This window comes from Callospermophilus lateralis, chromosome 12 (assembly GCF_048772815.1).
Source record: "Callospermophilus lateralis isolate mCalLat2 chromosome 12, mCalLat2.hap1, whole genome shotgun sequence".
NCBI lineage: Eukaryota > Metazoa > Chordata > Mammalia > Rodentia > Sciuridae > Callospermophilus > Callospermophilus lateralis.
Window position 1 is genome coordinate 110828864 of NC_135316.1, and position 137424 is coordinate 110966287.

General features: G+C 59.2%; 1 protein-coding gene across 6 annotated transcripts; it reads left to right on the top strand.

Annotated features, from left to right (window-relative positions):
- Positions 1-6778: 6778 nt before the first annotated feature.
- On the top strand, positions 6779-111928 carry Atp11a (ATPase phospholipid transporting 11A). 6 transcript variants are annotated; one of them, XR_013092890.2, is made up of 30 exons: positions 6779-6862; positions 57070-57192; positions 61042-61131; positions 64269-64349; positions 66192-66299; positions 67108-67236; positions 69209-69312; positions 69623-69673; positions 72101-72165; positions 72741-72822; positions 73833-73983; positions 74747-74944; positions 76898-77071; positions 77486-77649; positions 79317-79388; positions 80841-80914; positions 82733-82836; positions 87731-87912; positions 89711-89962; positions 90928-91102; positions 92581-92683; positions 92765-92910; positions 93387-93446; positions 94264-94391; positions 95097-95232; positions 99963-100028; positions 101314-101417; positions 103223-103388; positions 107123-107386; positions 108321-108392. XR_013092890.2 is itself a non-coding variant. In XM_076872589.2 (30 exons), the coding sequence occupies exons 1-29, from the start codon at positions 6824-6826 to the stop codon at positions 107213-107215; spliced, it is 3420 nt and encodes a 1139-aa protein (XP_076728704.1). In that variant the 5' UTR covers positions 6779-6823; the 3' UTR covers positions 107216-107226; positions 108321-108409. The 6 variants fall into 6 exon arrangements, 5 of the variants coding, with proteins under 5 accessions (XP_076728704.1, XP_076728706.1, XP_076728702.1 ...); XM_076872589.2 differs by having other exon boundaries at positions 107123-107226; positions 108321-108409; XM_076872591.2 differs by lacking the exon at positions 107123-107386 and adding an exon at positions 105227-105311 and having other exon boundaries at positions 108321-108393.
- Positions 111929-137424: the final 25496 nt, after the last annotated feature.

The following is a 137424-nucleotide window of genomic DNA, read 5'->3' on the forward strand; positions in this document are numbered from 1 at the left end:
GACACAAGAGCCCTGACCACCAAACAGGAGAGGGCCTGGAATCGGGACTTGGCTGTGTTCATGGTAGAGCTGGAGCGTCGTGCAGATGAACTCTGCTATTTCTGTGAGACTGGCACTCACAATACCCACCTATTTTGGAATCACAATGAGACATGACCTGTTCCGTTTTTCTGTTCTTCACCACGAGAGGTCCTGGCCCACTGACTCTTCACCATGTGCTGGGCATGTCAGTGCACCAGGCACCCTGCGGCGCCCCAGGAGGGAGGATCAGCTGTGGTCATCCTCAGCAAGTTCTCTCCCACTGGGAGGCAGACACACACCCAGACTCACAGTTTCAAACCTGCTGCACCTGGGAGCTTCTAAAAGTCCTGCGTTTGGGTCCCACTCCACAGCAACTGGACCAAACGCCGGGGGAGGATGTGTCCTGGGGGAGCACACACCCTTAATTCTCTTAAGTAGCTTTAACCTACCAGCAGGATTTAGAAATGTTGGTCTGAACAAATAACTAAGCTTTACTTAGTGAGCTCACTGAAAGGGAGTGCTAGAACTTGTGACAAAATGACCGAGATGACCAACTTGAATGAGGAGAGGTTTATTTTGGCTCCTGGTTTCAGAGGCTTCAGTCCACAGTGGCAAGGCCCTGGTGCCTTTGGGCCTGACCCACAGGCAGAACGTTAGGGTGGGGAGTGTGTGGTGGGGTGGAGCTGGGGCACAGCTGGTAGGCAAGGAGAGGCAGGAAGGGCCGGTCCCCAGAGCCCCCTGAGGGCACGTCTCCAATGACCTCACCTCCTAAGGTCCACCAGCTCTAGCAGCACCAGCAGCTGGGGACCAGCTCTTCCATCTGTGGGCTTTTGGCGAACACTTAAGATCCAAATATCCTGTCCTGTCCCCCAAGGACTCAAGTCCATCTCACAGCGCAAAATGCGTCCAATCCACCTCTGAGAACCCACATGTTAGCAGTTTCAGCATTGCTCATAGCCGTACGCCCCTGGAAAAAATAAATAACTTACAAAATTCCAACACACAGTGGTACAGGTGAAGCATTCCCATTCCAGAAGGGACAAACAGGGTATCAGAAAGCAAGACCAAAATAATCAGGGAAAACGTTAAATACTGTAGCTCCATGTCTGCATCTGGGATGCACATGGAGGTATGGTGTGGGCCGCACAGGCTTGGGCAGTGCTGCCGCCGTGACCTTGCCCTGGCAGCCCACATGGCCACTCCTGGGCTGGCTCTGCCCGCTGTCTGTGGCTTTCCTTGGCAGATGCCCCATGTTCCCGCATCTTCAGTTTCTTGGGGTCTCCACTGAAGCTGCAGCTTTACTCCCTTGGTGCCACACATGGCCCTCCAGGGCTGCCTGCAGGGACTCCTGCCCTGCCACATGCTGCCTGGCCTCCCAGACCTGCCTTTGGAATCAGTGGAAACCTCCAGAACCCTGCAACCCCAGGACCCACTTAGCATGCCTGTAGAACTAGCACCGCAGGATGAGTCCAAGGTCTGCCACCGGCTCAAACAATGGCTAGGCCCCTTGGTCCATGGCTGCCGTGGCCCCCGAGTGCCTGAACGCCTGAGCATGATGACATGAGTCCTGGGAAAACACCTCCCCAGGCAGCCACTGCAAGTAGAGCATCGCAGGGCTCTCTTCCAACTGCTCGCCTTTACACTGTTGAGCCTGCGATGTGTGGTGGCCACTGGTCACTGAGATGTGCTCCAGCCAGCTTTCCCATTCTCTTGGTGCAGACTACTTGGTTTTGTCTGTCTGTTTTGTTGTTGTTGTTGTTTTGTTTTGTTTTACTGGTGCTGATCTCTTTAACAACCGTACCCTCCCTGGTCACAACTCTATGTGTGTCCCCTTTCTAGTCAAACTTCAAAGTTTTCAAAACTTCTGTTTTTTGCTCTAGATTTTCACTTTAAATATGGCTAAAAGCAGTCATCAATGTCCATGCTGCAGCCTGGACACTGCTGCCTTGAAATGTTCTCCACCAGATAGACCAGTCCATCACCTTCACCTTTAAACTCAGACTCACACAAAGTCTCAGGGCATGGACAAAATATAGGCAAGTTCTTTGCCAGAATGTGGCCTGAATGTTGTCTACTCCAGTTCCCAGTGGAGTCCTCCTTCCCTTCTGACACCTCATGAGCAGTCTTTACTATCTGCTAATCTCCAGTCAGAATTGCCTACTAAGCTCTGTTTACAGCACTCCAAGCTTTCTCTAGGCTTTATCTCTAAATGTTTGGAAATTTCTCCCCCAAACCAATTACAAAGTCTTATGAACCACATTCAGGGATGGTCAAGCAATGACCCTATTCTGGGTGCCAAGTCTCTGTGCTAGTCAAATTCCATTGCTGTGACAAAGTACTTGAGAAAACCCATTTATAAGGAGGAAGGTCTACTTTGGCTCAGTTTCAGAGGTTCCGGCCCCTGGTTGCTTGGCCCTGTGGTGAGGCGGAGCATCATGGCTATGTTCCTGAAACCCGTTTCATTTAGTTACCACTTAAAAAGGTCAGCTACTCAAGGACAACTTGCAAGGAAAAAAGGCTTAGTTGGAAAGCCAGCCCCTGAAGAATGTCAGAGGCCATCACCAACAAAGATTGTCCCAGGGAACTCAGGGCACAAAGGGCCTTTATAGGGAGGGGGAGGCGGGCAATGGGCGGGAAGCGCGGGCTGAGTGCGGCCTTTGTCATCCAGGGCCGTTGGCGCTCCTCTTCTGCCAGAGTATTCTTAAGATCACAAGGGGCTTTTGTCTCCAGGCTGTCTCTACAATTCTTTAGATAAACACATCATTTCCCTGCAAGTTAAACATTACTTTGATTTTTTTTTTTTTGTAGTTGTAGGTGGATGGAATACCTTAATTTTGTTTATTTTTATTGGTGCTGTGATCAAACCCAGGGCCTCATGCATGCTAGGAAACCACTCTACCACCGAGCCCCAGCCCTAGCCCCTACTTAACTTAATTAAAGAGCAAGCCATCGGGTCCTTGGCCCCCACTCTGATGTCACCTGAAGAGCATCAGGTGCTTGGGTCTCGTGAATCTAGGGGAGAGTTACTGGTCAGTAAGTTTCATGACTCTGTCTTCTGAGCTCCCCTCCCAGGAAGACCCACCCTGTGGCTACCCCTCAAGATAAAGAAGGCGAACAGGACGATGGCGAAGGGTGAGTTTTACCCACTAGGTGGCTTTGGCCAGAGGTGTCATCGACAGGCCAGTGGGAGACCAAAATATATTGCTCAATCGTGTGACCTTTAGATCAGTGATGTTAAAAGAACTAAAACCAAGCAAAGAAAGCAGGTGAGGGGCACCTGAGATGCAAACCCTGCCAGAGAGGGGTCACTAATGGCAACCAGAGGAAGGAGAGGGCATTAACGTGGGACCACAAAGGGTGGAGAGGGACTCGTGGAATAATCAGGGGTGGGGAAGAGTTCAGGCATAAAAGGTGGCGGGTGGAGGCTCCTGAAGGAAGGACAGGCGGACTGCGGAAGTGGCCCAGGTCAGGCGTGCACAGAGGACCCCAGGACGGGCAGCCAAGCTCCCTGATGCCAGGGATGGCTGTTCCCACTACCAGTTAGTAATTCACACCTGTCTTTTTTACTTTCAGTAGTCAGCCTAGCTTCGGGTCTACGGCTTTTTATTTTTTAAATTTGTTCTAATTAGTTACACAGGTGTTTGAGGTCTCAATGGCAACAACTGTTTGAAACAACTGTCCTTAGGGAAGACTCTATACCCCCTTAACCCTTATTTCCCCAAAGCCTTTGTTTTTATCTAAGTTGCCTGAGGCAGAGGGGAGGGGTGGGGGCCAGGGCTTTTGTGCACAGGTGTGGGTGTGGGAAAGGTGCAGCCCCAGCACCAGCTGCAAACACACACCCTCCCACCCTGTCCATCATAAGGCTTGGGGTCTGTGTCCTATCCATCCACACCTCCTCCTCAGCTAGCACAGGGCCCCGGGAGGCAGGCACATTGTTGGAGGCAGGGTGGGTCCTAACTACCTAAGGCAAATTGTAAGACAACCTCGCCCCCTCTGACACTGATTAGCTCAGTGTGGTGCTGGACTCAGGCATGGGTCAGTCACCTCCTGGACCCTGCCACCTGGGGACCCCTGGCTAGAAGCACATCAGGCTTTTCCTGGTTCATCACAATGGAGCTTTTCTTTCTGCAAAGGTGTGAGTGAAGCAACCCCCAGGACCTGGAGTCCCCAGGGGTCCTTTACTGTGGCGAGTGCCAGCATGTGCCCTATTGTTGAAGCCAGGCCACGGCATCATTTCCAGAGACCACTGTCCAAGTCCTCCCACTCCTGACTGCACAAGGCCTCTTTCCACTGAGAAGAGACATCTACTTCCCCTGCCCAGGAGTCTGGCGGGCAGACTGTGGCAAAAGTCACGCTCTGGGGCCTCTGAGCCAGGCCTCCTATGTCCACTTCAACCCTCTGGGGTCCAGCTGTCATGGAAAGCAGCTCTGAGAGACCACTGACTTATGAGCAACCGAGTGAAAAGAGGGAGGCAGGCCTGCTCCCGCCATCCACCCACCTGCTGAGAAAGTCCTCTGGATGCCCCAACCTCAGGGAGCAGAAGACCAGGACGCCCATCCAGATCTGCAGAGAGGACAACTGTGGCCTCAGTGGCTATGTTGTGGAGGTCTGTGGCCCAGCAAGAGTGAACCGGTTCACAGCTGAGCTGGGCTTCCTGCTATTTTAATAGAGAGAATCCTAACAGATTTGTTCTCATAGGTTTCAAGTTAAGATGCTGACTTGCTGAGTTGTTGGTAACAGAAAATCCAACTCAACTGGTTCAAATTAAGACAGGCACTACTGTCACAACAGGAAATTCCAGGTTGGGGCAGCAGCAGGTAGCTCATGGCCTGGTGGTGACATCAGCACCCATGCTCTTTCCATGCTGCTATCCCTAGAGCAGAGATGCTCCTCAGCTACCCCTCTCATGTCTGCAAGAAGGCTGCAAGGCACCAGATATCACCTCCAAATACCACCAGCCAGCAGGGAGAGTGGAGTGTCCCCTCTACTCCTGTTTGAGGAGAAAGTCATTTCCAAATGACCCAGAGCAGGCTTCCTCTCAGAATTCCTCAGCCAGGCTGTTTTAAGCCAATCACCGGGAAAAGAATGCAGTTACCAAGACCAGCTGAGCCAGAGTTCACCCACCACACAGGGTGGAGACAGGTTAGACAGGAAGGAAGGAAGGCATTCCTGGCACCATGGAAAATAACCACCTCTGAACAAGACAGGCACCGCCGAGAGACATGGAGCCCTTCTCAGTGGCCTTGTATAAGGCCTGCTGCCCACAAACCTCACAGTGTACAAGGCAGAAGGGACCATGAGCGGGAGTGAGCAACACCAGAGTGCCATTACCTAGGGACCTGCAGCAGTGCAAGCCTTAGAGACACGGTCACCTCGGTCTTCCCCAGAGCCAGGCATGAGCTGAGGCCCCCGAGTCCAGGTGGCCTCAACACTCACACTGCCAGGCCAGGGCAAGGCCAGCAGGGGCTGGGGAGAAGGACCCCGGCCTTGCCTTCTGTCCCCAGTCTACTGCTGTTGCCTCTGCAGGTGGAGCCACTGGTGGGGGCCATCTGCCTCCTGGACACAGAGCCAGCAGAGGGGGACAGAGACTAGAGCTGGCTGGAAGACGGAAAACCCACAGTTGTCCCCCAAAGGAGCGTTTTACTGTGTGGTCACTATTATTGTGCACCAGCCCTCGTTCCCAGCCACGAGGTCTAACCGGAAAGGAGGCCGGTACCACTCTGTTGGGTCAGTCACACACAGGCCCCACAGCGGCTCTGGCCGGCTCTCCCGAGGCTGCTGAAGGGTGCTGTCAGCCTCCGGTTCCACGAACCGCTGTGCGGAGCCGGGGGCCTGGAAACGGAGTCGTGAGTTACGTCCAGCCGTCTGCTAGCTGAGGGCCCAGGGGCCAGGAGGGTGCGAGCCGCATTCCCAGGAATCGCTCTTCTAGGACACTCCGCCTGGCCCCAGCTCCTGGCCCCAGCTCCTGGCCCTGCCCGGGGCCTTGGGGCCTGCGGGGCGGCCCGACCCGGGACGGGAAGGTGGAGGCCGGTCCTGACCCTCCCGCCCGATCCACGCCGTTGCCGACCGCCACAGTCTGCGCCTGGCCGGGGCCGGGCCTAGGGATCCGCTGCGGTTCCGGGGCGCGGTCCCCAGGGGGGCGACCTGCCCGGGCTCGCGCGGCCCCTGCGCAGCACCGAGGAAGCGGCGTCCCCCTCTGCCCCGCAGGCGGACCTCGCCGGCCGTCGGGCCTTTCGGGCAGAATAAAAGTTTTCCTGCCGGGGCCGGAGGGCCAGGCCGCCCGCGCTCGGCAGGCGGAAGCAACAGGGCGGCGCCGCGGCCTCAGCGCTCCGCTCCGCCCCGAGGGCCCCGGGCGGCCGCGCCAGGCGCGAGGGGAGCCGCCGGGGCGCGCGCGGAGCGAGCGGGAGCGCGCAGGGCCCGGGGCGGGGGCGGAGGGGAGCCGCCGGGGCGCGCGCGGGGCGAGCGGGAGCGCGCAGGGCCCGGGGCGGGGGCGCGGGCGCGGGCGCATGCTCACACGCGCTCGTGACGCCGCGGAGCCGAGCGGCCCAGAGGCCGGCTCCAGAGGGGCGGCGGGCGAGGAGGAGGAGACACGCAGAGCCCGAGCGCAGGCTCTCCTCGCCGCGCCCAGCCGCGCGGCCAGCCCGACGGAGCAGGCGCCGGGCGGGCTCCGAGCGGCCACTACCGCCGCCGCCGGGCGGGCATGAGCGCGGAGGGGCCGCGGCCGCCCCCCGCACCGCCCGGCGCGCGCAGGCCGTGACCGGGCGGGGGGCGCCCAGCGGCTAGCGGCGCGGCCGGAGGAGCCATGGACTGCAGCCTCGTGCGGACGCTCGTGCACAGATACGTGAGTGCCCGCGGGGCGGGCGGGGCCGGGGTGCCCGGCCGGGTCCCGGAGACCGTCCCTCGGCCGGCCCCCGGGAGGGCTTGGCGGCTCCGAGGCTGACCGCCCCTGGGGACCAGCAAAGTGCTGGGGAGGGACCGCTGGGAGTGGGCGCCCTCGGGCTTCCGACGGGGACTTCAGGTGCCCACTCCGGCCCCCTCCCGTCTGCACCCGCTCCCGGCCCACAGCCTCCTGGGTCCCTGTCCAACTCGAAGTCCTCAGATCCTTCCTCAGCTCTGGGCTGGGGTGCGAGCGGGCCCCACAGCCCCCCCCCCCCCCAACTCTTGCCTGGACTCAGAGCAGGGCCCTGGTCTGGGGAGGAGTGGTCAGTCTGGCAGTCGTATCTGCAGGACCAAGAGATTGGGGGGAAGTGTTACACTTCTGCAGAGAAAGCTGTGCTTCAGTTTGTTTGCTTGCGTTTCGGCACATGGGGGGATTCAGAGTGAAGTTTGCAATCTCTCCCTGAAAGCAACCCGTCAGATCCCGGGCAAGTGGACCTGGGTTCCTGGGGGATCCACCTCTGTGGCGGGGATGAGCCTCAGGAGGAAGGACTTGGAGGGGAAAGGTTCTGTTTTACACCAGGGCAGGAAAACTGAACTCAGAGTAGCTGGCATTGCTGGCAGTAGGTGGAAAAGGGGTGTGTGTGCAAAAAGAGAAAGAAAACTGTCCAGGGCACTGTTCCCTTGCCTTGTGACAATACAAGGCTTCTTTGTTGCCCTGCGGCAGAGGGTCAGCGGTCAGTCAGGTTGGAGGAGCCCAGTTTGATGCAGAGGCACTGCCTGGCACTTTGTTTTTCCTGGTGTAGTTACTTTAGGCAGGCTTTCTTCCTTGTGAGCTTCCTTTGAAGAAGAGACCTTGACTTGAAAGGGGTGTGTGTGCTCCTTCAGGAAACATACCAAGCTGGTGCCTTTCCCTGATTTCATTCCTTCACAGAGGCTGGGGAATTCAGGCACCTTGTGTGCATGGAGGCAGCTGGGGAGGCCAGCCTGCCTTCTCCTGAGCAGAGCCTGGGAGGGGAGGCCCCTGTTGAAGTCCCTAGTAACAGGTTCTGGACACCCAATAGCAGTGGCTGTAGGCTACCAGATGTGTAAAGAAGAAGAAAAAAGCACTTTATGAGGCAGGAACCTTCTGTTTTCAACGTGCCACTAGGGCAATGAGAGTCCCTCGATGACTTCTTTTCTTGCCTCAGTTTCCTCAAAGGGAAATGGAGAAAGAAGGGGTAGAACTGTCATGTGCTTCAAAGGTACACACTGTTTTTCATGTTAATTTGGTTCTCTTCCAATTCTAACATGAGTGAGAAAAAAGAGGATCAAACTGTGGGAAATAATGTGCATCTGTCTCCGTGAGAAAGGCACAGTGGCACATCTTTCCTCTGGCTGCTACAGGAACTCTCTACCCTGGCTTCCACCTTTCCAGCCAGCCTTCCGATCCTGCAGGGCAGACACTGTCCCCTATGGGTGGTGGGCTTATTGCCCCCCTTCCTCCAAGCCTGCGGCCATTTCGTGCCATGGCAATCTAGATTCGCTTTAGCGTTTTTTAGTTCCTTTTTGCTACATTATTACACCTGTGAAACCACTCTTATTCTTAAACCTAGGAGAGAAATGTTCTTTAACTGTTCCAGCATATACAATATGTGGCCATGCCCCTGGAATGCTAGTTGTGGGGCACCAGATATGGTCTTCCTCATTTCACATCACCGGTTTATCTGCAGAGCCCTTCTTCATGTTCACACATAGTGTTTGCAGCTACACTCCTACACTCATGTCTGTGCTATTAAACTAATTTGACTGTTTCCAGAAACAGTCATGATCTTGTAATTTGGTTATCTTCTAATATGCAGGACTAAATATTTTTTACTTTTGCCAGTGAAAAAGAGTCTAGGATCATATGTTCATATTTCCTTGCAGTTTTCTTATGCGACTTGTTTTATGGAAATGAGTGAATAACCTTCTCCCTTCTCCTGTTCACACTGAATTCACAGGACAGAGGATGCATCCCAGGTCCTTCTGAAGCATGAGTCCTTAGAAACACTGCTATATGTATTTTACTCTGGGTTAATTCTAGAGAGAGCGCGGGTAGGTGAGTGAGAGAATTCTGTTCATTTAGGCCCATACTCCCCAAAGTCTGTCATTGACTGGCTGGCTGTAAGGCACACTTGTATCTACCGGTGACACAATGCTTACCTACCCTGAGGTAGTTTTACATTTTTTTAAAAAAAACATTTTAAAGGATGCAAGTAGGAGCTTGTGCTGTCTCTTTTGTAGAGATGTGAGGCTGGGGACAAAGATAGAGGTAGTGAACGTGCCGAGAGGGAGCTGTGCAGTCTCCTGGGTGACCTGCAGGTTGTGCAGCGGCTGCCGATGGCAAGCACAGGCTCCCACTTCTAGCTGTGTGCCTTGGGACGGTGGCACCATTTCCTTTCTCTGTGTTCTCGTCTGGGGTGGGACCCAGTTTGTAGAGGTAGAAGTGAGTTACTGCCGGAAGCAGCTAGGAATGGACGGACCTGGCTCCAAGGAATGTTCCACAAGCCCATCACCACCAACTTCTGCGTGGCCTGGTCTCTGGGCAGGTTTTGCTGGGGACAGGAGACAGATCCATTCTGTGGACGGCTGCCCATCAGGCCAAGCCCGCAGGCCCTGCAGCCTTCAGAGAGAGCCTGGGTGGTCCTGAGTGTGTGAGCTCAGGTGGGATTCAGAGGCTTCAAAGCAAGGTCTCAGTGGCCACCAGGTTTGATTGGGGCTACGCATCTTAAGGCTGGGCCCCTCATTGGACAGTGCGTGCCCCCACTGCCCTTCATGCTCTCATTGAGGGATTTGAATTCTTTTTAGATGTCTGTGCTCCAGAGCTTGACCCTGGCATGTCTGTGGTATTGGTTTCTGTAATTCAGCCTGGATATAGTTTGTTGTGTTTTGCTGCTTATTGAGGTTTTTTGCCAGTTTCTGCCCTACAGTTTTTGCTTTCCAGTATTTCTAACATTCCAAGAGAGCAAAATCCAAGAATGTTAGATACTAAATATTTCTGAGGTTTGAAAAATCCCAAGGCTTCCTTATTCACTGTGGATATTTATTTTTGAAATAAGTTGTTACACTGGAATGTCTGTGGGATTTAAGAACTCTGTAGGTTTCTCTGTTAGAGAGTTAGACCTTCCAGGGGTTCCACCACTCCCAAGCCTGCCTGTGTGCCTGCTGCCTCGGTCGCCTCGTGGCTGGCCACTGAGTACCGTGCTCCACCGAGAGCTTGCCTGCTCAGGAAGACTTGCCCGCTTCTCTCAGCTGTCCCAGCCCCTGTTGTAAAGCACGAGACTGCGTGATTTTGGAGATGCCTTCCCAGTCCAGCACTCCATGGCACAAGGCCTTCCTGGTGTCCAGCTCTTGTAGTCTACACCAGAGGACACTGTGTGAAACCACTTTAACCACGAAGGTCTTCAGGTATTTGAAATAAGTGGCTCCTGAGGGCTATGATCCCAGACTAATGGACGGCCTGCCTCCAGCAGTGTGGACTTGTGAAGTTGGTAATTAGCGGGTGTTTAACAAGGCGCAGCGGGCGGGCTCACCAGGCCCTGCCTGCTCCGGGCTCCTGCTCCTCTGGGAGGCTTGGAAGCATCTGCCCTGCCGTCAGTGTGTCTCGGCTTCACGTTCAGGCCGCCACATGGAGGCCTCTGTCGTCGTCGTTCAGAACCTGTTGAATGTCTGCTCCTCAGGAACAAGCGGCCTTCAGATGCTTCTATTTCATGCCAGAGACTACACTTCAGGACCAGGGAAAGAGGTTTTTGTCGTTACGGTCAGTGAGATTTCTAGGGACGAGGGTGCCACCCTCAGTTCACAGTTAGTTGAAATTGCCCGCACCCACTGACGGGGAGCCCAGTGTGTTCGACGTGGGAAGTCCTGTGCCTCCAGGGGTAGTGGGCTCTGAAGCCTAACGTACACTGTGCTCTTCGGCACTGGGTCATTTCTTCCTGTAGAAACAGGTCAGGGAAAGATTCCCAAGTCTCAGACTCAGTGTTCTTCCAACCAAGTTTAAGCTTGTCAAAGGGCTGTTTATTTGCAATGCAAACCCACAGCAGTTTTTACAGCCCTCGGATTCAGCAAGGCTGGGCAGGGGCTTCTTCTGCTTTTCTTGGATGCTGTTGCCTGAGAAACACAAAACAGAAGGTCAGGCGTCAGAGTTGACAGTTCTGCACTCGTGCCCTGCCCCTGACCCTGTGACCCTGGGCAGGCTGGTTAGTGCCTTGTGCTTGGCTTCCCTCTCTGTGTTTTGGGGGTCTTTCCTGGCACCTCCTGATGGTATGGGACACCGCCTTGCATGTGGCAGCTGCCCGGTGAGTGGACGCCCTGGTTGGTATGGATCTGGTGCCTTGGGACTACTGCCTCTGCTTTCTCAACTTCTTTCCATGCAGCCGGTGACCATCCTGGAACCTGGCTTCAGGGAGGACCGCAGTGGACAGCATGCCCCTCGTGCACCCCGTGGCCCTCTGGTTTGGACAGTGATGCTCCTCTGAGAGAGGCCATCCCTACTGCTGGGTCTCAGGGCCTTCTCCCATCCTGCTCCTATCCTGGGGGGTGCCGGCTGCCCCGGAGCCTGCGGTCATGCCTGCGGTCATGTCTGCGGTCAGTCAGGTCTTTCCCAACAGCTTGCTTAAGTTGCTGACTTCTTCTCTCCTCACATCTCATCTCATCTCATCTCACTCTGAGGTCTCTTCCCATGATTTCTATACGTTCAGGGATGGCTACAGGGCCCCTTTCTGCCCTTAACCTTGATCTTAGCAGCACTCAGCATGGCCTCTATACTCATCAGTGAGCCAGACAGGACAGAGACCTGCCCCTGCCCCTGCCCTGCAGAGTTCCCTTGCCCAGGGCAGCAGTGAGCAAAACGGGCAGGTGCTGGAGGCCAGAGAGTGCAGAGTGCAGAGAAGACAGTGGTGTGGGGCGCTGGTCAGAACGGGTCTTGTGTGGCTGCCCAGGGGCATCCAGTGCTGACTCTGGCTGCCCTGAGCTGCCCTGAAGGGCTGAGGGTTGACAGGGCCCAGTCATGGGTGTGTGGCCAGCCCAGAGGCTAGGGAGTGGGCTTTGGCTCTCAGGGCCTTCTTGAGTAGCTTCCTGAGGCTTTGCACCCTACCAGGGCCTCAGCAGACTTTTAGGTCACTTGTTCTCAGGACTGACCTCTGCGCCCTGGACACGTTTGCAGACTTCCCGCAGGTGTGCCTTGTTTTCTTGGCGGGGGCTTCAAGTTTCTCTGAGCCCCTCGAAGGCGCCTGGTCCTGGAACGGGCGGAGGCTGGTCCCAGGTAGCTGCACCGGCTGCTTTGGCTAGTTTAACTTAAGACTAGTTGAGTTTCTTGATGACCCTTCAGTGTCCACATTTTCTGGGTTGTTCAAAGTTACATCGGGCAGTGCTGACCCGCCATTCCCCTGATGCCTGAATGGAGGGCATGGTATCTAGGGGCATCCAGTGCTGACCCTGGCTGCCCTGAGCTGCCCACCCAGCTCAGGTGTGTGTGGCCTGACTCCGTTCCCATGGAGAAGGACACGGGCGCTCCTGCTTTGGGCGGCACGTGAGGACTCTGTGCCTTACCTGGCTCCTGCAGTGGGGACAGCTGGCAGTCTGCTCATGTAGATGTCTGCAGGGAGCCCTTTCTGCGGGGCTGAGGGGAGGGCCGTGGGGCTCCCTCATGCCGCCCTTGGGGCTGGAGCAGCAGACAGACCTGGGCGCTCTCTGTCACCGCATCCTCGGAGCCCAGGGCTGGCACTGTACCCCACATGTGCCCACTGGGACAGGCCAGTGACTAGAGGCCTTCACTGCTGTCCTCTGCTTCTGAAGTGGCCTGGGGAGAAGCTTCTCGCCCACGCCACGGGACTTGTCAGGGCAGCTGGTTTATCTGTGATCACCTCTCCTTACAGTGTCCGTCGCTTGGGATGCAGTCCGCCACCCTCGAAGACGGAGCCTGGGGGCAGTGCATTTCCCTCCACCTCCTCTGACTTGCTGTCCCACAGTGTTCCTGCAGCTTCCCTCCATGGCCGTCCTCTGCGGCCTCCCTCCATGGCCATCCTCTGTGGCCTCCTTCTGTGGCCTCTGTGACCTTTGTTTCTGTGGTACCAGAGCCCAGCCACCTCTTGGGAGCACAGAGCTCTGCAGCCTGCCTGGGGGAGTCCGCCATGCTTGCTCTTCCTGGGAGGTGGCCCTTTGTCGGCCTTCACACAGCAGCTCCCACCACTGTAGCTGCAGAGTGGATGGAGTGACAGACAGTGGCACTGGAGTGGGGTCCGGGGAGGCTGCCTCATTCCAGGTAGTGTTGGGGTGCAGAAGCCACCTCCCCGGGACACAAGCATCTGGCCCCACTTGTGTTGCTCATGCTGTCGCCATGGGGCCCTGGTGTGATCCACGTTGGCCAGGCCGCCTTCAGGTGGGGCCCAGTGGCCTCCTGGACAGAGCCCCGCATCGAGTGCCCGCCAGGCTGCTCACTGCTTCCCCAGAGGCAACTGTAAGATGAGACTGATGGCACTTGCTGCCTGCTTCCCTGGTGGTGTGATCAGATGAACTACCGTACACGGACGTGGCCTGTACATTGTCCAGTGCTGTCCAAGTAGCTCAGCAGAGGGCTGTCGATTTCTCACATGTGACGAAGGTGAGGTTTTTTTTTAATTCAAAAAGGGTATGAAAATGAGGGGTTTTCCCCCTTCTTCCTGTTAGGAGGATAGGAAAAGATTTTAAAGAGAAGGCTTTTTGCTTATGAAAAGGACTATTTGGTTGAAAGTCATTAAGTTGTGCATTCAGGAAAACAGTGCATCTTGGGGTGTGGCGTCTGTCCTTGTCCTACCTGCTCCCCACACCCCAGAAAAAGGAGTAGAGGAAAAGGCGGGTGCAGGAGAGACGTGCTGGGCCTGTGCCCACCGTGCCTGCAGCTGGTGGCTGAGATGCACAGGGACCACGGAGCCTTTTCAGAGGAGGAGGGTCCTTCCTGAGGCTTGTCCCAGACGCTCTGTGCAGGAGCACAGTGTTCTGTCTGTCCCAAGGTTGCGGAGCCAGCAGTGAGGGGGGTTGGGGGGCTGCCTCTGGCTGGCCTGACACCGACCACCCTGTGGGATTCTTAGGGTGGTGGGGGTGACCCTATGCCACTGTGCCCAGAGCAGCCCCCTCGGTGCCTGTTGCCCTAGCAAAATTAATAATTGTTAGCAGTGTCCCTTTCTGTACATTTTACACTTAGAGGTCTCTGCCCTTGGGGAGGGCACGTGGGTCGCAAGTCATATGGCCTTCTCTCTAGCTGGAGTGTGAGCCAGAGCCTGGTGAGGCCCCTCCTGATGCCGGGGTCACCTGTCACCTACCCTGCCACGTGGGGCCTGCTGTGTCTCAAGTCCACGGTGACCCTCCACTCACATCCCCTGCCCTTTCCTTTGATGGTGAATTCACCTCCATGGGCATCTGCTGCCCACACCCCGAGAAGTCAGCACCGAAATCTTCCCATCTTCCCGTGTTTGGAGAGGCCAGCAAGTTCAGCAGATGCTGGGGATAGTGAGTGACCTCTTGGGGACAGGTCAGTGACTAGCGGCTTCTCCCAGGAGGTGGGAGTGGGCCAGGGCGATGAGAAAAGGAGGGTGTGGCTCTACAGAGGGAACCTGGGCAGCCACTGCCTGGCTCTTCCTTCCAATATCACCATCTTCTCCTCCTTTAAGGGGGACGCTGCCATGGGACCGGGAGAACCCTGGGGTGGTGATCAGAGTTTGAGACGTGTTCACTACGTTGACCTGCACCCAGGAGGGCACCACAGTGGTGTTAGGTGCACGTGAGCGGCCGTCTAACTGACTTAGAGGCCTAACTCTGTCTCCTGCCCTCAGGGAGAGGACTGGGAGTTTGCCTGCTGGACGGTGGAGGGTGCAGAGGGTGAGGGAAGAGCCCAGAGGAACGTCTCTCCTAGGGAGGGAGGACCTGCAGAGTGGCCAGTGAGGCAGGGGCTAAGCAGGTGGCTGTGCAGGCCGCCTGGAGCTGCTGGAGTCCCGACCTGGTGGGCATCCAACCCTGGCCGTCAGATCCGACCTGGTGGTGTTCAGTGCCTACCTGTAGGCTGGCAACCAGTCTGCCTCTCTCGTGAGCTCAGGCTAGGGTTGGAGAGCGCCTACACCAGCACTGTCACCTCTCCCTCCAGTGCGCCACCACGGGACCCACACTTTGCATACACTCACACAGGCCCGGGCCTCCTGTCCCGGAGCTGTTTCTGGTGCCTTCCTGGCACTGCCCGTCCACCCCCTCCACGCCAGCATGGCTTATACAGTGCCCAGGGACCTTTCAGACTTGAGGGAGAGCCGCAGCCAGCTAGAGTGGCCTGGGGTGTGGACTGAGCCCTGCTTGCTGCCGTGGCCTCGGAGCCTCAGCTCCCTCCTACGCTGGCAGCCTGTTTCTGCCCTGGTAGTCGGGTGGGCACGCTTGTTGGATTGTAGAAAAAACTGATGCTGAGAGCAGCACTAAGGACAATAACCTCATTATGGAAATCGGCCTGCCCTTGAGGATGCTGTCTCCACGATGCTCTCCTGGGCTGTAGGCAGCAGTGGTTTGTGGCTGATTGTGCGCCACATCCTCAGTTCTAAGCCGGGTGGGCGGTGTGAGCCTCAGTGTGCTGGGCTCCCCACAGGCCAGAGCCTGGCAGCCTGTGGGGCACCCTCTCCATGCTGGAGGCTGGGCATAGAGGGCCACCCCCTGGGTGCTGAGGTCAGGTGTAGAGGGGCACCTCCTGGGTGCTGAGGCCAGGTGTAGAGGGTCACCCCCTGGGTGCTGAGGCCAGGTGTAGAGGGCCACCCCCTGGGTGCTGGAGGCCAGGCGTAGAAGGCACCTCCTGGGTGCTGAGGCCAGGCGTAGAGGGGCACCTCCTGGGTGCTGGAGGCCAGGCGTAGAGGGCACCTCCTGGGTGCTGAGGCCAGGCGTAGAGGGGCACCCCCTGGGTGCTGAGGCCAGGCGTAGAGGGGCACCTCCTGGGTGCTGAGGCCAGGCGTAGAGGGCACCTCCTGGGTGCTGAGGCCAGGCGTAGAGGGCACCTCCTGGGTGCTGAGGCCAGGCGTAGAGGGGCACACCCTGGGTGCTGAGGTCAGGCGTAGAGGGGCACCCCCTGGGTGCTGAGGCCAGGCGTAGAGGACCACCCCCTGGGTGCTGAGGTCAGGTGTAGAGGGGCACCCCCTGGGTGCTGAGGTCAGGTGTAGAGGACCACCCCCTGGGTGCTGAGGCCAGATGTAGAGGGCCACCTCCTGGGTGCTGAGGCCAGATGTAGAGGGCCACCTCCTGGGTGCTGAGGCCAGGTGTAGAGGGTCACCCCCTGGGTGCTGAGGACAGGTGTAGAGGGCCACCTCCTGGGTGCTGAGGTCAGGTGTAGAGGGCCACCCCCTGGGTGCTGAGGACAGGTGTAGAGGGCCACCCCCTGGGTGCTGAGGACAGGTGTAGAGGGCCACCCCCTGGGTGCTGAGGTCAGGTGTAGAGGGGCACCTCCTGGGTGCTGAGGTCAGGTGTAGAGGGGCACCTCCTGGGTGCTGAGGTCAGGTGTAGAGGGCCACCTCCTGGGTGCTGAGGACAGGTGTAGAGGGACACCTCCTGGGTGCTGAGGTCAGGTGTAGAGGGCCACCCCCTGGGTGCTGAGGCCAGGTGTAGAGGGGCACCTCCTGGGTGCTGGAGGCGGGTGTAGAGGGTCACATCCTGGGTGCTGAGGCCGGGCGTAGAGGGCTGCACAGGGCTCTCTCCAGAGTGCCCCACAGGCTCCAGCTTCCCCTGCTCCTTCCCCTTGGCTTTCCTGTGTCTGTGACTCATTCAGCTGAGTTCCCTCCCCAAGGCCATCGGACATGAGCTCTGGGGACTAGGGCTTCAACATGTGAACCTGAGGGCGCCATTCAGTCGGTGGCAAGGACGGCACCGTGTAGATGGCGAGCGCTGGGACAGATGGGACGTTCCGGGAGGGCCGTTTGAGAATGCCTTGTCTGTTCACTGCCTTATCAGCGGCATCACAGCAGGTCCCCTGCCCAAAGGGCACACCTCAAAATGAGGAGTGAGTGAGTGCTGGGCGTTGGCTGCCATGGGGGCTCCACCACCGTTACTTGTGACGGCTGGCCACCATGCCTTGGTCCTGAGCTGTGGAGAGTCTTTCCCTCCTTGCTGGCGGGGCTGGCAGGAGAGGTGCTGGTACTACGGACGTGGGGTGCCGCCTGCTCTGTGCTCTGGGTGGCAGTCCAGGCACATGGCATCTGGCTGGCCCACAGGACAGATGTCACCGTTCATGTCACAAAAGTGGATTGGCACGCCTGCTTAGCCAGGCAGGAGGCCGCGGCCAACAACCAGCGACCAGGTCCCCAGGCAACGGAATTGCTCCTGGAATCACTCTTCAGGCCTCCCTGTGCAGGGTGACATCTCACCTGTGGCAAAATTGGGGCATGGCTGTTGGAGGGTGGCGTCAGGTGTCCGGCTCTGCCGTCACCTAGATGGTGGAGTGAAGCAAGGCTTGTCAGGACCTGCCCCACGCCTGCGCCCTCAGGGTCTTGCAGGGCACTGGGGACTCCCACCTGGCTCCAACCTTCGGGGTGAGCTTTTTTGTTATTTTGAGTAACTACAGCCTTGTTATCTGCAGACGCTGGCCTGTAGGGACAGGTCATCCGTTTCTCATCTTGCAGTCTGGGAGGAGGAAGACTTCTGTGGTTTTTCACTCATTCTACCACCCAAAGACCTGGCTGGTGCGGGGCCCAGGGCCCCAGCCCAGAGGCTTCTCCCGCTCTGCCGGGTGGTGCCCGCGTGGCCCACGCCTGGTGCGGTGGATGCTGACCCCAGCCCCCGGGATCGCCTGGCCGCCCACCTGTCCTCCACCCTGCCGCAGTGCACAGCTTGTCTGTGTCCTTTATTCCCCCTGGACCTTCCTCCTGCCTGGGAAGGAGAAGTCGCAAACAAACAGGCAAATAATCTCCCTGCCTCAGAGAAAAGAGGATTTCCTCCGACCTATTTTCAGCAGAGGATTAGGGATAGTGACGTTCTGCCATGGGGTGCCATCTAGGTTTGTGTCTGATTTTTCAAGGTCTCAGAGATTGCACACTGAAACCCGAAGACAGTGGTAAAATCGTGGACTGATGCTGGCGTGGAAGACCCGTGGTTTCAGGGAAAATCTTATGGAACACCTCAAATGGGTGTGGAACCCCCAGACTCCCCATTGTCTACAGAAAGTGTATGGCCTGTGCTTGTTTGGGTTCAGATAAATATAAACCATTAAAATGTCAGTAACACAGTTGGTCAGCAATAATGTACTGGGCTGGAACTCCAAGGACTCCTAGGTACGGAGAGTGGGGGCGCTGGCCTGGTGGTCAGCATCTCCTCCAGTGCCATTTCTGATCTAACTCATTCCACAAAATGGCTTTGAAGACCACACAGAGGCAAATCACTAAGCTTCTAACACAGGATCTGTGATGTGATTCCACATACTGATACTCAACATTGATGTTCTCCAGACATTTATTAAGTACCTGCTGTATGCACTGGGGATTCAGTGGCAATCAAAATGTGCCAGCCTCCTGTTCCGGAGACACAGTTAGAGCAGTGGTCAGACAGGGTGAGCAAGCCGTGCACTATGTGAGGACAGAGGAGACCAGAGGGTGGTCGGGCTATGGTCTGAAGGCGACAGAGCTAGGTCCTGGAGGGGCGGGGCCCACAGCCATGCAGCCACCTGGGAGCACGTGGACAGTGTGGCCGTCCAGCCCACAGGGGCCATGAGGACAGGCCAAGCAGGGAAGGGTGGACACGGAGCTAATTCCAGACTTAAAGTTGCCGTTAAATCAGGTTCTGTTTGGGATGGTGAACAATCCTGGAAGCAGACGGTGGTGACAGTCGCGTCACCCTGCAGTGTGTAATGCCGTCAGCGGAACACAGCAAAGTTCTTACAGTGTGTCCCACCACACGAAAATACCCTGGCCAGGCTGTCACTTGGGCCATCCACACGTCCTGACCAACGTTTTGGGGAGGGTGAGCACGTGGGCGCGAGAAGTCGTGGAGCTCTGCTTTCTGCTCCCCTGAGCACGCCCGGCTCTGTGACAGGAGTCCAGGTGACCACCCCCAGAGGAGCACTGGGGACAAGCCAAGGAGCAGATGAGTCGTGGGGCAGACATGCCCAGGGTGGACGGCCTCCTGGGAGTTGGGCTGGCCTGTGGGAGCGAGTCTCCAGCTGTGTTAGCCGGGGACGCTGGCCTGGGCCTTCTCCTGGGAGCGCCTGGGGAAGTGGGCCGGAGGCGCCGCCCGAGGCCGTCTTCCAGAAGCTGCTCTCCGTGGTCTGAGTAGGTGTCCTCTTTTCAATCTGTGTTTGCCCTCTGAACGTAGATCATTCGGAAATAGGTGGTCTGAGTTCAGAGCTCCACTGGAGCGTTTTCCTGAAACAGAGGTGGTTCTCTGAGAAGCAGTCTCCTGCCACTTTCCCGAGGGTGAAAGGGGAGTTTTGTTTTCTACTGAGATGGTCATTCTGTCCCTTTCAAAGGAAGGCAGGGTTACAACAGGCCAGGTCCCTCTTCTGCTGCCTGCTGGTTTTGTTAGCAAGAAACAACTGCAGAGTGGAGCCCTCTGGCGAATGGCGTGCTCCCTGTGGAGCAACTGGACGTCGGGTGGGGAGGTGCTGTTGGGAGCTGGAGGTTGGGTGGGGAGGTGCTGTTGGGAGCTGGAGGTTGGGTGAGGAGGTGCTGTTGGGAGCTGGAGGTTGGGTGAGGAGGTGCTGTTGGGAGCTGGACGTTGGGTGGGGAGGTGCTGTTGGGAGCCGTGACGTTGGGTGGGGAGGTGCTGTTGGGAGTTGACAGAAGACTCAGGGCCTAAGGCAGCGCTGTAGCTTCCCTGTGGTGATTCAGCACTGGGTCAAGTGTCCATTACCACTCACCCTTGCACATCCTGGAAGTGGCGTTGGCCTGAGGGGCAGTTTCCTCCCTAGCCCAGGTGTGGCTTCCTCGCTGTGGGCTGGTGGGGGTGCCCCACCTTGCCACAGGGTCCCATGACTTGCTGTCTGCTTAATGAATGAATGACCGTCGCCTGCCTGGGTGCCCAGCTTTTCGAGGTGGGTCTGTGTGGAGAAGTCAGGATCCTGCTCATCTGACTTTGTTTCATGTATCAGTAGCCTGGACAGAAGGCAGGAGAGTTTGCCTCGCAGCTCCATGTCAGGGCCCGTGGTGGTGGGCCAGGCTGTCCTGAGGGGGCTGTGGGGGGCGGCAGGGACAGTGGTGGTGAGCCAGGCTGTCCTGAGTACACTGCGGGGGGCGGCCGGACAAGTGGTGGTGGGGCAGGCTGACCAGAGTGGGCTGGGGGGGATGACAGGGACAGTGGTGGAGGGCCAGGCTGTCCTGAGTGGGCTGTGGGGACGACAGGGCCCGTGGTGGAGGGCCAGGCTGACCAGAGTGGGCTGTGGGGGACGACAGGGACAGTGGTGGAGGGCCAGGCTGTCCTGAGTACACTGCGGGGGGCGGCAGGACAAGTGGTGGTGGGGCAGGCTGACCAGAGTGGGCTGTGGGGGACGACAGGGAAAATGGGTGGGCCAGGCTGTCCTGAGTGGGCTGTGGGGACGACAGGGACAGTGGTGGTGGGCCAGGCTGTCCTGAGTGGGCTGTGGGGGGCAGCAGGGACAGTGGTGGAGGGCCAGGCTGTCCTGAGTGGGCTGTGGGGACGACAGGGACAGTGGTGGAGGGCCAGGCTGTCCTGAGTGGGCTGTGGGGGACGATAGGGACAGTGGTGGTGGGCCAGGCTGTCCTGAGTGGGCTGTGGGGACGACAGGGAAAATGGGTGGGCCAGGCTGTCCTGAGTGGGCTGTGGGGACGACAGGGACAGTGGTGGAGGGCCAGGCTGACCTGAGTGGGCTGTGGGGGACAACAGGGACAGTGGTGGTGGGCCAGGCTGTCCTGAGCATGCTGCAGGGGTGGCCAGGCCAGGTATTTTTCAGGGGTCCAGTTTGCGATTGGAGTGGAGGGGCGCAGGACTGCTGCCCTGTCAAGGGACCATGTAGAGCACAGCAGGCTCTGAGTCCCTCCTGTCTCTCTCCTGAGAAGAGCTCTCTGAAGGTGGCTGCAGGCGTACCAGGCAGCCCTGCTGCTGACCAGCCTTGGGGAGCCACCCCGGAGGCCGCAGCTAGTCACGTCCACAGTGGGCAGCAGGGACCTGATGGTGTATGTCCACGTTCGCCTACATTTGGTGCTGGAGCCTGGGCCTCCTGCCCACTTGCCCCCACGCTCCCTGGGAGGGAGTGGGCCGCAGTTTGGAGGCTGACCTGGAGGGCCCGGCAGCCTCCTCTGACTGTGCACGCCGCTCCAGCACGTGTCTGTGTGGTGGGTGGCCACAGGCCAGCTCCGGGAAGTTCTGCATGTGTGTTTTGTAGTTTTCCCTGAAGACAGAGGGGACCATGGCCTTTACATCACACCTGCTGGCCTCTTCCTTTTGGAAAGGTCCCTTTTCAGAAAGACTTTTGATGACCCCCAAGGCCAGCACAGGTCAGCACTCAAGCAAGCGGTCTGCTTGCTGTGTGACTGGTGCAGCCCGTACATACGTGAGCGTGATTCTGCTCCCATGTGCCGCTATCAGCGGGTCTGCTGGGAGCTTGAACTCACCTGCTAATGCTCACCTGTCACCTCTAAGGCCAGGTGATGCACAATTGGCTCCTCCCAGCAGGAGGTAATGAACCCCAAGCAGGGCACAGCCCCTCCACAGAGCACAAGCCGGGGGTTTTCCTGTCACCTCCCTAGGTCCCTGGGAGCTCTCCCCACTGTGTGATGCCTCTGGATGGCTTGTGATTTCAGCAACCAGGGGGGAGCCAGAGGGAGGAGGCCGGCCCCAGTGGGAGTGGGCAGGTGGCTGTGCGTGGGCCTCCTCAGGCCAGGCTCGGCACCACCCACCCTCTCGGTCTCAAGCTGTGGTGCAGCACCTCTGCGTGCACACAGCGTTCTCCATGCAGAGTTAGGGTGGCCGGAGGTGGAACATGACACTGGGGTGACGGGGGATCGTTCACAGGTGGCCACCATGGATGGTGAAGGGCGAAGGCCAGCTCTGTTGTGCTGAGAACAGTGACAATGGTTTTAGATAATTAGTGGAACAGGTCACAACTGTCCCCAGGTCGTGTGGCTCCCTGGCTGGTTCGTGGTCTCATGTGATACATGGAAAGTTCAGACGAGGGAGTTCAGGGGACATTTGGGCAGGGTCCCACTGGTCACCTGGAGGGAGGGCACAGGTGACAGAGGAGCCTGAGACCCCCTGCAACCTGACCCGAGGAGGAGGGAGCCCTGGCTCTCAGTGCTGGCTGGAGGCGTGGGGCCAGCGGGGTAGCCAGCTGGCAGGCTTCCTGACTTCTCATCTTCCCTGCTGCGGAGCTACTTAGCGTTAAAATTTAGAGCTATTCGCGCTGCAGTGTCGCGGTTTAAAAATGCGACCTGGGTAGTCGGGAAGACTGTCCCCAGTTCCTGGTTTGTTAGTACAAGCTCAGGGTAGAGGGCCCAAGTCAGGTTGGGCTCTGAACCCACCCGGTGGAGAGGGTGGGAAGCCATGGTTCCAAGGCTGCCCTCTTGGCGCTGGGCTTTGACTCTGGCCAGTCCTGGGACCTGAGAGGCCCAAACGGGGCGTCCAGACTGTGGGGTGAGTCGAACTTCTGGCCTGATGTGGCAGAGTGATGGTGAGGCCAGCACCCTCCGCCTCCGCTGCAGGACAGCAGAGCTTGGGGCTCACCAGGGACAGCGAGGAGGCGGAGCTGAGTGGGCACTGCACTTCTGTGGACTTCTGACTGCAGCCCAGGAGCCGCCAGACCTTCCATGGAGAGTCCTGGGGCAGAGTGGCCATGCCTCCGCTACAGGCTGCTCCCATGGGCCCATGCGCTCTTCCTCCCTACTCTAGCGATGGAGACTCTGAACATAGTTGTTGCTTTCTGCTCCCAGAAGATTTGGCCAGTATTTCCCCAGGTATGGACAACTAGGGTACCCGTGGCAAGGAGTAGCTAGCTCAATTAAGCACCCTCCCACCCTGGATGTAAAATGCTTCAGGTTTTCTGGGGATGAGGGAGTGAGGGCATGTTTCCTGCAGCCCTCTGGGACCTATGTGGTTTAAACATCCAGACACAGTGGCTTAGAATGTGTGACAGCAGCTCAGGGCACATTTGGATGGGGAGGGGGATTCTGGACTGTCAAGCTGCCTCCACGAAGGCTCAGTCCACAGAGCAGCATGAATAAGCTGGAAGAGATGCTCAGAGTTCTGCGGTTCTCATGCAGAGAGAAGGCACGTGGGCAGACATGTTGGGCTGGAAACGTGGTCTGCCTGGGTGGTATTCTCTGGTGTGTCCCGAGTGCTGCTGTTGGGAGGGCCTGGTACATTTGGGTTCTTGTTGTTGCTGCGGCTCTGGGGCTCGGGGGCTGAGTGGCTGCGTGTGTGTCTGTCAGGTGGAGTGGAACTTCCCCTCCCCGCGTGGTCTGTGGCCAGGTCACGTCTTGGCCATTTAATCTCCTGGTGACATAACCCTGACACTTGGTAAGGACAGAATGAGGCCAGATAGCAGTCTGTGTGTCTGCTGTCCAGGGGCAGCGAGGCTGAGCAGGGAGAGGCCCAGTGGAGAGGCCAGTGGCCTCGGTTGTCTGGCAGGAGCCGTGCACTCACCCTGCTCCCGGCCCCTCCTCCTCCCCTCTCCTTCCTCTTTAAGCCCTGCCTCGCCCTTGCCCTCCCTGCCCTCTCCAGTCCTGCCCACTGTGGCCAGGTGTCCAGCAGGAGCCAGGGACTCTTGGAGAGGACTTGGTGTCTGAGGTAGCATCTGCTGTGACTGTCCTGCGTGTTGGTTGCCCTAGGGGCGGAGTGCGGGCCCTCTGTGGAGGACGCCCAGGTCCATTCCCCCCCACCACCACTCTGCCCTCCAGCACTGGAGGTGAGGTGGGCCAGCCTGGCTCCGTCCAGCCTGTCCTCCACCCCGGCAGGGCAGGTGTTCTGAGAGGGGACTTGTCCCCTGCCCTCAGGTGCCCCTCTGTTTTGACGGGCAGGCCAGGTAATTTTGCAGTAAGGTTTTTAGTTGAGATGGGGTCCCCATGACAGAGTTCCCCTCCGAGCCATGGTCCGGAGCTGTCTGCACCGTCAATTGTGCATGGACACTACCCCATCCAGCCGCAGACTGCACATGCCCATGCCCAACTCTGTGGCCTCCAGCCGCCCCTCCCTCAGCCTGACGTCCGGCTTTCCGCTTCCCACCCCCCATGGGGGTTGCTTCCTGGAACAGTTTCACTGACCGAAATGTCCTGAAAGGTCCCGCACCCTCAGGGTGCCCAAACTCGAGCCTATGAGTGCGTCGGCACATTCCCTCAGCACGGAGAACCGTGAGTCCTGGGCGGGCCCCACACTTGGCCGGCTTCACCTGTACATGGACAGTCCCTCCACGTCTGGCTGGAGACCCCATATCTGGTGCATTTCCCCCACACCTGGCTGGGTCCCCCCACCTCTCTGGTCTCCCCTCCCTGGCTCATTCCTCCCACACCTGGCTGGTCACCATTCCTGTTTAATTACCTTCACTTCAGAAAAATTACCTCCACATCTGTTGCATTCCCCACACCTGGCTGTACCTCTCACACCTGGAAGATTCTCCCCATACCTGCAAATTACCATGATACCTGGCTGGTTTCCCTCATACCTGGCCAACCACCCACACCTGCTGACCACCCACACCTGGCCAGTCCTCCCTCACCTGGCTGACCACCCATACTTAATTCCTCCCACACCTGACAGGTCCCCCATACTTAATTCCCCCACACCCACACCTGGCCAGTCCTTCCACACCCGGCTGACCAACCACAGCTGGCTGACGCTCCTCCGCACAGCGTTGCCCTCTCTCCTAACTTGATGGGCCCTCCTTTCCCTGGTAACCCTTCACAGGTCAGCCATGCCCCAAGGTGGCTGCAGTCTGTGCCTCTTTGGCACAGGTGTGGCCATCCTGCGTGGTGTGTCCTGCTCCTGGCTCTGTGCTGCTTGTGAATATCCCCGAGTAACTGCAGATTGGTGTCTCGGCTGTACTGGGGACTCGGAGGTCTGGGGCGATGCCGTGAACCTCAAGGGCCCCGCGGAAGGTCTCCTCTGTGAGATGATGTTGAGAGATGGTGGCCATCTAGGGTAGGTGGTGTGGGAGGACACCGTGAGGGTGCCGTGTCTTCTCCCCAGCCGCCAGGGGCAGGGTGTCTTGCCAGGGACAGTGAACGGGGGGTAGGCACGTGCTGCAGAGGCTCGGGACAGTTCTAGCTAGAATTCCCAGAGGTCGCTTCCACTTCCTGGGCCTGGTTCCCCAGCCTCCTGGGGCACCATGGGCGCCCAGTGCCCTGCAGTGTGGCATTCGCCCCAGTTGTTCCATCCTGGTGGTCCTGTCCAGACCCGCAGTCGCCCCGGCTTGCGAGCCAGACCCCCACCCCACGGGGAAGGGCTCAGGAAGCAGTGTCTGCTCTGCCTCTCCCGGTGAGCTCTGTCCCTGCGCCCTGCCTCTGAGCCCACCTGAGCTCCTGGCCAGGTGACCCTGGTCATTTCCTTGGAATCTTCTCCTTGCTTTTCCCTTTAAGTGGCTCAGAGAGACTTGGGGGTGCCCAGCCCCCTGGCCTGTGGCTGATGCTGCAGATCTAACCCCAGGCAGGAGCCTCCTCCGCCCTCCAAGGGTGGGAGAGTAGCAAGGTCCCCTCCAGGGCTGAGGCGGCTGTGCCTCTTCACACGGGGCAGGACCGGCCGACTTGGGCACAGGAGCACCCAGAGGGTTTCTGTAGAGGTGTGGGACTCCGCACCCTCTGCCTGTGTGGGGTGGCTGTCCTGCAGGTTCCAGGCTGGGCGAGCTCAGCAGCGCCCTGGGCGGGCCAGAGCCGTCCCGTGGGCTGTGAGATGGCATGGGGGTGCGGAAGTTTGGTGGTCTCCTCGCCCTCCCCTCGTGTGCTCTGAAGATGGCAGCGCAGAGTTCAGGTACAGTGAAGGAGCCCTGGCTGGGGCCGTGAGGAGGGCGTCCCGGAGTAGAGGGCCGCAGGACAGACCTGGCCCCCGCGGTGCCCGGATGCAGGGCCAAGGGCAGCATGCTGCTGCTCGGCAGAGGGCACTTTCCAGGTTAGGAGAGAGTGACCCAGACAGATGTAAAGTGCAGCATGTCCTCTCTCAGCTGCAGGCGAGGCTGGCCGAGGGCTCGGGAGAGGGGCAGAGCTAGTGGAGCACTTTCCCTCCCGACTGAGTCCAGCCCAAGGCCCCCTGCACCAGCACGTCCCTCGCGGCCCTGACGGCAGCTGTCCAGCCTCCCTGCGCTTCCAGAGTGTGCACGTGCTTCTTCTGAGAACGCTTTTGGAAAGCACTGCCATGATTGGGTTGTGAGTGTGAACCCCAAGCACACAGGGGTGGTGGTGAGGATTTTAGCGCCACTGTGCTGCCGAAGGCTTCAGATGCTGTGGGTGTGTGTGTGCACGCGGGCATGCGCGTGTGCAGGGTGTGGGACTCAGCTTCTTGGCACTGCCAGTGCCCAGCTGGACTGCCCAGTCCCCCGGCCTGTGGTGTCGGGTGGCGGCTCGGCGCATTGTGCAATGGCTGCCGCTCTGGTCTTTCTCGATCTGTGTGCACCAGACACGGTGCCAGGGCCCCTCCAGCTCTGGGCAGGAGTCGCGCTGTGAGGTTGGTCCTGGTTCTGCTGCAGAGCCACCCTCTTGTGCCAGTGCTGCACCTGGCAGGTGGCCTGTCTTCACGGTCCTCAGCGCCTCCTGTGCCCGCACTGCTCCTGCATGCTTCCCGCGACCCTCTGTGGGACAGCACCTGGGTTCTGCCGTGGACGGTGGCCATGGCCTCCCGACATCCATGGGTCCTTTTTCTCAGCCTGAGTGGACAGTCAGTGGACCTGAAGCCTGGTGGGATGACTGAGCCCACTCCCTAACAGGAGCCAACTCAGCTGGGGGATGGGCAGTGAGGCCCTGGGCAGGGAGGGACAGGAAATCTGCAATTCTGGTAGGATATGGACCCTCTGAGGTCAAGGCCAGCGAGCTCTGGGGGCACAGGAGTGGGTGAGGAGGCTCCGGGGAGGGGTGTGGGAGGGTGGCTTCCTGTCTCCACCTGCTGGTGGACCGGCCTGCTCTGGGGAGACCCTGGTCAGCTCTGGCCACGTTGCTGCCTGTGGCTCTCACTCCAGGTCCTCCGCGACCCACACTGCCTGTCTGTCCACATTGGTCTCTGTGTGTCTGAGCCTCGCAAGGTACCTTACACTCGCAGCAAGTGGTCAGTCAAGGTTTGTCGACTCCAGTGACCACGTGGGCAGTCTTCCCGCCTCAGGAAGTTAGGAGGTTCTGACGTATAGTAAATAGCTTAGACCTGCGGAAGGACAGGCACCTCCTCCCAGAGCCAGTGAGTGGAGTGTGCGGTTGCAGCTGTGCACAGCTCTGAGTCCTGGTCCCTGGACACCCTCTGGCACTGGGCTACTGTTTGACCTTGAGGCTGGTCTGTGGGTTGAGGAGTGTGGGGTCTGGGGTGGGCTGTTGTCTGAGGTCCTGCAGTCAGGAAGGCGGCCAGGAGAGACCCAGGAACCCTTCCCTGAGGGACACCCACCCCCACTGCGGGCCTGGGAGAGGTGCAGGCCCTGTACCCAAGGTGCCCTGGGACCCCAGGGGGTCTCTGAAAGAAGAGAAGGTATCCTGGTGGGGACAGTTTCTTTCACCACGAGATGAGGGCGAGGGGTGCCATCCGTTTGGGGGCCTGGGGGCACCTCTGTCTGCAGAGGAGGAGCTGGTGGAGCATATTCAGTCCTAGGGCTGCCAATGCCCAGTGTACTGTCCACAGGTTCTAAGGAAGGAACCTGAGGACTCAGTCGGGAGGGCTGGACGTTTCATCGCTCACGCAGTCCTCGGTGGCTTCCTCCTCGGTGGCAGGCGGAGTGCAAGCAGGGGAAGGTACTGAGAGGTCCCATGACAGGTGGCCTCCTGCATGTCTGTGAACGTCCCTTCACTTCTCAGCCAGGCTCAGGCCGGCTCGGGTTTCTCCTCAAGAGGGCGGGCACCTTTGGACCCTGTCTCACTGCAGCTTTCCTGGGCACTGATCAGTGCTTACCCAGCAGAGGGTCACCATCTGCTGCAGGGGGGCTGAGGGTGCTGTCTGCAGGGGGGGGCACTCTATCACTCTACGGGGGCACTGCCATTAGTCTGCAGGGTGTGGCTGGGTCATCCTCTTCTACAGAGAGGGGTGGGCACTGTGGGAGGGGACCAGTCTGGGGCAATGACAGTTCTCAGAGCTTTTCCCAGCAGATCCCAGACCCCCCAGTGAGTGGGTGCAGAGTGGTCATTGCCTGCCCGCCGCCAGGGCTCTTGGCCCTCAGTCGTGTGCACACGTGTCCTTCCTGGTGGCTAGCTGCGTCGTGCTGCCTTTGCTCTGCAGGCAGAGGAAGGAACCACCTGCCTGGCTCTGCAAACTAGAAGCAAAGGATTGGCCAGGAGTGTTGAAATTACTGAAGTCTTCATCTGTCAGCTCAGAACTAAAGGAAGCCTGGGATTATGGCTCAGTGGCAGAGCGCTTGCCTCGCACATGTAAGGCACAGGGTCCGATCCTCAGCACCACATAAAAATAAAAAAATAAAATAAAGGTATTGTGTTCCTCTACAAAAAAAAAAAAAAAAAAAACCTAAAAGAGTTCATACTATGAAGAAAATATTAAGTAGAATTAAAAAATGCAACCCCTAACCACAGTATATCCTAAATTTTCAATTTTTGGGGGGAGTACTGGGGTTTGAACTCAGGGGTACTCTACCACTGAGCCACATTCCCAGGCCTGATGTGTGTTTTATTTAGAGACGGTCTCCCTGAGTTGCTTAGCACCTTGCTGTTGCTAAGGCTGCTTTGAACTCTAGATCCTCCTGCCTCAGCCTCCCGAGCTGCTGGGATTACAGGTGTGCACCATCATGCCTGGCCTGAATTCTCAGTTCTAGAGGAATCTTCCTCAGGACCTGGCTCATAGGAAGATCTTGTAGAAAACTTTTGGGACATTGCAAATTTTTTGTTTAATATACAGCTTTAAAACTCTTGCATATGTTCTGTGGCTTCCTTAAAATAACTTGGTGTTATAGGCATGGGTAAAATCTGACCTGTTCGTACTGATAACTTGCTGTTCTATTTTTAGCAAGTTTAACTACTGTGCTTACTTGTTTTATCCAACCAGTAATTACCGAGCATCCTCTGGAGATTAGATATTATGCGAGTTGCTGGGAATACAGAAAACAAAACAAAAACAAAAATAAGAATTGGTCTCTTCTTACCAGAATTAAAATCTAGTGGGAGAATCAGGTACTTTCCAAAAAATGTGATGAATGATACAGACACAGAGCCTCACTTTTATTCTTTGCACATGAAATGATCAGGCACCCACAGCACAAGGCTCTGTGAGTCCCAGGTTGCAGGCTGTCACCTCCACCTCGGGATCTACTGGGTTGCTTGGGGGCTGCTGGCCCGTGGACAGTTCACCTGATACCAGACTGAAATGCCTGCTGGCCTTGATCTGTTTCCAGAGCGGAACTGGGCCACGCGGAGACTGCCACACTCCTAGCCTAGCCAGGGAATCAGAGCGTCCCTCTCTTCCTTGTGGAAGCAACTTGGAGTGAGGGAGTCGCCCTTCAGTCCTTAGGTGCCAGCAAGGCCTTCCTGCGGAGCAAAGGACAAGTCCCCTGTGCCCCAGACCAGGGCTACAAACCTATCTGGAAGGGCAGGGTGTTTGCAGATTAGGGGCCCCGTAGTCTGTGCAGCGTCTGAGCTCTGCCACTGTGGCAGGAAAACGGCCACAGACAAGAGGTAAGGGACACACGTGAGCCACACCTTGCTTACGCATCAGCTCATGACTGTCTGGGGAACAGGTGTGGCCATGGGGCCTGGCACTGGAGGCCATGGGACTGTGCCCTTGGGCCCTTCGGGTCAGCTGTCCACACCGATGGTGAGCGTGCAGCTTCCAGCGAGACACTGCCCCATGGCTTCCCTTGGGCTCCTTGTGCGTCTTTCTGTCAATGTATTGATGGACGGGGTTTAGTGAGTGAACAGACACACAACCAAACTCAGTAAACAGGAGCGCAGTGGAGTCCCCCTCCCGCCTGGCCCAGCCGCCCCCAGTCTACACACCCTGCAGAGCTGGTAAGGCTGGGGGGGCCTCTCCACACACTGGCCCTGGAGCAGATGTTCTGTGATGGACACAGAGTGGAGGCTTCCTTCTCCGAAGGACTCTGCAGCATGTCAGTAGGTGACCGCGGTCTACGGGTGACCCTCTGTCCCTGCTGGGCATGGCTTCCTGTGACCAGTGGCCTGGTTGTTGTTGGACGCCATCTCCATGACTCTTCACGGCTCACGGCTTCATCCCAGTGACTGTGGGCTCCTCGGAGGCGGCCAGCTGAGGACCCCCGGCCAGGCCGACTTCCTCCTGCCTCCCTGCTGCAGGGGTGAACAGGCGCTCTGTTGCTCAGCAACTGCTGTCTTCAGCTGGGGGTGTCCGGCCACCAGGAGGCCAGCAGATGCACGTCCCACGGTAGACTTGAGGAAGCAGCAGCACTGCCCCTTACCTCTTGGGAAACCTGGGACGCTGCTGACTTGGGGACCTTTGCAAACTCGGTGATGAATATGATCGAAGCTACCTGGGGACCACAGTGCCCTTTAGTCAGCACATAGCGGTGATCTGGCAGTAACACACTCCTCGACTGGCCGCGGTCCACGTTCGGAGGGCTGAAACACTATTCCTAGTTACCGCACTGGGATTGGAGGGGCGGGGTCATTAGTTTCTCACCTGTGTCTGCGCCAAGCGTGTGTCCCTGCTGGTCATGGGCAGGCCGTTCCTCATGAGGAGCTAGCACAGTGGCAGTCGAGTGGCTCGTGGGAGAAGCTGGGACGTTCTTCTGGTCTCTGGTCCCACTGGAGGCTTCCGAGTGAGGACGTCCTCTGTCTTTTCTGAGATGCATGGTTTGTGCAAGCGGAGCCGGCTTTAGGAAAGCGCGTATCCGTCAGCCGTGTCCGTCTGTGTGACTCTCTGCTGTTCATCCAGGACTCAGAAACCCCCCCAGGGTGATATCAACAGTGAGCGTCGGCCCTGCGGGTGCTAGGATCCATTCCCTGCGCTCTCTGCATGCCACCTCGCTGCCTTTCGTCCCTTCACAGGCCACGCTAGCAGTTCTGCATTCCACGAAGAGGCCCTCCGTCAGCCGGACACCACTGAGCTTCTGCCCTCGCGTCCAACTTATGTGCTGCTGGAAGTCCAGGAAATTCCCTCACACAGAGAGTGTGTCCACATGGTGTTCAGGAAGCCCAGCACAGGACAGTGGGGGCTTCTGAGTTTAGCTGACAACTTTTCAGCTTCAAATGCATTTGTTTGCTGAACGAAGCGCCCTCTGAGGGTGGGTCAGTGTGGTGTGCATGCTGGCCAATGCCGCCCAGCTTGGCAGTGCTGGTCCAGGTGGGCAGTGGGTGGTGAGACGGACGGCCTGCCAGGAGCACCTGGTTAGCCCCTAGCAGTCTGTCCAGAAACTCACTGGACTGAGGAGGCTCATTTCAAGGAACTTTAGGAACCAGAAGGTGGAGACAGTGAAATTTCTTATCCTGATTTCTGCTTGGTGTTTTGGTTCTTAGAAAGCTTACTTTTGAGACACGATTATTACCGAGGTTTGGGCACAGTGTGCTGTTTGGATACTTGTTCACCTTGTATACTGATCAGGGCCAGGCCATTAGCACATCCACCACCGTGAACATGGATGGCGTCTCTGCAGTGAGAACATTCTAGTCCCTTCCAGCTACTTTGAAACACACAGTACAGGACGGTTAACTGGTCACCCTACTGCATGGTGGGGCCAGGCTCCTTCCTCTTGACCCACTGTGGCTCTGTATCTCTCCGGAGCCCTGCCCCGCCTCCCTGCTGTGGTGACCACTGTCTACTCACACCTCTGGAGATGGACTTCGAGTCCACGTGAGAATGAGATCACCGGGATCCTGTGCTTCCGATCTGCAGGCTGAACAGGCAGTCTGCTGGGTTCTGGGTGCCAGGCCAGGGAACCACAGCTGCCGGACACAGGCCAGACTCAGGCTGGTGGGATAGCCACCCTGGCCATTTTGGACTAAAAGTGAATTCACAAGTGTGGTGAATGCGGTTAGAATGTGGACCTAAAAACCCAGCAGTGCTTCGTGCTTCTCTTCAGTACCTGCCTTTACATAAACTTAACAGCATTCAAAGTGGATGCAGGTATGAATTTGCCTCTTGTGCAGTGATACCTGGTGTTTTTTAAAAATATATTTTTGTCAGTGGAGCTTTAATTTATTGATTTATATGCGGTGCTGACAACTGAACCAGTGCCTCACACATGCTGGGCAAGTGCTCTACCACTGAGCCCCAGCCCCAGCCCGACACTTGTTTGTTTGTGATATAAAAACTACCTGTGTCCTGCCCTTGGTCCATCTTGGCCCCATGGGTAGGTGGGGAGCCTGGTCAGGTGCTCTGTGGGGTGCATGGGGCGCCCTGGGAAGCAGCCCCAGTGGCTCAGTCTCCGGAATGCGGAACTGCGTGGCAGGAGCACTGCTTCTGTGGCCCGGAGGCCAGGGCGATGAAAGGAGAGGACTGCTGATCAGGAGGTCAGCCTTTCCTTCTCCAGGAGGAGCCAAGCAGCTCATGCAACTAAGTGCGACATAGAGAAGGGCTTCAAAGAAGAGAGAGCTGTTGGCAGACATCTGGGGTGGATCTAGCTTCTTGTGTTTTTGCAGTTAAAGTAAAAAAGGAAATACCCATCTGGGTCTAATAAAAGATACTCCATACCTTTGTTTGGGGTGGAAAACTTTTTCATTCATGGGATGATTAATTATAAAACACTGAGAAACTCCAACTCCACATGCTGAGGTTCTGCCGGTGGTTCAGAGATGCACATTGAGGTCCCCCTGAAGCCAGCTGGTTTCTCGGAACGTCTGGAAGCAGGCGCTGCAGCAGCCCAGTGAGGACAGCTGCTCGAGGCCGATGGCCCGGGCTTGTCATCCTCTGATCCACTTGGGCACAGCACAGGGACCCACAGGGTGACATCAACAGTGTGCGTCGGCCCTGCGCCTTGGTGAGCAGGTCCAGGTCAGGGCAGTGCGCCTTGCACCGGGGGCCACGTAGGTGTGGTCCCAGGTAGCAAGGCACCATGTATAGAGCCATGTGCACACAGGGTCTGACCCAGAGCCCAGCCCAGCTGCCCGGTTGGAATCGGACTGGCTCACTTAGCAAACACTTGGCCCTTGGCAAGTTATCTTCCTTAGGTCCTCGTCTGTAAAATGGGGAGTGTGAATGCACTCCATGGTGACTGAGGGTTGGGCAGAGCTGACACTCAGAGAAAACACAGGAAGTGCTAGGTGACTTCCCAGGGGAAGGGGAGAGCACTGGGCTCCTCTGGAGGTGCAGCCTGACGGTTGGTCAAGCAGTTGCTTGAACAGGCCTCAGCCCTCCAGCACTGGGCTCCTCAGGGATGCTCTGGCCCGCAGAGGGTTGTCCCACTCCTCCGCGCAGGACAGGCCAGCTGGAGCAGGGTACCTGGGGTTTCAACAGCGTGCAGTGCCGGCTTGGGGAAGTTCTGCATTGGAAAGGCAGCGACTGTTTGTGTTGGCTGTTTCCCATTTACCAGCACTCATAGCAGACCCCCCTGCGGCCGTCTCCTGGACTAGGCTGAGCACCACCCCTGCATTTCAGCAGCGGGAGGAGAAATTGTGAGACCTCCTGGGATGGTTTCAGCGTTTCCCAGCTTCATGCAGAGTGATTGTATCTACAGGTTCCTGGTGTGTGCTGTGGGACTCTGACAGTGCCCCTGAGTGGATCCCAGCGTTCTCAGAATGACAGTACACACTGCGAGCAGAGGGTTATTCGCACCCCATGGGTGCTTTGGGAGTGTAACAACAGAATCACTTCGTTGATTCCTAGAACTCTTCTTAGGCAGCAGAAGCTGGAGGGAGGGCAACCCTGTGGTCTGCAGGATGCTGACCTCAGCATGGCCCTCATTCAGAGCCACCTGAGCCCGTGCATAGACAGCCATGCCTCGTGGTGACACTTCACAGGGGGCAGGGACTCTGTGGCTTGTTTATCCAGTAGAATCTTTTGTAACCACTAAGTCCTGTTGACAGATTTAAAATCGCACCTCATTTTGAGGTAGTGGGAAGTGATGGGGCTGTTGGAGGAGTCTTACGATGGCTCTCCAAGCCCAGAGCGGTCAGCTCCTGTGATGGTGGCCATGGAGAAGTGGCCTCATTACCTGCCCATACCCTTGGGTAAGTAGGTCGGGTTAGTTCAGCAAGCTGAGTTGGACGCAGAATCCAGCAGGACAGGAAAGTGGCAGCCATGGTGATCTTGTGGCTTGAGATGAGCTGGGAGCTGCTGGGCTAGTGATGCTATCCCAAACCAGCACTGTGCCCCAGGGACGAGCCAGCATGGCCCAGCTGTGACAGAGAGCTCGGCTCTGCCCTCTGCTAGCTGTGTGGCCTGGGGCAGGCTGCTTAGCCTCTCTGGTCCGTGTTCTGATTTGCAAATGGACATGAGGACGATGATGATTGTGTAGCTGCACAGCTCACAGCGAGGGAACTCAATGAGTTACCAATGTACAGTGCTGAGAACTGTGCCCTTAGCCATCAGCCGACGGGTACTGCCCTAGTCTCCATTATCAAAAAGGCAGGCTGTTGGGGTTTCCTCTTTCCCATGGAAATGCGGGTTTGTGGGTTAAGTTTCAGCTTTAGTGATGTAAAAGCTAACTAAATGCAAATTTTTCCTGAGTTGTTTCCTGCCCTCTATAGAAATGGCTACTAGGCCAGGATAAAAGCATCTTATCTGTCACATGATGTGGCATTTAATCCCTCTTGGAAGGCGCTTTAAGATGATAAGGAGGGGAAGGTGTAGCTCAGTCGCGGGGCCCTTCCCTGGTGTGCTCTAGGCCCAGGGTTCCATGTCCATCCCAGCACACATTTTCAAAAGGTCGAGGGTGCCCCAGGCTCCACAGCAGACTGCCAGGGAGAAGGGTGGTGTACCCAGTAGGCAAGGCATCTTCCCGGGAGCTCACCGTCGTGCACTGGGCTGCCAGCTCCCGTCCCTTGGTGCCATGTAAACCTGGATGAGCAGCTGTGGCGCCCAGGTGGCTCTGCTCATTTATGAAGGGTGAACTGCTTCCCTAGCCAGGGTCGCGGCTGTGGGCGCTGCTGATGTCTTCCTGAATGGCCCTGCCTCAGCTGCTCCTATCGCGCTGCCTAAAGCCTGGACTCGGGGCCGGACCCACCTGCTCCCTGTGCTCAGGGGCTGCATTCTCTTGAGTGGGCCCAGGTCTGAGGACCGCCGTGGACCTGCAGGGCAGTGTCTGCCTGTGGTGTGTTCAGCAGGTGTATTTGTGCATCCCAGGCTCTTCTGCTCAGTCATTCCTGTAACCGAAAGCTGGGTCCTTGTCTTGGACACCAATCCCATAACAAAGATAAGATCTTGGGAAAAAGGAAAAAGAAGGTTTATTGCTTTGCTACCAAAGGAGAAACACAGGGGACTCCTGTCCCAAAGTCTGTGGTCCTGCCCATCTGCAGGAACAGGGGGCTTTTGTAGAAGTGATTTAGAGACAATGAGATTAGGGAGGAGAGATCAGGGAGGAGAGATCAGGGAGGGGAAGATCAGGGAGATCAGGAAGGAGGTGGTTAGGGAAAAGATCAGGGAGGAGAAGTTCAGCAAAAAAGAAAAAAACCATGTAAGCTTCAAAGCCACAGGGATTATTCCAAGCATCCAGTGAACCCTGTTACATTCCCTCCCTGCAGAGTGCTGGGAACGGGTGGTGTGGGGTGAGCAGCTGGACCCTGGAAGCCCCACGAACCATGGTGGCAGGCTGGAGAGAGGGTTTAAGTTCAGGGTGGTGGATCTCCCCGGTGAGCACCTCTCGCACCTGCGTGGCCCTGGCTGCACCCCAGCGCTGTGGAAACACACGCGCAGGGACAGTGTGATCGCGCTCGTCCAGTGGGCTAGTGCCAGAGTCGGAATCACAGCTGGGTCAGACACACAGGCAGAAGGTGGCACAGGGTGTGTCTGAAGCCTCAGCCACCCCTGTGTGACAGGCACAGTAGGGCCAGAGGGTGCAGGGGTCTCTGAAGGGCTCCCCTGGGAGGCCTGGCATGGCCAGTCCTCTCCTGAGGCAGTGTCTGCTGGCTGAGTGCCAGCACCGCCGGTGCAGGTTGTTGGAGGTGAGTCTGATTCAGGTGCAGGTTGTTGGAGGTGAGTCTGATTCAGGTGCAGGTTGGTGGAGGTGAGTCTGATTCAGGTGCAGGTTGGTGGAGGTGAGTCTGATTAGGTGCAGGTTGGTGGAGGTGAGTCTGGTTCAGGTGCAGGTTGGTGGAGGTGAGTCTGGTTCAGGTGCAGGTTGGTGGAGGTGAGTCTGATTCACGCGCAGGTTGGTGGAGGTGAGTCTGATTCAGGTGCAGGTTGTTGGAGGTGAGTCTGATTCAGGTGCAGGTTGGTGGAGGTGAGTCTGATTCAGGTGCAGGTTGGTGGAGGTGAGTCTGATTCAGGTGCAGGTTGGTGGAGGTGAGTCTGATTACGTGCAGGTTGGTGGCAGGTGAGTCTGGTTCAGGTGCAGGTTGGTGGAGGTGAGTCTGATTCAGATGCAGGTTGTTGGAGGTGAGTCTGATTCAGGTGCAGGTTGTTGGAGGTGAGTCTGATTCAGGTGCAGGTTGTTGGAGGTGAGTCTGATTCAGGTGCAGGTTGTTGGAGGTGAGTCTGATTACGTGCAGGTTGGTGGCAGGTGAGTCTGGTTCAGGCGCAGGTTGGTGGAGGTGAGTCTGGTTCAGGCGCAGGTTGTTGGAGGTGAGTCTGATTCAGGCGCAGGTTGTTGGAGGTGAGTCTGATTCAGGCGCAGGTTGGTGGCAGGTGAGTCTGGTTCAGGCGCAGGTTGTTGGAGGTGAGTCTGGTTCAGGCGCAGGTTGGTGGAGGTGAGTCTGGTTCAGGCGCAGGTTGGTGGAGGTGAGTCTGGTTCAGGCGCAGGTTGGTGGAGGTGAGTCTGGTTCAGGCGCAGGTTGGTGGAGGTGAGTCTGGTTCAGGCGCAGGTTGGTGGAGGTGAGTCTGGTTCAGGCGCAGGTTGGTGGAGGTGAGTCTGGTTCAGGCGCAGGTTGGTGGAGGTGAGTCTGGTTCAGGCGCAGGTTGGTGGAGGTGAGTCTGGTTCAGGCGCAGGTTGGTGGAGGTGAGTCTGGTTCAGGCGCAGGTTGGTGGAGGTGAGTCTGGTTCAGGCGCAGGTTGGTGGAGGTGAGTCTGGTTCAGGCGCAGGTTGGTGGAGGTGAGTCTGGTTCAGGCGCAGGTTGGTGGAGGTGAGTCTGATTAGGTCCAGTTTGGTGGAGGTGAGTCTGATTCACGCGCAGGTTGGTGGAGGTGAGTCTGATTCACGCGCAGGTTGGTGGAGGTGAGTCTGGTTCAGGCGCAGGTTGGTGGAGGTGAGTCTGGTTCAGGTGCAGGTTGGTGGAGGTGAGTCTGGTTCAGGTGCAGGTTGGTGGAGGTGAGTCTGATTTAGCCGTCTGTGGGGTGTGGAGTCCTCCTGACTCAGGACCAAAAGGAGAAAAGGGGAGAAAGGAGTGGCTTGACTTGAGTCTTTCCGAGTCTTACTGGGTGATTCCTGTGCGTCTACTGATGGAGCCAGTTACCCGTGGAGCTCAGCAGCCTCCCCTCCCATAACCGGCAGCCATGCCGGTGCTCCGCCCAGGACCACGCTCACCATGATGGTAGAGCAGCTGTGTTGTGCTCCGCAGGTTCGTGACCCAGAGGAAAGGGAAAGAGCAAAACCACTTGGTTCAGCCCTGGCTCCATGCAAATATGCATCCCTCCCAGCTCCACCCCTGTCGGCCCCGCCCACCCTGCCAGGCCCCACCCACCCCAATCGGCCCCGCCCACCAGTGCTGTTTCCGCCCACCCTTCCCAGCCCCACCCAGCAGTGCCTGTCCGCCTACCCCTCCACTCCACCCACTGCACTTTGAGCGCCCCCCAGCTTTCCCAGCTTCCCCTATGAGGGGGAGCTAGTGGGAGCAGCCCTGTCAGTTAGCGGAAGTGGAATGACCCTGTGAGCCTGACAGCAGGGCCTGGCGCACGGGGACCAGTTGGTGGCACAGTTATTGTGGCTGCCTTACCAGCCGGAAGTTGGGTAGCTGAAAGACTTACTAGCTTTGGGACAAATGAGCAGTGGAAGTAAAAATAGAATTCAACTGTGATTTTGGCCCAGCATTTAAATATATATTTATAGAGTGTCATTACTCCCAGAATAATCATTCATTCAGTTGACAGTAATAGGAATGTTTGATAATTACTGAGCACTTACTGCATACCCTGGGTGCCGAGGACAGAGTGATGCACAATAGGTTTGTATCCCCTACCTTAGGAGATGTTTGAAGTCTGTAGCCATTTCTAGGCAGAGCTCTACATTGGAATCACATGAGCGCTTAAAAAATCAGTGCCTATGCACCCCCCCCCCGCCCCCACCAGGCCAGAAGATCCAACTTGCAGGGCCCAGGCTGTGCTATTGCTTCATTTTAAACAATTTTTCAAAATATTGAATAAAAAAGCATACATGACAGAGATGCCATCCTAACCACTTCCAGTGCAGTCGGTGGAGTGAAGTGTTTCCCATCGCTGTTCGCGATTCCACAGCATCTTCACCTCGCAGAATGGAGCAGGAGCGCCAGCCCTCTGTCCTCCATCCTGTGGCCCCTACTCCTGCAGCCCCGACTGCTCTGGTGGCCTGGCCTGCGTGCACTCTCTTGGTGCATGCCTTTCTGTGGTGAGCGACGTGACCTGTGCTGGCCTGTGTGACCTGGTGTGCTGCCCCCCCCCCCCCCCCCCCCGTGGTGGGCACCAGGGCTGTGGCCTACATGGGCGTGGCCCTCCAGCCGTGTCGCAGTGTTGTGGGGGCACCTGCCTCTGGATGCCCCACTTCCAGGGCCCACCCTGCTGGCTTCCCTGCTCCACCTCCTTGCTGTCCGCAGGGTTCTCTGGTTTTCTGATTGCAGCCTTCCTAAGTGAGGTCTTTGTGGTCCTCTGTCATTAGCAATAGCATGTCTTGTTCAGCATGTTTGTGCCTTTGTAGAAACGTCTGTTCAAGCCTTGCCTGTTTTTTAAAACAATTTCTTGTTTTCTTTCAAATGCTTCCCAGGTGGTGTTGCTGTGCAGCAGAGTTAACCCTGACCCAGAAGCAGTTCACAGGCAGCACATGGGTGATGCTTCAGTGCCCGAGATTCCTGGGTGCTTGGAGGCTGGAAAGGGGCGGGAGAACCTGGCTGTGGAAGGAGATGAGGCTGCCGCTCAGGTGGTTGGAGAGATGCAGAGAGGTGGAGTTAGGAGGAAGTGGTCAGGGTCAGCTGGAGCAGGGAGGGACTCAAGGTGACTTACTTGCTGATGAAGTGTGAACAGACCCTCAGGGAGCCTGCTGAGGGAGCCAGGGGAGGGACTTCTGCACGTCCTGCAGTGCCCAGATAAGGCTAGGAGAAGAGCCGGCCCTGAGGGTGGTGAGGCTGGTAGCCATGGGCCCTCGGAACCTGTGGCCCAGCAGCTGCCCTCATGGCCCTTGAGGCAAGAGCATCAATCTGCTTCTACCCAGCAGTGGGCACTGAGGCTCAGGCCAGAAATGCACAGAAACTGCAAAGGCAAAGGCAAAGGAGATTTTGGGGCACTTTTTCAAATGCTTTTTCTTAGTGCATCATGTGCATATTTGATAGCTTCTTTGTAGCTTTTTATAAATTAAAAAAAGCATGTGCTTAAAGAAAGGAAAGAATCAAAGAGATGAGGTAGATGTCTACAGTATTTATGGCAGAGGCTCAAAGACATTATGGGACTCCTGAGCCAAGATGGCTCTTCATGGCTCTTGATGTTGATGATCATGAAGTGAACCTGTGTGTTCGGCCAGGTGATCGTAAATACAAATGTGATTTTATTTTTATTTTTATTTTTTTTTAAGAGAGAGTGGGAGAGAGAGAGAGTGGGGGAGGGAGAAAGAGAGAGAGAGAATTTTTTAATATTTATTTTTTTTTAGTTCTCGGCGGACACAACATCTTTGTTTGTATGTGGTGCTGAGGATCGAACCCGGGCCGCATGCATGCCAGGCGAGCGCGCTACCGCTTGAGCCACATCCCTAGCCCCCAAATGTGATTTTAAAATGTTAAAAATACAGGTGTGTCTGTGCTGCTTTTGTAATCCAGATAGCAACTGTACCGTGAGCTGCCTTCTCCTGTACAGTCCCTGTTGAGAGCCACAGTTTAGTCAGAATGACACCTGGGATTTTGCTAGAGGGAATGGTTGAAAGGTGACCCTGCTCTGGGATTAGGGTGGATCCTGCTGAGATTAGGGCGGATCCTGCCCCTACTTTGGAGTTCCCATTGAGTTCTCCTAGGGTTCTGGGACAATTGGCGCATGGAGCCCAGTGGAGGGAGTGTGTTCCTGGGAAGTGTGTGTGGAGTGCTGGTGAGAGTTCAGGAATAAAGAGCTGCTGTTTGAACCTACAGGGCTGTGTGGCGGCTCGGTTATTTTGAGCAGCCTTGAGGCTCCGTGGCTTCCAGAGCTTCCCTTGTAGGACGTGGCAATGTGTTCTGCCAGTTTCTCTCCCTTCACGTCCTGAGCAAGGCCCTGAGACAGGCCAGGGTGGCTTCAGAAAGGCAGACCATGAGCCTCAAGGCCCCAGCATTCTATGGCAAAGCTGAGGCCGCCACAGCAGCACAGGGGGCGTTACAGAGAAGGGACACCCTGCCCAGGAGAGATGAGCACAGACCAGGCACGAGGCGCTGGGGACTGGAAGGCCCTGCTTCCACGTGGGAGGCGTGGTGTGACAGGGCTGTGCCAGCGCCCTCTGTGCCCAGTGCTGGGCAGCTCTGCACAGCTGGAGACTGCGTGAGAGGCTGGCCAGTGTGGTGAATCTGGACGGACCCTGTGAAGCACAGTGGGGCTTCCATTTCCAGGGCCTGAAGGGCCTGCTCCTCACGTGCAGGTGCAGGTGCATCCACGTCCTCCTCTCTGCTCCGTCCGAGTCTGTGCTCCACGGTGCTTGCAGAGTTGGGCAGCAAACACCGCCACCTGAGTTCAGGCCATTTCTGTCTCCCCAGGGGCACCTCTGAGCACGAGCAGCCGCCTTCCCCGGCCCCTGCAGCCTGTCTGTTCTCTGTCTCTGTGGGCCGCCTGCTCTGGGCACATAAGCAGGCCCTGCAGCCTGACGCGTTTCACTGGCCTTCTGTGCTCGCATGTCACCTCGAGGCCCGCCCTGATGCGCTATCAGGGTTCCTTCTCTTCACCGCCGGGCAGCACCCTGCGGGCAGATGTGCCCAGGTTTGTGGCTTCTGCCCTCTGTTGAGCGTTCCAGGTCTTCGCCTCAGCTGTGAGGATGGTGCTGCAAGGTGTCTGCGCGTTTCTGTGGGTGCACTTCCCTTCCTGTCACACACAGGCAGTGGCCTTGCTGTGTTGTACGGTGGCTCCTCTGGGTTCCATGTGGCTGTGGAAGGAACTGCTAGCCATTTCCAACGTGGCTGAACCCTTCATGTCCCCTAACAAGTAAGGCAGCCCCCGGCGACTGCACGTCCTCCCAGTACTGATCTACCTGGGTGACACATCATGGCCTGCAGTGTCCCCATCTGTCTCCCCGGGATGGTAACACCTGTAAATGGGGCACAAACACTGTCCCCATCAGTGTCATGGGGGACTGTCATGTCTGCATCAGGATGGCATCACCTGTACATCAGGGACGGTGTCACCTGTCTGTGAGGCACGCACCAGGGCCCTGCCGCGTCCCCATTTCTCAGTTGGGGCAGAGCTGAGTCTGGACCAGGACCTGGCAGAGGGACGGGGTGGTGCTTTGCTAACAGGCTGCCCCCAGGACTGACCAGGGGCTCGGGACAGTTGCCGTGGAGGTGCTGGGGTTGCTCGCAGGAGCTGACCCGACTCCTGCTGATGGGCTGGGGCTGGGCGGCCCAGGCCCTCGAGCTCCCTGGGGCCCAGGGCCCAGCAGTGGCTGTCAGCAGGCCCAGCTGCCTCACAGCTCTGCCACCTGTGGAGCTGTCCTTACAGAGGCCGGGCAAGCATTCCGCCACTGGACTATATTCACAGCCCTTTAAAAATGTGGTTTTGGATAGGGTCTCACTCAGTTACCCAGGCTGGCTCCACCCTTGAGATCCCCCTGCCTCAGCCTCCCAGGCTGCTAGGACTGGAGCGTTTCACTGAGTGCAGCCGCCCTCTGGCACTCTCAGCCCCTTCCGCCCTGTGACCCTACGTGCTTCTGGCCTTGGGGTTTGTAAAAGAACCAGGTGATGATCCGGAGAGGCCAGCTGGGCCCAGCAGGACCCCCGTGCTTCGGGGGCTGGGATGCTGTCTAGGCCAACCTGCAGGGCCAGTGCCGGGAGCAGAGGGCAAGGGTGGGCAGGCAGTGGCTCCTGGTGAGGAGAGCCCAGCTGCAGCCCAGGGAGCCATCTTCCTGTCCAGGTGCTGGGATTTGAACTCAGGGCCTTGCTCTGAAGCAGAGGTTCTCACCTGGGAGCAGTCTTGCCTGCTTCCCCTGCCCCATGATTAGACTCTCGATTGTCACCATGGGGGTGACAGTGTCCCAGAGGATGGTCCTTTACCCCACGCAGATGTACCTGCTTGTGGCCTGGTCTGTGCCGTAGAGATCCCTCCAGCCATGACTCTGCCTTTCAGTTTATATTAAGAGTCCACTGAACTCACACCAGTAAAATTCCCCATCATCCTAAATAGCTCAGCAAGTTCCCTTTCATTTATTGAGGCAAAAACTGGAGAGAGACTTGCTTTGCTTTATTTTTTTTTTGCTGTTGAAGGTGTTCCTGGGGTCGTCTGGAGGTCTGCAGTGGTTGTCATGCAGACTTCTAACCCTTCTTAGTGGGATGCCGTCATTTCTTTTTCCAAACAGAAGGGAGTTGATTCTGGATGGCAGATTTCTGTGAAGTAGCTGTCAGTTTAAAAGACGCTTGCCTAAGTCACTGCTCAAGGACTGGGGTGACGAGCTGAGCCTGTGTCAGAGAGTCACTCTTCTCTTAAGTCTAAAGTGCACATCAGAAGGCGAATCCACGTCAGGTCCATGTGCTGTGCGGGTTCCCACCGTCGTCCCTCGCTGGGCTCTGGAGAGGAGCTGGCGTCCACTGGGCCGGTGTCTCCCGCCATGCTAGTCAGAGCTGGAGGCTCTGCCCCGTTCCGTCCGCCTGTCCTCACAGCAGCCTGGGAGCTGGGGCGGCTCTGCTCTGTCCACCCAGCCACCTAGAGCTCCTGGGGCACGGCCCAGCCAAGGCCCAGGCCCGGGGGCTTGCCTGGCTGTCCTCCTTGCTATGGGCCTTCTGCGTGGCCACAAGGAATCCCAGGAGCAGTGAGGTGGGAAGGACATCGGGGCCAGGGCCAGGGAGGAGGAGTTTCGGGTGACTTAAGTGAAAAAGACTTTTCACATCCCAGATAGAAACCTGAGATTTCACAGTCGGGTCCTTAAGTTCAGGTCATTAAGGACCGTTGTCCTTGATATGTTCCTTTGAAAAAGATCGGATCTCGACTTAAACACACCTGCCCAGCTTTCCTTTCACCACTTCACAGGCAGCGAACACACACGGGTGGCACCGTCCTCCCCTGCTCAGAGCCCTGGCCTCCCTGCACCCACTCAGCCTGCTGGACTGGGGCTGTGGGTGGGGCTGCTCCCTCTGCTGCCAATCAGTATTCATGGCTTTAGCTGAAACCTGATAAAATCCAGCTGAGATCAGAACTTTGTGGCCTGGAGAGGAAGAGAGCTGATTTTGAACAAGTAAGTTTTGATTTGTTCGTTCCACGGTCTTTTGGTCGTTCTTGTGCTGGCCTAGGGCGAGCCCCCCACGCACTCTGCCTGCCTGCCACTCATCAGACAGACAGCCGAGGGCATCCCCAGGGCAGGGCCGCAGGCTGGCCCCACACCTGCCCCCGCCACAGGGGCCATAGGGTGGGAGGTGGAGCAGGAGGACCCTGCTCTCAGGCGTTTCCACCTGGTTAGGCCATGAAGACCCACTTCCAGGAGTTCCCGACTTATCCACAGACTCCTGGGACCTTGATCCAGCTCTCCTTGCAGCTCCCGACCACTCTGCAGTTCTGATGGCTGGACAGGACCTGAGCCCCAGGCTTCCTGGACCCCACTTTGACCAGCCTCTTCAGCTTGCTGGTGCTGGCTTTCTGTACTTACCAAGTTAGGGGGTTTGGGGTGGTCACCTCGCCGGACAGTCAGCCATCGAATCCATGTGCTCTGGGAACCAGAAGTTGGAGGCCCTGCTGGGTCACGTTCCCTTTAGAAGGTGTGTTCAGAAAGGCCGATGGCCCACTGCCGTGTCACATGGGGCTGAGAGTGGCTAGCTCCAATGCCTGGCACCTGCGCCAGACCTGGTGTGAATTCCTGGTGCCCATCACCTATAAAGCTGTGAGAGAAAGGAACCCTGTAGAAAGGGCCACGAGGGCACCTGGCCGCCATGAGGGTGAGCCGTACGGGTGCCGTTGGCCATGAAGGCAAAGGGCTGAGGAGAACCACAGCAAGGGCCTCTTCTTTGGACAGCGGGTCATGGGTGGCCTGTGACTCGCCACGCCGCAATTAGGACCACAGGGTCCGATGCAGGTGCAGCCTGGAGACATGAGTCAGGGAAGAGGGTCTTCCTCAGCACCATCTGTAAATGCAGAAAACCAGGAGCCAGCATCTCAGGGACTGTGTAAGGAATCGTGTGATCACCCCTTGGAGGGCCCAGCAGGGATCAAGGCGATGACCTGTCTGTGTTGTTACCTCCTTGTGGCCTTTGCTGCATGTGTGCTGCTGGTGGCCCTGCTGTGGGAGGTCTGTGCACTGCAGGACGCTTATGAGAGTGTAGGGACCAGGATGCAGCGCAGGTGCTCACAGCTCAGGGACCAGGGTGCATCGTGGGTGCTCACAGCTCAGGGACCAGGGTGCAGCGCGGGTGATCACAGCTCAGGGACCAGGGTACAGCACGGGTGATCACAGCTCAGGGACCAGGGTGCAGCGTGGGGTGCTCACAGCTCAGGGACCAGGTGCAGCGCGGGTGCTCACAGCTCAGGGACCAGGTGCAGTGCGGGTGCTCACAGCTCAGGGACCAGGGTTCAGTGTGGGGTGCTCACAGCTCAGGGACCAGGGTGCAGCGCAGGTGCTCACAGCTCTGGGACCAGGGTGCAGTGTGGGGTGCTCACAGCTCAGGAACCAGGGTGCATCCTAGGTGCTCACAGTTCAGGGACCAGGATGCAGTGTGGGTGCTCACAGTTCAGGGACCAGGGTTCAGTGTGGGTGCTCACAGCTCAGGGACCAGGGTGCAGCGTAGGGTGTTCACAGCTCAGGGACCAGGGTGCAGCGCGGGTTCTCACAGCTCAGGGACCAGGGTGCATTGCGGGTGCTCACAGCTTAGGGACCAGGGTGCAGTGCGGGTGCTCACAGCTCTGGGACCACGGTGCAGCGTGGGGTGCTCACAGCTCAGGGACCAGGGTGCAGCATGGGTTCTCACAGCTCAGGGACCAGGGTGCAGCGTGGGTGCTCACAGCTCAGGGACTAGGGTGCAGTGCGGGTGCTCAAAGCCATGGCTGAGATAGTGGCTTCCCCGAGACCTGCTCTCTGCCCACACCTGGGCCAAGGCTGGCTCTGCTGGGGGTGTGTGACCAACTCTGTGAGGAGGCCTTGTCCACCCTGCAGCCCTGGCCTGCTTCCTGCATGTTTCCTCTGGAACCCACGGCAGGCCCCGAGGCAGGCCGGCCTCCTCCCCAGGTGGGTCCAACGTGTGGTCCGAGTGCCACCTGGCCCACGCTGTGCTGCCTGGAGCTGTGGGTGGCGGAGCCGAGGGCCATCCACCAGCCTGATGGGAAGGCTTTCTCCATTTAATGCCTGTAACTGCAGATGGCACTTGGCAGCAGCAGAACCAATATTTCGAGAGCGTCCTGTGCATGTCTGTGGTGAGAACGGAAGCCAGGCCTGGTGTCCTAAGAGACACAGCGGCCATGCCCCCGGGTCTGGAGATGTGGGAAGAGCCCCTGGTGAGACCACCCAGATGGGGGCAGCTAAGCTCGGGTGCCACCCAGGTCTTGCATCCCCTGGCTTCCTGTGCTTGGCTTCCAGGGTCCCTGCCTCAGCTGGGAAAGGGCCCACGGTCGGCCGAGTCTGGTGGACCAGCAGGTGTGGGCGCAGACCAACCCAAGGTCCTGCTTAGCTGGTGTTTGCAGGCGCTGTCTTCCGAGGGACACAGCTAGACGTCCACACTTTCTCCCCATCTCTGATGTTTGGTCATGGTGGATGTTGCTCAGGGCTGTCCTCCCAGGGTTAGCAGATTCCTAGATAGTGACCAGCTGGCCCGAGTGTCTTTCCTGTGCCCTCACCGAGGGGTCCTATGACCCTACCCTAACCACTAGGGCCAGTACCAGATGCCTGGGAACAGCCTGTGCTTCTGCTGAAATGACCCAGAGCAGCCAGGCCAGCACCTGCCTGCCCACCTGCCCGCCTGCCCACCTGCCTGCCCGCCTGCCCATCATTCCTTCCTGGAGGCTGTGGTGAAGGCTTTCACCTGGCTCGTCCCTGCTCTGCTCACCAGGTGCCCCTCTGTGGCCTGCCTGGTGGCTGTGTCCCTGCTCCTGGGGAACAGGGGTGTAAAAGCCCCCTTCATGAGGGTGGTTTCTGTCTCCCTGTGCTAGCACCCCTGACTGAACAGACCTGGGCACACCCGTTGCTGCTCCTCCAGTGGCAGGGACTTTACGGACTCCTAGGGGCCCCTAGGGACGAGGACCATCCGAGTTCTTAAGAGCTTCAGGCACAGGAAGAGACATGGTTTTGGGGGTGTCACTGGCTTTGGGAAGCCCAGGCCTGCTCATCCCCAAACCAGGGTCATTCCAGAAGGACCCCAGTCCTCCTGGAGCCGCCAGATCCAGCCTGCTCTGGGAACCGAGGTCGCTGGGGCGGCCAGACTGAGGCTCTGAGGTCAGACACTGCACAGATGTTGGTAAGCGGAGGTCAGCAGCCCTCTGGCCACAGAGCTGAGCTGCTGTGCAGAGGACCTTCATCCTGGCGGGCTGGCCCCTGGTGGGCTGGACTCTGGTATTGGTCCCCAAGAGGAGTGCTGCGGGCAGTATTGTTTGTGAATGTGGGTTTAGGGGCACTCAGCTACAGTTCTGCCATGTCCACTGCCCCGGAGGGGAAGTGAGTGGAGATGGCTGTGTCTTCCATCTCTGTAGAGGGAGGAGGAACTCTCGTCTCGAGGCCATCTCAGACCCTCTCATTCAGATCTCCCTCTGGCAGGGCAGTGTCCAGGCTGCAGGGCAGCGTCCAGCAGAGGTGCTGATCAGAATAGTTACAGTACTGGCTGGGGTCAGCAGAGGCTCTGGTGATGTCCCAGGCAGAACATTTGGGGACAGAACTCTGTCTGGAGGTGGGTGACAACATACAGGCTCTTCCCTCCTCCCTGTGCATGGACAGACCATCTCAGGGACATTGCCTCTCCCTGTCCTCATCTGTACTGAAGGCTGGAGTCCCAGATCTGCAGGGACAGACAGGGCAGGTGCATGTTCAGGGAGGTTGTGGGAGCTTGGGAGCATCCCTCAGGAAGTGAGGGGACATGGGCTATGACATGTCCCCACAGAGACCCAGCTGAGGCAAGGAGGCCTTCTCCAGGGCCCCCATGTGTTCCAAGGTTGACCACCCAGTGGGGAGGGGCACGTGACTACGGTGAGCTGGTCCCTCCAAGAGAGTCCAGAGGAGCCCAGCTGTGAGCCCTGAGAGTCTGGCGGCCCCCACGGCAGCCCTGGCATGACATGAGGGGCCGTGGGCCTTTCCTGTGTGGCAGAGCCCCCTCAGGCTCCGTGGGCACACAGGCTCCAGAAGCCCTGGCAGCCACACTGGAGACAGGAGGTCAACCTCAGTGTAACCAAAAGATTATTCAGTGTAGTGGCAGCATGAAGAGTTACGGCAGTGTCCTTCACATTCTCCTGTCCTGCCGAGAATTCCAAATGCAGGTGAGTCTCAGCTGGGGCACCTCCGCCCCAAGCAGGGTCTGGCTGAAGCCCGCCCACCTGGCGAGGGAGGTGCTGTCCCTCACCGGCTGCAGCTCCCTCAGCTCCCTGAACCCGGAGTTCTTGTGCTGAGGTTTCTGGGGAGAACGGCGCACTTTCAGGCTGCCCCGAGGCACACCCCAGCCTGGCACTTCCCGCAGCCGCGCTGTGCCCCACAGAGGCCAGGGCCCAGGGAGCCTTGCTGGTGCTTCCTGCATGCCCAGCATCGTGCAGTGGGGGTCTGGGGGTGACCGGGAAGCCAGGTCCTCTCCCAGGTGCTTGTGGGCAGAGGGGGGTGCTGCTGTGAGCAGGTGAAGGAACAGGTGGCATCTGACTAGGGTCCAGTGAGCCCTGACCTCCAGGGACAGCAGCCAGGAGAGGGAGGGGCAAGGGCTGGCCCGCTGGTGAGTTCCCCTCTCTGCTGGCCTGCGAGGCTCCCTGCCCCTGCACTGTCCTCTCACACCACCAGCTCTGAGGAGAGGCCACTAGCTCTCTCCTCTTCTATGTTCCCCCTGCAGCCACACTGCAGGTCCTGCGTCCTTCAGAACCCAGAGTCCACACCCCAGGGAGCCCACGCCAGCAAGTGGCCATCAGCCCTGACGCAGGTGTGGGGCTGTGTGTGTCCATGGGATGTGCTTTGTCAGCCACCGTTCAGCCCGTGGCTGTGGGTCCTGGGCCCCGTCCGACGGCTCCAGCAGGAGCTGAGCAGAGACCGCGTGGTCTGCCAGCACTCATCACGGTGCTCTCCCACGTCAGGGTCAGGATGGAGCACAGGCCGCACCTCGGGCGCTGCGGCAGGATCCTGGGGGGCAGTCTGTGAGCCTGGCTCTCCTCTGGGGGTACCCAGTGGGCATCCCCCCCTGCTGTGTCCCCGCTGGGCCTGGCAGATGGGCATGTGGCTCAATGCCTCATCTTGTAGAATGGAGGGCAGGTGGGGGCGCAGCCCAAGCCCTGCAGAGTGACACTGCTCCTGTCTGGGTGGAGGGCCGATTCAGGCTCTGCCGCATCCTTTAGGAACACTGGTTGAGCTTGGGCTATAAGTCACCAATGCAAAGTGCAGAGCCACCCATGTGTGGGCACACAGCGGCCTGGGCCAGAGCAGCTGACAGCAGGGTGGGGGACCAGGGTGCTCTGTCATCAAGCCGTGGAAGTCCAGGGCGCACACAGCTAAGAGGGCCTCGCGGCTCCTCCTCTGTCCACCTGGAGGCCTGGCCCAGTTGGCCAGGTGTGGCCCACCCTCTGGGTGTCCTCTGCCCCCCGGTGGTGCTGTCTTCAGGGTGGCCGCTCCCTGCTGGGCCGGCTCTGTGGGTTCTTTCCCTTCTTCTGCAGGCCATTTCTCAAGTTTGCTTTGGGCACTTCCTGTCCACCCTCGTCTTGTGGCCTCCTTACTCTGCTTCCTCTTATTCCTGCCCCCAGGATGGCCTTTGGCCCTGTTATCCCAGCCCACCCGGGAGGGCGCTGCGTGAAGGGGAAGGCGGCCTCTGCCTGCTGCAGTGCCCTCTGCACGGGCTCAGCTGTGACAGGGGCTGAGGCCCTGTGCTGGCTCCGGCCAAGTCCTCCCAGGTTGGGATTCCCACAGGTGGCAGGCGTGTCCCAGGAGTGGCGCTGCTAGCTGACAGTGACTGTCACCGTGTTGGTGTCCAGTGTGTTGGCGCTGACTCAGGGCCCGGGCTCGTCGTCGCTGGCACACTGTGTGCTTGGAAGGGTTGGAGTCGAGCCTTTTCAAGCCCACGTGTGTGGGACACGCTGTCTGAGACGTCGCCCGCTCCTCTGGGTGACTCGCCTTTAGGAAGGAGGCAGTCACTTGGTTTTCGTGCCCTGCTCCTGTGATGGCTCTCTGTGTTGGCTCAGGAGGAACTTGGGGCTGGCGCTTGGGGTGTGGATACCCACCTGCGATGGGACTGAACTCCCCGCCTCCAGCAGGGTCTGCCAGCCTGTGTCTGGCTCGTCCTCTCTGGACCTGCTCTGCTGTCCTTAGGTGTGTTTGGCGGTTGGTCGGGAAGTGCTGTAAGCTGTGCCGTGTGCCCTGGGCTGTCTCTGCTGTGAGGGGGCATGTTCCTGCCGTGGGCCCTGCAGGTGGGCTGGTAGGGGCGTCGGCAGCTCCTCAACCTTCTCTGACATGGTCCTCCACCCTGGTCTTTCCCTTCCGAGCAGCACCACCTCCCATGCCTGCTAGGCATGTACTGACCACATGCTGCTGGCCCCGAGGCATGGGTCACCCCCAGCATCGACCTCCTGTCCCCATTATCAAGCCAAGGGACACAAAGGCTGCTGTGCTGGGCCACGGGGCTCAAGGGACAGTCAGGTTTGCCAGCAGCTACCCCTGGGATGCACGTAGGAGCCACCTGAAGGAGTGGCAGTGGCAGTGGCCACCAGATTGCCTCCCTCCAAAGGCACTGGCCTTGCCAGTGTCAGAATAGGATTCCCTCCTGGTGCTGGAGCGAGGAGCCTGGCCTCAATGCCCTGTTCACGGCACCCGGCCAGCCAGCGCCAGGCTCAGCAGAGTAAAGCTCAGACCCCTGGACCCGGGGAGAGAGGCGCCTCCGTGGCATGTGCAAGTCCTGTCACGGACGTGTTGCAAGCTGTGCACGTGGACGTGTGGCCAGAGGGTGTTGGCCTTTTGTTGGACGGGAAGCCGCAGTCCTGGGTACCTCACCGGCCCGTTTGCCTCGGGCTGTGCCATCCCCGCCTCTGCAGGTGTGGTGACAGGCACATGGTGCTCTCTCTGAAGTCACTCAAAGCCACCAGTGGAAACCGGGCCAGGGTGTGCCCCCTGCTGTCCCTTCCCCTGTGGTGGACTAGAGCTGTGGAGCCCTGGCGGCTTCAGCTCCTGCAGACACATCAGAGAATCTGGTGACACCGGCAGTTCCTGTGCTCCGACTGCACATCCAACGGGGATCCGCCTGCAATGCTTGCTCTGGGCCCAAAGCGTGCTTGCCGCTCGGCAGTGGGTACTCTTGCTGGTCCTCCATCGCCGGCCCTTCCTGCTGTCCGGCTGTGTCCGCCGCCTGGACCCTGGGGACACACACCCGCTCCTGTCACTGTGCACCGTCACAACAAGGCAAGCAGAGTCGTTGTGGTTATGTTATACAGCTCTGGATCTGGTGGATCGTGACGTAGGGCAGTGGTGTCGCTTTCCACATAGCATTTTCAAGTCAGTGGATGAGCAGTGTGCTCTCCTGATCCGAGTGATTTTGAGATTAAAAATATGTTCATGGCTGAAAAATGACAACAAGATCCTTGCAGATATGTAAGGTTTGTGGGAAGGGAAGCCCTGTGGCGGTCGAGGGCAGACCAGCCAGGAACTGGGGCAGGTGTGGTCAGGTTCCTGCTTCACCTGTGCACGGCTGGCCTGGCCTGCCTGAGTCCAGATGTGCCTTAGGCACTGGCGAGGTGGGCAGAGCCACAGGAAGGATGCTTGGGGCCTCACAGGAGTGGAACACGGACGTTTCCAGTTGGGCATGGGTCACTTGTGGCCAATGGGTCCTTCAACTCAAGAGTGAAGGCTACCTCATGCAGACAGGAAGCGGAGGTATCCTGGGTGCTGCCTGTGCCTGAGGAAGACAGTGCCCAGTGCCTGTGACCTGGGTGGGAATAGGAGCCTGGGACAGCTGCTTCTGGGACCCCTGAGTGAGTGCTGTCTCCGACCTTCCAGAGCTCTGCCGCTTAATGCTGTGGTGCCGGAGCCAGAGACTGCTCTGCCACCAGGTGCCCATGAATTTCAGAACTGCCCCCAGAAGTAACTGCCACCTCAAACCCTGACCTGCAGGCAGGTGTTGGTGCTGTTCTCTCCCCGCGTGTAACTCGGTTAGCGCACTTGTTTGTTTCAGCTGAAATCCAGAACTTGGTCCTCTGTGCTCTCAGCCTTGCTCTGCTTGACGTCGCCTGCAGGCCCCTCCTAGTCGGCTGAGGGTGAGGCTGGCGGAGGCTGGACCCACTGTGGAAGCTGGTGACCTGGCAACGCAGCCACCCCTGGGCAGTTCTGATCAGAGCCCTCTTGGCCTTCCCACTGCCCGGGTGAGCCCAGGGGCACTGGTGGGCCTCCAGGATCAGGAAGGACGGGCCCAGAACCACCTGCCTCCCTTCCTTGGGAGTGTCCTCAGGCCTCTCCAGGGACACACTGGATCCACCCACTGTGACCCGCTGCTCAGAGCACTGGCCTCGGGGCCCTGTGCTCGTCCCAGCACCGCAGACAGACTCCCCTGTAAAACGCCTTCCCCGCGAGGAGACAGCCCTGCCCGATGGCGAAAGTCTCTTTGCTGAGGAGGTGGGAAGGGGAGGTGGCCTTGGCGAAGCAAGGCCCTGGAGCCGGAGCCTCCAGGTTGGCGGGGCATGGAGCAGAGCAGAGCCCTCCTGACCTGCTGAGGTGGGCTACAGTCCAGTGCCTCGGCCAGTTACATAGACTTTAAACCATCCCCTCGCCCCAGAAGGAACACCCTGCCTGTCGCCTCCCTGCACGCACCTGTCCCTTCCCGGCCGGTGGCCCTGCTCGCCTTCCCGGCCGGCAGCCCTGCTCTGCCAGTTTCCTGCCTGTGGAGCCAACGCTGGGAGCCCTTCCCCTCGCACCCCCCTGCCTGTGCTCAAAGGCCATCTGCAGACCGCTGGGGACACATCCGCCAGTCTCTCCCGTTGTCTTTCAACACTGAGAGTGGCTTCTGTATCAGCAGGCACCAGCTCTGGTCAGACATGTGGCTGCAGTGCTTCTGTAAGGGACGACTCTGCCACGAAGCCCCAAGGACCTTGCTTGGACTCCTGGGGGACCCCGGCAGACTGGACTAGTGGCCCCTGAGTTTCAGTGGACAGTCCTGAGACCCTGTAGGAACACTCCTCCCTGCCCTCCTGGTGAGGTGAGGTTCCCTGCCTCCTTTCCCAGGTGGGGCTTCAGGCCACAGCCTCGGCAGCAAGAGTCCGGCGTCCACGTGGCGTCACCTGCCCTTGGCCTTCAGGGTTTGTGAACCATAACTGCCTTAATCACCTGTGGCTGGCTCTGTACCGAGGACGTGTCACCATCTGTGACATCAGAGTGCTTCATGCGCACGCAATTGCTGGATTTGGCGGGTCGGACTGACAGGCAGTAAAGACGGCCTCTGTGAGCGGTGGAGTCTATGTGAGTGATGATACAGAAGCAAGAGCAAAAGCAAGTGATGGTCTGGGGTGTGTCTACGCCCCCTGGCTGGTCCTGGCAGGAAGCTGGGGCCCAAACAGGCAGTCATCACATCAGCTGACCATAGATGCCCAGTCCATCGTTCTGTGGGTTGAGGTCATGGTCCCTGATCACTAGGGCTGTACCCACTTCTCCAAACATGCCCACTCCTGGGGGGTGGCCTGTGAAATGATTCGCTCCCACAAAACAGAAACAAGCCACTGGATTTCACCAATGGGAAGACCTCTGCCATATTTGGACCAGATGAATTTTATATAGGCATAAATTTAAAGTACAGATTTTAAAATCATTTGAAAGTTTTCACTTCCTTCTCTTTTAAAAATTTAGGCAGTGGACAGTAGGAAAGGAATAGCAAGCTACCCACATGACTTAAGGTGGGGTGTCCCTGGACACACAGAGGAAAGGGCACCCTGAGCACCGAGCCTCCTGTAGACCCCATTGTCCCACACCAGCCCTGCCGACCCGTGAGAGCCACGCGTGTCCCACAGCTCCTGAGAGGCGCTCTCTCAACATCAGTGGAGAAGGAAGATCACAGGCCTTGGCGGAGTCCAGGAAGCCAGGGCTGCTGGCCCCAGCGCACCCTAGACGGGAGGAGCTCATTGCCGGCTGCTGGCAGGCCTGAGGGCACTCCTCCCGCTGTCCCACAGGTTTCCAGAGCCTCAGGGATGCTGGCGCCCTGTCCTCCCGCTGTCCCGCAGGTTTCCAGAATGCTGGCTGGCCCTGCAAGCGCTGCGTCAGTGGCCGGTGTCATCTTGCTAGGTGTCTTTGCTTGCTTACAGGTGACTGGTACCAGGTCTGTGGGTCCCAGGACACCCGCCTGCCATTGAGCCAGTCCCTGCTCCACTCTACTGCCAGCAAGTCCCCATCCTTCATGGTCTCCATCAGGGCAAAGTCCTCTGACCCATCGCTGCGTCATCCTCTGGGAATTATTGATCTGTTTCTTTCAGTTCTTTATTAATTAGTGATTGTGAGCAAGCTTGCATGGCCATCCTGGCTGGGTACTCTCACTAATTAGAAAAGCATGTTTGTGCTGAGCTGGGCAGTTTTGCTGGTCAGTTGTTGGGGATGTTTTTGTGTGTGACCCAGGCTTTCTGGGAGGTACTTCTTGGTTTGGCGTTATTCTCTGTCAAAGGGAAGTGACACAAGGTTCTGTTTAAAGCGAGCGAGCTGTTCACACAGTCTGTAGGGGAGCAGTAGCTCCCAGCCTCCGCAGCTCGGAACAGTGGGAGTTAATATTGAATGCGTCCTGGAGTGCACCGCAGATCTGCTGGATGGAGTGCCAGCGGGGGCTGAGAGAGCCACGCCATCGCCCCAGAGGGGACCCACTAGCACAGCCACTCTGCCCGTCCTGCCGTGTGGAGTCCACATGTCATTCTGCACTCCTGGCTCAGGCTTGCCTCTTGCCAAGGCGGTGGGTGCCACAGGCGAATGTGCCCCCTTTCCTCGGGCCTGGTTGGTGGAGCTCATGGGGGCGCTTGCTGTGGCTGCCATGAATGTGGCGTTGCCCTGGCACCCTGGCCCCTCTGGGAGCAGCTCAGGTGTTTCAGTTGGTGGACTGGTCTTGTCTCAGAACTGCCCACAGTAGAGCTGGTGCGGAGCTGGCCCCCTCGGGCACATGCTGTGTGGCTGCCTTACAGTGGTGTGCACAGCCGGGCTGACCTCGTCTTCAGGACCCTTAGTATTGACACAGACAGTCCCGTGCCCAGCTTGAGCCCCTGTTGCAATGAAACTATTGGTGCAAGCCACCTTGCCGAGCAGTGTCACTGAGCCCATCGGGACACAGCCAGACACCAAGGCTGGTGCCCCATGCTTGGCTGCCCACATCTTCCCCCTGGAATGCAAAAGCTTCTCTGTGCAGCACGACTTAGGCTGCGTCCCTGGCCTACTGTGACCGGGTCAGCTGGCGCCTCTAGGCCCCAGATTGGCTATGTTGAGGAAGTCAGCCCTGAGCTCACAAGATCATTGTCACTGCTGTCACTATGAGGAGCCCCACATGGTTACTCCCCCACTAGTCCAGTGGAGCTCCTGCGGGCACAGCAGAGGACAGCCCAGCCCCCCCGAGGTGCTGAGCCCCCAGGAGCCCCTCCCTTTCCCTCCTTTCCAGCGTCCTGCTCAGCAGTCCTGGAGTCTGAGTGCCATGCGAAGAGCAGTGACTGGGTGGTCTGCCCTCCAGGGCCCTGGGTGGGACCCTCTAGGGGGCTCCTGGCCTCACCAGGCGTCCTCTGTCTTCATCTCTGAGTTCTGTGCTGTAGCCACGCTGCTGAGCTGAGAAGACTGGTGAAGTAACTTCTCTAACGCCCAGCGTTCGGGTCCTTCCTCTGGGGACGAGGAGCCGGGAGGGGACTGCTGGGCACTGTGTCTGTTTCCATCTCAGAGGCTGTCCACAGTGGCTTCCTTCGCAGGGCTGACTTCTGTCTGATGTGGGTGTGGCTGACAGTGGACGGACATTGGGGGTTTGGTGAGCCCCGCTGCAGTCGCTGGTGTTCCACTAGTTGGGTGGCACACTAGTGGAGTCATAGCTGAGTGGCTTCTAACATACTCAGCAGCAAGCACCCACTGCACAGCTTATGAACACGGACAACTTGCCTCCTGCTGGGGCGGTGGGCTGTCCCTGGCTGGAGGCCGCAGGAGGTGGCTGCTCCTAGTGTGCAACCTTGAGCCCCAGAGTCGTGGTGCGAGGTTCACGGCCACTCCTGGAGCCAAGCCACCACCAGCAAGGACAGAGGAAAGGTCCCCAGGGTGCAGCGTTTGTGCTGCTCCTTCTCTTCTTGGGGGTGTCTCCTTTTCTGTCCACTCCTGAGTCCACAGGACGAGGCTTCAACCTGCCATGTTCCAAGCAGGGCAGAGGTTGGGCGTCAGCTGGTTCTAAGCGTCAGGCTTTAGTTACATACGAAGCTTTCCTGTCTCCATCCCTCACGTGGGTTGGAGCATGGACATTCCCAAAGCCAGGTCCTAGAGAAAGAAAGACTGAAGGCCAGCATAGGCACATCGGCCAGATGAGGGAGGGCCAGGTGCAGGGAGGACGGCCAGGGGTGGGAGGGCCTGGGGTCCAGGGCCAGGTGCAGGGAGGACGGCCAGGGGTGGGAGGGCCAGGTGCAAGGATGACGGCCAGGGGTGGGAGGGCCAGGTGCAGGGAGGACGGCCAGGGGTGGGAGGGCCTGGGGTCCAGGGCCAGGTGCAGGGAGGATGGCCAGGGGTGGGAGGGCCAGGTACAGGGAGGACGGCCAGGGGTCGGAGGGCCTGGGGTCCAGGGCCAGGTGCAGGGAGGACGGCCAGGGGTGGGAGGGCCAGGTGCAAGGATGACGGCCAGGGGTGGGAGGGCCTGGGGTCCAGGGCCAGGTGCAGGGAGGACGGCCAAGGGTGGGAGGGTGCGGGCCTGGGGTGGAGGTGTCCCCGGGCGGGGCGTGTGGCCTGTGTTTTGCTCCTGCCTCTGCCCATCTCTGGTGCAGTGCCTGTGCCCTCGGGGATGGGGCTGCCTGGGCCCAGGGTAGGTTGCTGTCTGGAAGTCTCTGCAGGAGAGGAGGAGGGCCCAGTGGTGAGGGCTGCAGACCCCCTGGTGGCCAAGGTCCCCACTGCTTTCTGGCTGCGGTTGGGCTGGACAGGGCGTGAAGGATGTGCTCAGAGCTCCTTCTGCCCCTGAGGGTCGTGCTCACCATCTGGCCTCCGTCAGACCCGTGTCCTCTTCCTTGGAGCCTCATTGAGTGACGCTGATGGCCGAGTCAGGGTTTGGGTTCTGGTTTTGTTGGAAAGTGTCTTTCTTTCCTGAAACCTTGAGACGTTGCTGTCAGGTTCCCGCATAAACTCAGCCCATGCCTTCTCCACCCACAGCCATGCGGGGAGCACCCCGCAGGGAGCACACCAGGTGCCACCTGGGGGACTGTCCGGGGAGCAGATGCCCTCATCCTGGGGCAGGGAGCAGTGCTGAGGCTGGAGTGGGGCCAGGTTCTCCCTGTGGCCCTCTGGGTCAGTGGGACCCTCTTGTCCGGACGAATGGGCCCAGGAGGAACTTGCGCGGCAATCCCCAGGTGCTCACGGACCCTCTCTTCTGCCCACAGTGTGCAGGAGAGGAGAACTGGGTGGACAGCAGGACCATCTACGTGGGACACAAGGAGCCGCCCCCGGGAGCAGAGGCCTACATTCCACAGAGATACCCTGACAACAGGATCGTTTCCTCCAAGGTAGCCCTGGCCCTGGCCCGCATGGCCACAGTTGACCAGGGACGTGGCTGCAGGCTTGGTGCTTTCTGAGCTCATGGCTGCTCCCACTGCGCTGCCCTGTGCCACCCTACAGCAAGGACAAGGGACAGGGGCTTCACAGAGGCTCTTTACCTCCTTTCCTCCAGCCACCCCAAGTGCGTTAGACCCGAGAAGACCAGTGCTGTCTTCTCTTTAGTCATGGTGGAGAGTCGGGTGTGAAGTCTAGGACTTGGCTTGTGAGCACTACCTGGTCACATGCTGTCACCAGAGACCCTTGGCCAGAGTTGCCATCGCAGAGAAGAAACCACGGTAGCTTTCCTGGGAAGGAGCATACTCCAGGGCTCCCTGGAAGGTGGGGCTAGGGTCCTGCAGGAGTGCGTCAATGAGGTGTTGGTGTGCAGAGAGGTGTGGACAGGGGCCTCTGCCCGAGGGGGTCTTTCCCTCCATGGGTGCCAGGAAATGAACTGCAGGGTGGATTCGGAGCAGGCTGAGAGGACAGTTCTGACCTAGAGGCAGAGGACCGAGGCGGCCTCCCTGGGCCAGCATGCGTGTGGTGTGCCAAGGTGTAGGCCCTGGGGCCCAGAGCCAGACCTGCTTCGTCCACTCCTTGACGCGTCAGCCTGTGCAGACTGCTCGGTGCCCACGTCACATCCAGGGTGGGCACCCACATTTGTCAACGATGCTTTACGATAGGGAAGGCCAGCTCCTCGGAGCCCTTCCGTGGGTTTATTCCACCTGCAACAGCAGCGTCAAGGAATCATAGTAGCTGTAATCTCCAGAAACAGACGGGGTGCATACAATGCTCAAAAGCAAAATCCCAACCAGATGACATCCTCTGTGGTCACAGACGCGATACCAGATGCAGGAGTGAGCTGAGAGGGCTCCGCTGAGGCGCAGTGGGCCTCATTCAGGACTCGCGCTCGCCAACACTCACTGAGCACGGTTTCTACGCTGACATGTGCTTCCCCGGCCCCCAGGAGGCCCGAAATTTGAACCCCTCATGAGCATGTTTCCTAAGACCAGTGTCTCCGCAGTACACGTGCCAAGCAGAGCTTAGTGGCACTTGTGGGGACCCTGCGCAGACCTGTGAGCCGCACACCATCAGTGCCACGTCCTGTGTGGAACGTGTCGCAGGCCCTGGCCACCCAGCTCCCCTTGCCTGGCTTCTCCCCCAGGCACAGAGCTCGGCCACCAGCATGTCCCATTCAGGGCAGAAAGCTCTGTGCAGGCTGCTGGGGAGCTGCCAGCACCGGCTCCTAGCTGACCCACACCCTGGGATTTAGGAGAGCTGAGCTGTGCTGTCCACCTGCCTAGTAGTGGCCCCCACCCCTGCCCCTTGGCGCTCTAGGTGTGCCAGGGCTAGCCTACTCTGCTGTGTTTTCCTTCTTAAATGTTCCTGTGCCCACCGCCCTCTGGCCCAGAGGCCCTACGCCCTGCCCCCTCCCTGCCCAGCCAGAGCGGCCAGGCCTGGTTTAGATGAAAGAAACCACACCCAGGCTGGGTGGGATTCAGGGCCAGGCCCTTCATGCCCAGAAGCTCTCAGGCAGGAACCAGCAGAACTAAGTCAACACACTTGTCAAGAGTGGTCCACGGCCCGTCGGGAAGAGCCTGAGCAGCTCCGTCTCAGCAGGGCGCGCTTGCCAGCGGCTGCCCACCAGGTCATCCTCACCTTCACAAGAGGCGGTGGGCACCCTGATCTCAGGGCCACGGAGGTGGTGACGGGAAGTTTCAAGGGAAAGCTGCGTGCACACAGCCGCCTGCATGACCAGGTCCAGGAGGGAAGGGAAGGCGCAGAGGACGTGCCCTGGGGTGCTGGGCGGCATCGGTTCCCTGGAACCCAGGGGACTCTTGAGCAGCACTTGAGCAGTCGTCATTGCCTCCTCTTGGGTAACAGCTCGGGGTGTGGAAGGTGCTGTTCACTTTGTGGCACACAGTGTCTGGATTTGGAGAGTGTGGGTGGCGACGTCTCTGTGTCTTCTTGGGAGAACATTTTGTTTCGACATAAAAGCAGACTTCTGGCTAGGACTTTTCAAGTGCCCCACACAGCACTTGGCAGGTTCGCTGTTGGTAGATGGGGCTGGGGAAGCACTGCCCCGGGGTGCGTCCGGGTTCTGTTCCTTTGGGGAACGCGTTGGCAGGAGAGGAAAGAACAACAGCTGCCGTCATGGCCCCGCCTGTCCTGCCTCAGCACCCCCGGGGAGACCGGCACTCGGGAGGGTGATGGCCGCCTCGAGCCCCAGTCCACCTCAGGCCACAAGACCCCGGCCTTCCCTGCTTGGCCCTCAGGAGGCTGCAGAGTTAAAGTGCGGCGTCTGCACTGCCACCCCTGGCCTTGAGGAACGCTGAGCCACTTTGCATTATTGGAAAGCAGGGGCACCTCTTCCCATTGGTACCTCTGCCCGTTGGTAGACACAGGGATGTTTCAGCGACTTGTATTTGCATAAGTGACTTCCACGACTTCCACGTCTGTCCTATCGTTTAAGCTCTAAAATGACTATTCCCAGGCCGTGGACCACTCTCAACAAGTGTGTTGACTTAATTCTGCTGGTGCCTGCAGAATAGAATAGGCCACTGTTACTTCTTACTCCCAAAGTGCTCATGAAGACACTCAGGCTTGGCAGCAGGAGTGTGCCGAGGCTCGGGAAGCTGCTCCTGGAGCCCGAGGGCCCTGCTGCGCCTGCCCTCCAGTGCTTCACAGTGATCCCGCAGCTCCCACAGCCACGCTCCAGCCACGGGGCTTTCTGCCCTTTACGTACTCATTCCCAATCACAGATGAAAGACGCCTCCATTCCGCGTGAATCGGTCACCCTCCTGGTGGACCAGGGTTCAGGCCTCAGAGCCTTCTGGGGACAGCCATGTGGGCACTGGGGCTGGCTCCATTTCAGGTCATGAGCAGCTGAGACTTCAGGCCAGTTCCGGGTGTTTCGAGTCCATCCCGGCTGGTGCGGGGCAGAGTTCCTTAGTTGGTCTCCTTGCCGCATGACTGCAGGAGAAGCAGGTGGCGCACTGTCAGCCGCACTGCCGGCCAGTCACACGGCCAGAGCCAGCTTGCCTGGTGCAGCCGGAAGCAGGCCGAGGTCCCGCTCCAGAGGCCACACTGCGCTCTCAGCTGAGGGTGGGAGCAGAGCGCCTGAAGACCCTGTGAGCGAGGATGTGCAGGCTTTCAGTTGCCTGGTCTGACTCCGCTTGCAGTCGGGGGAGATGCGAGTTTGCAAGTTCCCAAGCCCAGTGCTTGCTGTTGGTTAGCTGCATCTGAGGTATGGCTCTCAGCACAAGAGCTGAGTGAACGGTTGGAGCAAACCAGAGGCAGGAACCATTTGCTGGTTCCCTACGCCTGCCAAGAAGGAACGGGCCCTCACCTGCCCTCATGGACGTGGCCCCCTGCCATGTGCACCTGCCACCACCAGCCTGGGTCACACAGCTGGGTCAGCGTGCAGGAGGCAGCAAGGGAAGGGAGGCTGTGGGAGAGCGGCCTACGCAGCATCCGAGAGAGTCTCCATGTAGAACCGCTCTCCAGTGGGTCTGCCGTTCAGACTGCAGGATGTGCTCTCCAAACCTGCCCCGCGTTGCTGTCTGATTCTGCATTCCCTGGAATCAGGCAGCAACGCGGGGCAGGTGCAGGGCAGGTTGGAGAGCGCATCCTATTTTAGCAGCTTCTTGGGTCAACAAGTTAATAAATGGTGAACAACTCCACCAGGTTTTGAATCATGAGTCTTGTGTCCAAACTGAATGTCTTGCACTTTGAAATCTGGGCTGCTTATCGTGTGATGGGAATGACACTGCACAAGGCACAACCGTCCCGACGCTTAGTGTTGCTTTTCTTTTACGCAGTACACGTTTTGGAACTTCATACCCAAGAACTTATTTGAACAATTCAGAAGAATAGCCAACTTTTACTTTCTCATCATATTTCTGGTACAGGTAAGGCCCATCTTGTTTTCTGTCTCATCGAATGTGAATTGGATAGGTGATGTTTTATTCATGAGTAATTGACATGTGGGCTCTAATAAAGAGCAAGGACAGGGTGCTCGCTCACTTGGTTCTCCGAGACCCTTCTCAGCTCAAACACTTGGGATCACTATGTGTCCAAGCTGACTGTCCTACACCTTTCTCCTGGAACCCGGGGGGACCCAGCCCAGCCACGTTGCCCCACTCATTCTCTTTCTGCGTGTGTAGTACTTCAGAGAAAACCCAAAGAAGTCACACACCTGACATCAGCAACTCTGGAGACTGATGTAGGAGGATGGCAAGTTTGAGGCCAGCCTCAGCAACTTAGCAAGACCCTGCCTCAAAGTAAAAAAATAAAAAGAGCTGGGGATGTAGCTCACACCCCTGGGTTTAATCCCCAGAACCAAAATAAAAGAAACAGAAAGAGACTAAGAGACGAGACAGAAAGACAGCATGGCTGAGGCATGAACTGGGGAGCAGACGTCTGTCAAGAACACCGTCCAGCTTCTCTGTCATACAGAATACCAGCCAGTGGTTTTCAATTTCCCTCGCATTGAATTACCCAAGTAATGCAATGGAAGTGTGACCCCAGAGGCAGTGTTTCAGATGAGCATGCACCAGATTTGGGTCTCTGCCACTTACCACACATGGCTTCCTTCAGCACACCCCTTCACAAAATGACTGTAATCTGTGAAAGCCAGCAAAACAGGCCACGTGCCTCTTGCCCAATGCTCCTCTGTTGGAGGGTAAAGTGAGCTCCACAAAGTGCTTTAAGTAGGTAGAAGCCAATGAGGGGGTTGGGAAGTAAAGGTAACGGTGGAGGTGGGGGTATAGGTGGTGGAGCTGGATGTGGAGTGGTAGGGATGGTGGTTCTGGTGATGGAGGTGGAGATGGTGGAGGTAGTTGGGAGATGGTGGTGGTGATGCTGATGCTGATGGGGGAGATATAGAGGTAGAAATGGTCTAGGTGTTCGGGGGTGGTGGTGGTAGAGATGGTTCAGGGAGACTAGTGGAGATGCTCGTGGGGGTGGTGTGGAGATGGTGGTGGAGGTGGAGGTGGTAGTGGTGGAGATGTTGGTTCTGATGGTGGAGGTGGAAATGGTGGTTCTGATGGAGGGGTTAGTGGTGAAGATGGTGGTTCTAGTGGTAGAGGTAGTAGTGGAGATGCTGGTGAGGGTGGTGTGGAGGTGGAGGTGGTGGTGGTGGTGGTGGTGAGGGAGATGGTGGCTCTAGTGGTGGAGGTGGTAATGGAGATTCTGGTGGGGGTGGTGTGGAGGTGGTGGTGGTGGAGGAGGAGATGGTGGTTCTAGTGGTGGAGGTGGTAGTAGAGATGCTGGTGGGGGTGGTGTGGAGGTGGAGGTGGAGGTGGTGGTGGTGGTGGTGGTGGAGGAGATAGTGGTTCTAGTGGTAGAGGTGGTGTAGAGGTGGAGATGGTGGTGGTGGAGGAGATGGTGGTTCTGATGGTGGTGGTGGTGGTGGTATTGGTGGAGGAGGTGGAGGAGATAGTGGTTCTAATGGTGGAGGTGGTAGTAGAGATGCTGGTGGTGGTGGTGGAGGAGATGGTGGTTCTAGTGGTGGAGGTGATAGTAGAGATGCTGGTGGGGGGTGGTGTGGAGGTGGGGGTGGTGGAGGAGATAGTGGTTCTAATGGTGGAGGTGGTAGTAGAGATGCTGGTGGCGGTAGTGAGGAGGTGGAGATGGTGGTGGTGGTGGAGGTGGAGGTGGAGGTGGAGGTGGTGGTGGAGGTGGTGGTGGTGGAGATAGTAGTTCCGGTGGTGGAAGCAGTAGTGGAGATACTTGTAGGGGTGGTGTTGAGGTGGCGATGGTGGAGGTGGAGGTGGTGGTGGAGGTGGAGGTGGTGGTGGAGGTGGAGGTTGTGGTAAAGGTAGAGGTGGTGATGGAGGTGGAGATAGTGGTGGTGGAGGTGATGATGGAGGTGGAGATGGTGGAGGTGGTGATGGAGGTGGCTCTGATGGTAGAGGTAGTGGTGGAGATGGTTCTGATGGTGGAGGTGGCGGTGGCGGTGGAGGTGGAGGTGGAGGTTGGTGGAGGTGGAGGTGGAGGTGGAGGTGGAGGTTGGTGGAGGTGGAGGTGGAGGTGGCGGTGGAGGTGGAGGTGGAGGTGGAGGTTGATGGAGGTGGAGGTGGTGGTGGAGGTGTTGGTGGAGGTGGAGGTTGTGGTAAAGGTAGAGGTGGTGATGGAGGTGGAGATAGTGGTGGTGGAGGTGATGATGGAGGTGGAGATGGTGGAGGTGGTGATGGAGGTGGCTCTGATGGTAGAGGTAGTGGTGGAGATGGTTCTGATGGTGGTGGTGGAGGTGGAGGTGGTGATGGAGGTGGCTCTGATGGTAGAGGTAGTGGTGGAGATGGTTCTGATGGTGGAGGTGGAGGTGGTGGTGGAGGTGGAGGTGGTGGTGGAGGTGGAGGTGGTGATGGAGGTGGCTCTGATGGTAGAGGTAGTGGTGGAGATGGTTCTGATGGTGGTGGTGGAGGTAGTGGTGGAGGTGGAGGTGGTGGTGGAGGTGGAGGTGGTGGTGGTAGAGGTAGTGGTGGAGGTGGAGGTAGTGGTGGAGGTGGAGGTGGTGGTGGAGGTGGCTCTGATGGTAGAGGTAGTGGTGGAGATGGTTCTGATGGTGGAGGTGGAGGTAGTGGTGGAGGTGGAGGTGGTGGTGGAGGTGGCTCTGATGGTAGAGGTAGTGGTGGAGATGGTTCTGATGGTGGTGGTGGAGGTAGTGGTGGAGGTGGAGGTGGTGGTGGAGGTGGAGGTGGTGGTGGAGGTGGAGGTGGAGGTGGAGGTGGTGGTGGAGGTGGTGGTGGTGGAGGTGGCTCTGATGGTAGAGGTAGTGGTGGAGATGGTTCTGATGGTGGAGGTGGAGGTGGTGGTGTAGGTGGAGGTGGTGGTGGAGGTGGTGGTGGTGGAGATAGTAGTGCCGGTGGTGGAAGCAGTAGTGGAGATACTTGTAGGGGTGGTGTTGAGGTGGCGATGGTGGAGGTGGAGGTGGTGGTAGAGGTGGAGGTGGAGGTGGTGGTGGGGTTGGTGTGGAGCGGGGTCATCAGCTGTCTGTGATTGCTGCAGCTGTTTGAGAATGATTCCCTGACTGTGTTCATTGTAGCTGATCATCGATACACCCACCAGTCCCGTGACAAGTGGACTCCCGCTGTTCTTTGTCATCACTGTCACCGCCATCAAACAGGTGAGAGTGCCGCAGACAGGGAGGGAGGCTGCCTCTCGCTTTGTCATGAAGGCCACCTTAAACTCGAAGCAAGGCAGCCTCGCTTGTTGCAGCTGGCGTGTGGAAGAGTTCACTTCCGTAGCTTTTCAGGTTGACGCTTGAGGCAGAATGAGAGCTTTGGTTGTTTTTTTGGTGCCCCCATCTGAGATGATTGGTCTCCGTGCTCTGAGACAACCAGAGAGGACCCTGGCTCAGCTGTGTGACATAGCTGCTGCATGTCCTGTGCAGGTGGTGGGTGTGGATCACAGAGTGCTGACCCCTGAGGTGCAGCGTGTCCTTCCGTCCTGATGGGTGAAGCCCAGGACTGACACTGGGAACGTAGGTTTCACTGAGCATTTTCCCCAGCTTAGTAGTACATCCTCAGCACTCTTTACTCCAAGAAAACTTTTGTCACCCCAAAAAGAAGCTATCATCAGCTATCATCCGCGGTTCCTCTTCTCCCAGCCCCTGGCAAAGACCAACTCACTGCGCCCTACAGAATCGCACAGCGTGTGGTCCCTATCCACCTGGGGTGCTGGTGCTTCATCACAAGCGATGCTAGTTCAAAAAACCATGCTTTTTAGTATGAACAGTGCACCAGCTAGTCACCCACCGTCTGAGGCCAGGCGGGTGGGGCTTCCACCTTGGGCTGTGGCGAATGCTGCTTAGAACACATGTGTGCATCTGGGTGGATATGGGTCTCTTTTCCCATTTGTTTGTTTTAACTGACACTTAATAATTGTATATCTTACACATTGATGGGTGCCCAAGGCTTCGTTCCTTGGGGCATACGCCTCGGAATTGCTCTGCGGTCTGAGTGGTGGCCAGGAGTCCCTGAGTGCTCCCACACTGTGCGTCACACACCGGCAGGCAGGTTTTGCTGGCTCCATGATCTGCCAGTGCTGGGTGCCAGCTCCTGACGGCAGCCGTCCTCACATTTGTGACGTGGCATCTTGACTGGTGTTTCCCTGGCAGCCAGTGATACTTCTCACATGCTCATTGGCCATTTCTGCATAATTTTTAGAGAAATACCTGCACACCCTTTGCTGACTTTTACATGGGCTTCCTTTTGTATGGGTGAGCTATAAGAATTCTCCATTCACTGCAGACACAAGTTCTTTATCTGCTGCAAACGGATGAACCCTGCGGATTTGATTCAGTGTTTTGGGGTCAGTTTTTCATGTGAGACATCTGGATAATTTACAAATGGCAATTTCTAATTAAATTCTTGATGCTCAGATTTGTGCTGACAAAGCTGTGCTTTTTCAGTGTGAGTCTTTTTTAAAAAGCCTAAAGCGTGTTACCAGGGACATGCAGTGAGCCCAGCCATTAGAGGAAAGGGCCCTGAGGCGCCATGTACGGGTTCAATCTAGATTGGAGCAGTGTGGGGTGGAGCTGCGCTCAGGACAGGTGAGGGCCACACGTTCTCCTCCTTGGTGTTCAGGCCTCGATGTGAGGATGTCTGGATTTGCTTTCTAATATAAACTGTGAGGAGCCCTTGAGAGTTCCCTGGTGTTACTTTGAGTTATATTTCTCCCCCATGGCAGTCTGGAAGTTCATTTAGAGAGCAGACCCTCCGGGAGAGCAGGCAGCAGGGTCCTGGTGGCCGGCACCTGCCGCCCTGGCGAGCCTTTGCAGGGTTTGGTGTGTCACACACAGGCTGATCACTTGCTCATCTGTTAGGAGCTGGTCCCCAGGGTGTGTCGTGGGTGTGGGCAGTGGGTAGCTGTAAGACATTCATTACAGTCGTTGGACCTTGGAGACCCCACCCCCGGGCTTAGGGGAGGCGTGACTGACACCTGCTCTCCTCTGCCTGGCTTCCAGGGCTACGAGGACTGGCTCCGTCACAAGGCCGACAATGCTATGAACCAGTGTCCTGTGCACTTCATCCAGCACGGCAAGCTCGTCCGCAAGCAGAGCCGGAAGCTGAGAGTAAGTGACAGCCGACACGTGCCCCTGGTCCAGATCATGTGTACCTGGTCTAAATCATATGCCTGTTTCTAACCACATGTGCCTTGTTTCTTGAGAGTAACCGCTGAAATATGTGCATGGCCTAGGCCACGTGTGCCTGGTCTAGATCACGTGTGTGTGCCTGGTTCGCATCACGTGGGCCTGGTTTGCATCACGTGGGCCTGGTCTAAATCACATGTGCCTGCTGTAAATCAATAGGATAGCAGTCTACAAGAGCGTTTTGAATAACTTCTCAGTGGACTGGCAGAGACAGACATCCTGCCGTGTTTAGAGGTGTTTTGAATTATTTAAGCAGATCCCTTTAGAGCCTTATGTTCTGAAGCACCTGTTCCTAGCCTTGTGGCTGGCCCCCAGCATTGGCCTATCCTGACCGTGAGCTTAGACTCCAGCCCTAGCGTCCCCACCCTCCATGAACCCCTGGCCCTGCCCTGGCCTGCTGCCCCCTCCCATCCTCTCCTGAGGCTCTGCCATCTGTCCTGCTCTGGGGCAGCACAAGGCACAGGGAGTGTGACAGGCCCTGGGTCGGTGTGTACAGCCCCTCTCCCCACCTTGGGGCGGAGGCAGGCTCCAGAAGGCTTGCCGTCAGGCACTTAGGAAGCCCGTGAGAACACACCGCCTGCCTCGGGGCGTGCACACTCCTCTGCAGGTGCTCCTGACTCTGAAGGACCACTCTGATCTGTGACCGTGTCTGTGATACCTGGCTGCAGGAGAAGGATCCAGGCCATCGCAGAGGCTGAGCGCTGGCCATCCGCCCCTCTCTGCCCTGCAGGTCGGGGACATCGTCATGGTCAAGGAGGATGAGACCTTTCCCTGTGACTTGATCTTCCTCTCCAGCAACCGTGGAGATGGGACCTGCCACGTCACCACTGCCAGCTTGGATGGGGAGTCAAGCCATAAAGTAACGTCCCCATGTCAAGATGCACTCTGGGCCTGGTGTCCAGACTCAGCTATGGCTATGGATGCTGACCTGCCATGGCAGTTGGTGTCCTGGGCATGGGGCCACCAGGGCCCCTTCCTTCTGGGGGCACGGGGGTCGGCCCCCCATGTCTGTGCCCCGAGCTATCTCAGGTGACAAGTAACTCGCATGCTGGCCTGGGCGGTCCAGCTGGTGGGCTGAGTTCAGGGCTCCAGGAGGTCTGTCCATGTTAAGGTTCCACTCTACTGGTCAGAGTTGGTGTCCTTCCTTGCCAAGAGCTGAGTGGAGGCTCCGCAGCTTGAGGTCTTGCCCGAGTGCTGCACGAGTGAGCCTGGCTAACACGGGAGGGCCCTCTGAACCCTAACTACCTGTGGGCTCAGCGTGGTCGCTGTGCTGGGGCTGTGCTCCAGGAACCTCACCGTCGGAGAGAATAGGGCACCCTTCCCTTTATGGCTTTCTTACTTTAAAATCCCAGAAGTTTCCAAAGGGCCGTGAACAGGAGCTTGCCCCCTGGCTTGTGAGTCCTGGCTCCAGCCTGGTGCTGGACCACTCCTGGGTGAGAGCAGTCAGAAACTGCGTGGAAGCCTTGTCTTTACAGGATCACGGATGCACACGCCAGCCTTCCGTGGTCATCTGCCGGGTCTTAGTGTGAAGCCCGTGGACTCCTTTCAGTTTTGTGTTCATGTTTTCTCTGTAGTGCATCCTAGGAGGATTAGCCTTCTCCATAGTGACAGTCCATGGGGCCATGGCTTCTCTGGACAGTGCTGGGCTCGGGTGTGAGCCTGGGAGGACCAGGTCATCTAGCCTGGGACCCATGAGCCCTCCCACCCCCTGGCAGAGGCCTGCTATCTGGACCTGCCCCTGGGCCCAGGCATCTGGCTCTACTGGGGGAAAGCACAGTGGCCTGTCCCTCCCCAGGACTGAAGGTCAGAGTTGCTGCTGCTGGCGGACTCTGCCTTTGCACTCTGCATGTTAATTTTTCCCTGAAGTCATGCCCCTGCATTTGGTTTGGCTCCGGGGACGGGAGTTATGGGAACCCTGCCTTTGAGGGCAGAGCGTGGGGTAGGAGGCCCAGCTGATGTCCGGGGAGCTGTACTACGTGGGCCTTGCAGGGGCTTTTCCCATGTGTGAGCCGAGGACAGACCTCCTCTCAGGGTCTGTGGGGACATGACTGGGGAAGCAAGCGCCCCAGGAGGTGGGGACAGCTCACTGTGTGTCTGCCCAGTCCCTGACCCTTAGAAAGGCGAGGAAGAGGAGACACGGGGCACTGCCTCCCCTCCGGTCTCCTGGACATGGTCCTTCCTTCATTGCAGGGGAGAGCTGCAGCCCCTGGCCCTCCTGTCCCTGCCACAGGTGCTCTGACGGCAGCATGGGCATCACCAGGCTCCCCTTAGGAACACAGCCCTGGGGCTGCTGCGTGGGAAGCCGGGGGCCGGCTTGTAGCAGCGGCCTGGCAGCTTCCTGTGGCTCCGATGTGTGCGTGGGCTTGAGTGGCCCTCTGGTCCAGGCAGCCCCACGGTCACTCAGAAGCTGTGCTGGCCCAGTGATGACAGGCGAGGGCAGCGGTGGCAGAGTGGGGAGGTAAACCAAGTGCAGCCAGAGGCCAGCCCTGGGAAGCACAGGCCACTGGCCTGGTTAGTGGCTACTACTGGGACAGATATGTCCAACAGTCCAATTTTGGAGAATCCCAGCCGGCTTCTTTGCCGTGCTAGTGTTTAGGTGAGAATTGGAGAGTTGGCGTTTCCTGGCCTCGAGCCGGGGGGCAGACGGTGCTGCCAGGTCTTTTCAGGCTGTGAGCAGACACAGGCTTCCCCTCCCACGTCTCCCGGTGTCACGTTGGCTCTGCGTCAGGCTTGTGTGTGTGCACCGAAAACACCAGCGGGGGCTGCCCCCAGGTGGGTGGCCAGCGTGGCGCCGGGCTGGGTGGTGAGCTAGTGCCCCTGTCACTTTGCAGACACACTACGCGGTCCAGGACACCAAGGGCTTCCACACGGAGGAAGACGTCGATCGCCTGCATGCCACAATCGAGTGTGAGCAGCCGCAGCCCGACCTGTACAAGTAAGGCCCTGGAGGCGCACAGCAGGCGGGCCTCGGGGAGCACTGACCGGCAGGCGGGGCTGGACTGTCCACAGGCGCGCGAGGCCACTTCTGTTACTTTTTATGCAAACGCTGGAAGAGGCCCGTGGGTTAAGTGTTGAGGAAAAGCGAAGTCTGTTTATTTTGAGGAGGTAACTTGTAAGTGGAGTTAAGGAAGGCCACCCGATCATGGCGGGGAGAACAGACTGAGAGGCCAGGGCCCAGGTGGGCCAGCGGCCAGTGCACCCCAGGAGGGCCGAGTGCAGCACCGTGACTGGCTTCTCTGTTCCAGGTTTGTGGGCCGCATCAATGTGTACAGCGATCTGAACGACCCTGTGGTGAGGTGAGTGGCCGTGGCCATGGCCCCCTGCTGCTCTGGGAGCGCTCCTTCCTCATGGGGGAGGGCTGGCCACCCGCAGCCTTCATGGTGGGGTCCCCTGAGGAATGCCCGGTTCTGCTCCCGGCTGCTTCCCAGGTGTGCGTCTGTGCAGGTTAACTAAGGTGGCCCTGGAACACTCTGAGCAGGTCTGCCCTGAGGGTGGCCGCCTGGAGGGTCACTGCCTGGGCTGGGCTGGATCGGGAAGGGAGCCTGAGGGACATGCCCAGAGGAAGGGTGGCCAGCACCTCTCACAGCAAGCACACTGGTAGGCCTCAGCCCTGAGGTTGCAGGCTGCTGGTTTGGAGGACATTTGCCAGTGTGTACACCTCTTGAGGTCACCCCGGGGTGACCTTTGGGCTCAGGGCCAGACACCAGGAGCAGCTTGGCTGGGTGCATGCACCGGCTCTGTCGCCGTGGTCCTGGCCGCTGTGGTCACATGCGGCACACCCACATGGGGCAGCAGCACCATGAGCCACCTGGGCCCTGGCTGCCGCCGTCGGTTGTCCCTGCTGAGCGCTGACTGTGGTCTCGGGGGCTGTGTCTGATTTGCGGACTGGCAGTTGTTTGCAGTGGCACGTTCTAGGAACACGACTTGAGTGGGTTTGGGAGCTGCCCCTTTCTGGGAAGTCCCTTGGCCCGAGAAGGCGTCTGTCTTCCAATTCAGGCGGTCTCCAGGTTGTCAGGGACAGACTCGGGGGGGTGTCAGACAAAGCAGTTACTGAGGTTCCAGCCCCTGGGATCCCCTGGAAGGCCTGGGTCAGACAGCCGTGGGGAGACGGTGCACGGCTTAGCAGGTCTCATTGTCGCCCATCCGTGGGCTGACGAGTGCTGCCCAGGTCCGTGGGGCGTGGCTTCAGCTTTCCTGGGTACATATTGTACCAAGGTAGGTCCCTGATTGCTCTGAAGAGAGCCTCCTTCTCAGTGGTGAGGGTTGGTTGGTACATGAATGAGGAGGTAGATGGAGCCTCGTCACCTGTGGGTGGATCTGAGGTGGCTTCCCAGTCCTCCTGCTGTCGCTGGGATGCCAGGTGCCTCAGAGGGTGACGGCTGCCGGGTTATACTTTGACACCAATTCTAGTTTGGCCTTTTAATATTTGTACTATTCAGTACACCTTTTAATACCTGGGGTTTTAAAGATATTTGTAGCTGTCGAAAACATGGAGGCTGTAAGCCGTCTGTCCAATCCTCAGTCACACAGAGGGATAGTTCTTCTTCCTTCTCTTCAAACAAGAAGCAAAGCACTTGCTCAAGTAAATTATTTTTAGACTTCCCAGAGACCCACTCTAAACGGGCCGTTTGTTTTCATAAGTGCTTGTGACATCGATTATCCAAGTGTGCTGCTAACAGAGGCTGACAGCTCTGCACAGCCCCAGGAGCCATGTCTTTAGTGGCTGTCTGGCCGGGGCAGCAGGATGCCAGCTGCGCGCCTGGGGTGCTCCTCCGCACGGTGCCCCTTGGCCCAAGGCCTCCCGGTCATCCAGCCGGTGAAGCAGAGCCGCGTAGGCCAAGTCACTGAACGTAGTTACGTATGTGACATTGGTGGTTCTCCCCCTCCACAGCGTAGGGACATCAGCCCACCAGCAGACAGCCCCAGCAGGTCCTAGCAGCGGTTCCTGCCCTCCAAGGGATCGGTAGGGTGTTGTCAGTAGCAAAATGTGCACACTCACCTTCTGCCTATCGCTGCCACTGCTCAGGAGACAAGAAGTGACGTCATCCAGGAGCCACTGGAAGGCAAAGCCCCCAGGAACAGCGTCTGCTGCCACGGGGCCTCGTGCCTGCAGCAGCGCTCGGGCTTCAGGGAGTGACCCTTAACCCTCCAATGCTGCTCGTTTCCCCCAGAAACTCCCCTCAGGTCCCCTCCTCCAGGCCCCTTCTGCAGCCTGACTCCCAGGGATCACAAAGGCCACAGCCTCCCAGCTGTCACCTTCAAACCTGGTGGCACTGAAGAGACTCCCAAGTCTCATGAGGTTGTGATGGAAACAGCTCAAGTTTGAACAAAACGCACACCCTTGGCCTTTCCAGAACATTCTGGGGTCCCTAGAGCAGCCATCCTCGGACGTGAGGCTCGTGGGGAACGGGTGCTGGACCGCCCCAGGGCCTCAGATGCAGTAGATGTGGATTTTCGGACGTGTCTCCGGTGCTGCTGGTGACACTGTTGGGATACCCAGGGGCCACCTTAATGGCCCCTAGCAGGACTCTGTGGGAGCTTTCAGACTCTGGGCCCGGGTCAGGACCTGGGGTCCCACTTCCAAGGGCAGCGGAGGGCCCGGCAGCCATACTTCCTTGGGGACCTGGCTGGCTTCAGTGACCTGCCATGACACTGGAGCCTCCACTGTCCTCTGCCTCTGGCCTCTGTTGCTTCACGTTCTGTGCCTGTCCTTGTCTTCACAGGCCACTGGGATCAGAAAACCTGCTTCTCCGAGGAGCCACGCTCAAGAACACCGAGAAGATCTTTGGTAAATGTTTTAATTAGTAGTTGCTGGTCCCGCTTCTGAAAACAAGGCTGCTGTACACAGGGCTGGGGTGCTGTGTCCTTTACGGTGGCAGCTGTGCCTCACTGAGGACATTGTGCTGACGGGTGACAGCCACCCACAATGCCACACGCAAAACACAGGCCTGCTCACGAGGCACATGTGGTTTGTGACTCAGAAACAACGTCGTATCTGGGGAGGACCCCAACGGTCCTGCGGGAAGCTCTTGCACACCACGGGACTTTGCCAACTGCCCGGTTCTGGCAGGCTGTCCCGTTTCAGTCACATGAGATGACTGTTTAAATACACAAGTGTGCGCTGCTGCAGAGACCCTGACAGACGTCACTCTTCACCTGATGTTAAGGTGCACTCTCAAACTGCAGTTGTCCTCTGTGCAGGAAAGTCTTCGAAGACTCCCACGGTGACTCAGGGGCAGCCCCTTGTCTGGCACAATGAGAAGTGCCACTGTCTGGCCTGAGAGTCCATCCCACCAGGCCGTGTGGCCCGTGAGCAGGCCAATGCCTCTGTGCGTGGCCATCGCGTTACCCTTCTGCTTTCAGGTGTGGCTATCTACACAGGCATGGAGACCAAGATGGCCTTGAACTATCAGTCGAAATCCCAGAAGAGATCTGCCGTGGAAAAGTAAGGGTCGGGGCAAGGGTGACGGCTGTGCCATGGCCATGCTGTGGTCAGCCACTGGAGGCCAGACTGTCCCCTTGGCCTCGCTCCTCCGAGGTGCTGGAGGCAGTGTGGAGTAGCCCAGGGCTGACCACTCGGGGGGACTTGCTTATCTCTCTGTGAGGTAGAGGGCTCCCCTGCTTGGCCTGGCCTCAGCACCCGAGGCCCAGCAGGTGCACCTGCTCCTGGAGACCCCCTGAGTCCTAGCTCCCAGTGGGTTGTGGTGCCCCGCAGCTCCTTCCGCCAGGGAGAGACCTCCAGATGGAGGTCTGGACGTGGTTTTACTAAGGAGCCCTTAGCAGAGGCAGCTATCCCCCTTAGACAGGGAGGCCCTCCGGCCGGGTCAAGGTACTAGTGGATTTGCCAGAAGGCGTGGCTTGGAGTTCTGTTTTCTCTGCCCCTGGTAAAAGTGTGTCCCTCCTGGAGTGGACACCTGTGTGGCTTCTGAAGGCACTGGGTCTCTGTCTTCCATGGCTGCCTGGAGCAGAGGGAGACGGACTCGTCAAGGGAGGAGGCCTTTGCCCCCAGATGTCTGCATGTCTCAGGGGCCTTCAGAAGTGCATGGTGGGAACTGGGAAGGAGCCCTTCGACAAAGCTAGGCCTCTATGGGCCTGCAGTGCTCAGTGCCCCGCAGTGCTCAGTGCCCCACGGTGCTCAGTGCCCCACGGTGCTCAGTGCCCCGCAGTGCTCAGTGCCTCACAGTGCTCAGTGCCCCAATAGTGCTCAGGTGGCGTCCTCAGAAGTGGGATTGGGTGCAGCATCCCTCCTGCTGACCGTCTTCCTGTCCTAGACTCTTGGCCTTGTGGCCTCTGGATTCCAAGCTAGTGATGGTACAGTGTACACAGCTGGGCACTAACCGGGTACCTCCTTGGAAATACGGCCCGCATGGCCCGCTTGTCCCACCTTGTGTGGGAGAGGCCGGTGGAGCTCCCCCGTCGGCAGGCAGCCCACATGACTCTGGCGTGGCGTTGCAGGTCAATGAATGTGTTCCTCATCGTCTACCTCTGCATCCTGGTGAGCAAGGCGCTGGTCAACACTGTGCTCAAGTACGTGTGGCAGAGCGAGCCCTTCCGGGACGAGCCCTGGTATAACCAGAAGACCGAGTCGGAGAGGCAGCGGAACCTGGTATGGAGGATGCCCTCCTCAGGGCAGGGGTGGCCGTCAGGCTTGCTGCCGGCACATAGTGGGGGGTCCTTGCCATAGTGGGGCATCGACTCTGAGCCGTCCTCAGATGGTAGGAGCACACACCTGGGGCGCTGGTCCCCCTGGGAAATGTTCAGGACCATGCCCGAGAGGGCTTCCTGGGCTGCCGACCTGCCCAGTGCCCTGTGCTTGCAGGGTGCTCAGGAAATGCCTGCCAGTGATTTGGGGATAGATGGCACCTGCTGAGACAAGCACAGGGAGAAAGGGGCTCAGACTCCAGAGCAAGGTCGTGTGTAAACCTTGCCCCATGTGCTCACCCAGGCCTGTGGGCAGAGAGGGCAGAGCAGGGCCGTGTGCAAACCTCGTGCCGTGTCTTTGCTGTGTGCAACAGCCTGCCCTCCCCAAAACTAACCTGGGTGCACGCATGGAATAAAGCCGCATAGGTCGGTCCTTTTACCAGGCTCACGTCTCTGGCATCTCCTAGGTTTTCTCTTGGTGAGTTCTGTTGTTTGTCACGGATGTTCCAATCTGGTATCTCCGTCCCGTCAGCCTGTGTGGCGCCGTGTCCCTGGTGGCACGCTTGTGTTAACATCAAAGTCTGTCCCTGGCCTGGTGAGGATGCAACCAGGCGTGGCCTGCTGCCCAGCAGCCCTCACTGTGGACTTGGGCAGGCAGTCTGGCTCGCCTGCACCCTGCATGAGGCTTGGCCCTGGGGGACGTGGGTACTGAGGAGCTGTGTGCTCAGTTCCTCAGGGCCTTCACGGACTTCCTGGCCTTCATGGTGCTCTTCAACTACATCATCCCCGTGTCCATGTACGTCACTGTGGAGATGCAGAAGTTCCTTGGCTCCTACTTCATCAGCTGGGACGAGGACATGTTCGACGAGGAAACAGGAGAGGGGCCTCTGGTCAACACGTCCGACTTGAACGAGGAGCTGGGTCAGGTCAGTGTCGCCCGATTCTTCCTGGAGGGTTAGTGCTTTTCCCCTGTGTCCAGATGTGCAGGTGCAAGATGCCTGTGCTGTGGTCCCGCTGATGGTAGGTGAGCTGTCTCTATTGGGATTCATGCACGTCGGCTCTCCTGTGACCCGTGAGAGACGCGTGAGCTGGCATGGACTCTGTGTGGCCCTTGGTAGGGCTTTCATGTTCATAGCGTGTGCAAGGTCAGTTGTGTCAGCAGCCCTGGTTAGCCCATCCGTGACCTTGCTCATTCTGGGCCTTCATGGTGTGAGCTGAAGAACTGGGTGCCTCTCTAGAGATGAGCAGGTGGACGTGGGCATCCTCATAGCCCCATGCCTCACCCCTAGCATCGGGTCTGTACTCTGTGCCGTGCGGACGGCCCTGCCAGCTTGTGGCGCAGATCACACAAAGAAGTGGATGCGAGGTGTCCTCTGTGGAGTCTGGGAATGGCCACAGATGGGGTCACTGCCGCTGCCCCCTTACCCCCACAAGAGGTGCCAAGGTCTCCACAGTGTGAGGGCAAAGCTGCAGATCCGCAGCACTGCCCTGCATGGGAGAACCACAGGAAGGGGGTTCCTTCGTCCTCACTGGCCTCGCAGTGGCCTTCCCACAGCCCCAGTCTAGCCTTTCTGCTCTGTCACAATTTGGAGGTGGCCCAGGTAATTCACCGCCTTGTGTAATTCAGTAGCCTTAAAGCCCACTTTAGAATGGCAACTGCGTCCTGACCCCTCCCACCCCCAGGACCCCAGCAGAGGCTATTGATGGGTGGTTAGCCTCTGCCTGGGACCCTAGACGTGCCTCCTGTGAGGGGCACTGCCCTCAGAGGTGGGACTGTGCTCTGACGTCTAACTGGACGTTCCTATGGCTCCTCCTGTGAAGGGCGGGCCACTCTCTGATTGGACATTCATATGGCTCCTCCCACAAGGGGCGGGTCACTTTCTGATTGGACATTCCTATGGCTCCTCCCATGAGGGAGCAGGTCGCTGACTTATTGGACGTTCCAATGGCTCCTCCCGCGACGGGCAGGTCGCTGTCTCACTGGACGTTCCTCTGGCTGCTCCCGGGACGGGCCGGTCACTGTTGCTTCGGTGCTGCCCAGGTCTTAGCTCAGGGGTGAGCTCTTCGCCTCTGGAGTCCCGTATCCTGTTTCATATGTTCCTGAGAAATTCGGTGGCAGAGTTTTTTCTGTGGGAAGAGGAACATCGAGCCGTGCCCAGGGCTGCAGGTCTCTCCTCCCTCCTGGAGTCTGTTGGGATGGGATCACGGTCCTGTCTGGTTCTGAGCAAAACCAGCTGCAGCAGGAGGCATAGAGTGTGGGCCCCGAGGTCAGAACTGAGGGGCAGGTTGAGAGTGAGGGTCTTCCCCGATGGCCAGGTTACAGTGTCACTTTCACAGCAGACTGAGATGGGTGTTTAGCAGTGAGGCAGAACCGGCTCCCACCCTCCCAGTGCCTGTGTGTGTTTCCTTAGAGGTCAGCGCTGCCGCCTGCATTTCACCAGTGCAAGACTGAGGCTCAAAAGCCTGACCCAGCACCTTGGTGCTGCCCTGAACACAGGCCCCTCGGGTCATGCTGCAGGCTGTGGAGTCAGATACCACCTGCAGTGCAGCTCCCCTCTGCAGGGGGCCAGGTAGAGGGTGGACCCAGGGTGTGGGGACGGCAGGTCTTACCATTTTCTTGCCCCTTTCACCCTTGCCAAGGCAGCCTTGGGGTTTAGCAGTACTTTAATCTGAATTCCATGAAATCACATGGGAAGCATGTGGGAGGTCTGCCCACCTTAGGGGGCTTGGGTAAGTCGGGGTGCAGCGGACACGCCCACGGCTCTACATCTATCTGGGGCAAGCCATGCGATGTTTGTATCTTGCCAGACTGTCACCTGGGCCAGGGTGACACGGCCACAGGTCTGGGTGGCGTCTGAGGGTGTGTGCCTCACCCGCAGGTGGAGTACATCTTCACGGACAAGACGGGCACACTCACAGAGAACAACATGGCGTTCAAAGAGTGCTGCATCGAGGGTCAGGTCTACGTGCCCCACGTCATCTGCAACGGGCAGGTCCTGCCCGACTCCTCTGGCATCGACATGATTGACTCTTCCCCGGGCGTCAGTGGGAGGGTAGGTTCTGGCCCACTGTAGGCAGGAACGTGTCACCATGCTAGGCACATGTGTGCGAGGTGGTCTCCCCTCTAGAAAGTGTGCCTCTCACTGGAGCATCTGGGAGAGGCAGGACCCCGTGGGACTTCAGTGAGGTTCTGGTCAGATGCTGCTGTGCTGCCGGTGTCCCCTGGGGGACGACAAGCGGTGATTCCATGCTAGGACCTTGGAATCCCTGAACAGGCAGGGCAGACGGTATTCAGAGAGCAGTGAGCACACAGAGTGCACAGACAGGCACACTCCTGAAGATGCACACGTGTACATGCTCACACCCACCCTCCGAGTGGCAGCATGGGAGTGGGGGTGTGTCCTGCCGGGCGCCTCCTGTTCTGGGCAGCTGTGAGCCATGGACTTCCCCTGGCCGTGTTTTCACAGGAGCGGGAGGAGCTCTTTTTCCGGGCCCTCTGTCTCTGCCACACTGTGCAGGTGAAAGATGACGACCAGGTGGACGGCCCCAGGAAGTCACCGGACTCAGGGAAGTCCTGCGTGTACATATCATCCTCGCCTGACGAGGTGGCGCTGGTGGAAGGCATCCAGAGGTGGGTCTGGGCCACCGCGGGGTGGGGCTCAGCTGAGCGGCAAGATCCGCTGTGGGCAGTCCCCGGTCCCTCGCCCCCTGTCCTGGTCGCCACCCGTCCCCATGAGTCCTGAGCTCCTGGGCTGAGCAGCAGCTGCCTATGGCCTCAGGCCCCTCTGGGCCCCGTACCTCGGGGGCCTCATAGAGAAGCTGCATGAGAGTCCTCATGGCGTCATTCACGCGGCTCCCCCATCTGCAGTATGTCAGAGGGACAGTCCTGGTCAGGCTCCTGAGGACGGAGCCACCCCCATCCCCTCTAGCGTTGGTCTCCTCCTAGACTCAGGAACCAAGGCCTAGCGGCAGTTTCCCCTAAACCACAGGGCTTGGTGGGTGACATGGGTGCTGGGGCCCTGCCTGCTGGCTGCCTGTGCATCTCGTACCCCACCAGAGGGACTGGAGTGGTCTTGATGCCGGTCGGAGTCGGCGTTTCACACCAGCACTGGCAATGCTGGAAACGTTCCCTTCGCGCCCCACAGTTTCAAACCGGGCAAGTCGTTCTGGATTTTCCTGGCTTGGGAGTCAGGTGACTCTCAGGTCCCCTCTGTGCTGCCTATGACGTGGGTTAATCCCAAGACTGAAGGAGCAACAAGGAGAAGGGTCAGCGCTTTTTGTCGAGCAGCGTCCTGCTGCCTCTAAGTCGGCATCTTTCTCCTGTGCGATGCTGTCACTGTGGGCTTCCGAAGCCCCCAAGCCCACTCCCACTGGGTGGGACCACTCAGAGCTGATCTAGCTCTTCTGGGAGGTGCTCAGGACTGAGCCGCACTCCAGGCAGACCGTCGAGGCCAGAGCACCCCTGTCCTGTCCTTCAGCACAGGCTCCCATGGGGTAGGCAGGCCCACTGCCCGACTCCTGGCCCTGCCCACCATGATGGCTGGCACTGGTGTCCATCTGTCAGCCCCAAGGCCAGGCCTTCTTCCTCCCTCTCCGGCAGGTGCCTGGAATGGTGCTGCGCTCTCAGCCGTGGGAGAGGGTATTGCTGGGATCACATGGCGTGAGCAGCACCCTGGCCTGGTGTCCTATCAATCAAATGTGAGGGCTGTCTGGGGACGACTGCCTGCTGTGGTACTGCTGTGCAGAGCACCCCGTGTGACAAGGGCAGATGCCTGCTCTTGCAGACCTGCCTCAAGTCCAGGGCTGAGCACCGGCCTCTGGGGGTGGGCTTTCTCCTGCATCCAGAAGGTGAAGCACAGGGGGCGAGTGGGAGAGGGACAGGTGCACGTCACAGGCTTGACACAGGCCAGTCACTGTGAGCTTGGAGCCTGCTGGTCTCGTCCCCCCTCCTCACTGCAGCATGGGGAGGGGTCTCCCACCCAGGAACCTTGGGGACAGCTTCCAAGGTCCTCTGGGTCCCGACGTCGTACTCCCTATGAGCAACAGTGAGCAAGCCTGTGAGCGTCCAGTAGACGTGTGCAGAGACAGGGTGGGGAGCCTCGGCACCCACAGGAGCCTGGGTCACGGGGGGGGATGTGCGTCCGGGGAGCGCTGGCCGGGGTGGGACTGACTCCTTCTCCCACCTGGCTTTGAAGTGCAGTTCACAGCCTGCTCCCCACAGCATTTCTCCTTCCCCAGGAAAGCTGTGCTCGGTGGGGAGGGACCGCGCCCGCTCACTGGTCTGCCTCTCGCCCGCAGGCTGGGCTTCACATACCTGCGGCTGAAGGACAACTACATGGAGATTCTCAACAGGAACGATGACATCGAGAGGTGAGGTGCTGCGCGGCCATGAGGAGGGGCTGCGGGGTCTGTCATTCAGAAAAATGTCCCCCCATGGGTGCCCTGATTTCCAAGAACCTCCGGAGCCCTGTGAGACAGGACAGTGGGAGGAAAGAGGGCCTTGTCGGCGCAGGGCATGTCCCCAGGGGCTTCCTGGAGGGGTGGCTAGGGTCTGTCAGGGAAGGTTCTTCTCTGTGCCAGTCCCTCTCCAGCACGGTGACAGGACACCCGAGGAAGTCGGCGAAAGGGGAAAGAGCGCCCTTGGCCCCTGCTCCGAGAGGTTTCAGTCCGCGGTCGCCTGGCCCTCTCGTTTCTGGGATGTGTAAGGCAGTCCATCATGGCGCCTCCACATGGTGGCGCAGAGCTGCCGCCTCATGGTGGCCAGGAAGCAGGGAGCGAGAGGAGGGGGCGGGGACAAGACATCCCCTTCCAGGGTGCACCCCCAGTGACCTCCTCTTCCAGCTAGGCCCCGAAGGTTTGCATCACTCCTGGTAGACCACCAGCTGGGGGCCAGCTACAGAAATCCTCAGGGCTTCTAGAACCTTCCAACCTCCTCCGGCCTCCCTGCTGAGGCAGCAGCCCCTGGTCTTGGAGCATAGAGTCCTCCCAAGTACGCAGCTCTGCTGTAGAAAGGCCAGCTGATGCCCAGGGGCAGTCTCGGCATCAAAGAGCTCACTCCGGAGGCAGAAGTCACATCTTGAGTTCTGACTCGGAGGCCGCTGGTGTTCCTTCTTAGGAATGGCATAAATGGACACAGGCTAAGACAGGTTGGAAAGAACATGGGATGTGGTGGTGATGGCCTCCAACAGTCTTAGTTTTAAATAAAAAATAAGTTCATGGACAACTGGGAATGGGTGAGCCTCTCGGCCTGGGTGGGCTCCTCCCTGCAGACCCAGACCTCTGGGCCCAGGGCTCCCTGTGGGCAGGGGAAAGCCAGAACCCTCAGCGCTCGCCCAACTGCGGGTGCCCAAGTGTGTCTCAGTTCTTGAATGGCCATTGTTGAGGGAGGAGGTTCCCACCTGCTTTCTGCCTGGTCTTGGCTTCCACGTGGGCAGGCAGTGAGGTCACTGCAGAGACCAGGACCCACCCTGCAGTACGCTGAGGACCCAGGGCATCTGCACAGCCACAGGGTGCAGCCTCTCCCCAGCCTCCTGCTGGCCCCAGCCTAAGGGGTTGTGGACAGTTTTCAGTAGCCCAAGTGCCCACGGTGGTCAGTCCTCTCTGAGGCAGGGGCCTCGGAGCTGGACTCGGTCAGCATCCCCCCAAGCACCAGGACAGTGCAGAGCAGAGCTGGGTGCCTGGCGTCCAGAGCTCAGGTGGCACCTGTGAGGCTTGGAGGGCGCGGAGAGTAGAGGATGCTGCCGTCCTGGTGTGGAGTTGGTGGCCCTCCGTGCTCGGCAGCTCATGTCAGACCCAAAAAAGAGTGAGAGTCCTTTTTTTCAGGTTTGAATTGCTGGAGATTCTGAGTTTTGACTCTGTGAGAAGGAGAATGAGTGTCATCGTCAGAGCCGCCACAGGTAGGGGCTTCTCTTGGCTTCTCAGATGGTGCGGGGCGGTTTTGTTTTTCCAGTAGCTGGACTCTGGCAGCTCTGAGGACCGGAGCCAGGCCATTGTCCTGCTGGGTGTGGGTGAACTCCCACCCTGTCCAGGGAAGCCTGCCTCCCTGAGCGGGAGGCCCGAGTGCAGCCACACCCATGCACGTCCTCCGAGCGTCTCCTGGTGTCCACAGACCAGGGAGAACATGCCCCTTGGCGCTCACTCGCTCACGGGTGCCCGAGTGTGTTTCAGCTCTCGAACACCCGCTGTTGGGGAAGGAAGGTGTTCCGGTGGTGACACACACGTCACTGAGCTGTGTGCTCTGCTGGGCAGAGGGTCTCACGAGCCCCAGGCTCAGGCTCTGCCTCAGGGTTCTGGATGGAGGACGAGGTGGGGTCAGACCCTCTGACTGTGTGACCTTGGTGACCTCTGGGCGCTCAGCATTTGTGGTGTTTGGCTCGTGTCCCTGCTCAGCCCAGGGCTGTTCGTGGCACCTCAGCTCCTCCTGCTTCTGGAAGGTTCCTGAGCCTTGGCTGGCCCCTCCACCGTCTGGCAGAGCCCATGAGGCCCCCCTCACTGTCCCCAAGGAGGCTCCCTTGGAGTCCCACTGTTAGCAGCCTGCAGCCTGGCACCTGGGCCCTGCCAGCTCCAGCCCCTGCCCCTAGTGCAGCACACCCTGTGCCCCCGCTGCAGGGGACTGGAGAGGGTCATCCACACCCCTGTCCAGGCCCTGCACCACCATCCCAGCCGTCGTCAGCAGCCCAGCCTCAGTGTCCACCGCCGTCCCCACAGGCCCAGGCGCTGCCCAGCATGGGCTTGCCCTCCTGCGTGCACATCCAGAATGGCTCAGTGCTGCCTGGCCAGCGACAACGGCCTCCTCAGTCGCACTCCTCCCTGTGTGGCCCCATGGTGACACGCTGGACGTGGCCCTGCATTGGAGCCTCTGCCTCTGGCCCAGTCCTGAAAGAGGCAGCGTGTGCCCCACCCAGCAGGGCACTCCCTGCCCCTGCCCCTGCCCCCTGCAGAGCCCTGGGGAGATGGGGCCAGTCCACTCACCATGCAGCTCAGAGCAGCACCTCGAGAGCTGGGGACCTTGCTGTTTCCTAAACTAGGCAACACCAGGCTGGTCCCTCTCTGGGCAAATGCCAGGTCAGTCACCAAACAGTGCTGCTGCCCTGGATCTGCCCAGTCCAGCCTCGGGGAATTCCTTGTTGGCCAGGTTCCTCTGCTGGTGCTGAGACCTCTTGTCTGTGTGAAGCAGCAGGGGATCACCTGGGCAGAGCTGTCCTGAGGTCCTGGCTGAGAGCAGCCATCCTTATCTTCCCCTGGAGACTGCCAAGGACAGCAGAGGGTATGGAGAGCACGTTTAGCAGCGTCCCCTCCAGAGACCACTGAGGACGGTGGGGGTTGCTTAGAGCACATTTAGCAGTGTCCCGAGTTGCTGTCCAAGAACAGAGCTCCCTGTGTTGGGTGGGCAGCCTCGGGAGGACACTGTGGCTGCTGGGGACCTGGCTGTGTATCTCAACCCACTGAGTCCCACAGCACCTACCCCGAGATGGGTCACGACATGAGGGAGAAGAGCAGGCGCCACCTGCAGGATTTGCACCAAAGTCATGGGACACGTAGCAGCCTCTGTAGACATTGCCGTGACACACAGAGAAGCGGGCTTTACCACCTGGCAGTGGTCTCAGGCCTGGTGTCCTGCTGAGGCATTCCAGTGGTGGAAAGCGGTGCAGGGCCCCCGTGTCGGGATGAAATTCAACCTTGGTGGTTTTCTCTTCTTATTTCTTATTTCATAGGAGAAATCTATCTGTTTTGCAAAGGAGCGGATTCTTCCATATTTCCCAGGGTGACGGAAGGCAGAGTGGACCAGATCCGAGCCAGGGTGGAGCGCAATGCAGTGGTGAGACCAGTGAGGACAGGCGGCCCAAGGTGGCCCTCTGCCCAGGGAGGGCTCCTTTCTTTCCATTGGTGCCTGGGATCTGGGAATCTGGTGGCAGTTCCTCGAGGTGGCGGGCCACATTCTTATAGCCCATCTCCCCAGGAGGAAGGAGCAGGTGGGACAGCCGTGGCCTGGAAATCTCTACTCCTGGTCCAGAAATCTCTTTCTGCTCCTAGTTTATAAAGCCCCAGACACACACAGACACGTCTCCATACAGCTGCATCCACCTTCTGCCAGAGGGTTGCTAAAGGGTGTCTTCCAGCACCCGCTGGGCTTCATTGCACTTATTAGGGCAAAACCTTAAAACCCTGCTGCTGACTGAAGTCTGTGTGTCTGTGTGCACACGAGTCTGCGTGTGCCTGCATGTGTAGTGTGTGTGTCTGTGTTTCTGCATGTGCCTGCGATTGTTTCTGAGTGTGTGCGCATCTGCATGTGTGTGCACATGTGTCTGTGTATTTGTCTGCTTATGTGTATGTGTGTATGCACGTGTGTATGCATGTGTGTCTGTGTGCGCATGTCTCTTCGTGTGTGTGCACGAATGCGCATGTGTGTGTCTCTGTGTCTGTGTGCGTGCGCGCATGTGTCTCTGTATGTCTCTGTGTCTGTGTATATCTGTGTGTGTGTGTCTGTGTGCGTGTGCATATGTGTGTGTGTCTTCGTGTGTCTCTGTGTGTGTGTCTGTGTGTCTGTGTGCGTGCATGCACCTCTGCCTTCTCCTGCCAGGGTCCGCTCTGGCTTCTACGGCACTAGCTGTTTTGAGGGTTGTCCACGTGGGTGCACATGTGTCTTCGTGTGTGTCTGTGTGTCTGCATGTGTGCGCATGTGTCTCTGTGTGTCCGTGTGTCTGTGTGTCTGTGTGCGGGCGTGCACCTCTGCTTTCTGCCAAGGTCCCCCCCTGGCTTCTACAGCACTAGCTGTTTTGAGGGTTGTCCACGTGGGTACACGTGTGTCTTCGTGTGTGCATGTGTGTCTGCGTGTGTGCACATGTGTCTCTGTGTGTCTTTGTGTCTGTGTGTCTGTGTGCGGGCATGCACCTCTGCCTTCTCCTGCCAGGGTCCTTCTGGATTCTGCGGCACTAGCTGTTTGGAGGGTTGTCCACGTGGGTGCATGTGTGTCTGCGTGTCTGTGTGTGTTGTGTGGGTGTGCACCTCTGCCTTCTCCTGCCAGGGTCCCTCTGGATTCTGCAGCACTAGCTGTTTGGAGGGTTGTCCACGTGGGTGGGTGTTTGCTGGTCTGCCGTGGTTTCCGTGGAGCTGGCAGCATGGGTGGGTGGACCATGCTTCAGACAGTCTCCACTCCGGGGTTGTTGAAGTCAGCTGCAGTGGACTGCGGGGTTTGGGCAGCTGGAGAGGCCAGATGGCATGGTGGCCCTTCATCTGTGCATGGCTGGCCTGCTGCCTGGGCTCTGGAGCTTCCTCAGCTCGGGGAGCTCAAGTGACTGTCCATGGTCATTCTTCTGGTATTCCTGCTCCCACTGAGCGGTTCCTGTGTGGTCAGCTGCCACCTGTCTCTCTGCAGCTTTCTGAGGCTTTTCCTTAAAATCCTCCAGCTGTTTCACCCCAGTTTCTGCCCTGTCTAGTCTGCCGCACCGTGTCCCCAGGGCACCCTTCCTGCAGACGGCAACTGCCCAGGTCTAGCGGTGTGCCCGGGCGTGGCCATGGCCTGTGCCTTCCTCAGCCAGCGGTGTGCCTGGTTGGCCTGGAGGCTGCTGTTCCTGCAGACCTCGAGTCTTGTGGAGCCGGTTCCCAGGAGAGTGCTGCTTCCTTCAGTTGGTGCCGTCTTGTGATGTGATGGTGGGTCCAGTGTGGCACTTGGGCCAGTGACCGCTGTGAGCTCTTGGGGTCGAGCTGTGCCACCCTTCCTGACAGCTCCTTCCTGGCCTCTGGGCATCTCCTCTGCTGGGCACCTGAGGGCCTTGAAGCCCCCTGGTTGCTAATGTTATTTTTAAATAATGGCAGATTGACAGGAAATGACAATGATCAAGCAAGTGCAGGGGCCCTTGTGTCTTCTGAGTCCCATCATCCAGCTCTCCTCTGTGGTCTGTGCTTGGCGTCACGTCCAGGAGACGTCATGGAGCCCGGAGTCGGGAGGCCGCCTGCTCTTCCTCCGGGTTCCGCAGCTTAGCTCCTGGGCTCGGGCTCCGCTGCTCTTTGGTTGGCCTCGGGGGCGGCGACAGGCCAGCCTTGCTCTCTCGCAGGTGTCGGTCTTGCAGCCCCTTGGTGGCGGCCGGTTCTTTCCCCAGCACGGTCCTGGTGCCTTGTCAGAATTGCCAGCCGGGTGTGCTGGCCCCGTGTTCTGCCCGCCCCACTCCAGGTGTGGTCATGGCCCTGCGTCCTGGTGTCGTGCTGGCTGACCAGAGCAGGAGAGCTGGTTGGCCTTTGCAAGGTCCTTCAGGGGCCAGTTGAGATGCACACGAATCTCAGCTGGGCTTTTCCACCCTAGGGCTCCTTGTGGGGTCACACTGACCTGAGGTGGCCCTGGGCAGCACTGTCACCAGCAGTGCTGGGACGTGGTCTGTGAACACAGGTGTCCCGTTGAGTTGGGTCTTGAGTGATTTCGTTCAGCCCTCCACCTCTGGCTGAGCGCAGAGCCGAGGGTTCTGCTTCCTGATGTCACTCCGGGGGTTGCCTTGGTCTCCCCTTGTGTTGTCTGGGGAGTGGTGTCTCTGCCGGCTGGGGTCTGTCTTTGTGGGGCCACGTCATCTGCAGAGAGGGTCCTTAGGCACCCTTCTTCATGGGCGTCCCCCTGTTAATGCCTGGTTGCTCTGATGGGAACTTCTTATGCCACGAGGAGAGATGGCCAGGTAGGCCACTTCTGTTCCTGACTTGGGGAAGTGCTGTCTTGGCCTCCATGTGACGTCTGCCGTGGGTTTTCTCCATGGCTTCTGCCGTGCTGAGTAGGCACCTGCGATCCTGCTGGGAAAGGCGCAGGGTTCTGGTCAGCTGCCTGTCTGCGTCCCTCGAATGCTGGCCTGGCTCTACTGCTTCTGCCAGGCCTTGTACTGCGGGGAGTGGATTTCCAGTGCTGAGCTCCTCAGTCTCCTGGGGGAGCCCCTGTCCCTGCCTGTCCCATCCGGCTTGCTGGTGAGGACATTGGTGTCCGTGTTGCCAGGGGATCTGGTCCTGTCGTTTTCTGGTGGTGTTGGCCTGGCCCGTGTTACCCCGTCCGCATGCCTGTGTGTGCACTATGTGGGTTTCACTGGCCCTTGGCAGGAAGAACAGAGAGGCTTCACTTCTGCTCCCTGCAGCCATGTGAGGAAGTCCCGTCTGCTTTGAGAAGCAAGGACCTCTGTGTGCCCTCACGCCAGCTCTGTGCTGTGGGCAACTCGGGATGATTCTCCTTTAAAGCTGTTCTCTTGTCCTGGGGTTTTCCACTTGTGAACGAAGCCTTCACCGTGTGCTCCTTGGGCTCCACTCCTCTACTCGCAGACCCACGAGTTCTTGGTGAAGTAGGACATGGTCCAGCAGCCACAGCCAGGGGAGGGGCAGGTGCACATGGCTGGGGCACCAGGCAGCATGTGTGGGTGTGGAAGCCGGGGTTAGTACAGCTCTGGCTTCTTGCTCGACCCCTTGGAGCAGGAGACCATGTCTGGAGGGTGCACAGGAACAGAGTTCTGGAAGGTTCCTGGAGAACACAGCTTCACACACCCAGGTCCCTTTGCTCTCAGGTCTATGGGAGGTCTCTTGGGCCCCTCGCTCTCAAGTGCTCAGGGAGATGAGCGCTGTCAGTCCGATGAGGTGCCCTTGAGCTAGACCCGGAGGTCAGAGGCATGAGGAGACTGAGTGCCCCAGAGTTGCGGGGAGCTTCCACACATACTGGGAAGTCCGTTCTAGACCACAAAGACCAGGTGTCTCCTGGAAGGCGAAATGCTCATGCAGGAGTTGAGGCTGGTGGGCAGCCTTCCCCTTGGCAAGCTCCCAAGTGAGACAAGTCTACTTCAGAAATGCCACTTGGTGTTTACCACAGAATTGCAAGTTGTTATCCTAGAAAGGTTTGACTTAAGCAATGCATTCATCAGAGAATAGGAGGGAAGTCTCTTTTGGGGTGATAACCCTGGCGATTCCTGCTCACGACCTGTGTGGGGCGGGAGTAGGTGTGGGCCAACTGGAAATAAAGGCTGGGAAGTAATATTAAGAAATAAACACAGGGGCGGGGCGGGGGCCAGCAATGGCGCGCTTGTCTGGCATGTGTGAGGCACTGGGTTCAATTCTCAGCACCACATATAAAAAAATAAATGTCTATCAACAACTAAAAAGATATTAAGGAAAAGAAATACACACAAAATATGAGAAATGTGTTTATATTCACTGACGGGTGGACAAGCCCTTTGGGCACTGACGGGTGAATGAGCCCTTGGTCTGATCCTGACGAGGAAGAGGCCCACAAATGCTTTGTTTAGAGTGGAACCCACCAGAAGGAGCCAGTGAGGAGCTTCTTCAGGAAACAGGATGAGTGGGGAAGACGGGTTGTTTGGGGCTTGGTAGTCACGCCCATGTCCTGGCGGCTGCATTGGAACCCAGGGATGTGAGCTAAGGCAGGGCACAGCTGACCTGGACTTTCTGGGACCAGGGAGTTTCACCCAGGAGTTCCCAGGAAGCAGCCTCCCCACCTTACGGCGGCTCAGACAAACCCGTGGTTCACACACGGCTTCCGGCAGCTGGTGTTCCAGGCTTCCTCGATGGGAATTTGTGATTCGAGATGATGCCCCGGACTCTACGTGGTCAGGAATAGTCCAGCTGTGTAGGACTGACCCTCACTGGTTGGCCTGTCCTCCTAACTAGAACGTGGGCGTCAGGAGGGCCCCTGCGTGCTCAGCGCAGCCCCAGCCCTCCTGACGCTGCCGTGTGGTCTGCAGGAGGGACTCCGCACGCTGTGTGTGGCCTACAAGAGCATGGCCCCCGAGGAGTACGAGGGCGCCTGCAGACTGCTGCAGGCCGCCAAGGTGGCCCTCCAGGACCGGGAGAAGAAGCTCGCAGAGGCCTACGAGCAGATCGAGAGGGACCTCATCCTGCTTGGTGCCACGGCGGTGGAGGACAGGTAAAGGCACACACCTGCCCACCCCAGGCCCGCGACGCAGTGGGCGGCCAGGGTGGGTGAACGTCCTGGGGGCTGTGGCCAGAGGCCACTTTGCTGTCCAGAAACAAGGGGGCTGAAGCACACTTCTCAGAAAGCCCATTAGGGATCATCAAGGTCCAGGTTTCCGTGGTCCTCCAGGGTCAGCGAGGGGCCTCGGCTGAGCTTGCTAATGTGTTCCCTCCCCTCCCTCCCCTCCCTCCCCTCCCTCCCCCTCAACATATTTCTCATTGCCTTTTGAAGAAGCTTAGGATAGCCCGGGACTGTCGCAGGGCCTAGTGATCGTGACTGGTGGATAGCGCCAATCACAGGTCTTCCAGCCTCCACAGTGGACAGTGAGGAGTAGGCCTTCCTAGGGCTGCAAGCACAGCAGGACGGCCAGGGGTTCTGCTGGGGGAGCAAAGCCAGGGCCCCAGCTGCTGCTCACCGCTGCTGCTCGTGGTGAGGAGAAAGTCCTCGGGGCTGACCTCCATGTTCCGGAGCCTTCTGTGAACACTTCACGGGCTCCTTCTGACGGGAGCGTGGTGCAGCACAGAGCTGTGGCTGGCTGTGTGCCTGTGCACTGTGCAGTGGGGACCCAGGCCTCCGCGGGAGACCCACCCTGCGGCAGGCAGGCTTTAGCAAGCCAGGACCGTGGGGCGCCGGTGGCCCTGTGCCCGGGAAGGGGAGGGATGCTCAGCTGGACAGGTGGTCACAAGGCAGCCATAGAGCAGGTGCACGGAGCCTGGGGGTGGACGGTCAGCGTGGCTGATGTTGGGACATGGAGATGGAGAGGTGACCCCTGGGGCACAGGGGATGAGTGGCTGTGAAGAGATGGCAGTTGATCACAAGTGATCTCTTTGAAACACCAGCCAACACTTGCAAACCTCTCTGGGACTCATTCCTCCCGCCCCTCCGCCAATTTAAATAATTATAAATACTTATTATTAGAGGGTTTTGGGGTTGTTTGTTTGTTTGTTTGTTTGTTTGTTTGCTTTCTGTGATTTGTGATTGTGTGACCTGGACAGTCCTGTTCAGGAAATTCCTCCCAGAGTCCAGGCATGTCGCTGCACTTCACCTGAGCCCAGACCCCCACCCGCATTGTGTGGGAGCAGTGTGTGTTGTCCCACCTCCAACAATCAGGGCTCTCAGACCTGGAGGGGACGGCAGGCACTGGGTGGGACACTCGTGGCTGTGACCCCACCAGCACCCACAGACTGGCGCAGGCTGACAGTGTCAGCAGAGTGTCCTCGCAGTGAGCCTCGGCCAGCTGGCAGGAGGGAGGCGGTGCAGCCCGACCCCATGGTCCATGGTAGACAGGAAGGGAAGCCCCCACGTGCGTCAGAGGGCATCTGGCCTATAGACACGGCCAGCACCCTCAGGACGTGGTGTGACTTGGGTTTGGGGTTCCAGTTTGGTAAAAGGCAGTCAGACAGAGCAGGTTGTAGCAAAAGAACTGAAGTGACTCCTGCGACCACCCCACGCCCCGTTTACCTGCGAGAGACCATTCCCCATGGGCCACGAGGATTCCTCACAGTGCTTGCTGCCCTGTCCACGTGGTGGGTTTCAGCTGGACAGAACTGGAGGTTGGCCAGTGGCGACAGTGTTTGGACGCTCCGTCTGGCCTGTCTGCTGGTGTCACGAAGCGCCATGAATGCCGCGGTGAGATGGCCGGCAGCCGCCTCGTGCTTGGATTCTGCAGCTCATCCCTCTGCAGCCTCAGCTCCTGAAGCCTCTCCCTGGCCTTTGTGTTCTGGGGCCCACCTGCTGGTTTCCCCCACAGGCTGCAGGAGAAAGCAGCGGACACCATTGAGGCGCTGCAGAAGGCAGGCATCAAGGTCTGGGTGCTCACCGGGGACAAGATGGAGACGGCTGCAGCCACCTGCTACGCCTGCAAGCTCTTCCGGAGGAACACGCAGCTGCTCGAGCTCACCACCAAGCGGATCGAGGAGCAGAGTCTGCATGACGTCCTGTTCGAGCTGAGCAAAACCGTCCTGCGCTGCAGCGGGAGCCTGACCAGGGACAGCTTCTCAGGGTGGGTGGCCTCCTGCCCAGCCTGCACTGGCAAGTCCTGGGTCTCCTCATCCTGACAGGGACCTGGGTCTCCTGAGGGCACGAGCACCAGGCCTCCTGGTCAGGCTGAACTTGGGACTGAGCCATGGACCTCCCAGTCGGGGACTGCGACATGTCTCCCTGCTCCTCTGTGTGGAGGTGCAGGTGCAGACTGTGGCAGGGTTGAGGGTACGGGAAGGCAGGTTGAGCAAGTGTTCTTTTCTTCTTCTGTTTTTAAAGTGTTTTCATTGGGATGATTCTTGACTGCTTCTAAGACTCAGGGGCTCTGCGGCAGATGCCAGAGAGAGCATCCAGGCAGGCCGGGGTATCAATAATGCAGGTGGTCTGTCTGGGGCGAGGCAGCGTGCTGGGATGTCCGGCAGTCTGACAGACAGTGCACAGGGCTGCCCTGCTGGCCTGCGGCCGTCCTCTGAGATGGGGCTCGTTCAGCTGGTTTTAGACTCCCATTAGTGTGGGCAGAGCATGCGAGCTCTCATCAAAGGCAGATTTTAAATTATTCATAGATAGACGAGGATAGTTCTCTGTGCCTGAGATGCTTTTGGGGATTGGGGGTATTTGTCATTTTGAAGGCTGACAAAGAGAGTGTCACCCCTGTTCTCATCAGCTTGGGTTACTGGGCAGGGAGCCTGTGGCTGTGAGCTGTACACACAGACGGGGTTCAGGAATCTGGACCCAGGGTAGGCTGACAGACAGAGGCCCTGTTCCCAGAGCTTCCCATGAAGCACAGAAACGTGTGCTGTGGCTCTGTCTGAGGAAAACAAGAACATTTCATTAAAATATTGTCATAGTTGTTACATGCAGTGCTCCGAAGTTCGCCTTGATGAAGTGGAGGCCCAGCCGCTTAGTCCTGGGGGGTTGCAGCACCTGTAGGTTCTAAAACGTGGATCTAGCGATTGAGTGATCTTTCTTATTTGTGTGGCCTAACAGACTCTCAGCGGATATGCAGGACTACGGTTTAATTATTGATGGCGCGGCGCTGTCATTAATCATGAAGCCCCGAGAGGACGGCAGTTCCAGCAACTACCGAGAGCTCTTCCTGGAGATCTGCCGGAACTGCAGTGCTGTGCTCTGCTGCCGGATGGCGCCCTTGCAGAAAGCCCAGGTGCGCTCCCTTCGTGGCCCAGAGATGCGTGCTGAAATTCCAGCCCTGTCCGAGGTCCCTCAGCCCCAACTCCTAGAAAACCTAGTGTGATGGCACCTTTAGAAACAGAGGCAGGAATGGCAGAGATTTCAGTCACCCTCCCTAACTAGTGAGTGTGGAGTCCAGGGCGGGCCTTCCAGGTACAGTGGCCAGGAGGGTGCTGGCTCCCTCCTGGAAATGAAGAAAAGAGGGGACTGGCCTTTACTGAGTCCCTGCTGTGTGCCATCCACAGTCATCAGTGCTCTGGCTTTCAACCCAGCGGGATGAGTAGGTCCTGACCTTACCAGCTGGCCTACGTGTCCAGAGTATGCAAATTGGACTCTTGCCAGTCCAGCTCCAAACGTTGGTCCTACCCCCTTGAGTTCTTATGAGAGACACACCTGAAGTGTTTCCAAAATACTTCTAACTGCCTTTTAAATGCGTTATGGGAACTACATGTAAACATGGTGTCTTTCCAAACTCAGTAGACCTGAAGCCCCAACTTGATCACAGCACATCTTAGATACAATAGGTCAGCATCTAAACTGTTCATTAAAGAAATCTGCAACTTCTCAGATTGGCCCAGTGGTTAAGGTCAATAAATCTTGCATAAACTCTAAGAACCAAGTGCAAGGACTGATTGTCAGCACGTGACGTGTGTGACACTCACCTCTCACTAAGATAGAGCCAGGGCCTCCCTGGGCAGTTCTCAGAGAAGGTGCCCCAGGCTCAGGAATCATGTGCATCCTGTTTGCTATGAACTTACTTCGTTCGTTCCTTCCCTCCTCTAATATGTTCCACTCAATCTGTTTCAGTTACTTCCCGGATGCAGCTAAGGTTTTCTGTACCAGTTCTAATTTCTCAATTGGCTTTTGAAAAGCTTTCTACATTGAATTTGCATGCCAGTCTCTCATCTTGAAACCTGCTTCCCATCTTTCAGTCTCACCCCCTACACCAGTGCACTTGGCACCTACGTGGGGGAGACCACAGAGAAAGCTTGGAACCCTAGAAGTCATTCAGTGCACACAGGTGCCAGGTCAGGTCTGCGCACAGGACAGTTTTGAAGAGTAAGATAGCTGGGGAACCACGGCTCGCTCTTTACACTCGCCACCTGACACCCAGCCCAGCTCTGCAGACCTGCTCATGGAGCCGAGTTGGCACCTGCCCTGGTATTTGAGTCGTGGCCAGCCATGCAGCTCACTTGATGGCCCTTTCACAGCCTGTCGCCATCGTATCTCCCACGTCTCACTTTATTCTGCTGGTTTCCAAATAGGGATGACGTTCTGTACAGAGGGAAGCAGGCTATGGTGAATTAGCTCCAAGCCAGCAGCGCTCCCCTCCTGGACTCGGCTCACCCTCAGCTCTGCCTCTGTGTGCCACCCTTGTGTGCCACTATGTGTACTGTTAGGGAATAACCCTGGCAGACAAAGCAGAGGAGTAAATTTTGTTATCTTTTCTAGATTGTTAAGTTGATCAAATTTTCAAAAGAGCACCCCATCACCCTGGCCATCGGTGATGGCGCCAATGACGTCAGCATGATCCTGGAGGCCCACGTGGGCATAGGTGAGCCAGGGGGAGGCTGCGACAGGAGGCTGCCCTGGCTGGGCTGGCTCCCAGCTGGCTCCTCACTCTCCATGCTCGCAGGGGTCATTGGGAAGGAAGGCCGGCAGGCGGCGCGCAACAGCGACTACGCGATACCCAAGTTCAAGCACTTGAAGAAGATGCTTCTGGTCCACGGGCATTTCTACTACATCAGGATCTCTGAGCTGGTGCAGTACTTCTTCTACAAGGTAGGCAGTCTCCGCACCTCCCCCTCGGGCCGCATGTACCACCAGGACAGCCTGACCCTGGGCAGGAAGGAGGGGTGCGTCTCTCACCACGGGAGGCTCCCCAGCACCTCCTCCCCACCAGATCTCACTGTGGAGCTGTCGGCTCCGGCAGTGGGGTGCCTGTGGGGCACCATTTGTACCTCTTCCAAGAGCCTCGCTCCCTGGGCAGTAGCTTATTTCCTGGTTTTGTTGACCCCTTCCTAACAGAGTCCCTGCACACGGTCTGCGTCACCGCAGCCAGAGCAGGGTTTTAGTGGCCACTGAAACGAGAAGAGAATTTCCAAAGCCCATTCCGTGCTCCTCTGCAGGACACCGAGCACATCTGGGTTGGTCCCCACACAGAGTAGGTGCTGTGGGCAGCGGCTGCCCAGCCCTAGGACAGGCTCTGCTCCTCCGGAGACCGTCACTGACCTAACGGCCTGTGGCTTGCCTTTCAGAACGTCTGCTTCATTTTCCCCCAGTTTCTGTACCAGTTCTTCTGTGGGTTTTCACAACAGGTCAGTCCTCACGTCCTCTAAGTCAGGGGCTTGCCCTTGCCTTGCTCCCCTTCCCTGGAGGGTGGCTGCAGTGGGGAGAAGAGACTTTGGGACATCCAGGCCACCTTGCCACAGGGACAGTGAGCAAGCTCACTACTGTTCCTCCCACTGTCCCTCCCACTGCCCGGGGCCCGTCAGCAGGCAGGGTATGGGATCAGGCACAGGCCACAGTGCTGAGGAGCCTCTGGGCGGGTCTGCTGGCCTCAGGTGTTGGAGATGCAGGACCCACCTCCCAGCCCCCAACTTGGGGTGTAGGGCCCACACTGAAAGGATTAGCCACACACTGGAGGTACTCATGGTGTCTGGTCATCCTTGGGGCCAGAGGCCCTGCAGTGTGCCAGGGGCAGGGGTGGTAGCCTAGGACGGGGACAGGGACAGGTTGAGGGGCTCCTCAGCCCTGCTTCTCAGGTGACGCCTGCGTGCGCCAGTGCACAGTGTGCCAGCTGCTTTTCTGAAGCATCCAGGACCAGGCAGATGAATCTGGAGGGTGGCTGTCAGAACTGCAAATCCTTGTTCCACTTCTTCTTCCTTTTCTCCCCACTTGGCAATCTGCAGTGACAGAATGGGTGGGTCAGAGCCAGGAGGGTCCAGCTGCAGCTTTGTCCTGGCCCTGTGAGGCTTTGTAGTCATGCTGTCTGTCCCCTCTGCCTGCAAGGGTGGCTCTGGGTACACTGTGGGCACATTCTGTGCCCAGCTGTGGTTCTCTGTGTTAAATGAAAGAGGACACCAGCAGTCTATGCAGGAAGTGAGGTGGTCAGCGGACGCCCTCTTCCTCCAGACCCTGTACGACACCGCGTACCTGACCCTCTACAACATCAGCTTCACGTCCCTCCCGATTCTGCTGTACAGCCTGATGGAGCAGCACGTGGGCATCGATGTGCTCAAGAGAGACCCTTCGCTGTACAGGTGGGTCCCCACCCATTCCAGTGGCCCTTCCCTGCCCAGGAGCACCCAGGGACTGCCTCAGCCCTTCCGGTCAGCACCTGCAGACGTGTTCAAACCTGGGGATGTTAATGTACTGTGCGCTTGCCTCCAGGAGCCCTTCCAGCAGGAGTGTGGCCTTCGCCCCCAGGTCAGAGATGGCGCAGAGGGGACGCACGTCAGGCCAGTCTGTTTGATGACTGTGGGAGAACTAGGGATGAGGATGTCAGTCTTCTTGTGACCATGAATTCATGGCCTGGATCACCCTTTAGAACCAAGAGTGTTCTGTTCAGAAATGTTGGTGGATCTGATTTCAGTGTGATCTTTTCTTCTTAAAAAAAATGTAATTAATAAAAAAAAGATGTTTTTCTGTTATTTCAGAACTGCCATTCAGGATCTTTGGCAGATTTGATGTTCCCGTTTGTCTTTTTAAATTAAACATGTATTTTTCCTCCAATTTAGACTCACAGGTGGTTGCGGAGCGTACCCCAGGGAGACTCCACGTGCTCTCATGCGGTTTCCCCAAAGCCTGCACATTGGGAACCGCAGGGCACGGAGTCTCTCACCACACTCTCGTCTTCCTCAGGTGGCCTGTGTCCACCCTGTTTGGGGGTCAGGCATGTGCGGTAGTGCAGTGGTGCAGCCACACGGGTCGCCTTGTGTAACGCTGTCCCCTTCCCTTTCCCACAGGGACATCGCCAAGAACGCGCTGCTCCGCTGGAGGGTGTTCACCTACTGGACCTTCCTGGGGCTATTTGATGCGCTGGTGTTTTTCTTTGGTGCTTATTTCATGTTTGAAAACACAGTCGTGACCAGCGGTGGACAGGTCAGTACTGTACTCTGGTGGCTGAGGATGAGCCCTCACCCCATGTGATCACGCTGTGAGAATAGTAGCTCAGCAGGGCTCCCAGGCCCTGCGGGTGGGTCGCAGACGTCTGTGTGTCCAGCAGACACGTCCAGGGTGTCACGTGGCAGCAGGGCAGGGCCTCTGGGGTTCCCGGGCGTGCTGTGTGGCCTTCCTTCCATGGCCACCTCAGGGCCAGTGTGCCACTGTGGCATTGGCAGCACTCCCGGGCGCGGGGTACATTGGCGTAGCGTGCCCGAGCAGGCCGTGCCCCGCGGCGAGCAAGGTGCGTCACGGGCGCTTGACACTGGCGTGCTTCCTGGGGGTCTGTTTTATTTGTATCTTGCTTTTTTCTCTCTGCTACTCGCCTCCTTCACCCTCAGATAGTGACCACCAACACACACATGGTAAGAACCGTGGGTTTGTCCTTCCTCTGTGTTTTCTGGAGTGCACTGCAATTAAAATATTTCTCGAAAATATTTTCACATGTGACCTCTACTGTGTGCTTTGTGGGTAGAAATGCTGTCAGTTCTCCTGCCCTCTACTGGCCAGAGGCCTGTGTGTTCCGGCCATCTCTCTCCCTGTCCGCCCACCCAGGTCTGTGTCAGGCTTGTGGATCTGAACCCTCTTCATGGTGATGAAGGGCAGAGTCAGCAGGGATGAGAGGCCTGAGGGCATGTTTCAGCTGGCCAGGGAGCTGAGGGTGTTGGGCAGACTCCAGAGTGTCCCTGAGGGTGCCCGCCCTAGGCCCAGTGTGGTCCTCCCTGAGGGTCACAGCCCTGGGCCCAGCGTGGTCCCCCAGGGTCCCAACACGGGGCTGGCATTCCTAGTTGCGTTGGAGGGCAGCTTTCCAACAGAAGGTTTTCATTCCCGTCCCCGGCACCGTCTTCCCCTGGTGGCCCGTGTCTGCCCCGCAGCCTGTGGGGGACACAGAGGCCCTGCCGTGAGTCCTGAGGGTCTGTTCGCTCACTGGCTTTCTCGTTGCCGAGAGGCTGCTCTCTCCCGTGGCCAGGTCTTCTTCTGTGAGTTCCATCCTGGAGCCTGCTGAGGCTGCGCTGCTGCTCCGGGGCTCAGTCCCTGCGGCTACTCCTTGCCCTGGTTTGCCAGCCTGTGTGGTTCCTGCACGGCCCCCACCATCACTGTGGCTGCCAGAGCTCTTTACTTCTTCCCTCTCCCGGGCCTTTTCCCTGGCTCAGGCCTCTTGTTGTGTCCTGGACACACAGGCTCCTGTCCTGGACCTCAATCTCGGGAGGTAGTGGCATGTGGGTGGCATGGCAGTCATCACTGGCTCCACGTCCCAGCTGGCCTCTGCCTTGTACTGACGGCACCCTGTTCTCTTGGACGTTCCTAGAACAGAGGTCGAGGAGACCAGTGGAGGACTCTCCACCATGAAGAGGTCAGGGGTGGTGCGGGCAGGCCCTGCATGCGTCCCTCTGGTCAGGGGAGGACACAGCTGCTCTCCCTGGAAAGGCAGGGCAGCTGCTGCTCAGGCCTACCGGCCGGCACTCCTCAGGCCCCCTCGTCCTCTCCAGCCAGGCTGTGCTGCCACTGGCCGGGGCGCCACTGTTACCTCTGGGGACCCCACGTCTTGCATCCCTTGTCTCCTGAGAGAGGTGTTTCAGCAACATGTCCCTACCTTGTACTCCCTGCCCCTTGTCACATCACAGGAACTTGAAATGGGGTCGGAAAGAGTCCAAGGTGGGGGCAGCCCAGGGCGTCATGTGCAGCCACACAGCCTCAGGGGACATGGGTGGCCCCAGCTGCATTCACTGGCTGTCACAGCAGGTGCAGGATGCAGTCTCCTCACCTAAGAACTGGGAGGTGCCTGGCGGCGATGGGTGCCCACCCGGTTATGGGACGTTCTGTGCTGGACTCCCCAGCAGGCTTGCTCCAGGCCCCTAAGGCCCCCACGGCTGAGACTGCACAGCCATCCAAGACCACAGTCCCCAACAACCACAGAGGTGACTCAGGGCCGCCCAGGAGTTCAGGGTCAGGATGACCCAGGCCACCCCATGCGTGATGTGCCTGCCCCAGTGGCCTTCAGGGAGCCCTGTCGGCCTGCATCCAGCATGTGCGTGTGTCCTGGGCAGTCCAGAGCCCGCTCACCGCCAGATAGGAGCAGTGTCAGGCAGGGTCTGCAGAGATCAGGAACTCCGCGTCTCCCAGCAGCGACCCTCTGGTTCTGGGGTTGCAGCTTGGCAATGAGACGTTCTCTGATGGCATTCCCCGTGGCCCAGGTGCATCTTACAAGCAGTCTAGAAGTCTGTCTTGATGGTCAAGCCTCACCTGGACTTCACAGCGCAGATCCCAAGGCACTGCCATCATCCCTGCTGCGTGGCAGGTTCCTGCTGAACGCTGGGGTTCAGAGCAGGCCATGGTAGACCAGGAGGACCAGGAGGGGTGGCTGGGAGGCCAGCAGTCGGGGGGGGAAGTGCGGCCACACCGCTCCAAGCAGAGGCGTACTTTGGGGGAGCGTCCCCCACACAGGCACATTGGTGTGCTGGAAGGTGTGAAGCAGAGCGTCCTATGAGAATGCTCATCCTCAGAGGTGTCGGAGAGGCAAGGAGGACCGAGTGGACGCCCCGTGAAGATGGGAACCTGGCTAGGGAGGGGCAGTGAGACCCGTGACGGCCAGAGGCTCCGTCCCCTGGGTTGCTGGTGCAGGAATGCAGGGGTGTGCCGCAGAGGTGCTGGCCACGGCTGAGGGGTGTGCCCTCATGTTAGGACGGGTCCTGAGAAGTCAGGAGTGTCGCTGGGGGTCGGATCGTCCCTCTGACAGCCTGCCAGCAAAGGCAGCTGTGTCCTGGGGGCCCATCCACCTCCCACCCAAGATCCCCAGACTCTCAACCAGGACCGCTGGTAGCTACCAGATGGCTCCTGTTGAAAGCAGATGAGATCAGGAGCCCACAGCAGAGGAGCTCCGTGCCCGCCACCCAGTGACCTGGCCAAGGGCTGTGGACACAGAGGGCTGGTGCTCAGCACTTCCCGGGTTCCTGGCTGAAATTCGCAGCTCAGGTCTCAAGATAGCTGAGCCTTGCCGTCCACCTGTGAAAATGGATGGTGGCTCACATGTTTTAGTGGACCCCAGCCAGAGGCCTAACGCGTCTCCCTAGGACTGCCATCAGCCAGCCCCTTGAGGAGGCATGGCAGTGAGGTGGAGGGCCGCCTCCGTCCCCGGCCCAGCATGTCCTCCGGGTGTGCGGCTGCCGAGGCTCTGCGGGACGTGGCATGATGTGCTGTCATCTGGTTTTGTAGACATCTGCGGTTCCGACAAGTGGGAGTGGGAGGACAGGGAGCCCCTCTCTCCCTACGGCTCCCCAGGGCCCCAGCAGTCGCTCAGCACCACTGCTCCAACCCTTGGCCAGGTGCCCTGGGAAGTGGTGCCAGGCCGCAGCTGGTCTCAGGCTGAGACCTCCCTGCCTAACGATGAGGTGGGCTGGGCATCTCAGAGAGGACACACACCTCCCCTGCGTGAGGCCCCAGGTGCAGGCCAGCCCCAAAAGAGGCCGTGAACCCAGGCAGGAAGCCTCGGGACCACTCAGGGTCTCCCTGGGCACCGTCCTGGGCATTCAGAGTGCCTCTGGCTTCTGCCCAGTGGATGCAGGTGCCAGAGACATCCCAGGCACAGCTAGGCATGCCCTGCGGGCGTGGTGCCCTGGCCAAGGGGCTCTGCGGGTGCAGATCTGAGCTTTTGCTTGCCTGTGTTGTCCCATCCAAGGAGAGAGGCTGACTTGACCAGGGCACGAGCCCAGGGTGTGGTGAGCAGCTGTGCCGCTGGGGCCCCGGCACCGAGCGCTGACTCTCCCAAAGTCCCAGCCCGTGTGCCCCAGAGTCCCCAGTGCCTCCCTGCTCACTGCGTGGACCTCACAGAAGTCGCTGCTGGGTGTGGCCCTGGCTGGGCATCTTAGGTGAAATCTGCCCTGGAAGGCCACTGCATCCAGCCCTCTGGTCCTTTGTGACACAGGCTCTGGTTTTGCCTTAGAGTGGGGCCAGGGGCATTCCTGAGAAACACAGCTCCAGCACCCCACAGGCTGGGTGTGGGCCACTCACGGAGGACAGGACCTTCACGGTGGCCACCGTTGGAGGCGAGGCTTCCCTGCGACTGACCTCTCCCTGGGAGGGGCATCTCTTACTCTGCGTGCCTTGTCTCTGCTGGAGGTGTGTTGTCTGAGGCTGGACGTGTCTGCACTTCCCGCCGTCCTCCAAGGCCACTGCTAGAGGAGGGCAGCTGTGAGCCCACTTGGTGCTCCCTCCTCCTGCGCTCGGTGGCCGGCGTCTGTGGCATCTGGCCACTGGAAGGGCGGCCCTTGTCCAGCTCTGTCCCGTGTGTCTGCTTGTCCCCTTTCCTGAGGTGCTGGACAGTGTGCTCCCTGTCGCCCGTGTGTCCGGCACTCCTGGCTGTTTCTCAGTGTTGTCCCCAGCAGCAGTGTCTGTCCAGCAGCCTCTCACGTCCTGGGCTTGTTCTCAGACGGGGCAGAAGCGCATCTGGGCACTTGGGTCACTTGTCTCCGCAGAAAGCAGAGGCCAGGAGGTGCCTGTTTGACCCAGCTGTGGGGGATTCACCTTCACTGGGCAGCGCTGGGCAGGGCCAGGTCAAGGCAGGCCATGGCCCCGCCCCACGCAGCCTCCAGTCTGTGGCTGGGCGTCATGTTTGCCGTGGCCTTGGGAGCGAGGGGCTGCGTGGCAGGCGGTCACTCGGCGGTTCTCCACAGATGTTCGGGAACTGGACCTTCGGGACGCTGGTGTTTACGGTCATGGTGTTCACCGTCACGCTGAAGGTGGGTCTTCTCAGAGCCCTCCTCGTGGCCGGCTGCTCAGAGAGTCTCACGCCCTGTGGCTCTGAGCCATGGACCCACACTGAGGCTGATCCACCTGCCCAGGGCCACCCCCAGCTCCCCTTCCCTGCCCAGACTCATGAGGCACCCTGTCCCCACGATCCTGGGCGACCTGGTCCCTGAACTGCAGTTGACAGAAGTAAGCGAGGAAGTCTCTACTCCAGTGGCGGATTCAGATCAGAATGCTTTCAAAGGGACCATCCCGCCAGAGCCCGCAGGTCAGCCCGAGCCAGCTCTCCTGCCTTGGGAAGCCAGCTCTCTGAGGCCAAGTAGCATCCTATGAAGTCCCCTGCCGCCCAGCCTGCAGACAGTAGGAAGGGACCAGAGGCATCTCTGTGCCGTACCCCAGCCTGGCGTTGCCCCTGCGGGCGAGCTGGAAGCTGGTGGCAGGGCTGGGGTGGGTGAGCTGGCGGCAGGGCTGGGACAAGGAGCCGGGAGCTGGTGGCAGGGCTGGGGTGGGTGAGCCAGGAGCTGGTGGCAGGGCTGGGGTGGGTGAACCGGGAACTGGTGGCAGGGCTGGGGTGGGTGAACCGGGAGCTGGTGGAAGGGCTGGGGTGGGTGCGCCGGGAGCTGGTGGCAGGGCTGGGGTGGGTGCGCCGGGAGCTGGTGGCAGGGCTGGGGTGGGTGAGCCGGGAGCTGGTGGCAGGGCTGGGACAAGGAGCCGGGAGCTGGTGGCAGGGCTGGGGTGGGTGCGCCGGGAGCTGGTGGCAGGGCTGGGGTGGGTGAGCCGGGAGCTGGTGGCAGGGCTGGGACAATGAGCCGGGAGCTGGTGGCAGGGCTGGGGTGGGTGAGGCGGGAGCTGGTGGCAAGGCTGGGACAAGGAGCCGGGAGCTGGTGGCAGGGCTGGGACAAGGAGCCGGGAGCTGGTGGCAGGGCTGGGGTGGGTGAGGCGGGAGCTGGTGGCAGGGCTGGGACAATGAGCCGGGAGCTGGTGGCAGGGCTGGGGTGGTGAGCCAGGAGCTGGTGGCAGGGCTGGGGTGGGTGAGCTGGGTGCTGGTGGCAGGGCTGGGGTGGGTGAGCTGGGTGCTGATGGCAGGGCTGGGACAAGGAGCCGGGAGCTGGTGGCAGGCTGACGGCGTGGCCTTTCCTTCTCAGTTGAAGTGAGGAGCTGGTTCAGGTTTTCCTAGGGAGCTTCAGGAGGTGTGCAGCCCCCGTTGGGTTCTGTGCAGTTTCGTCCTGCACGGCCTTCTGCCTCCCTCATGCTGTTGACCTCCCTCTTCCCTCGCAGCTGGCTCTGGACACACATTACTGGACTTGGATCAACCACTTTGTCATCTGGGGGTCGCTGCTGTTCTACATTGTCTTTTCCCTGCTCTGGGGAGGAATCATCTGGTAAGAGCTGATGAACGTATTGACACACTATGGGCCATCCCCTGTCTCCCCAGGCTCAGGGCGTGAGTCCCCTTCTCCTCCTGCACTGCTGTGGGCCTGCCTGCATCCAGGTCTCCAGTACACATTCTGCTGCTGTAACAGGATACCTGAGACTGAGTGGTTTACAAACAATGAAGGTTGTCTGGGCTTGTGGCCCTGGAGACTGGAAGTCCCTGAGCTTATGCTGGACTCTGGCAAGGGTCTTGTGACACTGGAATTCTCACAGGGCAAGACAGGGCGAGCATGCCCACTGGACTGTCCTCTCATAAAGCAACTGATGCCACCGTGAAGTGCCTTGCTCATGTCCTGACCACCTCCCCAGGCCCTTCTGCCACAGCCCGTGACGGAGTGGCGTTGAGACTCCTCAGGAGCTCTGGGGACACGTTGAACCCGGGGCCCTGGCATGCAGAAGGACAGCACACTGCACACTCTGGTGGCAGGATACACAGACCTGGCGAGTGAGTCATGGGACTGTGACAGGCTCTGTGGGGACAGGGCAGCGCTGCAGCAGGCAGGGCCCTGTTGTGCCCTGGAGGGCAGAGGTGACTTCTCCATGCTGTTGTGACCTACCCTGAGCCCAGAAGAGTGCACACCGCCACATGGCCTCGCTCGGGGACTGCTCAACACAAGAGGCTGTGTGCAAGTCCCACCACGTCACACGCTATGCACACAAGTGACAGGCAGCTCCTGTCACCCCAGGGAAGTCAGGGAGTTGGGGTCCAGATCCCCGGCTGCCGGGGGAGGGAGTGTCACTGCAGCTGAGGCGGCCGCAGGAGTGTGAGCGGGTAGAGGGTCAGCCGCAGCAGCAGGGAAAGATGGCCACGCTGCGCAGCCCCCTCCCCTGGGCAGCTGGCCTCACTGGGAGGCCAAGAGCCCTCTTGGTCCACATCTGCTGTCCAGGAGCCATAGTCTCTGTCCCAGCCCCTCCTTCCTGGCAGCACAGGCTCCTGATCCAGTGGCGGAGGGAGCAGTGGCTGGGGAGGGTCTCCAGCAGCCCTCCAGAGCCGGGCCAGAGTTCACAGGCCTCGAGTGGAGGAAGAGGGTGCCTCCGCTGGAGTGCGCCTGAAACTGGGTTCTGCTCCCGCATCACTCACTTCCTGCCCTTTGGCACAGGCCCTGCCCACCCCGGCCTTTCCAGCAGCTTCTGTGCCCCAGGACTCTACTCTGTCCCCTGTCACCTGCAGCACTGTCACCTGAGGTGCCCATTGGCTTTAGCTGGAGGTGGGCTCTGCCTCTCCCTTTCCCACTCGCGGCACCTGCACCACGGAGCAGGACACACAGACCACCTGAAAGCAGGGACCTAGTCATGGTGGGCTGACCAATGGGTGCTCAGTTTCCTGTATTCCACCTACAGACACCCAGGGTCACCCCGACATCCAGCGTCGTCCCGTGCTGAGTCTTGTGGCAGGAGCTCCTGCTGGTCAGGGCTGCCCCACCTCTATGGTGAGGGGCAGGCTGTGTCCAGGCCCAGGGGTCGCCACTCTGCTCTTGTTTCTTCTGCTGTCCTGAAGCTGAACTTCAGGGGCTTCTAGCTCCCTCTGGGATGGCCCTCCCTCCCGCCAGGACCCTGTGCTGTAGAAGGTCCTGCCCTATTTGCTCTCGCGTGAGCACTCCAGAGCAGGCAGTTGGTGCCCTGCCCAGTGCTGTCCACAGCAGGAGCGGGACTCTCCAGAGCAAACGAGCTCCTCATCAGGCGTGGGAAACCGCTGGGACCCATGTGTACCTCCCAGAGGGCTGACCGCCCTGGCTGTGTCCCCTGCCTGCAGGCCGTTCCTCAGTTATCAGAGGATGTACTACGTGTTCATGCACATGCTGTCCAGTGGGCCCGCCTGGCTGGGCATCATCCTGCTCATCACCGTCAGCCTCCTCCCGGATGTCCTCAAGAAAGTCCTGTGCAGGCAGCTGTGGCCAACAGCGACGGAAAGGACCCAGGTACGGAGCCCAACCCGGCCGGGACGCGACCCTAGCTTTACAATTGGGAAGTGTTAGTAGCAGGATTGTTCAGAGGTCAGCCCAGGTCTTGCCAATCAGCTTCATAATGATGCATGATTTCAAACTTTAAATTAGGAAAAATTCAAGATGATCAATGTATAATTTGATGATTTGACCTAAACAATCAGCTGGGAGAAGAAAGAGAACAAAGATTAATAGAAAAGATAAACTATCTTCTGTAAATCCATATAAATTTGAATTTAATCATTACTTTAGAGGTTAGATTACATTTTTAAGGTGGATTTGGCTCAACATGTTGACGTTGTATGAAGGATTGCTGGGTGTTGGGCTACCTTTTCTCCACACTCCCAAACTGGCCGACACGCAGAATTGTGGGTTCAGAAAGGAAGCTGAGCTCAGGACTCAGCCTCTGTTCCCCTCCAGAGTAACCTCAGCACTGGCCTCTGCCCGGGGACTGCGGGAGGGTGGGAGGCACCAAGCCCCATACCTGTGCAGCCTCTCCAGGACCCCGGCCATCAGTGAGGGCAGAAGGTGACCCCTCAGTTAGGGGCCAGCTGGGTCACAGTCCCTTGGGAGGTCATTAAAAATACAGATTTTCAAGTTACCTCCCTGCAACTTTCTCATCTCTGTGAGGTGGGCCCTGGGACAGGCTCCCCCGGGCCCCCAATGATTCTTGTGCCCGTGGTAGGGCAGGACAGCTCCTTGGCGGGGAGCAGAGCTCATGGCACAGAGAGGTGCACGGCAGAGGAACGTGCCAGCGGCCCTATTTGGGATGGGAAATAGGCCAGCCCTGCCCATCTCGGAGCCCAGCGGTTGAAGGGGCCCGGATTGTGAACCTTCCCAGGACTCTGCTATCTTAACACGTTGAGACCAGTGCCACCAGCCCAGGCCTCCCTCCTCTGCCTCCTGCCGCCCTGGGTGACGTCAGTGCCCACAGCGATGACAGGGGCCTCTGCCCAGCAGTGGTGGGCGTCCTGTGAGCCGTGTAGGTCTGTGGCCTCTCAGTGAGGATGTAGGGAGGGCCACTCCAGGACCTGCCGGGGCCTGGGGCCCAGCTCACACGCACAGGCTGTGGTGTCACCTCGGTATCTCCGAGACAAAGCCACCTCCAACACCAGAACACAGGGCCTGGACCCTCCTGCTCATGGGAGGAGAAGCACAGTGGCTGTCCACACTGAGGCCATGTGTCCTCCCAGAGGCACTGCCCTTGGATGGGAGCCGAGCTCGGGTCTCCAGCAGTGGTGCTCTGAGACACACGTGTCCCTGATGGTCCCCTGCAGGACGTGTGCTCGTGACGACACCCCGCACATAGCGTTGGTGGACACACATGTCCATGCATAGGGGAAACAGCAGATGCAGGCTGACCACGAGAGAGCAGGGTCCAGTCAGTGTCCTCTGGGTCCCCAGCTATGCCACCTGGCCCGCAGGTGCTGGCGGACATTGAGGTGCTTGGCTGGACGCACCTAGTCGGGCAGAGTTGGCAGGCACCGCCTGCTGGAGGGCCTTCCCACCTCCTCAGCCAGCAGTGGCAGGCTGCAGTGGCCTCTTGGCCCATGAGGAGCACCCAACTGAAAGCAGCCTGAACCAGGCACAGAAGGCGTGAGGCAGGAGGCGCGAGGCAGGAGGCGCGGGCGTCGGCCGGCCCTGCAGCTCAGGTTGGCTGCTGGGCCGAGCGTTCGGGACTCGTGTGCTGTAACCAACTCACCGCTCTCTTGTCTCTCCTTCCCTCACCCTCCCTTCTCTGCCTGCTTTGCCTCCATAACCACTCCCTGTCCAAACCTCTCCCGCGTGTGGGCTCCGGACCGCGGGACGGGCAGGCTGGGAACCAGTGCCTTTCTGTTGAGCAGCCCGCCGTCTTTATGCTCTCACAGACCTCCAGCGGTCTGAGTTTCTGACCAACAGGTGACCTTCTCTGCCTTCTGCATGCTTGGGATCATGGCCACAGGACGCGGGGTGAATTTGGTGTCAAGGCCAGCCAGCACGTTAGGAAGCACGGTGACTTGCTGACCGTGAGCTGTATCTCCCCCCAGCACAACCCACTGGCCTGCCTGGGGTCCTTAGCAGTGGCAGGGTCCACGCTTGTTCTCAGATACAGCCACTCAGCACCAGCCACCCAGACGCTCCTCAGACTGTCTCAGCATGGCCCTGCCCTCCATGGCCCCTGGGGGATGGACAGAAGACTCCTCCCACACAGCTGTGGGGAAACTGAGGAAGGCAGGGTGAGCGGTTTGCTCAGGCCCCCCAGGGTCACAGGGCACAGCCATGCTGATGCTGGACGTCTTTATCAAATTCCTCACTTTTTAAAGGCCTGATTGTTCCAGAGAAAGCCTCTCGCGTGCTCTCCTGAGCACTGGCCTTCTCAGCAGGCAGCTCACTGGCTTTCGGGGTCAGCTGCACTGGCCAAGGCCTTTGCCTCCAGAGCCCAGGTGTCAGCAAGCCGAGCAGCGTCCAGAGACGTCCTGAGAGCAGCGTCTGTGTTTGCCTCAAACCAGAGACAGTCAGGACAGCGGGGGCCCCTCCACCCCTGCCCTGGCTCAGATGGGAGATCCCACGGGAGGAAAAGGTCTCTTTCCTCTTAGTTCATCTTTTACACACATTCAACTGTTTTTTTAACTGAGAAGATGTTACATTTTTTAAGGTCAAGTAAATAATGGCAAACGAAGTTTTTCTAATTAGGTCCTGTCACACTTTGTTAAAACAAATGACATGATTGCAGCTCACATTCTACATACTTGACTGCATTTCAGATGACATTATTAGGAACACTACAGCGAGTCACAGGAGGGGACTACAAAACTAGCTAGGTCAGGCCAACTCGGACTCTGCTGTCCCAGCTGTCCACGCAGCTGGTTAGGAGCGAGTTGCTTCAGAGCACAAGCAAGGGCCAGACTCTGGCCAGGCACCCTCACCTGGCACGACCCCTGCTGCACCCACTCCTGGCCACAAAGAGGAGCACTCTGTTGCCGTGACACCACGCCATCCTGCAGAACTTTGGAGGAACCAACATTCATTCTGCTGGCCCTTCACACAGGTGGTTCCTCGCCATGTCCCTGTGTGGAGCACCCAGCTGGCACTCTGCGTAGTGATGTGCACTGCGCATGTGCCCGTGTGGCACTGCCTCTGCACCGGCCCATGGTTCATACTGCATCCCTCGCCTGTGAGGGGTGGCGGTCCTTCCTTTGTTCACTCTTCTGCCTGGACTCCTGCCTTCAGACCTTGTGGTTCTTGACTCTCAAACGCCCGTTGCCTCATCTCCGAGGAGCTAGCAAGACTGGGTGCGAAATGGTCCCAGACGCGGGCTCTTGACCTGGAGTGGGAGGCGCCAAGACGCCGAGGCGATGGGACAGGTGGAGGCATGCCCTCGGCCCCCTGGCAGTTCTCGGCAGTGCCTCTCTCTGCTGAGGAAGCAGCAGGGACGCTGTGGGAGCAGGCAGATGCAGCGTGGGTTCTGGAAGCACCCATGAGCTGTCTGTGTAGGAGCAGGACCTTGAGACCGACTGTGGTGGCCTGTGCAGTCTCCCGTCCTGCTCTGCCACCGCACCCTGCCAGCGGCAGCCCTGGGGCCACCTCTGGCTCCGAAGGAGTTGCAGGGTGCACTCGGTGCCTTTCCCTGGCAGAGGGCCCGGGATGCGCAGGGCCACCCGCAGCCCTCCCCCAGAGGGTGTCGCCCTCCCGCCGGAGGCTGCGGCGTCATGTCTTTCCTCGCCTTGCAGAGGAGCATGCAGCACAGAGCACCCGTGGATGCCATGCCCAGCAGCGACAGGCCACTGCTGAAGGACCTCTTACCGCAGCCGCGGCGTCATTAGCTCCACGCTAGGTAACGGTGTGGCCGCTGCCCGCTGGGCGTGGCCCGTGTGCTGTGACTCTCAGACTGTCTGTTCTTCCTCCAAAGTTTTGCTGTGCTGTGCCATTGTTGATAACAGAGGTTCACAATACAAAGGAACACACCCTTTACACACCTGTGCATTTCCACCCAGGTGAGCGCACATGCCTGAGAGTAAGCTGACCAGATAGGGCGCACGCGTGCGTGCGTGTACACACACACACACACACACACACACACACACACACACGGCCAGTCCACCCAGCATGCGAGCAGTCGACTGTCCATGTCCAGCGTATGCAGACAAGAGCTGGCTCCTGGTCAGTGGTGGAAGCAGCTCAGTTCAGGTGCGAGTTGGGACAGATCCTGTTCCACATCAGAAGTGGAGCATTGCTCAGTCGCACTGGACACAGCCCAGGTGGCTCCCAGCTGACCACCATTGTCCAGCAGCTATATCTGCTAGTCTTGGGCTGTAAAGATTCCACATTGTCCAGCACTTCAGACTCGGGGTTTGCAGTGAGTCCCATGTTTGCCAGTGGCCCCCACCTAAAGGTAGCTTTGCGCGGGCATCGTCCCTCGTGTGGACAGACCGGTACCGTTGGCCTCCCCGCCGGCTGCGTGGATGCAGTCTGTGCTGCGGGCCTCAGTGGGTGGTCACGCAGCAGCACGGCCACCTCCATCAGGTAACAGCAGGCTGAGGGCCTGGGAGTGGGGGAGGTCAGCCATCGTCCCAGGTCCCCCAGGCTAGATACTGGCCTGGACAGGGGAGTCCTATCCTCCTCTGGGGCGGGGGAGCACTTCCAGGTTTGAGGGTCTCTGGGGCCTTTGTGCTTCCACCGCGTATCATGATGGGCCTGGGAGGCACCACCGTGTGTCCTACGTCCCCCCAGGTGGTTCTCCCTGGGATGTGAGAGGCCTGCTAACAGAGGTTTGTAGTTCTAGACGTGGACAGACACGTTGCCTCTGCGGCAGCTGCTGTGGGTGGACCCTCACCTCCTCTGGGCTGGAGTTCTGTGGGGACAGGGCCTCGGGTCAGCACGGGCTGCTCCCAGGCTCCTGAACTGACTGCCTGTTTTGTGTCTTGGCAGAGCTCACAGCCACAGGAGTCGGTGGTTCCGGACTCCTCCCTCTCGCCTCTCTGCAGAGCTCAGGTGCACAGAGCCCCAGGCCCTTGGCTGCCCTGGGCGACTTCTGCCTAGGAAGGCAGGCGGGGTGCGCCGGGGGGCGGGGCGCTGTGCCCACCACGGGGCCTCTCCGGGAACTGCTGTGGATCCAGCCTGAGGCGTGGGTGCTGGGGCCCCGCTCAGAGCCCGTGCCACGGTGGACAGTGCCCAGGCCCAGCGCTGCAAGCTGTGCTCGCTAGTGCCTGTGCACTCATGCGCCTCTCCTGGTGCCCAAGGAGGCGAAGCCCTGGCCGCAGGCCACTCTCTGGGGCAAGCACACCACAGTCTTTCGTCCCCTGCCCTTGGCCTCCAGCTCCAGCTGGACTGTGAACACAGACCTCGCCTTGGCCCCTCCTCTGCACTGCAGCTGCAGGCTGGCTTCGCCCAGGCCTGTGTCGACCCCGTCACCATCTCTGTGTCCTGTCACCTGAAGAGCCGTCCTCTAGTCTGTACCTCCATGTCCAGCCCCCATCCACAGCCGTCCAGCTCACACACACCACCCTCTGCACCAGGCCCTTCTGCGCTTCCCCCCTGGTGCTGCAGGCTGGACACCCCGCCTGACCCCGAGGGCATGTCCACCTCCCAGCCCTGCGGCCTGGCCTAGCCGGTTGCCCACTACCTTAAGAAGCAGTTGCTCCTGACTACATCTGAGTCTCCTGAGGAGGGAGCTTGGCAGGGATTCCGTGTCCCCTTTCCTGTCACCAGCTGCCCTTGGAGGAGGACGTTGTCATGGCGTGAGCCTGCGTGGTGTGCGCCCCTGGCTGCCATACACCCACGTGGGAGTTGCCAGTTCGCCTTCCTGGAAGGGGGTTCGGGGGTGCTGGGGAAAGGTGGTGGTCCGGGGCAGGGCAGGGAGAGGTCTGGCTGGCGGTCAGACACCCACCCCTGCCATTGTACCGAGGTGTGGTCCTCCGAAGCCTGTCCTAGCCAGTCAGTCCCAGCGGGCATGCTGCTTAGCAGCCCCTCCGCGCCTCCCCAGGTGGCTCCTGCTGTCCTTCGCAGCCCTCCTGCCTGGGATCCTGGCCAAGGTGTGTGTTGGAGGGGACAGGCGATGGGGGCTCTGTGTTACGGAGCTCCTGCTACCTGGGCTGTGGTCTGTTTCTGGGAGACTCTACCTGATGGCCTTGGTGGACCTGTCTTAGAGGAGACACTTGGAGGCTGGAGCCTCAGCCTGAGGGAGGAAGGCCAGTGCCCTCCATGCAGCGGCCCGTGACGGGGACATGCTGTTCCCCAGCTGCTCAAGAGCAGAGGTCTGGGGAGTGCCGGTTCCCAGGCAGCGTGAGGTCTCACCTGCTCAACCCTTAGTCTCACAGCAGTGGCCCCACCATGGGTAGGTCAGAGCAGGACACTGTACCAAAGAGGGGTGGCCTCCCCGGCTGGGGACAGAGGACGTCGTGCCCCCCAGCCCCTTGCCGCTGGCCTGCTCTCGCCCCAGTCACTTCCGTGTCACCCCTGTGGCAGCCAAGCGTGGCTAGGGCCCACGCTAACCCGCAGACAGTGGTGTGTGCCCGTCGCAGCCCTTCTGAAGAGCCCAGGAAGGTCTGGACGTGACACCTGCAGGGCACAGGCTCGCCGAACGATTATCAACAGATTGTTTGTATCATATTTTTTTAGAGATCTTGAAGTTGCCTTTGCGCTGAACTATTTTCATAGCTCTTTATATCTCTTTTATCCTTTGTTAACATATCTGACTTTTAAAGTATGTTTTTAGAGCTTTAATGCCTAAGTTCATGGAATCGTGGCCACTTTACGTTTCTGTTCTGGTGAGAATTCCACTGTATGTTCCAATTTCTGATGAATGTGAATCTCTGGATCGGATTTGGTTCTCCATGTCTGTGATTCCTGGTGTTTCTGGGGCAGCAGTGAGTTCGGGGGCATGTGAAGGTCACGATGATTTGCTCTGCTTTGTCCTCACGGTTCTCTGCAATGTCATCTGCTTTCCGTTTTGTTTTGTTGTTAATTTCCATCCCTCAGCCTTAAAAATAGGAGATTCTTGCTTGAGGGTTTGGTGGGCTCAACCCTGTTCTGCCTGAGTGGAGCCTCGGGTCTAGGTGTGAGGCCCTCGCTGCGTCGTCTTACTCCCGGGAGGTTACTAAAGGGATGTGTCTAGTGATGGAAACAGGCACAGGCTGAAACGGAGGAGGAGACCCACGAAGGGGCCCTGCGCTTCGGCTCGGTTTTCCGCACAGTAACTTTAAAGCAGGAACGCCAGCAGTGAGCATTTTTCGTAGCTTTGAAAATCTCCTGCCATGTGAAGGAAGGAATCATCACCTGTGACTATGACCGGTCATGCACACGCCGTCTGCACACAGCACGTCAGCTCCTGCCAGCCGTCTGGCGACGCGCATTCTCTCCCGTCCCATGCCTATGTGTGAGCTCACACATGCGTGTGCACACCCACACTGCTCTCTCATCCTGCGCACCCAGCCCCCTTCTGAGGCTCCCATGAGGGGCTGTGGCCTGGATGGGAAGATGAGCTGTCATGTGCGCACAGCTCACCCTGCAAAAATGAAGCTGCCCTGCAGGTACACGGGCCTGCAGGCGACTCCCTGCCTGGACTAGGATGCTCCCAGGGAAGTGGAGCAACAGGGCCCAGGTCCACGGGAACTGCACACACGCCCCTGTGCTTCTGAGCACACCAGCGCCTTCTTCCACAAAGTCCCGCCCACCCATTCCGAGCACAAGCAGACCAAAGGCCATGCCCAGGACACCTACGCTGGCCAGGAGGCCTGGATGCTGAACTGGAAAGAGTGGACCCTGGGCACCCACGGCAGGTGCTCTCAGTGGGCCTCTGAGCATTTTGCAGCTTTGCCTGGAGAACTCCGGGTGGGAGTGGGGGAGCTGCTCCAGGTTGTCAAGCACCAGCCAGCGTCAGGTCCAGAGGAAGCGCGCCCCTGGGTCCTGGAACCGCCAGGGCCGTGTGCTCTGCACCGGCCGGCACGGAACTAACAACCACTCTTGTTTCGCCTCCATGTTATTTATTGACAACACAGTGTAACTACAGGTCCTCGCATTCTACATTTCTTTTGGAGATTGCCCATTTGTAACTTTAAAAACAGGAAAAATATCAGTTGGCGAATGCAATCTTTTTTTTTTAACCAGAGGGCAGGTGAGTGGGAATGAAACTCATTCTAATGCTGTGTAAACAAAGCTTTAATGAAGGTATGTTGGAAGTATTATGAAAGTGATTCTACTTTTGCAGAAAAATCTTAAGATCAATTTATATAGCTTTATTTTTTACTTTATCAGGATACTCAGAATTTTAATATGCCTATATTGTCTCTGACTTAAAATAACATGTCTGCATTACCATTTAAAATACCCATTCACTATGTAATGTAATAAGAGAGAATCTTCAAAAATGTATTTATGTGAACGGTATCTATAGCTGTCATCATCATAAACACTGGAATTTATTTTTTAAATTATCAAATGTGGTAGGTACATTTAACATATATCATCCTCCAAACAGTAACATTCAGCTGATAATTCGTTAACTTGCTTTGAAAAATTAAATTGTGATTTAAACCAAATCAGACGTTTCTGTAAAGTTTATTTTGTATGCTACTGTTTTTCACTTTTATTTCTGTAGCAAAAGTACAACTTGATGATCTTAATTATATTGGATTTTTCTGTAGATTATCCAAGCAGAAGACATGAATTTTCTCACAATAAATACCAAAAAAATCTGCTTCCATCTCCTTACAAATACACAGAGTCCCATGAGTTGTCCTTAGGTGTCCTGCAGAGGGAAGCTGGGAGAGGACTCTCGGGTGGCATCTGCGCAGGGTGAGGCAGAAGCAGACTGGAGTCAGCCCTGCCCCTTGCTGCCTGGCATGCGCCTGTATTGTGGGGTGTCTGCACCTCTTCTGATGCTGATCCCCTCCGGGGCCACCTCCATGGCTAGCATGTAAAGCTAGTGTGACAGCTCTGTTCCCAGGCCTGGAGGACACAAGGGGCCTACCCAGAACCCGGGGTCGGATTTCTCAAGCTAGTGGATCATTCTCACCATGCGCTCACCAACCCCTGCCTGTGCCACGGCCCTTGACCCTGCCGACTCCTCCAAACCCTGGACTCCCCAACCCTTGAGTACGCTGCAGCCTGCAGAGCTCCTCAAGTGCAGAGCAGACCCCTCCAGGTCTGGGCACCCCGTTCACCTGAGAGCATCCTCACCTCCACCAGGTGTTGAGCCCCTGCCCCGAACTCCTGCCAGGGCTCTACTGCAAACAGACGTCCTGGAGGCCCAGTCAGGCCTCTGGCTCCCTGGGTGGACTTCTAGACCTGGGGCTGTCTGGCCTTGGAGGACCACGAGTCCAGCTGCCTTTTCACTCATTGCAGTGGTGACCACATCTGGAACATTCCTTGGCCTGCTGCCGTAGACCTTCTCCTGGCCACTCGGGGGCTGCCAGTGTGGAGGCTCCAGGGCCTTTGCAGGTGCAGTCCTGCAACCTCCACCTCCCGGGCAGTCCCCCCTCTGGCAAGGACAGCTGTACTTTCCTGGGGCTAGGGGAGAGTAGGAAGCAGTCCAGCCAAGGAAGGTTGGCTTCCTGGGAGAGGCTGGCCCAAAGGTAGCCCTGCAGAGCACACCCTCCAGCCCACACATGGGCTCCTGCCCATGTCCCGCCCAGCAAGCACACCCAGGGACAGAAGGAGCAGGAGGGCTGGCCTCCATCCTGGGCCCATCCTGCCTGTGTCTGTCAAAGGTCTTTTGTAACTCAGAGCTTGTAGATGGCTGGCGTCACCACGCGCATGTCGTCCGCCCAGTGGGGAGGTAGAAGCGGGAAGCTCAAGGCCAGCCTCAGCAGTTTCGTCTCAGACACTCATGGGAACCAGCAGGTCGGAGTGCGTGCTCTGCTTTAGGTCTGGCCCATCCACAGTGTTTGTATGATAAACTTGACCTGAAATCAACTTTTACTATGATAAACTTTTTTAATGTTATCTTCACCTTTAAAAAAAGGAGGTGCGAGGCAGCTCCATGGCAGAGTACCCAAAGCAAGTAATTTAAAGTTTTAAAAAGCTGCAGATGCAGGTTGGAGCGGGTTCCAAGGTCGGCTAACCCAAGCAGCTGCAAGACCAGAGCAGGTCCTCCAGCTGTCTAGTCCACTAACATCCAGACACCAGCAGAGCTGCGGGGCAGTGGGGTGACAGGCTGAGCTGGGCTTTGCTCTTGCCTGAATTAAAGGAGGTCTTGAACGACCTCATCTTTAGACTCAGCCAGACATTTTCTGAAGAGGCAGAAATTTGGGGGTTCCCCAATTGCACTGCTTGGGTCACCAAGTCCCAAAGCAGAAAGCTCTCCTGGGGAGCTCAGGGCTCTGGTCTGCTCTGGGCTCCTCTGTTCCCAGTGGATCACTGTGCAGCCCTGGTCTAAGTGGGAGCTGCAAAGCAGGGTGCAGGACACCGGGGCTCCTTGCACATTCAGCCTGGCACAGCCTGCATGGCGGCCCTCGGTGGGGCCACTGGCCATGCAGCACTAGCCGCATGAAGGGCCTGAGGAACTCGACAGGTGGACCCTGCAAGCTGCCCCCATGGGCTTTTATTGCTCTGTTAAGTGGAATTCGATATGCCTGAGAGAAGAGCAGAGGGGCTTTGGTACTGAGAAATAAGGTGATGTTCTATAAAAATGCCCCATCCCAGGGGGGTGTCTGTCCTGCACCTCACGCACAGCTGGCACACCTGGAGACGTGCCCCCACAACACTCCACCACCTGCCTGGTTTGTGTTTACTTCCTTCTTGGCAGAGCTGTTCTGGTTTATTCAAACAGCTCCCGGCTTCCTGCTTCTGCCCACGGGGTAGAGGTGCGGTCTCCCGCCTGGAGCTCAGGACTTTCTATCTGGGTCCAAGCTTCCAAAGCTTCACTCTTAGATTCCATTCATGGACTACTTCCTCTGAGCCATGACAGACACGGCGGTCACTGGTTGCACAGTGAGATGCTCTGCACCAAAGCGCAGCGTGCCATTCGCGACCCGGTGGACCCGAGCTCTTCCCGTGAATACCGGAGAGGCTCTGCCATCTCTCTGCAGGTGCAAACCGCGGACCTGGGTGGGAGCAGCCCTGAGCGCCCAGCTCTTCTAGGACCCCTGGCTGGCGTGAGGGCATTGAGGTGGAAGGCTCGCAGCGACTTCCCTGGAAGCAGCAGGGAAGGGGTGTGGGGAGCTGGCGAGGATCTTCAAGTAGTCGCCACGCCCTGCTGGCCAGCTCCGAGGGGAGGCCCTGAGAGCGTGGGAACCCATTCCACAGGCGGCCGGGCACGGAGCCGGCAGACCCCACGTCCTGCCGTCCAGCTGCGTCCGCTCGGCCTGAGCCTTGTGCCCCCTCAGCACTAGCCCACAGGCCAGCCCAGGGAGCCCGGCCCACGGGCGCGCACCGACGCCTCCCCGCCCTCCGGCCCCGCCCTGCTCCCCGGCCTCGCCCCTCCCCTCCGCGACCCGCCCTCCGGCCCCACCCGCCCTCCTCCCGGCCTCGTCCCCCCTCCTCCCGGCCTCGCCCCCTCCCCTCCTGTCTTCCGGCCCCTCCCTTCCCTGACCCCGCCCTCCGGCCCCTCCCCTCCCCTCCCCTCGGGTCCCTCGCGGTCCCTCGTGGTCCCCAGCTCCCTCCCCTCCCCTCCCTGACCCCGCCCTCCGGCCCCTCCCCTCCCCTCCCCTCGGGTCCCTCGCGGTCCCTCGTGGTCCCCAGCTCCCTCCCCTCCCCTCCCTGACCCCGCCCTCCGGCCCCTCCCCTCCCCTCGGGTCCCTCGCGGTCCCTCGTGGTCCCCAGCTCCCTCCCTCCCCTCCCTGACCCCGCCTCCCGGCCCCTCCCCTCCCCTCGGGTCCCTCGCGGTCCCTCGTGGTCCCCAGCTCCCTCCCCTCCCCTCCCTGACCCCGCCCTCCGGCCCCTCCCCTCCCCTCGGGTCCCTCGCGGTCCCTCGTGGTCCCCAGCTCCCTCCCCTCCCCTCCCTGACCCCGCCCTCCGGCCCCTCCCCTCCCCTCCCCTCCCTCCCCTCGGGTCCCTCGCGGTCCCTCGTGGTCCCCAGCTCCTCCCCTCCCCTCCCTGACCCCGCCCTCCGGCCCCTCCCCTCCCCTCCCCTCCCCTCCCCTCGGGTCCCTCGCGGTCCCTCGTGGTCCCCAGCTCCCTCCCCTCCCCTCCCTGACCCCGCCCTCCGGCCTCTCCCCTCCCCTCCCCTCGGGTCCCTCGCGGTCCCTCGTGGTCCCCAGCTCCCTCCCCTCCCCTCCCTGACCCCGCCCTCCGGCCCCTCCCCTCCCCTCCCCTCGGGTCCCTCGTGGTCCCTCGTGGTCCCCAGCTCCCTCCCCTCCCCTCCCTGACCCCGCCCTCCGGCCCCTCCCTCCCCTCCCCTCGGGTCCCTCGCGGTCCCTCGTGGTCCCCAGCTCCCTCCCCTCCCCTCCCTGACCCCGCCCTCCGGCCCCTCCCCTCCCCTTCCCTCCCCTCCCCTCGGGTCCCTCGCGGTCCCTCGTGGTCCCAGCTCCCTCCCTCCCCTCCCTGACCCCGCCCTCCGGCCCCTCCCCTCCCCTCCCCTCCCCTCCCCCTCGGGTCCCTCGCGGTCCCTCGTGGTCCCCAGCTCCCTCCCCTCCCCTCCCTGACCCCGCCCTCCGGCCCCTCCCCTCCCCTTCCCTCCCCTCCCCTCGGGTCCCTCGTGGTCCCGCGTGGTCCCCAGCTCCCTCCCCTCCCCTCCCTGACCCCGCCCTCCGGCCCCTCCCCTCCCCTCCCCTCGGGTCCCTCGCGGTCCCTCGTGGTCCCCAGCTCCCTCCCCTCCCCTCCCTGACCCCGCCCTCCGGCCCCTCCCCTCCCCTCCCCTCGGGTCCCTCGCGGTCCCTCGTGGTCCCCAGCTCCCTCCCCTCCCCTCCCTGACCCCGCCCTCCGGCCCCTCCCCTCCCCTCCCCTCGGGTCCCTCGCGGTCCCGCGTGGTCCCCAGCTCCCTCCCCTCCCCTCCCTGACCCCGCCCTCCGGCCCCTCCCCTCCCCTCCCCTCGGGTCCCTCGCGGTCCCTCGTGGTCCCCAGCTCCCTCCCCTCCCCTCCCTGACCCCGCCCTCCGGCCCCTCCCCTCCCCTCCCCTCGGGTCCCTCGCGGTCCCTCGTGGTCCCCAGCTCCCTCCCCTCCCCTCCCTGACCCCGCCCTCCGGCCCCTCCCCTCCCCTCCCCTCGGGTCCCTCGCGGTCCCTCGTGGTCCCCAGCTCCCTCCCCTGCCCCTCCCGCCCAGTGTCAGGGTCCGGCAGGCGGCATCCGGGCGCACCGGCACCTGCGGGCGCGGAAGTCGGGGGACGCGGGGAGCGCGGTCTTCGGCGCCGACAGGTGTGCGGGAGGGGTCCGGGCGGGGGAGGGGACCTGCCGGATCGGGACGCGCGCCCCGGGGGGTTGTGCTCTTGTCGCGGGCCGTCCCGGGACTGCCCCGCACTCCTGGCGGTTCCGCCCCCTCCCCCTCCCCCCCCACCTGGGCTCCCGGGCTCAGGTTGGGGGCCTCCCTCGTGTGCCCCTGGCAAAGGCCTCTCCCCATGATTAAGGGTGGGGGTTCTTCCCACACCCTCCGTGTCCCCTGGAGGGAGGAACCCTGACACACCTGGAGAGGCTTCCCTTTCAGGGGTGGGGCTTCCTCAGTGTCCCCTGGGCACTTCCAGGAGCCACACTGCAGCTCCCTGACACACACAAGTTGCACCTGGGGGATTGGGATAGGTGTTAGGGACAGTGTCCCCCTTCCCTCAAGGCAGTGTGGGTGCAGGTTCCAAGCTGGCTCCTGGACTGCCCTGCTTGGCCAGTCCGGACCCTGGCAGCAGGACAGTGGGAAGCCTGGTGGCCCACAGGCTTTTAGCTGCATTGCTTTCCAGCCAGGAAGAGGTGCTGCAGTTTAAAAATAAGAATGTCACTCTCACCCTGCTCCAAAGTTCTGTCCTGCCAGGAGTCATTCTTTAATCAGTAGGTGTTGCTGAGCTCCCTCCGGCCCCTCCCTGAGCTGCTGTTGCTCCTGCCAGTAACTCACACCCCATGATACAAGCCCTGCGGGGGCAGCACCATCTGCAGCCTCAACTTACCCTGGAACTGCCCCCCCACCCCAGTCCAGGCCAGTGCTGTCCCTAACTCAGCTGCAGAGCAGGCGCTCTGAGCTGGAAGGGTTAAGGGGCCTAGCAGGATGTGCAGGGGTGGCCGTGGGAGGCCCAGGAAGTGTGACTGCTGGCCACAAGACAAGGTGCTGCTGGTGGAGCACCCAGCGTCCGGCAGGCAGCGCCCCCCAGGCAGGCAGGAGACCACTGCCCAGGGAGGTGCCTCTGGCCCTGGGCCGTGGAACTGTCCCAAAGCTGGTCTCCGCCCCCAGCTCATTGCGAAGGCTGTTTTCTGGAGTTCTGCCTTAGCCTCTGTAAGCGGCTCAGGAGGGACCCTGCCCTTCCCCCAACCTTCAGGGTGCACGGAGCCCTGGGCAGAGAGAGAAGAGTGGAAAGATGCAGGATTCCTGTCCCCCTCCCCGGGTGGCGCACCCCAGCCCTCCAGTCAGGGCTCCCTGGGTGCAGGCTGACCACCTCTGGAGCCCTGGGCAGAGAGAGAAGAGTGGAAAGATGCAGGATTCCTGTCCCCCTCCCCGGGTGGCGCACCCCAGCCCTCCAGTCAGGGCTCCCTGGGTGCAGGCTGACCACCTCTGGAGCCCTGGGCAGAGAGAGAAGAGTGGAAAGATGCAGGATTCCTGTCCCCCTCCCCGGGTGGCGCACCCCAGCCCTCCAGTCAGGGCTCCCTGGGTGCAGGCTGACCACCTCTGGAGCCCTGGGCAGAGAGAGAAGAGTGGAAAGATGCAGGATTCCTGTCCCCCTCCCCGGGTGGCGCACCCCAGCCCTCCAGTCAGGGCTCCCTGGGTGCAGGCTGACCACCTCTGCACATTGTCTTGGTGGGCCAGGTTACATCCACAGTCACCTCAGGAGGAGAGGTCCCTGCCTGTTCATCTGCTCAGTTAACGTTGGTGAACGGAGGGGAGAAATCTCGAAGCCCCAATGTGGGACCCCAGAGTAACAGCAAGTACACTGGCTGCCACCCGGCGAGCTGACTGGCTGGAGTCCCCTGGGATGCAGGACGTCAGCTGCAGCGTAGCAAGGCCATCTCCATGCAGCAGCAATGCCGTCCATGGAGAGCCCCTGCTCGATCACACTGTGACCTTGGCGGCCTGAGGCCAGCAGTGCCTGTCCCAGGCCCTGTGGCCAGCTGTTAAAGTACAGCTTCCTGCCCACTGCCTCACTGGGGGGACAGGAGCCTCTGTCTTCAATGTGTCCGTTCAGGGGGAGAGGTTCTGAGGGTCATGACAGGTGTCCCCTCAAAGAGAGCAGCTAACCAGGAGAACGGAGGACCTTTCAGGTTCACCAGGACACTGTGCAGAGCCCCCAGAGCTGGGCACCTACCCTGAGGAGGAGCCTGGGCAGGGAGGTTACACAGCACCCAGCTCGACACTGGGTCTGGGGTGTTTGCAGGCCCAGGACGATGGGTCCCCTGAGGACCAGCCAGTGACAGCCTGGCTTCAGGCTACTGCAGCCTGTTTGGAGCCCTCCCCCCGGGACAGGGGCAGAGTACGGTCGCTCCCTGCTTCCCTGGTAGAACCTTGGCACAGGCACACTCACGGGCACCAAGAGACCTTTGGACACCTGAGGGGTCCAGTCACTTTGGAGTGCTCTGCCTGAGCGGCTCCGCCATGCGTGAGGCTGGCTGCAGCAGCTCTGCACACTCACGGAACACCCTCCTCCCTGAGTACCCGGGGTCACTCAGCCCCAGAGGGCAGCCCTAGGTGCCACATGAAGGTGCTGGCTACCGAAGAGCCCACGTGAGCTGGGGAGGCTCAGGGACTCCAGTGGCCACTGCCAAAATAGAGAACACTATTGAAATTTCCAAAATAAAATTAAGAACAAAACAAAACTAATATACGGAGAAAGCAAGGCTGTGCCCATGGGAGTGACTTCCTCTGCCCGCTGTCTTCAGAGAAGAGGCACAGCAGATCAGTCCACTGCACCAGGGAGGCTCTGCAGTGGGAGGCAGAGGCGGACATGGGAGGAGGATGGACAGGGTGGGTGCAGGGGAAGGTGTGGAGATGGACGCTAGGGACAAGGAGTGGACAGACACAGTGGTGGCTGTGGCAGCAGCCATCTGAGTGGCCCACGGGGCAAAGGCGCGGGAGAGAAGGCTGCTGCTGACCGTCCACTTGCACACCGTCGTCTTCCCTCCGTGTGGAAGGGGCTCAGAGGTCCCGGGGGCACTGGCCTCTTGCTCTGTGACTTAGGATGGCTCTTTGCCTTAACAGGTGGAGGTGGCCCCATGAGGGCACCTGACTGCCCCTAGGTGCCACAGTCTAAGTGCTGGTGCACCTCAAGGGCAGGAGCAGCCCTGATAGAGGCAAACAGCAGGTGCATAAAAAGTGTTGGTGAGCTAATGAGTGGATCTATGGCTCGGCTGTGGTTTGCATCTTCACAGGTCTAGCTTTGCTGGGTAGGAGGCCCCTCCAGGACGCAGAGTCGGGTCCGGAACCCCCAGGCCACGGCTGCCGTCTGGTGCCCAGGGTCATGCCAACCTGAGATTTTAAGTGTGAGGGGATGTAAGGCAGTCCACCTTCTCTCTCTACCCTGGGTTACACTAGCCATCAAAGTTGGCTCTCCTGACTTCAGGAAAACTCACGGTTCCCATGCAAACGCCAGCCCGCCAGCCCGCTAGGTCTTTGAAGCATTCAGGCAGTGTTAGGTCCCTGGTCCTCTTCCTTCACGTCCTTCACCATTTGGAGCTGCTGTTCAAAGTGGCTGAGGAGAAAGCTTGGAAGAGGAACCCTCCCGGCAGGAGCCACACAGAACCCCATCCTGGGACCCCTACCTGCTGGCTGGCTGTGGAGGGGACAGCTGGCGCTCTGCCCACAGGTCAGCCAAGTCGGCAGCAGGGCTCTCCTCTGGCCTGTAGTGGAAGCCCCTGGGCCTTGGTGCTCCCTGGAGGTGGATGAGGGGCAGCCACAGGCAGGGCACTGGTGGAGGAGCCTGAGGGTGATGTCCCTTGGTCTGGAGAGCCAGCAGTGACCAGTAGGAGCTGATGGAAGGAGGCTCCAGCCTGCCGGGGGTTGGTCTTTCCAACCAGGGGACATGTGTCCCTGGTCACTGTCAAGTTAGATCCCACAGCGCAGGAGGGTTGGGGCCCGAGAAGCTCTGGGCAGGGCTGGAGGTGGGCGGGCAGCTGGCCACACCCCAGAACAGTCTGGAAGGAGCAGAGGGAAGAAGCTAGCAAGGGGACTGTGGGACCACGCAGTGTGGACCCCCACAGGTGTGTGGGACGGGCGGTGGGCCTCGGGACTGGGTTGGGAAGGGCCTGGGAGCTGCCGGGCAGTGGAGCACCCAGCACGGGCTCCGTGTGGCCAGGCCAGGGGGCTCCTTCCTGCCCCCTGCAGGGGCCTGTGGTGGAGTCAGCTCTCGGGCCAGCAGCCGCTCAGTGCCCTCCTGGGGGCCCGGGTTGTGCACTGGGTTTGACCCCGGCACCACATAAGAATGAACAGATGAAATAAAGGTATTGTGTCCACCTACAGCAACAAAAAGTAAGATAAAAGCTCCCTGGCCGACAGGCAGACCCCCGACAGGATAGCCACTGAGCGCTGGCCGGTCCAGGGCAGCGTGGGGGTGTAGCTGAAGAGGACAATGCTGGAACAAGAGGCCTGGGGTCATCTGGGCAGCTGAGAAGGAGTGTGAAGTACGGGATCTCAGTCCTATCTGCTGACCAGCGAGTTTCCCTGGACACAGGGCCACCTCCCAGGTGGAAGCCAGAGAGGAAGGATAACCAGCGTGTGTGCCTAGGGGAGGTGGAGGGGACTTGCCAGGGACTAGGGGGAGCTGGGTGGAGACACCAGCAGCTCCTGGGCTGGGCTGTCTTCATCCCTAAGGAGGCCTGGCTGGGGAGCCTTGGGGCCAAGACCCAGCTAGCTCCAGGAGCCATGGGTGTGCTTCACCCACAGGGTGATGCGTGGCAGTGCTTGGCCCGGGGGCGCCTTTGGAAATAGGTAACAGTTTTCTCTTTAAATACAAGATTGTATGGTGCAGCTGGTGATCCCAGCAGCTCAGGACGCTGAGGCAGGAGGATCTCAACTTCAAGCCAGCCTCAGCAGGGTAGCAATACCCAAAGCAACTCAGTGAGACCCTGTCTCAAAATTTTAAAAATTAAAATTTTAATGGGCTGGGATTGTGGCTCAGCGGTAGAGCGCTCGCTTAGCACGGGCGGGACCCGGTTCGATTCTCAGCACCACATAAAGAAAATGAAGGCATTGTGTTGTGTCCATCTCAAAAAATAAAAATAAAAAGATTCTCTCTCTCCTTAAAAATAAATGATAATGATAATAAAAAGGTCTGGGGAGGTAGCTTAGGGGTGAAGCACCCCTGGGTTCAATCCCCTACCAAAAAAAAAAAAAATCAAGATTGCTTCCCAGAAAGCCGCCCTCCTGGGAGTGCCGATCCCACTGGGGGAGCCACGGTGTGTGTTCTGGAACGCGGGAGGTCTCCTTTACTCGGAGGACTTGAGGGTGATTTTGACTGCTCTGAGCCAGTGGCGCAGGTCTGGAAAGTTTGCCAGGTCAGCGAATTGGCCGCCGACACCTGGAGAAGCAGGAACTTCCGTGCCCTTGGAGCAGGAGCCTAAATGTCAAGGGGGCGGTAGCTCCTCCTCCACTTTTCCTGCCCTCCCTGGTTTTATATTCCAATTCAGAGAAGGCAGCCCTGCCTCTGAGTCTGGCTGATCTTGCTTAACCTGACAGCGCCGTTGGCTGAAGCAGCCTTCATCTCCGTATTTTAAGTGGAGGTTGCTTCTTTGACTGAACATGGATACAGTAGAAATTTGTTACAGGAAAGTGAATTTGATTTTAGACATCCTGAATCCACTTCAGAATAAATGCACAAGGCTGCCTCTAGCCATCTTGGCGTTGTCCCGAGACACTTGTTAGGTCTGCTGCAGCACCACCTCTTTGCCCTGTTGAGACTGCGGTTCGCCCTCAGCCTGATGTGTGACTGCTGGAGATGGCTCCTGTGCGGGACCACCGGAGGCGCAGCTGTCCCCCCCCAGGACCGCCCAATGAGGCCCCCCGGGAAGAAACCGACGACCAGGTGGCTGTGTCTGATGCCATTGGACTGGTCCAGGAGCAGCCGGAGGAGATGGCCACGTCCCCAGGTGGGTGCCCCGTGTCTCACCCGTGCCGACCCCAAGGCCCCCCTGCCAACCTGACTCAGGCTCATTCTAAACCGCCCTGGGCCTTGCCTGGCTGGTCTGATTGTGTCCAGGCCGTGGGCTGTGCTGCCTGGGTGGCCGCAGCTCCTGCCCAGGCCCACTTCTGGGCCCACTGTTGCAGGACGTGAGGTCTTTTGCCTTCCTGTTGGCCACCTACTGTGGTAAAATGAGATTTTCTCTGGCTGTAGGTCATGAGAAAGGTGTGTGAGTCTTAATAAAGCGCAGTAGACCGGGGGGATCTTTGCTTCCTTTTTCAAAAACAAAGAATTTGGCCTGTTGTCCTGTGAAGGTGGCGATGAAGCCTTTACTGGTGGGCTTGCCCTGGGCTGCCTTGGAACTGACTCCTCTGAGACTGCTGTCCTTGACCTGGCAGCTCCCGATCGGCTCTCGATTTCACTGAGTCCCTCAGATTCAGGAAAAGTCCACCAAGACCCTGTTGGTGAGGAAGACTGCAGGGCTGCAGAGCAGAGGGCCTGGGTTCAAGCCGTGGCCTCGTGGCGGTGCCGGCGTGCTGCCCACAAGAGGAGCATCCCAGGTCTCTCAGCACAGACAGCTGGTCAGGTCTGTGCCCAGCAGGTCCTGGCTCCAAGTGGTCAAGGCTCACATTCCCCGGGTGCTGGGGTCCAGCAAAGCCCTTTGGGTGACTCTCCCCCTACCTGGGACAGTGGCAGATGGCAAGACCACTGCTCCACGCTACAGTGAAGCCTGCTGGTTCCCTGCTCCTGTTTCCTGTAGGACAGGGTGGCCACCGGGAGCCTGGGCTCCAAGTGGAACTGGGCCACGCACCCTGTCCCCTGGGCTCCTCACAGGGTCCAGCCAGCTTATTGCACAGGTCCTCTGGATGGTGAAACCCGCGGGCCCTGGAACTGGAGCCTTGGATGTGGGTGCCCATGTGTTCATCAGGGAATCTGTGTGACATAAGGCTGCGGTGGCTCCCTTTCAGGTGCGCAAAGCGTGTTTTTTTGGGGGGGCAGCCGCCACACTGTCTGCCTCCAGAACTCTCTGTTTTCCAAACTGAAACTCTGTCCTGACTGAGCACTGACCACCTGCCCAGCCCTGGTAGCCCCGTCCTACTGGCTGTCACCCCTGGGAACACAGTGCTCCTCGCTCTGTGTGGCTTGGCTCACTCCGGGCAGTGTCAGGGTCATGCAGGCTTAGCGTGAGCCCGAATGCCCCTCCTCTGCCCACTGTGGGTGGAAACTGGTCCCCTCACCACGGATGGCCTGGGCTGCTCTGGGGGGCTGTTGTGTGGCTGGGTGAACAGGCACATGGACGGGCACATGGACGGGCTCCAGGCCCTGCTCTCTGTGCTCGAGGCCAAGCCCCCAGGGTCAGCAGGGTCTGCCTGCCTGCCCGAGGCCGTCTTCGTGATCTGTTGGACTGGGCAGGTGAGGCTGGGGAGGACACCCACATGTGTCCACCTTCGGCATTGTGAGTCCACCAGCAGACGCTCGTCTCTGGGGCTGTGCTGTGCCCACGCTGGAGACCCGGCTGGCTCGGCGCGTCTGCAGCTCCCCAACAGGCTGCTCCGGTGGCTTTACAGCTGACCTTCAGGGAGGCTATGGGAACAGGGGCCGTCTGCAGAGGGGCTCCTCTGTCTCCCCTCCGGGAAGCTGCAGAGGCCGTGTTCCGGGTCCTTTTAATTAGAATGGACAAACATGTTACCTGGAATAGGGAGGGTGAGGTTTCTGTGTTTTGAAGTGACATTATCCTCATTTTCCCACACTTTTTATGGTGCAAGTGGTCGTGCCGAGTGGTGGGTTGCTGTGCACACTCCTGCCTGCACATGGACGGGATGATCTGGCCAGTATTGCTCCCAGAGGGTGCTTCTGCGCTGCTGCAGAGGTCCTCGGTGAGCTGAGGCAAAGGCAGGAGTCCCTGAGCTGTCCCGTCAGCTGGCCCCGGGACCCTTGCTCACCCCTCCCTCCCCCGAGCTGGGCCACAGGCCGAGTGATTTTGTTAGTGTTGCTCGGGAACATGGTGGGTTTCCTGGTCAACACCCGTGAGGGCATCGAGGTTCAAACCACCTGTGACTCCTCCAGAGAGTGTGCTTGACACTGAGGACCCAGACGGCGAGGCACCCGTCGCCAGCCCCACCCGGCCAGTCCTCCTCGCTCCTCCCAGTGTGCACAGGCTTCTGGTTTCCCCAGGAACTGGCCCAGGCCAGGACCGCTCTTGCTCCTGCGCCTGCCTGCTGCTGGGCTGGGACCGCCCGTCTGTCTCCTGTGGGGTCTCTCGCCTCGCCTACCGTCCCCACAGAGCTCTGCTGCCCATCTCCAGCACATGGGGCCCCCTGGTCTTCCGCAGGCCTTGGGCAGCTCAAGCATCTCCTTCCCCTGGGTCCAAGGAGCCGGCTGCCCGGTGGCTGCTCCCAGCGTGCTGAGGCCAGCAAGGTCTGACCCTCGGCTGTCTGCGGGCTGGGACGGCCTGGCCACTGCCCCCACGTGTGTGCAGTGTCTCACCTCCATGTCCCACGTCAGGAAGGCACGAGGGGAATGGAAGAGACCCTCCTCCTGAGCACTGGCCTGCGCCAGAACCCGCAGGGGAGGACTGACAGGGCCGAGCCAGAGGACCTGCAGCAGCAGGCGGAGCCCCGTTGGGCTGCCCTGTGAAGCTCGCAGAGGACAACCTAGTGTTGAAGGGCTGCCGGGGGCCGGGCCACCAGGACACGGGGTCTGCCTGCTCCGCACCACAGAAACCTGACCTGACCGCGGGCGCTCTGCTGGGGTGCGGGTGGAAATGGAACGTGGGGGCCACGGCTCCCCCAGACACTGCACTTCAGGAACTTAAGGGAATAAGAGACGGTGGTCACCAAGGCCCACGAGGAGTTTGTCACCACTAACACCTGGGCAAAGTGAGATCACAGGGCTGGGGTCCACTCAGAGTGTCAATTGTCAGGACCCGACACCCCGCACACCTTGGGCTATATAAGTGATATGGGCCACCAGGCGGCTCTGCAAACACAGGCGGTGCCGTTCTGAAGACTGCGGCGGCTCACCCCAGGGCCGCTGGTCCCCTTCTCCTTCCTCTGTGTCAGGAGACTTCCATCAGAACAGGAAATCAGGCTGAAAGGCAGCTGGCAGCACAGGTCCCTGGCTGGCCCTTGACACCTGTCCCAGGAGGGCACTGCTGCCCGCTGGCTTCTCTGGGCTGAGTCCCGCCACCCTCCAGAGGTGTGGACAGGTGTTGGGCCACCCAGCAGTGCTCATGGGAGGGTGTATCTGAGACCCGCTGGCCTCCCCTGGAGAAGGCCCGGGCAGGCCTGGGACTTGCCCTGTGCTGGGGCCGCCTCCTGGTGCCTGCGCTTGGCAGGTTGGCGCCCAGGAGAGCTGGTGGAGGGGAGGGCGCTCTCCGCCTTCCTCTGTCTCCAGCAGATGGCAGGGGCAAGGCTGCCTCGCCTGTCCAGGGGCTCTGGAAGCTGTGCGGGGTGTCCACCCTGCACAGCCTGGGCAGAGTCCCCCTTGGAAGCCAGCAGCCTGGCCTGTGTCTGGGAGGAGGTGACTCTGGATCTCACACATCCCTGAAAATCATCATTTTGCCCAGGGTTTCTGACTTAATTGCGCAGTTACACAAAGTAGTTGCTTGTGACTTTTAAGCTTTTCTTATTCCAAGATTATTTCCTCCTTTCATGTGTTATTTTGAGATTTGTGCTTTCTCCATTTTTCTGGACTAGTTTGCCTCATGGTTTAGCTGTTTAAATGCATTTATTTCCAGAAATCATTTTTAAACTTTGGTTCTACCTGTTTTCCAATTTTTGACCCATGAATTTCCTGTTTTGCCTCATTTCTTGGGCTTTCATTTAAAAAAAAAAAAAAGATCCTTTGAGCATCTGTTGGATTTAAATTTATTAGGGAGGGGACGGGGTGTCTCTGTGCCGTCAGGGCCTTGGAAGTCCAACAGAGCAGCAAACACGTACTGTGCCTGCCACTCCGTGGGCACGTCCTCCTCTGCCCGGGGAGGTCGAGGACGCACAGAGTGCGGGAGACCCAGAGCCTCCTTGGGGGAGACCTAATCCAGGGGCAGCTCAGACTGCCAGGCCAGGCCCCACGACAGTGAGGAAGCCAGGGCTCGGTCCTCAGCGTTCCCAAGGCGCTGAGCACCAGTCCCCCACCCGCAAACTCTCCTCCTGCCGCCTCCACCTGCCTTCCCCCTCCACCTGCCCTCCCCCTCCCCCTGCCCCTTCCACCTGCCCTCCCCCACCACTTGCCCTCCCCCTTCCTACCCCCCAACCACCTCCCCCTCCACCTACCCTCCCCCTCCACCTGCCCTCCCTCTCTACCTGCCCTCCCCCTCCACCTGCTCCCTCCCACTACCTACCCTCCACCTCCACCTGCCTCCTCCACCTTCCCTCTCCCTCCACCTGCCCTCCCCCTCCACCTGCCCTCCCTCTCTACCTTCCCTCCCCCTTCACCTGCCCTCCCACTTCACCTGCCTTCCCCCTCCCTCTCCCTCCACCTGCCCTCCCCCTTCACCTGCCTTCCCCCTCCCCCTGCCCTCCCCCTCCCCCTGCCCCTTCCACCTGCCCTCCCCCATCACTTGCCCTCCCCCTACCTACCCCCCAACCACCTGCCCCTTCCACCTACCCTCCCCCTCCACCTGCCCTCCCTCTCTACCTGCCCTCCCCCTCCACCTGCTCCCTCCCACTACCTACCCTCCACCTCCACCTGCCTCCTCCACCTTCCCTCCCCCTCCACCTGCCCTCCCTCTCTACCTGCCCTCCCCCTCCACCTGCTCCCTCCCACTACCTACCCTCCCCCTTCACCTGCCTTCCCCCTCCCTCTCCCTCCACCTGCCCTCCCCCTTCACCTGCCTTCCCCCTCCCTCCCCTTCCACCTGCCCTCCCTCTCCACCTGTTTTCCCTCCACTCTACCCTCTCCACCGTGCACCTGTCCCTGGACCCACTGCTGAGAGGCATCTCAGATCTCTCTGGAGTTTGTGGTAGGGACTCAATGTTCTTTCACTCTCTTTCAGGGTGAGTAGACACAATTTGATTAATTCAAATTCAGGTAAAAAAATTTGTACCATGTAACTTTCCGTCTCTAGGTATTTTCTCAATTGTATATTCCAAAGGGAGATGATCAGTTAAGAATTTATAATCTTTGTAATATTTAAATGAGGGTCTCATATAAAATATCAGAAATCACTGTTCTCCTTTGGAAAAACACTGAGAAATGCTTTGAACATACAGAGAGCACATAAGCTATGAAAACCACGCTCCAGCGTCACCAAACATGGCTCCCCATGAGCATTTGCAGGCTTGTGTGTGGGTCTCCCTTGACCTGGGTGCTTGGTAGGCAGGTGCGGTCACGCTGGTGCTCATGTTGTTGACAGCACTCAGTCAAGAGGACCTGGCAGCGCCTCTGAGAGGCAGTGTCTAGCCGCTCGAGCTTCCGGGGCCCAGCAGAGCCTGGCTCGGCTCTTCCTGCACCCAGACATGATGGCTGCCTCTTTCTCTTGTCAGGTGGCAGGCCCGGGTGGTCCCAGGTGCCTGGAATGCTGTTTGCTCCCAGCTGGTCACTCTGGCGGCAGGCTCTCACCTCTGCTGAGCTGCTGGTGCCCAGCTCTCTGTGAGGGCTTCCTTGCATCCACACAGGCCTGTAATGGCCGGGCGCTGAGAGCCAGCCCTGAGCCGCCCTGGGACAGGGCTCGTGGGTTGTGCTGGTGCTGTGCGTTGGGGGAACGCGGCCGGCCTCTCCTCCCTTGGCAGGGCAGAAGCAGCGTGTGCTGGCTGGTGGCAAGTCTGGTGCGCCGTGCAGGAGGGTGTGGCCACTGTCCAGCTCACAGGCTTGTCTTCTGCTGAGCTGGCTTCCTGAGGTAGGTATGGCCAACTGAAAGCCACCAAAAGGACAGCCTTGGAGACCTGAAGATGGAGACCCTGGCAACAGGGGTTTGGTGTTGTCCGTGAGTGGGCAAGGCTGCTGCCCTACTGTCACCTGCTCCTCTAGGGGGGAGCGCTAGGGAGGCCCTGGGGACCTGCTGGATGTCGAGGCCAGCAGCACTCCACAGAGGGAGAGGAGGAAGAACCCATCGGGGACATGGCCCAGCGGCTTGCTGCCCGGCTGCTCAGTGCCCAGTGGTGGAGAGGAAGCCCAAGGTGGGAGCCCGGTGGGTGTGCCACCCACAGCTGTGGGCCCACCTGAGCTCCTGGGGTGGAAGGGAGGGAAGGGGCACTGGCCTGTTCAGCGCTGCTGAGGCTCAGAACCACTGTGGTTCCCTCCCCAGAGCTGGGAAGGCCGAGGGAACAGGGTGGAGGTGCCAACCTCAAGAGACCGGCGGACAGACCGGCACAGTGGCAAGACGAGCATCAGGGAGCATCCACACCTGCACACACAGGCGGTCACCAGGCACGGCGGCAGCACCCAGGCGGCTGGTGATGGCTCCTCTGCTGAAGAAGAGCCCTCACATTCCGAGGAAGAATCCGAGAGACGCACTGGAGAGACTGCCCGAGGACCAGAGTCCTTGCTGGCAGAGGTGGAGCAGTGGACACACGGCCTCTGGCGAGGCCTCAGCAGGGCCTGGTGGCAGCACAGACCCTACCCTTGGCCCAGCAGGCCCATCTCTAGAACCAGCCCCCAAAGTGCAGAAGCACAAAGAGGCGTTGGCAGCGTCTGTCACGGTGTCTGGAATCAGAAGAGCCTGGGTGAGTCCAGGGTCCTATCTCCAGACGCCACTTACATGGTCTCCAGACCGTTCCACGGGGAAGACTGAAAGTGAAGCTCCCCCACTGCGGCCTCCGCTGGCATCCCGCCAACAGAACCAGAGGTCTGCAGAGGAGTGGCCAGGTCTGGGGGAGATGGCCTAGCACTTGCTGAGGTCGAGGACAGTCCCGCGCCAGGGGAGTCTGCGAGAGACCATCAGCTCCGCGCGGGAGGTGGGCCGGTGCCACCTCTCCAGGGCCTCTGTGGAGCAGGAGTGTGGGAGCCAGGCTGCTGCAGCCCACAGTCAGCTGGGAGGCACTTCCGGCCTGTGACCTTGGCTGTGCTGTGCATCATGGCCCCCTGGGACGTCGCGGACAGGAACGGGCCGCATCTCACCATGCCTCTGGTTCATGGGCAGCACTGGGCACTGACAGGATCACACGTCGAGGGGAAGGGGGACGAGCAAGTCTCACCTGCCACGGTGCTTGGTGTCCCAGGAGGCTGTGCTGAGCGAGGCTCTGTGAGTCCTGCCACCCAGCCCGAGCTCCAAGAGGTGAGACTGGACGGAGACCTGGACGGAGCCCTGGACGGAGCCCTGGACGGAGCCCTGGGCAGTCTCCTCGCCCTCCTCCCCGGCCCAAGCCTGGGTGTGGACTGGGCACGCAGGCACTCATCAGGAGCAGGAGGAAGGCCACCCAGAGAGCCCTGGCCCAGCTCACTAATGCACACGTGCGCTCAGACATGAAGGCTGAGTTCTCAGTTTTGTTTGAGCAGCTGTTTCTTTTTTATTATTATTATTTTAGTTCAAACATTTACGGTGACACACGAAGGCCAAATGGTTTAGTTAACCCTTTAGTCCTCATAACAGCCCGTGTGGTGGCCCATTATTCACCCTGCGGCACAGACAAGGCTACCCAGCTGGCTGGCCGGAAGGTTCTGGAGGGTGTTCCAGTTGCTCTGCTCTGCTACCTCTGCAGTGGGCCGAGGTGATGTCTGAGAGCTGTCTGCAGCGGTGACGGCAGGTCCACATCGGCCTCTGCCCCGTGCCGGCTCTGGGCAATGCAGGCAGCCCACCCGGCTGGCCTCTGCGTCCTGGGGTCACAGCAGCAACGGAGGCTGAAAACCTCTTTCTAATTGCTTCTGTACTGAACACGTGCGTGCCTCTTCCTTGACGCCATTTCCTGAGTGCAGCGCAGCACCTGTTTACACAGCGTTCCCGTGGTTCCAGGCACGGCAAGCAATGGACCTCAGGCGCACACAGGGACCAGTACGCCCCATTCCATGGGGAGGACCGAGCGCCCGTGGACCTGGTGTCTGGTGAGTGCCCTGCCACCACTGAGCACACCAGGAGGACTGCTGCCTTCCTAGGGCTCGTCGGGCGGTGAGCAGATGCCACGAAAGTTCTCACAGTGCTGGCCTCGTGGACTCTGGCCACTTGCCCACGTCTCACCCATGGGTTCTGATGCTGGAGGAGCCACCTTCCCCATCTTGTCCTGGCATGGTGCAGCTGACCACCTCTTCCTTGCAGGGGAAGTGGAACCTGCCCACTGCAGGATCCATAACTGGACGTGTCCCTCAGAACCCCAGTGCCCAGGAGGGCAAGCCTGGCCCACAGCTGAGGCTTGTCAGTCCCCAGAGGCCAGCCCTGACGTGTGGAGGTGCCAGGGCCAGGAAAGGGGCTGCAACAGTGTCCCTGTGTGTCAGGCCCAGATCACGGGCCCCACCCCGGGTTTCTGATCAAGAGGTGAGTGGACTTCAGGAGTCTGCAGCCCTCCAGTGGAGCTCCCCTGGTGGGACCCTCTGCCTGCCTCGGGCTGCCTCACCCTCGTGACTCGGGGTCCATTTGTCATTAATGTGTCCACGCCATGTGCTGTGGCCACCCTTCCACCACAGAGGAGGTTCAAAGCTGCAGCCCACGGGGTCCCCCGGAAATGTCAAGACACTCTCATTCCATGCGGGCTGACCTTTACCCAGGGCCCCTGGCCACTCACGGGCTCTCAGTCTGGAGCGTGGTGAGCATCCTGGCCCTAGATGTGAGTGTTCCAGCTGCATGACAGACATTTGGCACAAGGTGGCGCTGTTGGGGACAGACAGACGCCCGCGCTGGGAACTGAGGTTCTTCTCCACGCAGCCCTCCTGGCCTAAGTGGACAGGACACGTCACATTCCTCAGCAAACTACCTGTTGCCTGCAGGAGAAATGCAGGCTCACGATAATGTCCTCGGGAGGAACCCAGGAGACTTTTGTGGCCAGATCCTGAAACTCTGGGAGATAAGGATAGTTCCTCCTAACTATGAAACCTGTTGCCATAGCAACGGGACTCAAAAGCCTGATGTCACTCTGCTGTCAGTCAAAAGTCAAGAGATGGACCTGGGCAGGACTCTCTGGAAACTTCCCTGGGACCCAGTAGAACTGTACACTGTCCCTCTCCTCCCTGAGAAGACCCACTGGCCCTGGAGAGTGTCTCCTTCCCTTTCCATCCCTTCTAATAGACATGCCTGTCACTCGGGCCACCGCCGAGATCCTTCTGACTTGATTGCAAGAACAGGGGCTGGGGGGTCTTCACACCGCCTCAGTTACCGGAAGGCTCCAGCTCTGTGACCGTGTGGCAGCGTCACCAGATGGGGGCGCAGCTAGCTGACCAGGATCGTCCCCAACATCCACACATGGTCCCAGCCCAGTACCTGTGAATGTGACCATTTTGAGAACAGGTCGTTGACGATGTCATTGGTCACCATGAGGTCTTGCTGTGCCAGGGGTGGCCTGTCCCCACACGCTGCGTCCTCCTAGGAGAGGGGATGAGGACAGACACAGAATGGAGACAGGCAGAGATGGGGACAGGGGCTCCAGCGAAGGCCAGCAGGGAGCGGCGGGCAGATCGCCCCGACCCTGCGGTGCTCATCTGTTTCCAGCCTCCGGAAGCGTGCAGTAGGAAGCCGCTGTTCCCCAAGCCCCTGGGCTGGGATCCTGGGGCTCCCAGCCCCGGAAGCAGATGCTGTTCCTGGTGGCGTCTGCACTCAGTGCCGTTGACGGGCATCTGGGAAGGCTCCTCCAGTGCCGGCTGCAGGGGGAGGAGGACGTGGCCTCAGTGCAGACAACTCGGGGTCCGGTGGAGCCCACTTCAGGGGCAAAGACGCCTCCTGGTCTGGGAGCAGCTGAAGTCCCTGCAGCGTGCCCGGGGACAGGTGCCACACCTGGACTGGCCACACCTGCGAAGTGGCCTCTGAAGCTCCAGGGCTCGCGTCGTTGGGCCGACTTCACCTTTGGAAGTTGAGGGCCCCTTCCCACAGTGCAGACGGCCTGGCTGGGCTGGTGGGGCTGTGTGGTCGTGGGGCACAGGTGCCTGCCACAGGTGGGCCTGCCAGGCTTGCCAACAGGCCCAGGGCCTGGAACCCCAGGCCGTGGAGGAAGGGCTCTGGTGTAGTGGTGTTAGACTGAAGGCCAGCCTGAAGTGGACACGCTGCTGGTCTCCGCATCCGCGAGGACACGGATGCCTGTCTTGTGTGGCAGTCACCTTGCAAACACCTCCCAGGCAGCTGCAGCACCGGGGCCAGGTGGTAGGATCTCGGCCCTGGGGGGCGTCTGAGGTCCCAGGCAGAGGGCCAGGGCCGGGCAGGTCCTCTGGCTCGAGGGAGCCGGATGTGTGGGCCCAGTGCTTGGACAGGGGACAGCTGCAGCTGCTGAGGACAGGAGGGCTGATGGACATGAGTGGCCCACAAGCAGCGCAGCTCTGTGGGAAAGGAGGGACAATGACACTGAGGACAGAGACACCAGCTGCGGCTCCATCCCGGGCACCGTGGGCTCACCTGTCTGCCATGTCACAGGACAACAGGACAGTGACTGCGTTCTGTGCCCGGGGAGACAAAGTTCAGATCAGGTGGGGCCTTCAAGTCCCGGCGGGGGAGGTGGCCACCCAGGCAGGTCCCCAGAGCAGCCTCCTGAGTGCTGCTGGCCTCTGGGCCCATGGTCTCCAGTGGACACTGTCCTATGCCCAGGGGCGTGTGGGCAGCATGCTGGACCCCACCTGCCTGAGCTCTGCTGCTGCTAAGGCTCTGGGTGGGGTGGGTGTGCCCCACCAACGCACAGCGATGCACAGACGTCGGGCAGCGTGGTGCGAGGCTGGGGAGAGGCCTTCTGCAGGGAGGGCTGCCGGTGTCCACATGTGGTCAAGTCCTCCTCCAGGCCGACGGTCTAGCTCCAGTGCATCAGCTGTAGCACTTGGACCCCCAGCACCAGAGGCGCTCTGCTTTGCCCCTCAGTATCGTAGACTTCAGAAGCACCCTGGCCTCTCCCTGCAGACCTTGGAGTCAGTGTGGACGGGCCCTGGCTGGCTCTGCCTGAGGCGAGTCTCTGAGGGTGCACTGCCCCAGGCAGAGTAGACGGGCCGGGCTTGAGCTGGGCTCAGTGCAGAGTTCTGCTGGGTCCGGGGGCGAGCCAGATGGCCTCTGGGCAGTCACGGCCATCGTCACACAGGGCACAGGCAGCACTGACGTCCTATTGGGTCCTGGCCACCTCCTTTAGTTCACTGCCCGTCGATTATGTGGGTCAGCTCTCAGTGGGTCTCAGGGCTGCGCCAAAATAGACGACTTTGTGATCTTGAGACTCGTGCTGATTCTGAGCACGGCTCTTCCTGAATGGGCCGTGTTTAGGACGTCCGTGATGTTGGTAGTCACAGTTCAGGTTTGCAGTCAGACTCCCGTCCAGTCCGTGGGTATCGCTCTCAACAGTGGCCACAGTGTGGCGTGAGGTGTGACTTTGTTTATGCCACGCACCGGTGGCCCAAGACCTGGCCACTTTCTGACTCAGACGGACGTTTCCTCTTCCTACCGGGCTGTGACTTCTGAGCACACTGCTGTGGTTGGACCTGGAGTGACCCCCAGGCTGTGTGATGAAGGGTCGTTCCCAGAGCAGCAGAGTGCAGAGGTGGCCTCTGGGAGGTCAACCCCTGGGTGGGCTCAGAGCTGGACGGATGCTGGCGGTGGACACTGCAGGAGTGACCCCTGGCTGGAGGACCATGTCCTGCCCCTCCTTGCGGCCTTCCCTCCCTCTCCACGCTCTTCTGCCACGTCTCTGCCTTGGAGCCAGGTGACCTTGGCCTGAAACCATGAACCAAAATGAACCTTCCCTCCTTTAAGTTGGTTTTCTCCGCAGTGAGAAGCTGGTGATACCCACCTGCTCCTGGACAGCGGTCCCCTTAGAGGACTGCCAGGGGCATCAAGCCAGAGTGGCCAAGTGGAACCCGGGATTCGGGAGGTGAAGCCCGCCTGGCACCCTGCCCGTGGGGTGCACCGCAGGGCGGGCACGCTCACCCTCCCCTTGGCAGGTGGGGTCAGTCTCAGGTGGGGCATGCCCAGGGGACCTGCCGAGGCTTGGGCAGCCCGCGGGCCCGGGAAGGCAGTGCTTGCCTGGTGCTGTCCCCGTCAGCCCTAACGTCTTCCTGTGCCGCGTCCTGCTCCACCCGCAAGTGGCCTGGGCAGCTGTGGCCTCTGCTGAGGCAGAGCTGGCCGCTCCCCACGTGCCACCCTGTGATCGTTTGGCCACGGGTGACACCTGTTACCCGTCTGGGCCTCAGCTCCCTGTGCACACCGCCAGGACATGGGACCAGTTCCACTGCTCGGCCCACCTGGGGAGGCCGTGACCTTGAGTGTGTTGGGACAGGCGCCAGGGCCACACGGTCCTCACTGTGTCCTCAGGGAGGGGGAGACTGCGTCTACCCTTGTGTCCATTCCTCTCCCTCCAGTGGAAGCTGCCCTGCTGCCCGCCTGTGTGATGACCTCTCGGCAGGTGTCCGGGGAAGTGCTGCAGAGGGTCCCGCCTGGGGGAAGGTGGCTTCTTTCAGAGACACAGGCCTCCCTTCTCCCGTTTAGCATTGGCATGGTGGTGGAGGGGTGGCAGCCCTCTTGTGACCGTGAGGACCAGCATGACCTGCTGAGCAGGCTGGGTCAGGGGAGCCGGAGCAGCAGCCTGAGGCCAGAGCGTGTCGCGGGCACATCCTGCCAGCTCTGGGGGACACCCACCCACATGAGCCCCCAGAGCCACAGAGGTACCTCCTTGCAGAGAAACATCTGCAGGCTGCACAGCAGCCAAGCACAGCCTCGTGACCGACAAGGAGCGACTTGCAGGAAGGTTCATCCCGGTGGCCCTTGTCCCACTGGGGGTCTGCAAGGCCACACAGGAGAAGGGCCTCTACACTGGGTCCCTCATAGGCGCACAGAGCCTCATGGGTGATCTCAGGTATAGACAGATGTGCAAATGGACACAGGACCCGAGGAGTGTCACAGGTGGACACAGGTGTGGACATGGGTGGACAGAGGTGCAGATGGGCACAGGTGTGGACATGGTTCCTGAGGAGCATGACAGGTGTCTGTAAGTGCTGATGGGCGCAGGTGTGGATGTAGGTGACTGGATGCACTGGCAGCCTTGATGTCATCATGAGGCTTTCTGAGGTGGTAGTAAGCTCTGGGCAAACCCTTGGAACCAAGGTGCACCTTGCCTTTACTTATTATTTTAAGAAAAACATAGTCTGTTTTTAAAGATTAGGCAAGAAATGCTGTTGGGATACATGAAATATTGGGTGGGTTGGTCTGGGCTCAGAGGTGACCAGGGTGTCCTGGGCTTCCTGTGGACCAAGCGCCAGCAGGGGGTGCTGGCGAGCAGGAGGGGGTTGGTGTGGGGGAGGACAGGTACCTGAGCAGGACATGGCACTTCCAGACGCAGATGGAAGGAGCAGGCGGCTGAGGTTTGAGCAGTGCTAAGAGGCCTGCAGGTCCCCAGCAAAGCCTGGTGAGTGAGGTCAGATCTGGGGAGAGCCAGCGCTGGGCACCGCAGGGCCTCTGGCGGCCTCAGGTGTGGAAGACCCACCTTGCATGTGACTGGATCACACTCCCCGCCTGGGTGCTGAGGCGCTCAGTCACAGAAATGTGGCAGAGCTCTCCCCACCCTTCTTGGGTGTCCCGTGCATGGGTGTGTCTTGCTACAGCCCCGTGGGTGGAGCTACGCTCACCTGTCCCTTTGTAATACAACCCCTTGCCCTGTTGAGGACAGAATCTTCCGTGGAAGAGCCTTGTGTGTGTCCCTTTCTCTTACTGTGCCCTGGGGTGTGGCCTACCCAGGTGTCAGTCAACCTGCTGACAGTGGACATCATGAAGGTACTCAGCCCCCTGAAACCTGACCCCTGGCCTCACTTGAATGGCTTCTCCTCAATAAACGGGGTCAGCACGTGCTCTCGCTCTCTCTTCCTGCGGACCCTTAAGGTCAGAGGAGCCGTCACAGTGACCCCAAAGAAAAAGGTATCAGTGTCTCTCGTGGGTTATTGTGCACAGCCCAGTCAGCCCAGTTCAACTGGAGTGACCCCCGGGCCTTTGAGTCACCAACAGAAACCCGGCACTCAGGCTGCAGGTTCTGGCCCTGGTTGGGGCGAGGCTCGTGCCGGGCTCTGTGTGGCTGTGCACGAGGGCCGCTGAGGGCAGGGTGCCTGCTCGGAACTCACTCCATCTTGAAAACGGCTCTACGCAGGTGCAGTTCACATACCAAAAGTCCTGCCTTTGATGTACAGGGTCAGGTGGTTCCGTACCTTGGGCCACGCGCAGCCACTCCCACCCGCTGCCCTGGGGGTGGGCCCTGTGTGCAGCCAGGGGTCCGCGGCAGCCCCAGGCCCTTCCCTTAGCAGGTGAGTGCCTTTTCCTCTGCGGCTGAGCGGCAGTTTCCCACCACGTGAGCGAGGGAGGCTCCGGCCCCTCACCCAGTGGCTTCTGTCCCTCTGGCCACCCTGGTGGTGCGAGTGGCATCTCCCTGTGGCACTTCTGATGGCCAGCAGTGCTGGGCATTTCCTGGCTCACTGGCCACTCCACGTGTTTAGGGACACGTCCTCTGGGTCTGCTTTCACAGGTTATCTGCTGCTCACCGTTGAGTGGTGAGTGTCCCTTACGGGTTCTGGGTGCAGATCCCTCATCAGACACAGATCTGGGAGGCTTCCCTGCCCAGAGCCCCTGGCCACCAGGGCAGAGAGGGAGGGAGGTGGACGAGGCTCACTGAGGGCTCCGCCAGCCTCCTGCTGGACGGGCAGCTGGTCCTCCTGGTACTGCGGCAGGTTCTCATGGGGCACCAGGTAGGCTGGACGAGGCCGGGCAGCGATGGTGCAGTGCTGCTGCCCCTGCACTCACTGCTTGGGCCTCGCCTTGCACAGGCCCCGGCTCCT

Coding starts and splice junctions, on each gene's coding strand:
- Atp11a (XM_076872587.2), top strand. CDS start 6,824: ATGGACTGCAGCCTCGTGCGGACGCTCGTGCACAGATAC. Junction 77,072..77,485: donor CCCCGGGCGTCAGTGGGAGG/GTAGGTTCTGGC, acceptor GTGTTTTCACAG/GAGCGGGAGGAGCTCTTTTT. Junction 101,418..103,222: donor CTCTGGGGAGGAATCATCTG/GTAAGAGCTGAT, acceptor CCCTGCCTGCAG/GCCGTTCCTCAGTTATCAGA.